The 144179-nt window shown below is 38.4% G+C and overlaps 1 protein-coding gene across 1 annotated transcript; it reads left to right on the top strand.

Annotated features, from left to right (window-relative positions):
- The first annotated feature begins 38308 nt into the window (after positions 1-38308).
- On the top strand, positions 38309-140354 carry STXBP6 (syntaxin binding protein 6). The gene is made up of 6 exons (XM_070931355.1): positions 38309-38561; positions 67367-67549; positions 104529-104659; positions 108018-108183; positions 133198-133355; positions 140331-140354. The coding sequence occupies exons 2-6, from the start codon at positions 67396-67398 to the stop codon at positions 140352-140354; spliced, it is 633 nt and encodes a 210-aa protein (XP_070787456.1). The 5' UTR covers positions 38309-38561; positions 67367-67395.
- The last annotated feature ends 3825 nt before the right edge of the window (positions 140355-144179 follow it).

The raw sequence follows: 144179 nt of genomic DNA, 5'->3' as shown, positions 1-144179 counted from the left end.
TAAGACCACTATTACCCAAAAGCACTGTTCTGAGTGCTTTACTTGGTAACTAGTTTTTTTTTGGGCGGGAGGTTTTGTTTTGATTCTCTTAAGATTATTAGAACATTTTGTTCTACATTAGAACCCTCTGAAAAGCATTATCTTTAAATGGATGTTTGTGTATGTAATGGTTGCCAATTTTGGTCCCTCAACTTTAGTTCTAAACATGAAGATGCACATTTTTAAAAGCCCAAATAAACAGCCCAACACACAAACAACTGCAAACTTCTTCATGGCTCAGAAAGCAGTTAAAAATCCAAGGACTGAATTTTGTACCTGGCAGTGTAGAAAAATGATTACCAAACTTGGTAGTAATCCTATTGTACTTGATTTCATTTTTAATTTAAATTTAAAGATGTTTTTATCTTGACTATTACTGTTTCTTTCATATTTTGATCCTATTTGCTTTGGGAGTGCAATGCCTAATATACCATTCAAAGGCCACAGACAATCCTTATCTCCCCCCCAAATCACCTTGTGGAGGAGATGGGTGGCATAAAAGTTAAATACATACATACATACCAGTGGTGGGTTTCTACCGATTCGCCCCAGTTTGGCCGAACCAGTAGCATCGGTGGTGGGAGGCTCCGCCCACCCACCTGAACGTCATCATGGATGTTCTGCGCATGCGCAGAAGGTTCTGTGCATGTGTAGAAGAACCGCACGCAAGCGAAGCGAGCGCGCACACATGTGCTCACAGTTCCGAATCGGTAGCAAAGGTAAGTGAAAACCACTACTGATACATACATACATACGTACATACATACATACATGCATACATGTTATGTACATTTCCCCCCCCCCCATGGATTGCTTTTGATTTCTATACAAAGGCTTTAGGAAGTGATACGTTCTACCATTTGGCTATTTCATCAGCACCTAATTTGCCTTGTAATTTCTAGGTAGGGATTCTTTTTTGGGGGGACAGTCCATTTGAGTGTTCAATGCTGGCAATTGCTTGTAATGTTATGTTGGAAAGATCTGAGAGACTGGGCCATGAAACCTGACTATGGGAAATGTTTGGTTATAGACCTCATAGCTTGCTTCTGGATAGTGGGCAGGACAAGGACTCAGAAGAGTTTGTCAATGTAGTCTTACAATAAAGTAGAATTAGCTCATCTGGTTGTGATTGTCATCAGATTTGCTCTGCTAGGCTGACACTCCCAGTTTTCTTGGCAAGACTTCAGAAGTAGCTTGCCATTGCTTTCCTCCTGGGACTGAGAAAGGATGATCACCCACCTAGCTTTTTGCCAAAGATGGGACTATCCCCAGTTTCTAGCCTGATGCTTTAACCACTGCTTCAAAGTGGCTAGGTTATCTTCACATCATAAATATTTAGAGGACATTGTAAGATGAAATAGCATTGTTGGATGCTTCAGAGATGGACAATTATATGGGCCACTGGTGGCTTCACAGCTGCAACTGGTCCTGAAGGAAGCAGATTATCTTGTTCTATTCCAAACATACTTCAGAAAAGTTATGTGGTCCAGGTTGCCTTGGTTAACTGAAGGATGATCTTTACCTAGGGATCAGCAAATAAAGAGCCTGCCTGTCAGTAGACTGAAGGTATTGTTGAAGGCCATAAGGGGAATAAGAGGTCCCAGAAGTGGGATATACCACTTTTTACTATGGTCAAAACTTCATTTTGGGAGAAAATGGACATGGAAGAAATGGAAAGAAGAAATTATTACCTCAATAGAATGAATAGAATATGAAGCAGCTACTCAAGAGAAGAACAATGAATGGTGTTGGTATAAATTAGATTTACTTATGTTTCTTTTTTTTTTTTTCTAATTTCATATATTTAATTTCTTTAGCTTCCTATTTCTTCCTCTTTTTTGATCTACATAAAGTTGCTTGCCCAAAGAAAATAGAATGATGTACTATTTATTGGCTGGATAGACGGATAGATATGTACAGGTTCACATACAGAAATGCGGTCAACTTTCTCATTATTATAAAAGCAAGTTATTCTGAGAATATAGTTAAAACATTAAAAATGCACAGGTTTCTATGCTGGTAAAGTAAATTAAGTTACATTTATCAGAAAATAAGATGGAGAATAAGTGATGGCACTAAGCATACCTACAGCTGCTGAAAATGGGCAGCAAAGCTAAAATGTAAAAACCCAAATGCCTTGCCTGGCCAATATTGTAACAATTGTGTACTTAAAACTGCACAGTTATCTCTATAAAAGGGATAGTGTAGGAGGACATGACTCACTGCTTCTGTATTTCACATCTCACAAAAGCAGCAATGTTGGACAACTGAGAAGTTATGATTATCTGCCCATCAACAGTGCTGAAGGAGAGATGTTTTACAGGGCCAACGTGAAGGCTTGGAATTGTTTCAATGCTGCCATATTATAAAAGTGTGCAAGCAGCTGTTAAATATTCTAGAACACACTGCATATCAATAGCTGTAGGACAAACTTGTACCTGTTCACAAATCCATGTTGCAATTAAACCATGTTATCTCAGTGTTATTAAACTGTGTGATAATGCACTGGAGAGAGAAACCATAGAACTGATACAATTTCCCCACAATTATCTTCCAGTAATGAGGCCAAATCTATCAGTGAAAGAATGAGATTTGGCTCTAGTTTGGGAAAAAGAAAACCCTAGATTTCATCAAAAGAAGACTTTTTTTCTCTTTAGTGTTATCTCTACACCCCATTAACCTTGTGAAATAGTATATCACCCAAGATTTGTCTGGCCCTAACTTTGATGGCCTTTTCTAAAACATTAAAAACTTTTTCGCGAGGTTTGGAGCTTTACAGCATTATAGTCAGTATGCATTATCCAGTGCCTGACCTGGGGTTTTTTCTCTCCTTGCAGAGAAATTGGAGAGGAAAGGATTACAAAAGAGTAACCCGGCACACAATGAGGAATGCACATTGAAAGCAATGAACTGAACTGGCAGCCATGAGCACACTATGCAAACAGTTTCGTTCATTTCTCATTGTATGTTTCTTTACTCTCTTGTAATCCTTCCTTTCCCATCTCTCTAGGGGGGTGTGGGAGACAAAAATCAAGTAATTTCTGTAGGCAAACTCCCCTGGGTATGATTAAGTTTTTCTCCCCTATGCCATGTTGGCCCATTGACCAGAGAGATTGGAGTGGAAGGGATTAATAGAGAATAAGCAGGCAGACAATAGGGAATGCACCAGACTAACATACGAGCTGCGAGTGTTGCCGCATTGCTTTTTACATTCTATCTCCAGTGACTGTAAATGCGAGCATTAATTCCCTTATTGCCAAATATTCTGGTGTTGAAGTTGTCATGACTGTGGTCATGAAACAAAAACTACCTTTATAGATCTTTATATTGTGATCTAATGATTAATACAGAATAAGGCATTTATTTTAGTCACTGAAGGGTTATAATATGTTTTCTCCTGGTCTTGGTAAAATAACACTTGTATAGAATAATTGTTCACATCTTCAATATTCCTTAACCTTGGGATGGTCTCAAACAAACTTCCTCAGTTGTAGAAGGCTCTCAACTTTGGCATGAGTAGGGGAAACATCCCAAGAGCATGATAAGATGAACTCCTCCTCCTTGTCCTTGGTGAAACCAAGTGAGATGAATCCATTAGAAAGAAGTGAGATTAATTATGATATGGAGTTTAATTAAGCTGGTTAGAAACCCCCATGAGATGGGACTTTAAAGCAGACCCAGCCTGTTGTCTTTAAAGGGGTGCACTTTCCATCAAATGTGTGTCTAGCAGAAGGTTATAAAGTCTTTTTGTCTTCCTACTTTTATTCTTTAGTGTTTCTGAATGCTATAATACTATTTTTAGTGCTTCCGAATGTTATTCTGCTATTCTTTCATAGAACCTTGGAATAAAGCCTTAAGTACTCATTTTGATGTGATCACTACTTCTAGATCCAAAAATACTTGTAACCCAGCCAGGTTGGAGGACAAAGTAATACACTTGTTCAATAGGGTTCCAATTTATTGCCACATAGAAAATATATTTTCCCTTAAACTTAAAACTTTTGCTAACTAACCAAACTTTATAATAAGTGGAAAGTGCAGACAAAGCTCTTTTGACATCAACTTCTTAGAGAAGCTTATTTTTCTCCACATCTTGAGAAGACAGACAGACAGACAGGCACACACACACACACACACACACACACACACACACACACACACACACAGATTCAAAACCTAAAATTTAAACTAGCTTTTGCTACTCTTAAGGAAAAATATTTAAAAAGCTTATTGACAGGGTACTATAGAAAATAGGCTTTTCAATAAATTTTTTTCCCCCTACAACAGAGGACTTGGATCTACTGACTCTCTATTCAGATGTATTTTGTTGGGGTATTTTCTGTCAGCAAAATATATAAATGTTGTTTTGAAAAAGGCAATTCAACTGGCAGTAATTTGAAGAAATTACCAGGAAGAAAAATATGATTGCTATTGTCCACATACTGTATCTCTACTGTTGGGTGAATTAAGATGTGATTTACACTGCTTTTCAAAAAACTAAAATTTGTAAACTTTTCAAACCTTTCTATCTTTAATCCTGACAAAACAATTCTTCCTCATTGCTTCTAAGTGGTGTGAATGCATAGTATGTGAGAAAGGATGCCTGGTAAACCATTTATCACATAGTAAACCTCTAGTTAGTAATTTGTTGTCTATATTCACTCATGGAATAACTTAATATCTCATTAAGTAATTCTGGTTGCCAGTCTAAGTAGATTTTATAGTGGTGAATAGCCACTGGTAGTCTGGAGAGAAAGCAGTTCGGATCATGGCTTCATCTCTTGTGATTTAAACAGTGTGTAATAAGTAATATGGAGTAATATTTTTAATTGCATATATTCTCTTCCACAACATATGGAAATAACACATTGTCAACACATTATGTATTTGTGCATCATTACATTAGAGGGTATTAGCATAAATATTATAATGTTACAGTAACAGAAGAATGTTATGTCTAGCAGTAGAAACAAAAGGTGTTGATTCCATTTTTAAAGGCAGCCTGTATCACACATAATGCCACTCTTCACATGTAATTCTGCCTTAGATTATTGCCAATAAATAAATAAACCCCAGATTTTTTTATTATATTGACCAGGAAAGTAATTTGCTAAAAGTTCTGTCTTTTGAACTCTAGTGCTCTGGCATCCTAAGTATTTGCATTCATATAGTTTTCCTTTTGAAAATGCATAAACCAAATCCATACCTCTACAGTACATTTTCTGTAACCTGTAAAGAAACGTTAGAGTCAAAGAAGGTATTTTGCAACTCTTTGAACGTTTTACCAATATTAATAGCAGCACAAGAACTCCACTTTTAGAAATTCTCTTTTAATTCAACCTTGACTATGTCTATGATTTAGAGGGGACATGTTTAATTAATTCCCTTAGAACTATCATCACTACACAGACTGACTTAAGATTTTTTTGACTTTCAAGAGTTTTGAAGTTCACAAGTCTTTTTTAGGTAGTAATTGTAAAGCTCAGGGACGAAATCTGCTTATCTTCCTTACCGGTTTGGAAGTGCACGCGCCACAAGCGCATCACATGCGTGTGCAGACCTGCTCATGTGCAAAACCTTCTGTGCATGTGCACAGGGTAAAAAACACATTGCCCGGGTGGGTGGTGGAGCTTTGCTCTGCTATTGCTACCGGTTCTCCGAACCACCGGCCACAATCGCTACCGGATCGCCTGATCCGGTCCGAACCAGGAGCATTTCATCCCAGGTAAAGCTGCAGTATAAACTGGAACAAGTGAAAAAACAGTGTTTCTTTTGTTTCTAATATACTATTTCTCTGCTATCATAATCAGATGATTCTGGGCAAATTACAATAAATAAACATAAACAGAACTGCAATAAAATAATAAAATATGCAACACTTACAGGGGTGGAATGCTCCTGGTTCGGACCGGATCACCCGATCCAGTAGCGATGGCGGTGGATGGTTCGGAGAACAGGTAGCAAAAATCCCTGCCCCCCAGCTGAGCTGTGCAATCATCAGAGGCTTTTTTTAAATTTTTTAAAAGCATTTTTTCTACAACCCCTTCAGCCGAAAAAATGCTTTTAAAAGTAAAAAAAAAAAGCCTCTGATGATCGTGAGGCTCAGCTGTAATCATCAGAGGCTTTTAAAAGCATTTTTTCTACAACCCCTTCAGCCGAAGAGGTTGTAGAAAAAATGTTTTTAAAAGAAAAAAAGCCTCTGCCAATCAGGCAAGTCAGCTGGGATCGCCAGAGGCTTAAAAAAAAAAAGAAAAAGCCTCTGCCGATCAGGCAACGCAGCTGGGATCGTCACAGGCTTTTGAAAACATTTTTTTATAAAATGTTCTCTTTGGCTGAAGAGGTTGTAGAAAAAATGGTTTTAAAAGTTTTTTTTTTAAAAAAAGTTGGCCATGCCCTCTCAGTCATATTAACCCCCCCACCAAGCCATGCCCACAGAATCGGTAGTAATAAATTTTACATTTCACCACTGAACACTTAGTTAATAAGACATTGTAGTACAAGTAGTTCTTGGCTTAATATGGCAATTGGGAGAGGGATTCTGTTTCTAAGTGATGTGGTCTCAGCTCAGTTTTTCTCCTGTAAAGCCTTGTGAAGGACCGGCAATTGCTGGCATGCTGAAATTTGTGATACAGTTCTCCAATTCTCTGGTGCATGTTTTGCAGCTCATGTTGGAAGCAACTGGCTGTTTGTGAGCTTTTGCAGGTTGAGTTGAAAATAAACATAGGGGCTGCAGGTAAATTGGTTTTCCAGGAGTGCTTCTAGTACCAACTATAGAATATACGTTGTGCCTCTAGGAAGCTCGTGTCTTTCCATTTACTCTAGTTCTGCTGTCATCCCAGACAATGGCTCTTACTCAACTCCTGCCTTTGCCTAAGGAACTGCCATCAGCTCTCTCCCCTCACTCAGTGATTGAGAGCACTATGCCTTCCACTGACTTCTCCTCAGCCAGGCCTGGCAAGTTTCTTCAGCAGATGATTTGTTTTCCAAATTGCTGAAAACCCATATTAAATTAAACAATGATGCAGAACAATTGTTCAGAATTGCCAGAATATCATGTGCCCCTAAAAATATGTATACTCTGACTCTGCCAATGTAATACCACTGATAACATAAGATTGCCTGAGATTGTTAATGGTTCAAGTATTAAATCAAATACCAATGGAGAAAGTGGACAGTCTTCAGTAGTGCCACACCACATATTAATTTGTCCAGACATTAAATTATTTTATTACTCTTGTTATTGGTTGAAACTAACAAATAAGAATGCATTTCATAAAGGAAAATGGGAAGCCATAGAGTATTTAGGTATACGTTACTTTAAAAGATTAATCTGAGTCATATCCAAAGCTTACCAGCACTGAAAAATATTAATATAGCAGTATCCAATCTATCTTGAGATAGATCCAAAATAGCAATTAATAAATGTAAATTGCCTGATGCTTGTCCATTTTTAATAAATCCAGACTGAAATGGGTGAATAATACATGGTAAGACTCTGTGCAATCACTGATCCAACAAAATGGTTAATATCGTAGATGTATATTAATTAATAAAATAGGACTATAACTTGTACAAGATTGATAAATTACCTGGTTTTAAAAGCAATATTGTATAACCATAATAAAAATATAAAGTAATTTAAATTATTCCTTATAAACCTGCAACAAAATTAGAGTCAATAAATCTATAAATTTTAAATAATTCAGCTGGATGATTAACCATTCAACTATGGACTCACTCATTTTTCATCAACTGAATTTTTTCAAAGATGCTTTCAAGATATCCAAAGTCCTAGAATAATGATTTAATATAATCTCACACTCAAAATTGCCTATTTACTGTTCATTCACCATACCATGTCTTTGTGAGTCTCAATCCTTCATTTTTTATATTTAAGAAATTAAATTTTGTGGGTTTACTAATTTTAAATGATGCGCTAATGATTTCCCAGATTCCCAATACTTTAACTCTAATTACTTCAAAGAGAATTCAATCTGATAAGCATACAATTACCAATAACACAGTTAATATGAAATGCATTATAAATCCGCTTCATATAGTTCTTTGCATATGTCAAAAACATTCTTGAACTAATTTTTTTCTAATATTTGAAGAGTTTGGTTGTGTTTTTGCAGAAGAAATAATCAAACATATATATATATAAGTCTTACATACATCCTGTAAATTTAAAACTGGTAGAATTTTGACTGAGATTTTTTAAAAGTTATGTTTGTTGTTTAATATAATCAACAATTATACCATATTAAAGAGGAAAGAGAAAAAAGGATAGTAGAAACTGGGAGAAGAGAAGAGCTTCCTTTGGAACAATAAAATTCTTGATCTTGCCAGTAAGATAAACTTTTCAGGAAACAAGCAAACAAAAAGATTTAATAGATATTTCTCTGATTAAAATACACGATGGATCAAATTGTTCTTAAACATACCAGAGAAGATGGTATATCAAAGATTACTGGAAAGCAGTGATCCTTGAATTTATTGCCATTCTTGCAAATTTAATAATAATAGGAGCTGCACTTTTTTTGGAGTATTACGTAAGCAATAAACATCTGGACCTCCAAAGTAAAATCAGAAGACAAAAGGGGTGGAAGGGGGAGGAAGCCCCATAGGAATAGTTCCAAAAAACCAGGCAAGGAATCTGATATTTGATATCTGCAAGTAAATCAATTATTTTCAAGTGCCTGCATGTTACATCTCCTTGTATTCTTATGAGATGTTAATATTAGTAGACATCTGAATTTTAGAGTTAGCTGGTTTTATTCATGGCCCATGAGTGTAAGGTATAATGTCTTCAGATGTTCCAGCTCTTCTGAAAACTTAGCAATTCAGGTCTGAATTATTTTCATTTCATCACAAAGGGATTTCAAATTACTATCCAGAGTAATTATGTTCTTAACCCAATATATCACACACTTCTTTATGAATAACTATCTTTCCACAAGTTTTGCCATGATTTTGGCTCAATTAGATTGCACAAAGACTGCAATTTCACTATCACCTGGATTACAAACTGCTCCTTAGTAGAATCCACTTCAATATTCTCAGAATAGGTTTTTCCAATTGAGTATCAAAAACTTCTGCTGCAGAAACATCATTTTCCTTTAGAAACTTAAGAGACTGAACTCGTTCTTCTATAGGGGATAGAGTAGCTTAATTTACATCATAAAGACGCTGAGCTTGTCGATCGAAAGGTCGGCAGTTCAGTGGTTCGAATCCCTAGTGCTGCGTAATGGGGTGAGCGCTCATTACTTTTTTTTTTTTAATTTGATTTATATGCCGCCCTTCTCCAGAGACTCAGGGCGGCTTACAATGCGTTAAGCAATAGCCTTCATACTTTTGTATATTTATACAAAGTCAGCTTATTGCCCCCACAAACTGGGTCCTCATTTAACCTACCTTAGAAAGGATGGAAGGCTGAGTCAACCTTGACTTGTCCCAGCTTCTGCCAAGCTAGCAGTTCAAAAGCACATAAAAATGCAAGTAGAAAAATAGGGATCACCTTTGGTGGGAAGGTAACAGCACTCCGTGCTCCTTTGGCATTGAGTCGTGCCTGCCACATGACCACGGAGACTTCTTCGGACAGTGCTGGCTCTTTGGCTTTGAAACGGAGATGAGCACCACCTCCTAGAGTCAGGAACGACTAGCACATATGTGCGAGGGGAACCTTTACCTTTAAATTTAAACTATTCAACTACAAACTCATCAAAATTCAATCCAATTGCAGTAACAGCATTCACCAGAAAATAAAGAAAAGGTGCAAATAGATGTCTAAGTATGCCTCTATTTTACCAGGGTTTTTTTTTTTTTTTTTTTTTGGGCTAAGTTCAAATGTACTATCCAAATACCTTAAATACAGATTTAGACTTAAATACAACACAACTCTTTAATATGGCAGTTATCCAAATTTACTTTCCATCAATTGATGCAGATGTGGAAGTTGATGAGTTTTTCAGTTAAGTTCAGTCTACAATTAGCAGAATGTACAAACAAGATGGACTGCTTGTGGTTGGAAAATGGAATGCTAAAATGGGAAATAGCACAGAAGAAAATGTAATTGCCTTGTATCGCTCAGAAAGTAAAAATGAAGTAGGATAATGACTTATACATTTCTGCCACTACAATGGTATTGTAATTGCCAACACATCTTCAAACCAAAGTCTCCCATATATACATGGACATCACCAAATAGAAGATACAAATATGAAACCAATTATATTATTGCTATAAGGAACTGGAAGAACTCAGTTATAATGGCAAAAACATAATCAGGGATTAAATATGGAACAGTTCATGCTCTTAATCAAGCTAAAGCAGAAGAATAAAGCCAATCAGTTTCCACAATACAATCTTATGCATATACGGTACATAGCATTTTCAAGATCAGTATCTATTTGAAGTCCTGCACTGCATTGACATGGAGTCAGAGGAACTGTGGAAAGAAATCCAAGAAACTGTTAAGAATGAATGTGAAAACAGACAGCCAAAGATCAAGAAACGGAAGAAAGCAAATTGGATGTCAAAACAAACAGTGGAAATTGCTACAAAGAGAAGAGGAGCCACAGCCAAGAAAGACAAAAAAAAATATGAGGAGATTCTTAAACAAGAATTTCTGGTAGCTGCTAGAAGGAGCAAGACGCAATATTACAAGTACACTTAAAATTTCACAAAAACAATACAATCGATGTATACTATACATAGTCACAATCACAGTAAAAATACTTGTACAATTATAAAATCCTAAATTTACCTATCATTTAATTTTGCCAATAAGAATTACGAAACATCCATTCAGCAACTGCTCACAATCACTTCCACTAATTGGTCAATTTCATTTAATAAAATAGATTTCAAATCTTTTAAAATGCATTCCAAGAGTATAGTTCATGCCAAAGCTTGTGATGAGATAAAAGAGGAATGCAAGCACACCCAGTTATATGCACAAATTTAGGCATTGTTAGTCAAATTGTACATTCCAATGAACCTCTACATGAATAGAATATTACCTCTATCTGTATAAATACTGTCAATTTGAATACATCCTTACTATTTAATGCAGTTGTTTGCAGATACAAAATATGAAATTTTGGGAGGAAGAAAAAAGCTTTCTACCTTATAGATATTGTTTCTGTCAATTTGGGAATTCACATAATATGATCTGAGAAATGTAATGGAGTCTGGGTGGCATTATCAAGAGGAGCGTTTTTGTCCATTTCTATTGCAGACATATTTTTAAAAGACTAGGACACTTGGATAACAAATGGATCAGCATATCGAAGGACTGGCTAAACCAGCTGTTGGTTGAAACATGTTTCATTAACTGAATCTGCCATGGAAAAATGCCCTTGAAGAGAAATAACATTTCTCAATTAGCGATGGCACATTGCCATATATATTTTCTTCTGAAAGTGCTTTACCTCCAAATTGAAATTTATTTTCTGTGTACTGCAAAACCCAACAGTTCCAGTTATCTGGATGCAGCTAAGAAAAATATATTAGATATATGGCTTTCACACATTCTACCACTATTTCATTTTTTTGATAACCTATGTGCAAAAAACTGAAATTACCAAAATGTATATTGTTTTGTATTATATTAAAGGTGTGTTATGAGCATGAGGAAGAGAGAAGACCGAAGTGCTAAACTAGGCTGTTTTGTGTGAATGTACCATTTTTCGCATTCCACAGGCTCAGATATCTCCAATAAACATCCCTCAGAGGGCTTTATACTTAGTCACATAGATCCCCAGTTCCTTTCTCTACTAGAGAAAAATAGGTTGGTCTTGTGAGAACAAAGCACAGCTGCATTGAGAAGAAGGTGGGAGAGGGAGTCTAGACAATAGTAGTATTTTCTTATGTCCTCAGCAACCCGATTAAAGTGAAATGTCACACACACCCCAGCATTCTAGATAAATGAACCAAACTTTTGCTTCAGAAATTTGTTTGTTTGTTTGCAAAGATAGCCAGGAATTACCCACTAAATTCTTGATCTGATGTCCTATAAGATTCTATTTTTTTCTGTACAAATTATGTATTAAGTATATACTTCAGCCTTGACTTCCATTGTTCAGATTGGGCAGGAAAAAAATTATTTTTATTTATACTTTTCGGGGAGTCTGTGCCATATCAAAATGCAATGTCTCCCTTCTCAGTGGGAGAAAACATTCACTGATAGCATCTTGTGGTCTGTCTGAAACACATTCTACTTTAAAGTGTATCTTTAAAAAAAAAAAATCCCTTAAAGTTTAATTTGTTTTTCTTGTGAAATTGACCTATTACCCAAGAGGGTTGAACTCTTTAGCTATACATCTGTAACCTTCATGGTTAAGTTGTGAAATTATTTCATTCCTGCTTTCTGTGAGTTACCTTTTAAGTGCCAGAAAAGTAGCATAAGTTGTGACAGCCTTATTTCTCTGCACCAGATGCTTCCCCTGGAAGGTAGGTGGTGTCAGCAAGAGCTATCAAGCTGTTACCCAAGGCGGGTGTTAGAAGAAATATCCTCCTGGTTTCAGTTCCAAGTCAGGAAAAAGACACTGGAAACATGGTGGCTGTTTGGAAAGATGATTTTAATGGTAGACAGGATTACATGCCTTGATGATGTTGGGTGAAGAAAAAAGGGAAGCGATGCTGAGAGTGCCTGGGTTTTATGCCCTCTCTGGGCTTTTGAATTTGAGTTTGTATTCTGATTGGTTGTGTTGTGGCCTGTCAGAGGCCTGCGCAGATCGTGGCTGATCCCGACAAAGAGGAGGCTGGTGTGGGGTCGCGCCAGCAGCCTGCGTAGCTAGCGCTCGCGTCGGACAGCGAGGTGGCTGAAGAGGATGTGGCGCCAGAGACAGAGACTCAGCCAGGGCCTTCAGAACCTCCAGAGGCTCCTTCAAGTGGAGAGAGCGAAGTGGAGGAGTCTCTCCTCAATGCTTGAGCACACAGGGCTGCCAAAAGGCAGGAGTGGCTACTCAGGAGGAGGAGGTCTCCTCAAGAGTAAGGCTTGAGGATAATTGGCCACTCCCTTAGCCTATTTAAGTCCCACGCCGTTAGTAAATTTCTTGCTAGAAACAACTCATATTTATTATCAGAGTATTATGGTTTATCGTATCTTGTTTTCTGGGCTGGTTGCCAACCTTTGCCAGTCTTGTTTATTCTTACTACTTAATAAATTTGATAAGGACCGTTGGTGTGTGTCAATATCCTCTGAAATCCGGAGCTGGGGCAGAACAGGTTGTCAAATTCCCATGGGGCCATGCAGGGGCAACTCTATAGGCTGTGTGTGTGTGTCCCAGGTTTGGTTGAGACTTGCTGGGTGATGCAATCTCCCCAGGTGCCATGTGGTGAGTTCTGTTGCTAGATGGGTAGAGGACTAATCCTATCTTTGTTGGATCTTAGGTGAGGGCAATTCCTATTATGGCTCTACCTGCAGGAGATAGATCTTTGTTATGTAGAATAGTCTGGCCCAGGCCTTAATGGCCCATTGACAAAGGTGGGGGACTGAGTTTCTGCCTCTCTTTTAGGGGAAACATTCTGCCCTTTTGATATTTCCTAAAATATTTCATTTTTCTAGGAGAGGGGTGGGTGCTAACTTCCTACACAGGAAAGAGGGCTTTGTTCTCAAAAGAAATCAGAATTTCTTAAAAAGAGGTTTGAGGTCTCTAGACTACCACCCATAGGTTCAGTGGAGAGTCTGATATACAAAGGGAGACCCAATCTTTCTGTAGTGGGATATTTACAGATTAGGACTTATCAGATGCTCTTTCAAAATACCAAGCAAGAGTCCAATAAAGAACAATCCCTTGGTTTATGAAAGCCTCTACAAGGATAAACATGGCTTCAAAATGACACAGAAACCTTGGTTAGGAATCAAAGGCTTGCTTAAGCTTGGAATAATTAGGTTATTTCTATGACACTTTTAGGATTATGTCCTGAAAAAACTATGAAGCTTGCTGATTTGGTTGTTAACAGAAAAAAAAATCACCTGCATGTTTCTTTAGATACATCCAGTGGAGTTGAATACTTAAAAAAGGAGTAATCATTGAAGACACAAACACTGATGATTTAGATTTAAAAGAAAAAAAGGTACATTGTTAATTACTGGAGTTTCGCTGAAGGGAACTAACTTCTCGGTCTGCCAATACAGGATTGCATTAGAAATGAAGGCAATTCCAAGAGATACTTGAACTATTTATGGACGAATAAGCAAAATGTTCTCATTTTTAAAAGACACCGGACCAGAATAATAAACACTTCCTATTATAATGTAGCCTCCCAATAAATTATTCATATCGGTTTGGGATTTTGGAATATGAATCCTCATAACCAAAACTGGACAAAAATATCTAATAGTGGTGCTATTGTGGGCAAATTTTCTCATGAAGTCATGCTGCCTTGTGCCAATACTGTGGCTTTAAAACAATGTCCTATATTATGTGCTGTAATGAAGTTTAAACTGAGTACTAATAACAAGTAATTGGCCATGAACACTAGCATTAATTAGTACATGAAGAGCAGGATTAATTAGTATCTTGTCGTGTCACATTATGCACCAAAGGAGCAGCAGCTGATATCTAAGTGAGCCCTATTAATGAAGGATATTGATATAACTTCAAAGATCCTAATATGATTCATATTCAGGACTGCCAGATCACGATGAGGTGTTGTTCAGTGATAGGGAAGTTTAATTTATAGCGGAGAACATTTTCTGTAGCTGAGGGAATATGTTACCCTTCAGGAGTTGCAGCTAACTTTGTGTGTGTGTGTGTGTGTGTGTGTGTGTGTGTGTGTGTGTGTGTAAAAGAAAAGGTAGATCAAAGCACAATTATCTCACTATGCAGTGAAGTATATCTAGAAATGGATTTCCTTCTTTGGAAAATGGGGAAAGAATGGATAAGAATGGGAGACAGGAAATTTTTCCCACAGTTAAATTAGCTTATTACAAATTATAAGCATTTTCATAATGAAGACATAGAGGAGATCAAAAATGGAAACGGAAACAGGAGTAAAACATATATACAGATAAATATAGTAATCAGTTTGGAAACAAATTTAGCTTTCTACGTAGTTTGTGGCTACATTTTCATATCAGAAATTAAGCTACTGCTTTTGAGTATCCTTTTCACTGTCCAACAGATGTTCTCAATATTATTACAAAGAACTGCCAGGTTGCCTTGCTGTAATCAGAGCTATGAAGCTGGCACATTTATTCTTGCAAAAGTTACAAAAGAAAAATATGCAAATAAATTACTGCACTCTAACTCTTTACAAGAGCAGATGTTCTGTTCAGGGTATATCTACTGTACCTTGCCTACAGATGGCAGAATATTATATTGGGGCCTAGTGAAAAGATCTTATAATTGTGTATTGTAAAGTGATTTTTCAAATAGCTAGGACATCCATCATAGATCATAAATAATTGAGCTATGCTGATCTTCAAGAGATCTTCACTTCTACAAAGGCTCAAGCAAAACATTCCCTTGAAATTGTACTGTACAGCAACATGGCCTCCTAAGATCCTACTTGTTCTGCTCTATAGCTTTCTCTTGCAATTGCTAGAAATAATTTTTGTCTTAGAAACTATCAGTCCTGTTAAGTCCTCACATTTACGACCTCCTCCGGAGCCTCTCTTGTTGCTGCCCTGCTCTGATTGGGTTAGACGAGAGCAGGCAGTTAGCGGGAAGTCGCTACGTTCCTATTGGGTTCCACCGATCTGACAGCCTCTATTTAAGCTGTCAGACTGCAATAAGTTGTCACTAAGCCTACGCGCGCATACTGCGTTGATTGTTACAAGAGTTATCCTGTTAATAAATAAACGTTGTGTTACGATAGGCAAGCCTCCGTCTTCCTTGCCTCGTTCTTCCAGCTAGAACAAGTCCTTTCCACTTTTCACAAGTATTGGTCAAAGCTGCTAGCAGGAGTGAAATCCACCAGGTTCTGACAGGTTCTGGAGAACCTGTAGCAGAAATTTTGAACAGTTTGGAGAACCGGCAAATATTACCTCTGGCTGGCCCCAGAGTGGGGTGGGAATGGAGATTTTGCAATATCCTTCCCCTGGAGTGGGGTGGGAATGGAGATTTTGCAGTAACCTTCCCCTGTGACACCCACCAAGCCACACCACGCCCATCAAGCCATGCCCACAGAACCGGTAGTAAAAAAATTTGGATTTCACTACTGGCTGCTAGGTAATACAAATCATCTCATTGTTCAGAGCCAAGCCAGAATACAGCAACATAGAAATCTTGTTAATAAACAAATACAGCATATAGTTTGCATTGCTTCTTCACTTTGTGTTTCACTGAGATGAATCAAAGCTGTTTTGCATAGGTGTAATAATCCAAAACAAACTTAGATTAACTGGCTTCATCACCATCACATGGGAAAAAATCAAATACCAAGTATTATTTATTCATGCATTCCTGAGCACATTTTCTTGAAAAATCATTCAAACTGTTATTACTAACCCCAGGCAGGACTTCTTAGAACTAAAAACCAGTCTTGCATGTAATACAAGCTCCCCAAAGTACATCTGAACTGCTGGATGATCACTGTCATAGCTCATTTAAAGGCCCGCAGAAAAATATTTAGCCCTGCTAAAGTTATGACATCCCCATCGTTCTAAAACCAGACACATATAGAGTAGAAAAGTAAAAGTATGGTTATTAAAATATACACTTGCTACAGAATTTGATTTGCAGAACAACAGTGATATTAAGTGATCGGCCAAGTCTTCCAGCATTTTTCAAGTGGTCTGTGAAATAAAATTAAGCTGAGTTATTTTCTCAAATGACTGTGTGACATTATCTATTACTTTCCACGGGACTCAATGAGCCACATTCACATAAGATAATTCTCAACTTTATAGTCTAATGTACTAGCTTGCTTTAAAAGAGTAATAATGTCTGTGATGGAAGGAAATATGTTCATTAACATGCCATTTCATTAAAATTAAATCCTAGGAAAGAGAAACAATGTTAAAAAAACACCACACTTTATTTCATAGTAGTTGGGACTGAGTATTATCAAGTAAGATCAATGTCTAATTTCTATCTGGTCCTTTATGTTTGGTCCAATCTGTAGAATTCTCTGATGCGAAGAAAACCCAGAACTGCAGTCTCATCCTGACTAGAAAAGGAAAATGGAATACTCAAATACCAATATAATTAAATGAATTTCTGAACACAAGGACTTAATCAAGTTGAAGCTTCCAGTAAAATGTCTGCTAATTTGGAAGAGAAGGTAATTTAGGTGAAGTGTGATTTCCATATTTAATATACAGAAAACCACCCTCGGGTTATATATATTTATAAAAAAGTTTGTGACTGCTCAGATTATACCTGTTTATATGTTACTCTATCTTGCTTGCTTCTTTGCATAAATAGAAAAAAACCACTTCTCTGATTATTGTCTGAGGTAGTTTTATTGGACACTGTGATATTCACATTTTGTTGATTATATTGCTAGCAGTGACAAATGTGAGTCCACAATATGCCTGTAGGAAGAAAAGTACAAGGGAGTTAAAACACACTGAGAGACACCCCATAAAAGTGGCTGAAAATGTAGCTGTCTAAGACAGATCCAGATGTGGCTTCTGGTTTGACTTCCGTCGCTGTCAGACGGTCTCCTGGGACCGCCAGCCCCGTCGCCCATAAAGAGCCGCCTTTACAGCTGAAAGGCGGCTCGAAAAACTCCATTTCCTTAAGGAAATGCGAGACAGAGCTGGCGAGGGCAGGTAGAGCCCTCTGCGAGGTCCCCAGAGTTTTTGTTTTACTCTTGGGGACGAAGCAGGATGAGGCTCCCTATTTTACTCGCCGCCGCTCCGGGCTTCAGGAGAACTCTGCTCCTTGCAGAGCCAGGCGACGGGATCAAGCCTTTTAATGAAAATTAACAGATTGTTTAAACCAAGAGGATGAGATCTGGACTTTGGACCCTAAATTGCAAGTATTTTTAACAATTTTATAAGCGATTTTAAAAGTGAAGGAAAAAAAAGTTTAAAATGGTGACTGCTGAGGCTTGAGAAGAAAGCTGAAAGCGAATCCTTCCACCTGAATAGTTTAACAAGCTACAAAGTAGCAGAAATAATAGCGCTGGCTAGAATTGAGAAGAAAAATTTCTATTCTATGTTTCTCTCTTCTTGGAGATTTGATATTGATATTGTTTGGAGAGAAGTCTTTTTTCTTTAAAAAGAGTTTGTCTGTGTGGCAGGATGGCGTTAAAACTGACAAAGCCAGATAATCAAGCTGTGGGGGGGGGGGTTTCCCCCATTTATAAATCACATGAACAAGTTGTGAGCTTGCAGACGCAGAAAAACGGCTTTACAGACCTAAGGGAATTTGTACTGGAGGAAATGGCAAGACATGATAAGATTGTGAATCAGAACCTTGAGAATTTTAGACAGGAAATTAAAGAGTTGGTTCAACAAAAGTATGATATCCTGAAGCAACATATGAAAAGTTTTTTAGATATAATTATGAAGATGGATAATGTTCAATTCAGAAACTGAGTCTAATATGGAGGAAGTTGATCATAAGATTTATAACTTGGACAATAAAATACAAAGAATTGAAAATGATTTAATAATGATACAAGAAAAAAGCCCAGAAGCAGAGCTTAAACAGTTTAAAAAAACAAAGGAAGCTGACTACAAGACTTACAATGTAGATAATATAAAACAAAGAATTGAAAACGAAGCCACAATGATGCAATTCAGATTCATGGAATTTGCAGTCAGAATAAGGGGAATACAGGAAGATAAAAGACAAGATTTGAGAAAGGTGTCTGCTGAGGTCCTGGCTGGGATTTTAAAGGTTAGTCCTGAAGAGGTATCCTGCAGGATTGATAAGGTTTACAGAGTTAATTCTTGGGTGGCAAAACAAAGGCAGTTGCCTAGAGATGTGGTGATCTACTTTACTGATAAAGAAATGATATCGTGCAAAAGTCTTTTAATTCTACTCTTGAAATGCATGGAAGGAAGATTTGGATATTTAAAGAGCTGCCATCCAAGATGTTAAAAGACAGAAAGAATTTTGGATTTTTGGTGACTGAGCTAAAAAAAACAAAACATCCCATTTAGGTGGGATGTTCCAGTTGGTATAATATTTAGACATCAAGGAGAAAGATATCAACTAAATACTGTTGAAAAAGCGGAAGAATGTTACTATAAGGTTTTTAAAATGGGTTCAACATCTTCATGTATAACACATGAGAGGAATGAAGAAAAGCAAAATAAACCAGAGATTGAAAACCAGGCTAAGCAGATGGAGGTGGAGGTAATGGAAAAACAACAAGCTACAGAGGCTTTTGTGGATGACTCGCTTTTGGATTCTCCTTCAGAGGTTACAGTTGGACTATCTATAAATACAAGAGAGGCAGCTTTGGATTCTAATGTGACTTATCAAAGTTCAGACCAGCATGGAAATCAATCACTTGATATACAACTTATAGAAAGACAACCAGGATGGAGATCTAAACCACAAAAAGTTAAGAAAAGAAGAAGCAGGTCCTACAAAAATAAAATTTTTTAGACTAAACAACAGTGTAATGCCAGTTACGTAAGAGACGATTGAATATATAAAACATAGCTGAGGCAAAGTATTGGTTTATACTATTTTGATGAGAGTGACAGACCTCTGCAGTGCTGTACTTTTGGGATGTGGAAGACGGCCTTAAATTGAGTGGATTGGAACTTTCTATTTTGGACTCTTTGATAAATGGATTACGTTTATGTTGAGCTATAAACCAAGAGAACTATGGGATTGGGGCACGCAGAAGATCTGGCTGTTACCCCAACACGGTGGTTGGAATTAATAATCTAGATGGAAGACATTATAGACAACACTATATGGAATATAAACATAAAGTCACTCGGGTGGTTTTTTATATATGAAAATATTTACTATTGATGGGGGCAGATGGTAACTGAAGATACCGAACATACTGTTGGAATTAGGATGTGATGTTACCCTAACATGGGTAATGGAATTAACAATCCAGTTGAGAGACATTACAGAAGATATTATATGGATTATAAATTTAAAGTCATTTGAGGATTTTATATATATGTAAATATTTTTTTTTTAGTGGTGTGGGCAGAAGAATAAAGATATTGAAAATATTATGTATGGTAGACCTGTAGGAAAGTGGGTGGAGATAGGTTAGTTTATGGATTGTCTAGTTTAGGAAGGGATGTTATGTTATATCAATATATGTAAAAGATTTGAATTAAGAGATATATGTATGGGGGAGGATGAGTTGAAATTCCTAAATTAGGATTTATTATATAATTTTATAGCTGAATGTTGCCTTGAAATGTATAGTATAAGAGGGATATAATAATATTGTTAGATGCTATATTAATGTACATAAAAGATTTGAATTAAGAGATATATGCATGGGGGAGGAGGAAATGGATAGATAATGAGCTGAATAGATGAAATTGCTAAATTATGATTTATTATATAATTTTACAGTTGAATGTTGCTTTGAAATGTATAGTATAAGGGGGAATATAATAATATTGTTAGAAAGAAAGGGTTAGTATGTGGGGGGGTGGAGTAAAAGGATGGTAAAATATTATATAATCTGTTATTAATTTGGGTTTTATTTTGGAGAAGCCACAGGGGGAGAGGGAGGGGGGGTTAGGGAGGAGGGGGGAAAAGGGGGGGAAAATTTGTATTTGAAAAACTTTTTCAATTAAAAAAAAAAGACAGATCCAGATGTAAGTAATGAACTATGAAATGCGAATATAAAGGGAAACACTAATAAAAATTGATTTGAAATTATATAAGCTCAAAATAAACACTGAAGTTGACCTTGTGTGTTGAGTTCTTGATTCTGGAGTTCACTGATGTTGCATGTAGATGAATACAGCTAATCAGTTCACCCAATGATTAAAGGGAATGGCAAATCTTCAACTGTTGCTTTATTGTGGCCAAGAATGATGTTCATGGAATGAATCAAGAAAGGACAATAGGAGCATATCCTTTAAATTTCAATAAGGTCTGCCCAGCTAAAGCAAGGAGGCACCTATATTGAACAGCAGTGATACAGAAATATGATTGAGGCAGATTATCACTTTCAGGATAATGGCAAAGAAATTATCACTTATGAAGTGCCCAAAACTCAATCATGTGACCTCAGGGACACTACCAACACTCATAAGTGTGAGGACCAGTCATAAAGTTATTTTTCCAGTGACCTAGTAATTTTGAACAGTCACTAAACAGGCAGTCATTAAGCAATTTCTACCAGCAGTATAGCAACATCTATGAAGACATTGGAGATAGAAATAGACATGGGAAAAAAAGTCTTCCAAACTATCTCCAAACTCATTGAAAAACTCTAAATTCTATTTAGTAAATTATGCCAATGGATAATAACTGATTCAAATAAGTTGAGACAAAGATAGGAGAAGTATAATCAAATTCTGTATAGTAGACATGTCAACATCCAAGATATCTTAGAAGATACTACTTTCAAGAACCTCCAGTACTAGAAAATGAAATTAGATTAGCACAGTGATCAAGACATAGATGGAATATCTACAGAAATAGAAGAAAAGTAAGTATGGGTTTTAATCAAATTGTGCTAGAAATGAAAAATGATACAGTGGCCAGCAGATTAGTAGAAGTCAATTACATACCAATACCCAAAAAAGGAGATTTAGTAGTATTGAAAATATTGTACAATACTCTTTACTTTCACCTTCTATGGAAATAATTGTCAGGGTGCTCCAATACAGGTTCACCATCAAAGTTGACATCAGTTAGAGCACAGAAAAACTCAAAGAAGTAATGCAAGATCAGAAGATGTGGAGAGACCTGGCCCATAGAATTGCCAAGAGTCTTGATGACTGGATATCATCATCATCATCATCATCATCAATACAGGTTAGAGCCATAAGTAGAAAAGGAGATGCTAGATATTCAAACTGGTTTAGAAATGCCGAGGAAATATTATTGTTGGCACTGGATATTTGACAAAGCAAAGGAATGTGGAAAGAAGTCAAGACATGTTTCATCGGTTATAGAAAAGATTTTGATTGGGTCAACCATGTCAAAATGTGGAATATCCTTAGGAAAATGAGAATCCAAAACATTTCATTGTCCTATATGCAGGACTATACATATAATGCAGTTAGAACATGACAAAAGAGTTTAGCTCCAAGTTGGCAAGGAATGAGATTACCTATGTTCACAACATACAGTATATCTTGCTATATATAGGTAGATTGAGATGGAAGATGATGAGGTGTTTTTTGGAGCAAGAATCATCAATAACCTGCATTGTGTTCATGACATCATTCTATAATTGAAAATGTAAATGATCTGCAACCATTAGTGGTAAAAATCAAGAATCATAATGAAAACAGGGACTTTGATTAAAGATCAACTGGATTTATTTATTTACACACACATTACATCTTTTAAGCAATCATGAATTATTCTCAGCAATGTACATCCCAATATTTGTACATTAATTAAAATCAAAATACAATAACATCCAAACAAATCAATAACATCATGTATCACAAAAGTATAGGATGATTTTGTAAAAAACGAATTACAATAAGAATGAATGCTATAGGGTAGACAAATGTCTCACCTGCCAGCTTCCTAGCGCAAATGACGACCATTCATACCTCCATTCACATTAACCAGAAAACATCCATTTCAAAATTGCGTTGGCTGTATATTGCAGTTCTGCTTTGAATAATAGAATGCAGTTGCACAAGTAAACTTTTGCAGAATTAGAGATATGTATGAATCTTCTAATGCATGGGTACAGAGACCAGAGAGGTCTGTTTCTAGGGGAAAATGCACTGGCCTTTAATATTATGTGAGGCTAAAAGAATAGGAAACAACAGAAAATCCAGAGAACTGAAATGTATTATAGCAAATGTAGAGCACAAGTAAATGAATTACCTTTCTCCTTCATTTAAGTATCTTAACTGAACTGGACAGCAGCACTATATTCTTTGAAATAGCAAATAAATAGCTAAGGATAAACTTGATCAAAAATAACCTATTTATTTCTCTATGAGTTAGTCTTTCATGAAGTGAATAGGTTGAACATTAGCTATATCAGACTGTCAGTTCTTGCCTTCAAAAGCTAAAATTCGATATTTTATATTTGCAAACAGTATCCTGTGTTTCAATAAATTCAATGTGCTTCATAAGGCAATATTATGGTGTCCTGCAAAGCATATGTATTTTTAGCCAATCTATTTCAGATGGGTTTTATTGAAGTGTTAATTTTAAAAAGTTTCTCTTTTAAGTCACTCTAGATTCCTGAAGGAAAGGTGGGGTATGCTATTTATTGACAAGGTTTAGATGCTGCTCCAATCATAACTGAATCTGAGAAGTATACAATACCTCTTCCATAAAAAAAATACAATCAACATATCAAATTTGTTTGATGAAAATCTAATAAATAGGAAATCAAGTTTGACCTTTGCTTAATATTAACTATTATACATGAAATATTAATTTAATTAATAGTTAAGAATTTGAACATTTGTTAACAGATGACATTGGTTTCCAATGGAATAACAGAATAGAGTTGGAAGGGACCCTGGATGTCTTCTAGTCCAACCCCTGCTCAAGCAGGAAACCCTATACCAGAGGTGTCAAACTCACATGACGTATCGGGACTTTTCCCCCCTTCGCTAAACCAGGTGGGGGTATGGCCAGCACGTGACTCATCCGGCCCGTGGGCCAGGAGTTTGACAGCCCTGCCCTATACCATTTCAGACAAATCGTTGTCCAATCTCTTCTTTAAAAACCTCTAGTGTTTTCACTCACAACTTCTGGAGACAAGTTGTTTCATTGATTAACTGTTCTCACTATTAGGAAATTTCTCCTTAGTTCTAGGTTGATTCACTCCTAGTCCTTTTTTTTTTATTAAACTAGACAACCCAATTCCTGCAACCATTCTTCGTATGTTTTAGCTCCAATCTCCTAGTCATCATTGTTGCTCTTCTCTTCACTCTTTCCAGAGTCTCAACATCTTTTTTTATACAGTGGCAAACAAAAGTGGATGCAATATTCCAAGTGTCGTCTTACCAAGGAAGCAGCATTCATTCGTGGATTGGATATTCTCTGTCTTTTGTATTTCATGTAGACAATATGTCACAGCATTTCCAGGATACATAGCAGAGCAACTCAATGCATCTTTTCTCAAAAGTAAAATGCATAATACTTAATGGAATTGCAGCCAAAGGCAGATGGTAATATTGAATGACACATCATGGGCTTTTGTTTATGCCTTCCTTGGGACCACTTCTGTTTTTCAGGTTATAAAATACACTTCTTTATTGCCAACTATTAACCAATTTTAAGAGCTGTGCTACAAGCATGACTTTTAAGAAATTGATTTTTTCTCTATATAGTGAGCCAAATGTTGCCAAGGCTGAAGTAGCATTGCTTTAGCTGAATGAGTAAACAAATATAAGATTTCAATCATCCCATCGTCATGGCATGTAGTAGCCTGTAATTGATAAAATAGATTTTGACTATAGTTTTTCAAATTAAGTAAGTGTTCAAAAATAATGGTTTTATGGTCAAATGCTCAAAATATTATTTGAATTTGAACATGTCATTTGAACTAGCCTATTTTAGCTGATGTCCTCACTACTGTAGCTTTTTTCATCCAACTTTAAAAATAATTAAGGGCAGACCAAAGTTTACATGATTAAGCTGGGCTGTCACCACAATATAAGCAATATAATATAATCGTCTTGCTTATGGATCTGATGCTGAAACTTACAAAAGAATATCATCTCAAAAATGATAAAATGGTGCTTTCTACTGGAATGATATCAAAACATATTGTAAGTTTGATTCTTGGTAAATCATGTAGTTTGTCACAGTGTAGCAATGACGTTTCATTGCCTTCTTTGCAGAAGTTTCTTTTTCTATTTTTCAATCTAGGCTATAATTTTGGGATATCCCATCCAAGTACTGAACTTGCTCATATCTTGCTTAGTTTTTATACGTGTTGTTCAATGCAGTTATATTTAACGTGCAGATTTTAATTATACAAATAGTACAATTATGATACTGTGAGTTGGTAATTATTGAGAGTCGGATAGGTATAATCAGGAAATTAAATCAATTCTTTCCCGGAATTGATTCTCCTAGAAAGCAAAAAATTTCTAAAGAACAAAAAATATTTCTTACTTCATGGCTACTAGACTTGAAATTTACTTTTGCCATTCTGATAATTATTAATTTATCTTTCCAGTCGATGTTAGTTGTATTTTTTTTGCAAATACCTTGCAAATATACATCTAATGCAGTTTGTAATATGACCCTGACATTATGTGCTTTCTAAGTTTTATGAAATAATTCAAACACATGTGCTCATGTAAGATATATTTTGCTTCCTCTGTTATAGGAAGAAGAATAAAATCTAACAACTGGAACATAAATTGAAGCTGGGAATTGAGCATCAGTGTTTTCTCAAGTTTGTATTTAACTCTTTTTGAAATACATATACTCCATTTAAAAATAAAAAGAAACGTACAGAAATTATACTTGGAATCAACAGTTATTCATTTTTGCACAGGTGCCAATTATTTCAACAGTGTTTGTACTGGAGATTTTCCTAACAGATTGTGCTCGATTACTAATTTTTGTTTTTAAAAATAAGTAGGGATCTGGCCTGTTCTTTTTAAATTCAAAGAATAAATTATGTGTTTGGATAGTGACACATGATATTCTTGAGCTGTCACTCAACTAGCAGGATCTCTTGAACCTATGGTGTCTGTTTTCCTTCCTTCCTTCCTTCCTCCTGCTGACTGCAGCATGAAGTGTTAATGAACTGCAAACATGCAGAAGCTTAAACAAAGACAAAAATCTTTCAGCCAGCCATTTGTTTTCTTTACAATTCTAAAGGGGCTAAATACCATTTTAATATATGTAAGATTTTGTATGTGAACTCTAATCACTTAAAATTGAGGTATTAATTGACCATTATTGAACTTGCCTTTAGAAGACACATAGTTATATTGGATCATCATTACACATATCTTAAAATACTAATGAAGGTTAGAATTAAGTTCGACAAAATGTTCTAGGAAAAAAATAATGTGTCACATTATAAAATCTTATTGTAATAAATGCAAACTGTTTTCTTACAGTTTATCTCAATAGATAAAGGTCTATAAACAATCTTTTCTTTGAAAACATTACACAATCAGTTCCAAAATCTACTACTCCAGGACCCAGACTTCCTAGGTTAAAAAGAATCTGACTGTTTGGTGGAATACAATTTTTTCTACACAATTTGCATTGTTAATTAATTATTTAAACTGTATTCAGCAAATCTCTTTCTAATCTCTGTTTCTGTTTCAATTTTTCCATGTCTCTCTAGAAAGACTGTGTTGGGAGGCAACTCCACATTTTCTTCAATATATAACAGTATGCAATACCTGGATAATCCTTGTGCATTTTGGCTTCCCTACCCAGTCATGTACAATGGGCAACTCTGGAATACTAATTCAGATTCAAGTACTGACTTCCCACCATTTGAGATCCTGGTTTATAGAAAATGCATCTATTAGCTTAGATGGCATAGCAAAATAAATGGGTTTACCAAAACTGCAAGTCTTCAATTAAGGAAATAAGAAGAAAATGGAATTGTGGGAATATGTAACAATTGTACATTACTTTAACATTATGTATTTATTACCACTTGCTGTTCTGACTCAGGTTACTGAGGCAGATGCAGGCACAAATAAATCTTTTATTGCACCGCTAAATCACAACTGTGTTGGTAAGCCTCCACTTCACTTTTCCCCACAAAACAACTACTCATAGTCAATGTAACCCAGCATTAGCTGGGTCCACTAGTCACCAGAAAGTCCCCCAAACAGAAAAAAAGTCTAAGTCCACAAACCAGGTACCGAGTTTGCAAAACAAGATCTGTAGGCCAAAACCCAGAATCAGAGTCCTCAAAGCAAAATATGCAAATCCAAACGCTGAAACTCGAGTCAAAGTCCACAAGTTGAGTTTTCCAAAAGTCAGGGGAGCATGTCCCAAGACATGTTCCTGATGAATACACCCTCCCCCAATCTCTGGTTAAATCACCCTGAGCCAGGTGTCCTTTATGAGGAGGGTTGAGGCAGCCTCCTTGCAAGCAGCCTCACAGACCTCTTCTGTGCTTCTCTCTGTGCCAGTGGTGACATCCTAATTCTTTTACTACCGGTTCTGTGGATGTGGCTTGGTGGGCATGGCTTGGTGGGCGTGGCAGGTGAAGGATACTGCAAAATCTCCCTTCCCTCCCCACTCCTGGGGGAAGGATATTGCAAAAACTCCATTCTCACCTCACTCTGTGGCCGGCTTAGCCAGAGGTGGCATTTGCCAGTTCTCTGAACTGCTCAAAATTTCCGCTACCGGTTCCCCAGAACCTATCAGAACCTGCTGGATTTCACCCCTGCTCTGTGCCCATGGATTGGATGGGGGAGGCAGCTGTTCCTACTCAGAGGACACCTGTTGCCTCTCATCACAGCTGCCCATCTGCAGCCAATCCTCCCCTGCATCTGTGAAGGCACACAGCTCCCTGTCCAGTTGACCACTTTCCCCAATGTCATAGGGGCCTGGGACAGCATCATTCTCCTCAGCCCCTGGACTCTCTGGACATTCCAGGGGAGACGTGCCCATCCCCGTCAGATGGTCCTGGTTCTGACTCCTCCTCCTCTGAATTGGGATCTGATGGGGATATGACATTTGGTTTCTGGCTGCAATTCAACCTGTATATTCAAGATCATCATTTTTATGACCCTGCATAGCTCTGGATCTGGTTATCTGAGGGATAGCCTTTGCTTGTATTCCTGTTTATCTAATGAAATCAAATAGAGTTAATTTTTTCCAAGTTCTGTGTCTATGGGATTCTCACCTGACGGAGCTTCAAAAATGAGCATCTTCAGTAGCTGCCCTCCCCTTTGGAACCCACTGCCAGTAGAGACCTGATCAGCTTTATCTACTTCAGACTTCAGGAAAATGGCAAAGGAGGTTTCTATTACTTAAGGTAAGATTCACAGCTGCCTGATAATTCACATTTTTCAATTTAACATGTTTATTTTTTAGAATACTTGGTATTTTGGATTACTTCAACAGTGAGCTACCTTGAGACTTTGGGGAAATTGGTAGTATACAAAAAGAAACAAAATAAAAAAATGAAATAAGTACAGGTTTCTAGGTCCAAGCCTGGTTCTGACACATAAAGTTTTTATAGCCTTGGTCCCTTTGCATAACATCGTTTCCAAAATGATTCCAGTGTCACGAGAGACATCAGGGGAATGTGGACCAGGAAATAATTGTCTCTGTGATGGCCCCAATGCTGTGAAATGTCACAATTCCAGATGTTTAACCACTGTCTTCTTTATTTGCTTTTCAAAAGGCTATCATTTGTGGGCTAATAAATTGTTTCACTTTCATAACAAGTGTGTTTATTGGGTTTTTATAGTATAGAATAGAATAGAATAGAATAGAATAGAATAGAATAGAATAGAATAGAATAGAATAGAATAGAATAGAATAGAATAGAATTTTTTATTGGCCAAGTGTGATTGGATATACAAGGAATTTGTCTTGGTGCATATGCTCTCAATGTACATAAAAGAAAAGTTACATTCATCAAGACTCATAAGATACAACACTTAATGATAGTTATTGGAATTAGGTTTAAGAATTGCAAACCTCTTGTATACTGAGCTCCCAAAGAGTACTGGCTCCCACAGAGCAAAACCTGGCAGGATATTTTTTCAAACTCGTATTGTAGAATTGGATAGACAGTTTAACTTGATTTAAAATATTTGCAACCATAAGTTTTAGTAAAACAATAGTTTAACTTTGGATGTATTCCTTTTCAACTGATGTATTTGGATGTATTCAACCTTTTCAACCATTTAGAATAACATAATATTAATGATATACTGAAATGCTATTTTATACCATCTTTTTCTTAACTGACATGCTCCAGATGTGCTGGGAACTTTAACTTCCTAGCCATAGTAGCCACTAATCACACTGCCTGGGATACACAGTCCCAGCACATCTGCAGCATGCTGATTGGAGAAGGTTGCTATATGCTGTTATAAAGGGAACAAACTCAATATAGACCTGAATAAACATGCATAGAACTAATTAAATATTTCAACTACTTTGACTTCTACTTCCCTACCATTTCTGTGGATGGATGGATGATTTCTATTTCCAATTTGGTAGTCTATTCCCTGCTGCCTTTAACATGCAAACATAGAGCTTTCTGAAAAGTTGAAAAATCTATTCACAATGGCTCCCTGCTGAAATTAGTTAAAAGAAAATTGTGGATAGAACTGCCATTTTTTCACTAATTCATGCTTTTTGTGAGCAAAAGGTCTTGCCTTTAGGACAGAATCCTAGAGAGAAAATTAATGAGCCCTTAGCAGTCCCTGAGTGTAAACGGCAATATTTTTCAGCTGTTCATCTTCGTTACAAAGGACTGCAAAAAAAAACTTTAGAAATGATGGTCATGTAATTTAAGGATAATTTGGCCAGGAAAATCTTTGACAATCTAAAAAGATAGCTATCCAGAGGAAATCTTGGAATTATGATATATAAATGACTTTGATGTTTCCAGATTTCAGACTACAGATTTCAACTTTTCAATTCTAATGAGTTTGCAATTATTTTTTCCTGCCAATACTCAACTCAGGAATCCAATTATGCAATAAAGTTCAGACAATCAAACAGTAAATCACCAATGACAGTGACAAAGCAAGCCCCACTCTCTTGTAGCACTGTAAATGTTACCTTGCTGGGAAATTAAATGTCTGCAGGAAAATAAGCAATCTCAGAGAGCACCAAGGACTTCATTTTTACCCTGAGCTACATACGTTCTCTTCTATTGATAGAACAACTGTATCAAGCTCTGTAAAAGCTTGAAAATAAAAATCTGAAACCCTTAGAGAAGAGACACAAAATCTAATCCTTTTTTTGCAGAACTTCTGGAAGCTTAGGGAGAAATTTCAGCCCATTGTCACTGTATTGGTTTGGAACTAAAAAAAAAAAAAAAGCGCATACACACTCCTAAGCAAAAATGAGAACTCCACTAAGGCCTACATAACTGATGACCCAGACAAATTGTACTATTCACCATTAGAAGTCTGAAACTTCCTACTCTATAATCCCATAAGGGAAAAGCAGAATATTATGTAGTTCATTTTAACTTACTACATATGTCCTTTCAATTATGCGACAATCTCTCCATCGTCCTTCTTTCTACATCAGTAATTGGGAGACTATTACTGCATGTTAGGAATACATTTCCATTCCATTTAAGCCAACCTTTGTAAACGGTCTGACCTAGTTTTAAGCTCTTCCTTTAACTCAAAGACAACTGCATTTTATGTAGTTCTCTATAAGCTCTTATGTAACTAAAACAGCATTCTTGAAACAGAAGTTATATACCCTGTATGTGACATAATGACTCGATGACAACCTTTTGATAGAAGGCAAAATATCTATTATACATGAAGCTTTTGAAGTCAAAAATACCGTTTTCCAATTCTCTCTCAAAGGTTTTTTATAATAATTTGGAAATTTATCTGTTAACTTTACTCTGTATGTTAGAACAGTCAAACCCAACTTTTAGCGTTATCTAGTTGGTCAGAATAACAGATTCTCAAAATTCCCACCAGTATGGCTGATCTCACTGGGAATTCTGGGAACTGTAGTCCATCAGGAGAGGACTAGTCTGGGAGAGCTATGTTAAATGAACATGTTCTTTCCTTCTCTTCTCACTTAAAGCTTTACAGTTCTTTGAGATTTTACCTGTCAGGGCTGTTTTTAGTACTTCGAGCTAATTTAACAGGTAATGATATATAATTTATTACACAACATACTTACCTTTTAAGCATGAACTGATAATTGCCTTCTTTATATGACTAATATAAGAACCATTGATTCTAATATAACTGGCTGTAATTAACAATGTAGATGGACAAATAGCACATAATGTTTTATGTTGTACTTCCTTGTTTTATTACGGATCACATTTACATTTATGTGGTCAGGTCAGGTTGGCATTAGTCACACCCAAAGTAAATGCAGCCCCTTCAGCTGTGTATTGTGATTTTTCAATTGCAAAAAAAATGCTCCTTCACCCTTCGTTTTTAATTCTGTAATGCCAGGCAGGAAGCAAAACCAAACTTATTAAAGTTATTAAATAACTTTTTAAATAACTTATTAAACAAACTTATTTGTTGCTAACACACCACATTCCATTCAATGGTTAAAAATTATGGCTTAATCTTAAGAAGGCAAAATTATTACTGCAGTAATAAAATGCTGAAAAACTATAACAAAGGGTATGGAATTTAATTGCTAGTGTGTAAGGCTAAAAAGACTTTGGATATGACGTGAACTGAAGAAATACTTCACACATCCTCTGATTATCCCTCCCCTGTCCACTGAAGAAATGTAAAAATTTTAGGCTCTACATGAATATGAAAAATGTTTGTTGGTTTAAGGAATCCCATCATTAAAGACAATGCAAGTTTTGAAAGCAGTCACACCTTTTTCAGGATTCTGCAGGCACCTGGAAAAAAAAAATCAATCTATAGTCCTCGACCAGGCCCCAAATTTCTCTTGCTAAATGAGGCAGTTGTTAAGTGAATTTTGCTGCCCTTTACAACTTTGCCATAGTTGTTAAAATGAATCACTGCAGTTGTTCAGTTAGTAACATGGTTGTTACGTGAATCTGGCTTCCCTTTGGACTTTGCTTGTCAGAAGGTTGCAAAAGATGATCACGTGGCCCAGGGATACTGCAACTGTCATAAATATGAACCAGTTGCCAATCAACTTAATTTTGATCATGTGACCATGGGGATGCTCCAGCGGTCATATGAAAAATGGTCATAAATCATTTTTTTTTCAGTGCCGTTGTAACTTCGAATAGTCACTAAATGAACTGCTGTAAATCGAGTACTACCTTCACTTTAATAAATAGCAGAGAGATGCTGTGTTTACACAAGATCCAAATCACTTCTTCCAAATCATTTTTCAAGTTATCTAATGGTTGGAATGAAATATGACTGAGCAACTTGCTTTGCTAGTTTTTTGAACAGGAAATAAATTATAAAACAAAACTTGAATATGTCCAGCTGCCAGTTATTTACCACAATTCTCCAAGGTCCAAACACTCCTGTGGAAGTTTTATTTTCAGAGTTTTCATTTGTAAGACTGTCAAAGACTTACAAAGAGGTTCTGTATAGCCATGTCAGCATTTTATAAGAACTACATCATTGTAAAACTATGGCAAAGGATAAAGTGTGTATCTACAACCAATATCCAGGTCTCTCGGTATATCACCTACTCATTGCATTGAAAATGGAGTTGGTTCTGTCTTTTCCTGCAGAATATTTAAGTTGGAAAACATTTATTTTGATTTCATGACAGAATATTTCTGTATTTTTATCCCACTTTTGTAGTAGTTTGTATAACCACAGAAAGGCCACAAGAAATGGAGGATCGCTAGCAGTAATGATAAAAGAGAAAAACTTTCCTTTGCTAGGTGAGACTCTACAAACTCAGTACTATTTGTTTCCTGGTCTAGTCCCTCCCTGAAAAATACTTTAAACAGTCACATATTCAGTCAAGAAAAGGACAACTGTCCAACCAAGGAGAGGTAATAATGTTATACACCTGAGGGAAATATGAATCTCTGCCACCATAAAATTCTGTATGATGAGTACAAATGAAAAAAAAAAATCATCAAAAAACCCCCAAAAGAAAAACAGCTTCCTTCATTTTACAAAAATATTTTAGGAAAAGCTCTACTTTTAAGAGCCCTCATCTGTCCACTGTTTCTTTTTAAAAATGTTTAAATTGCCAGCCAAATTGAAAAAGTATCTCAATTTCTAAACACACAAGAAACTTGTTAGGTGGGCTGGGAGGAAGGATATTGTGGCAGTGATTTACCATCATGAAAAGACAAAACAAATAAATAGAACATGTTTGAGTTATAATTGTATTTCTTTGCATGCTCCATGGATACCTTAGGAAAAAAAACAATTGTATCTCCAATGTTCTTTGGTGTATTATGACTTTTGTTGGGACTGAAAATTACTTGAAGCTTCTGTTTTATTATGCTATCATGCTAGATTCCCTCATGAACAAGAGTTTTGTTTTACATGGCTGTTTATTGGTTACTGACTCTGATTCAGAACTGAACAAAATGCCTTTTGTAATACTATAACATGTTTGTGAATATGGCTCCTTTAGGTGTCACTTCCTGAAATAATAAAACTGAGATGAGTATCACTAAGGCTGCAGTGCATTTGCATAGAAATAATCTGAGAAATTTATTAAACTTCTTTGCAGAATAGAGATGATGCAGTCACAGCTATGTATTTGTGCAATATTATTGGTTTTAGTTGGGATTTAGTCCAAGCCATATGAGTGCAGAAGCATAACTTTTGATATGCACTTCCTACCCTTGCTAAAATACTGTAATGTAACAGTATACAATGTTGGGAATATAAAACCCAGCAGAGATAAGGTTAAAACTAGAGCAGGATCCTTTCAGCTTAGGTTTGAAAAAAATAGCACAAGTCTTTGAATAGTTGCTACTATGACAGACTGAATTTTATCATAGATTTTATCTGTTATTATTTTATTCTACAATTTTTAATTGTATATTTACTGTGTGTTTTTATTTGTTCTGTCTCTGGTCTATGGCTGTAATAAATTGAATTGACATTTAAATTTTGAAGCCAATAAGTATTCTGAATAAGTAGAATCTGTTGTATTACTAAAATTTGATCTTACCATATTTCAAAACAAGCAAGTAAATAATGCTGGAAGAAATGTCCATCTGGGTTCAGTTCCAAGTGGGGAGAAAGACACTGAAAATATGGAGACTGCTTGGAAGGATGGTTTTTATGGTAAACAGGACCACATGGATTTGAAGTCTTGGGTGGCTGACCACATGGAAGAGAGAGAGATATTTATACTGTCTCTTGGGCCCTGCCTTAGAGCTTCCTGTTCCTGTGAAAGAAATGTTTTCTGATTGGTTGTCAGACTCCCATGAGGCCATGCTGGTGTAACTTTGTAGGTTGTCTTGAGTCCCAGGCTTGGTTAAATCTTGCTGGGTGATATAATCTTCCCAGGTGCCATGTGGTGAGATGGGTAGAAGGCTAATCCTATTATGTCCTGAGGGTGAAGGTCTTTTGTGTTGTGGCCCAGTCTTGTAGATAGGATGGCCGTCTTTCTGGGGCTATTAACAAAGGTGGGGGCTGCTTTCCAAGAGCATGTATCTCCTTTTCTCATCTAGGGAGGTATAATATTCTGCCTTTTTAAATATTTCCTAGAATATTTCATTCTTCTAGGAGAGGGATGGTGATAACTTCCTACAATAATATTAAGATAACCTTGCCTCACTTGCAGGTAGTTCTCCACTTATGACAATGGAGCCCTAAATTGTTGCTAATCAAGGCAGCTGTCAAGTGAGTTGTGCCTCATTTTACCACCTTTTTTGCCACAGTTGTTAAATGAATCATTGCATTTAAGTGAATCATGTGCTCATTAAATGAATCTGTTTTCCCCCATTGACTTTGCTTGTTGAAAACTGGCTGGGAAGGTTACAAATGATGAACACATGACTCCGGGACAATGCAGCTATCATGCCAGTTGCCAAACACCCAAGCTATGGTCACATGACCATAAGGATGATGCAATGGTTTTTTTTTCAGTGCGGCTGTTAACTTCAAATGGTCACTAAATGGATGGTTATATGTTGATGACTACCTGTATTCTAAATATCAGTAAATCTAGCAAAAAAGAAAAAGTCTCTTGTAATACCGAAATGCCATGCCTTTGAATAAAAGCAAACAACAAAATGGTTAAAGTTGTTCAGTGTGTACAATAATTCTATTTTTGTAATTGTACAAATGATAAGTTAGTAAAGTCAACTCTCTATAAAATCTTGGAAATAATCCTCTTTTTCACATTACTCAATATTAGTTACATTTTAAGATGTAACATGTAGGCAATATATGAAAAATAATCTTAATTCCTATCTAAATCGCATATTGGGATGTTCTTTATAAGACATATTGCTTAGCTTATTAGCTCTTATCTACAAATTACTACATTTTCACTATACGGTAATCTTAAAATGAAAATGTTCCTTTTAATGCTTACAGAAAATACTATCAGTATATAATAACAGTGACACTAAGATAAATGGATTATACAAGGTTTCCAAATATTCATATCTTAGTAACATCTGGAGTTGAACTTGATCCCTAGAAAATATGGCAATGTTTTTCAAACTTGGAAACTTTTAAGATGTGTGGACTTCCATTCCCAGAATTCTCCATCCAGCAAGTCTAAGACTTAAAAGTGTTACAATACATTACTGTGTTCTTAGTTAACCCTATATAGGTAGTCCTCAACTTAGAACCATTTATTTAGTGACCATTTGAAGATAAAAAAACACTGAAAAAAGTAACGCACGTACAACTGGTCACAATGGTCATGTGATTAAAATTCAGACACTTGGCAACTGGCATGTATTTATAGTGGTTGCAGTATCCTGGGCTCATGGATCAACCCTTGCAACCTTCTGACAAGTCAAGTCAATAGGGAAGCCAGATTTATTTAACCGTTTTACTAACTTAACAACAGCTACGATTCATTTCAGAACTAAGGCAACAAAGGTTGTAAAATGGGCAACTGTCTTGTTTAGCAATGGAAATTTTGGGTTCAGTTGTGGTCATATGTTGAGGACTATCTGTAAAGTATTTTGTTTTATTCTGACAAGTTCCCACTCCCCCAAGTTGTTACAATAGTTGAGCCTACAATCCTAAAATTTCCTAATGAACTCCATTGAAGTATTCACTAAATTCAACTTTACTTAGCAGGCAGAGCCTGTTTTCGCTGGCAGAGTGCTCGGGGAGCCACAGGCACCCCCGACACAAGTGATGTCAAGCTGGCCACGCCCACCCCAGCCCCCCAAAGTGAAACAGAACCCTGATGCGGCCCTCAATGAAATCGAGTTTGACACCCCGGTCTAAAGCTATAGAGAGTTATCACATTGTTATAGTTTATTGGATGACTACTATATTTAAAAGGATATTCCCCTACATATCTATACTTGCAGAATAGATATCTACAGAATCAGTTTAGTTAGAATCTATAGAATCTAACTAAACTGATTTGCAGAAAGTAAAGTCTTTGAGGTATGGCAGATTTTAGCTGACCCGATTTGGTATCCTAACTATAAATGTGTTCCTTGGAAGTTGAAATTGCTCTAATGTGCAAGCAAGCATTTGTTTTAAAGTTTCCCCAGTCTTTTAACATATTTTACCTATGTACATCACTTTTATCCTGTCTTGCAGAGGTTCAGTTTCCTCTGCAAGTTGATTTTTACTCCTTTTTAGAATAGTAGCATTTAATGGTGTTTTAATTTTCTCCCGTCATTCATTATATTCATTATAAGACCTTCTGAATTATTTCTAGATGTTATTTTTTCTTCGTTTCACTACCTTCATGTGAAATATTTTGTTCTTCAGTTAATCGATTATTTAATAATTTATGTCATATCTCAAAGCCAAGAATACTATTTTCACAAGCTACATTTTTATGAATAAAACATAGATCAGATACGTGAGAATAGAAAAACTACAGCCTCAGTAAGCAGCAAGCATTTGAGAACTGAGCGGGTCTGCATTTCTACTATCACCGTTTCCCCAAAAATAAGACATCCCCGATAATAAGTCCAATCGGACTTTGAAGCGCATGGCAATAAGGCCAAGCACTTATTTCAGGGTTCAAAAAAATATAAGACAGGGTCTTATTTTCGGGAAAACACGGTAGTAAACAATATTTTGAGACTGTAATGTCAAAATTTATTTGACATGCCAAGTAGTGAATGATTAACAAGATCACCAACTGCCTTTAATTTTACTATTGTTGGTTTACATAAGCTTTGTATGTTACACAAACCCGGAACAGCAACTATTATCAGTACCAATCAGAATTTGAAATTGTGCTTAATTGTTAACGGAAATATAAACTAAAAAGTTTTATTTACAGTGAGTGACTTACAAGTACAGGTAGTCCTCGACTTACAACAATTCATTTAGTGACTATTCAAAATTACAACAGCCCTGAAAAAAAGTGACTTATGACCGCTATTCAACTTACAAGCATTGAAGCTTCCTCATGGTGACATGATCAAAATTCAGCTGCCTGGCAACTGATTCGTATTTATGAAAGCTGCTGTGTCCCAGGGTCATGTGATCATTTTTTGCGGCCTTCTTACAAGCAGAGTCAATGGGGAAGCCAGATTCACTCAACTGTGTTACTAACTTAACAATTGCAGTGATTCAATTTAATAAGTGTGGCAAGATAAGTCATAAAATGGGGTAAAATTCACTTAACAAATGTTTCACATAACAACATAAATGTTGGGCTCAACGAGGACTACACCTGTATAAAAAAAAGTCAGGTATTTTTTATTCTTATGCCAGCTGTCCTTTCTTTTCACCTACAATTAAAATTGCCCAACTTCCCCCATTAGAGAAGAATCTTGCTAATCCAGTTAGCGGACATAGTAAGGAACTGCTCCATTTGCAACTCTTTGAAGAGCTTTCTCACCACCTACTCATTACAACGAATGGAGTAGTAATTCAAGTAGCCTTGCAGTAGTAGAACTCCAATCTTCACACACCCTTATATTGTTAAGTAAATTAAAGATACATAATGAGACACAAAGCCAGAACTGTAGTATACTCCTACAATTTGAATATGATAATATGCCAAAAGATTCACAATCTAGTGCTCCTCAGGTGGGGCGGACTACAACTTCCCTAATTCCCAGACCTTTGATCACAGACTGGAAATCACATAAATAAGACTACCTGAAGGGGACCCGTTTGAGGACAGCTGTTCCACTTCTTCCCTCCCTTTATTAACCCACCCTACCTTCACCTCCCCTTCCACTTCCCTTCTTGTTCCCAGGGTCATTCTCACTCGCGAGGAGAACCAACCACCCGCAACAACTCCGCGGACATTGCTAACTCATCCCACACCTTCTCCTCACCGCTTCCTCCTCCAGGTCGGTGCCCAAACCTGAACTTAAGCTCTCGAGGTGATCACATGGGACAAGCCAGAAGAAGGGAGGGCAGAGCTAGGAAGGTTTCGCGGCTGCCTCTTTCCATTGGCTCCGCGCAGGCACGTGGCGCTTCTCTTCCCACCGCTGGCTCACAGCTGGGTAGCCCCGCTCGGCTGGCGGGGAAAGAGCTGTAAGAGCCGCTCCGGTTAAAGTGCCTTAAAAGAGCGTGGAAGAGGAGGAGGAGGAGGAGGAAGAAGAAGAAGAAGAAGAAGAAGAAGAAGGCGGCAAAGAGTTTTTTCCCCCGCTTGGGCTCATGGGTCTGATTGATTAATTACTGTTTTGCTGGCCGAACCCTTTGCGTGCAGGTCGTCGTTTTGCTTGGAGCCATAGAAGGCAAGAGTCTGGAGCGGGGCGGCGGGAAGGTAGGTCTCGCCGAAGGTAGTTGCGACGTACGGGGATTTATTTTATTTTTTTTTCCCCCAAAGCGCCAGGGGACTCGGCAATCTCTTCCCCCTTTCTTTCTGCTCTTTTTTTTTCCCCGCGCAAATCGCCCTGAAGTTGCGAGGTTGATTCAGAAAGAACGCTAGCCGAAGAGAGGAACTGCGAGAATAAGGTGGGTGAGACGTGCCCCGCGCTCCTTCTGCGACTTCTCCGGAGCTCTCTCCGGGGCTGGTTCTCTCTTGGGAGTGGAGACCGATCGCCGGCTGTCGACGCGCGGAGAAAGGGAGGGGAATGTCTTGCGTCTGAAGCCTGGCGCGAAAGCTCGCCCCGTCCAGCCCGCCCGGTTGGCTGAAAGAGGTTTGGGATGGCGCGGTGAATATTTTGCCCAGTTCTCCCAAGAAGGAGAGATCTGCACGGGATCCTCTGGAGGAGAGAGAGAGAGAGAGATCTAATCGATTTTCCGCGTTTGCTTATTGTGCTGGTGCATATTATAGATATGCATCGGAATCTGAATACATTTTGCTTTGGGGGAGGAAAAAAAAGTTCATTGGGCTGGCTTACATTCATTAAACAGCTTTCAAGTGATCGGAGAGATGTTCGGTTCCGTACTGCGTAAAATATGAGTTGCATGGCGATGGAGGGGAAGGTAAAAAAAAAAAAAAAAAACCCTCCAGAATTGAAGCTGGAATCGCCTCCATTTTCCTAAGCGCTCGGGGCAAAGTCGGCGAGGCAGCCTTCGGGAAGACTAACTAAACAGAGCGAGCGGCTTCATCTCCGGATTGGAAAACGGGGCAGCTCACGCCCTGAACGCGCCTCTTGGCACTTCGCCTCTTCTCCTTCCCTTCCGACTTCATTTATGCAGAGCGCTGCTGAAATTAGCAGTTTGGCCACGCCAGCTTCATTCAATTGAATGGGAGAAGTTGCATTCCCTTCTGTCTTGTCCGCATTGTTTCTGTCTCTTGCTCTCTTTCCTCCTTCTCCAAAAATCTATTAGTCAGTTTGCTTGATGCTGGACTTGTGGGGTTTAAAAGCCTCTATAGTGGGAAGTGGTCCAAGCGTTCTTATGCAGTCCAGAAATGGATGCTCCTTACACCCACTCGCTCCTCTAGTGGCTAGATTTTTCATTATTGTAATCCTTTACTTTAAGAGATCAAAACACACTTAACTTGATGTAAGCAGTGGAATTTGTTTTGAGGTAATAATGAGGATGGTGTAGAAATCCATTAGTACTTCTAGTACTCCGAAGCCTATGCTTCAATTCTTCGAATGACTGAAATTCTAATTAGTGCTAGGTGATATAGTCTAATGTGTGTTAACTATAAATGTCCATTTTTTGATAACCATCATGGCACAGTTAACAGTCAAGAAGATTAATTTGGCCATAGATTAGACTTCAATACTTTTTCAAAGATTTTAAAATAAAAGCATATATGTTGAAAAGCAGAAAGGCTCTGGTAGTTTTTCTATCAAAACAGAATTTATCATCATGAATCAGTCTTAAGTGTTCAGTTTTTTACAATTTAATTCTTTTACTTCCCTCAGTAACAGGTTGCTGTTATTTCATATTTTTTTATTCAGATGCATGTTTCTTAAAATTTCCCCAAGAATTCTAGTTGAAGTGCAAGAATAATCCTGGGAACATTTCCTGACATCTTTGCTTTAGTATAAAGATTGAACCTCCCTAAAATAATGTGTGTGTGTGTATACATACACACACATACTTATCAGCGCCTAGTCAGCAACTATAAAAGTAATTTATTTTAATAATATTAAATATATATTTAGATAGAACTTAGAATACTTAAGATCTACGGACATACGAGAGTTGCAGTGGATATCTTGAAGTTAACAGTAAAAATCATACCCAATAATTTTGATCCATCAATAAAAGGATAACAGATTTAAAGTCTTGAATTTTTTAATGATTTTCTTTTCTTGTCTGACAACTTTCAGATCTATTGCTTTCAGCAACTGATTTGCCATTTGATCTACCATAATTATCAATTGCTATCATTTTTTTCTATTTTTTTGTGTTTTGTTTTTCACTGCTTAAACAGGCAAATCAGTTTTGTACCCTAATCTATTCCACCCTTATGGTTCTATCTCATATTTCTTAAATTAGCACCTTAGCTGGGAAATCATTTTTAAAAGAAAGGCTACTATTATTTTTTTAACTTACAAGTTTCTTAAGAAAAAAAACCAAGCACACATTTTAGGAAGGTAGAAGTTGCCTCTGAAAGATCAAAAAAGTTCCAGTTAAAGTACAGGAAAAGGCCTCTTTTCAATGGACTCAATTGTTAACACAATTGGAATTTAGCCTAAACTGTGCAAACCTTTTGCAGGAAAACTTTGTATTTTCCTATTCTCGGGCAATGTTTATTTTAATACAAAAGAAAACCAATCGTTGGTTGAAAGCCTATGGCCTATTATTTCGACGTCAATATTATTTAGTAATTTTAGGAGTCGTAAAGAATATCTATGAATATCTCATGATGTAAACTTTGTGAGTTGCATCCAGTTAGTGGTATATCAGTAGGTGTAGGGATAATTTACATTTCCTCATACTATCCAAACCCTGCTGGGGAATCATCCAGAGCATATCTGGGAAATAAAGGAAGGGAAAAGTCCTGCTGCATGGGCAGACATCTTTTCCGTATGGTTGGATTTTATTCTGTGTTTGGTTCTTCAAATAAAATAGTTTGAGTAGTAGAATGTAACTTGATTTTTCATGTGACTGAGAAACATTTGAATGTTTAAAATATAGGTGAATGCCTAGAAGGCTGTATGCATAAGGTATAGTTGACATTTTTAAAGTGATTTGAATAATGGTGCATTTTCCTTGATCAGTCGTATTCTGAACCTTTAGGAATGCTGTGAGTTTATTCTAGGTAATGTCTGTTCAAGCACAAAAGTTGCATCACTCTTTCTGTTGTGTCTTGTTTATCTTTATCCTCCATTAAAACCAATCCTAACATTGTTGGAAATGTTTTATTGTTGCTTTTATGAAGTATTTTTTTTTTAAAAAAAGTTTATTTACTTGCATTTCAGTTAATCTGCCTTCTGAAACTAGCCATTTGGCAATATTCTTACAGTTTGGCATTATAACTATTCCATGTTCCATATTCAATTCCAAAAATATGTTTTTGAGTGTATGATAATGTGAAGCCAATACCTGTCATAACACTTTTTTAAATAATTACATAACAAGTTTGAAGCAATGCATAGGCCTCTGAAGTCCCATGAGCTGAGCTAACCAAATCACTATAAAATCGCTTGCAGGTACACTATGAGGCAGAGGTATTTGTTACAGTCAATTGATAAGCAACTCTTACACACACACAGAGGGAGAGAAAGAGAGAGAGAGAGAAAGAGAGAGAGAGACTTTTTAAAATGTTAACCACCCTAGGGCAAGAACAATAGAAGCACTATTGGGAGGTAGCGAAGAGAAGGATAACATGAACATGTTTTTAAATATATTTTGTTGTATTCTCCTGGCATGTTTCTCCTTTGTAGTTAGAAAGTCCTAGAGTTCTATACAATTCTAATCTTGAGCATTTCAAGGGTAGGAGCAAACAGGAGCTCCTATAGCTTCCTCCAGTTTTAGGTGGTTCCTGGAATGAATTTAGAACAGGTTCCCCCCCCCCCATCTCTCCCTCCCTCCCTCTAGCTATCTTTCTGTATATGTGTGTGATATTTCTGGACAGATCAATTTTCCTTTTGAAGTGTTCGATTTGGGAACTGTTTTGTTGCTTGAAAGGAATTATTTGTATGGCGTAGTCTTGTAATGCTTTTTGTGTTAATACGTCTCAAAGCAAGTTTACAATATATTAGCCACAACTATAAAAACAAATTGTTTGCCCCTGGAATTTTATGTTGTCAGTTAGTCTGGATTAGTATGTTGTGCAGACTTGGCCAAAAACCTTTTATCAAGTTGTACATTTCAACAGCTTTTTTTTTTTTTGAGAATTTTTTTTTTATTTTAAAACAGCTTTTTTTTATTAGAGAACTATTTTAATTCATATAAATCATAACATTTAGAGTAAGCTGGTATCTTGACAGAGTTTATAACTCACTTAATATTATCTAATTTAATTTAACTTGAATATTATTGATAGTAGGTTTATGCTTGTAGTAAATCTGCAAATTTATGCAATTTGATCAGAAAAAGAAAAAAGTATTTTTGGATATAAAGCAGTCACCAGTTAAACAGGACAAAATCAGAATAATTTGTGATGTCAGAAGCTCCAACATGATTTATACTGCAGCAGGATAGATGAACACATGATTTCCTGTCCTCAAAGGATTGCAAGGAATGTTAATTACTTTTAATTTCCTTGATTTATAAAATCTCATGGTATTTAGTCACTGTCTCAATATTCCCATCATGCACTTGAGCAAAAAGAAAAAAAAGATTTGTACAGTATTTAATTTGACACTAGCAAATAACTAATTTTTAAATGAAGTCAGGTACTTGATTTGTGCAAGATACAAATTTTTAAATCTTTATTTTGATGTTTTTGTTAACTTTTCTCTTACAGTATGGAATGCCTTCATTCTGAATTTAATAGCCTACTTTAAGAATAAAACAAAGAACGGAATGGATTCCTCAGTCTTCTGTTTTTTTTTCAACAACAACAACTAAGCTGTGTATGTGAAAACAAAAAGAAGAAGTTGCACCAATATTTGGTTCCAATATGTGGAGTATACTTCCTCATCAAAGGAAACCTGTCATAGTCTCACCAAGAAAAACTTGACAATGTTTATTACTGTAATGCAATTGTTTTCCTTCTTTTCTTTCTGCTTAGCTTTCACTGTACAGTTTGCCTTTTGGAAATGGAAAGGAGAGCTGATAGAGAAAACATTCCCTCTTATCAGTTCATATTATACTCAATAATATTAAGAATTATTTTCTGATTTACCTATTGTGCAATATTTTTCTGCAGAAGTAGCTGATCTACAGTAGTATCTTCTAGTTGCTGGGCAGAACTGAGTGCAGATCACTTCCCAATTGGCTGGCCACGCCCACAGCGTCCAATCATCTCCAGTCTTTCCTCACGAAGGCTCAGAACAAGGAATTATGAAAGTCAATGAGAACTCATGTAAAACAAACAGCAAATCAGGCAGACTCAGGGTGGGTATGGATTGGAGTCGCAGCGCCCTGAAAATGGACGTTCAGGTAAGCAACGTCCGTTTTCCATTGCGCTGCTCCTCCAATCCATGGACGGGATGTACCCAAGTTCAATTGCCCTGGGTGGGGCGCTGACTGTCGCCCTCTCCTCGGGTCGTGGCCACCTGTTGTAGAACCCTGCGTCCAAAAGCAGCATCAGCTGAAGCATACTTGTCAATTTTATAGTGTCTGATGAATGAGGAGGTCGAAGCCCACGAGGCCGCTCGACAAACCTCTAAGACAGAAGCATTTGTCGCCCAAGCTGCCGAGGCCGCCGTACTGCGTGTTGAATGTGCATAAATCTTAGACGGACAAGGACGGGCCTGGATGTCATAGGCGATCGAAATGCAAGCCTTGATCCATCTGGCAACTGTAGCCGATGAAACTTTACGTCCCATTGAAGAAGGGGTGAATGAAACAAGTAAGGATTCCATCTGACGAAAGGATTCGGTACGCCTGATATAACGGCGCAGGGCCCTCCTAACGTCCAAAGTATGCCAGAGAGACTCAGTCTGATGACGACGATTCGGACAAAAGTTAGGAAGGACTAAGTCTTGTGCCCTGTGGAACTGTGAGTTTATCTTAGTCAGGAAAGTCGGATCCAAGCGCATCACCACCCTGTCGCTGTAAAAGATGCACAAGTCCTTCCGTACTGAAAGAGCAGTAAGTTCAGAAACACGCCTCGCAGACGTAATGGCAAGCAGAAAAGTGACCTTCAATGTCAGAAATTTTAGAGACACAGAAGCCAACGGTTCAAAGGGCGTGGTGGTAAGAGCCTGAAGAACAAGAGGAAGGTCCCACGACGGGTAACGATGGACAACCGGTGGTGAAATGTTGGCAGCCCCGTGCAAGAAGGATTTAATCCGCGGATTTTGTGATAGTGTACGGTGCCTTTCACATGAGAGGACTGTTGAAAGAGCGGCCACCTGGCGTCGAAGCGTGGCTGGGGCCAGGCCTTTAGCCAAGCCCCCATGCAAGAAGTCCAGCATGTCTGGGATATCCGCTGAAGTCGGATCAACATGATGCGCAGAGCACCAGGTAGAGAAGGATCTCCATGACGCTTCATAAATCCTAGTGGTCAACGGCCGCCTGGCAGACTGAATCACGTGGATGACATCATCGGACAATCTGTCTTTCTGCAGTTGGAGCTGCTCAAGCGCCAGGCGGTCAATCGGAGCCACTGCGGATCTGGATGGTAGATGACCCCCTGGCTGAGGAGTTCTGTTGTAGGTGGAATCGTCCATGATGGCAAAATGGACAGGTCCATGAGGTCGGCATAACAGGGTATGCGAGGCCACTGGGGAGCAATCAGGATCAGCTCGGCCCCCTCGAGAAGAAGTTTCCGAATGAGACGTGGAATCAGGGGGAAGGGAGGGAACGCATAGAGGAGGCCTGGAGGCCAGGGGCAACGCAGAGTGTCGAAGTCTTCCGCTCCAGCGGTTGGGTAGCGCGTGAAATATCGCGGGAGCTGTGCATTCTCGGGAGTCGCAAACAGGTCCACCCGTGGGAGGCCGAACCTTCGTACTATCTGCTTGAAAATGACAGGATTCAATGTCCACTCTGCAGGGTCGATGTGTTCCCTGCTGAGCCAATCCGCGGTGATGTTGGCATGTCCCGAGATGTGATCCGCCACTAGAGAATCCGTGTGGCATTCCGCCCAAGCCAACAGCCTTTCCGATTCCAGCATCGGGCCTGGAGCGTGTGCCTCCCTCCCGATTTATGTGTGCCTTGGTCGTAACGTTGTCCGTTCGGACTAGCACATGCTGTCCCTCCAAGACCTCGCTGAAATGGCGGAGAGCGAGACGAACAGCCCTCAACTCCAGCCAATTGATGCTGTTCGACCGCTCCGCTAGAGACCACTGACCTTGAACCACGTCGTTCTGGAGGTGGGCTCCCCAACCCAGGAGGCCGTCCATGGATTGGAATCGCAGCGCCCTGAAAATGGACGTTCAGGTAAGCAACGTCCGTTTTCTGATTTACCTATTGTGCAATATTTTTCTGCAGAAGTAACTGATCTACAGCAGCCTGGCTCATTTTTCATTTTAACACTTATGTGTGTTAAGATGGGATAGCCAGAAATTGTTTTATTTTTGCAACTGCCTACTATTTAGAATTTGACAGGTGCCTTATATATTGCTTCTAAATAAATATATTTTAATTAGAATGTGACTGTTTTCTGAGACTGAATTTCTGGGCTTAAGTCAGATGAAGTTACCCTTACTGAGAGTAATGGAGAACTGTATAGCAACTTGAATTAGTTTTTCAATCAAGTGGGATACTGAACGTATTTTGAATTGCTTTGCCATTAAGAACTCATTTTCAAAATAAAAAGAAAGATTTGTGTGCATTAACAGGGTTTAGTGATACTGAAAATATACAGTTATTGCATACAGGTATGGCAGTAAGAAAACTGAGAACTTAATGTGCTGTACTGCACAGTTGTTAGAGTATTACATCTGCATCTATTTCTCTTTTTGCAGTTCACACATCCTTCTTTAGAAAACAGAATTATTAAACATGTTGTCTGTTTGTTGTTTCAGCTTTAGTGTTTAATTGGTTTTTAAAAACAAGCCTATATTGTATTTAGAGCCGTCTAAGCTGAATGTGAGGAAGCTATATGTCACAGTAGCTGCATCTGATATCTCCATGAAATGTCACAGTGTCTGTATCTGACATCTCCATGAAATGTCACAGTTGGCACATTATTTATCTATTAACCGGATATCTTCCCTGCCTCAATCCAGTGTCTCTCAGTGCCTTGCATAAAGCATAATACCATAATAAAGATCAGTGTAATTTAACAAAAAAACAACCCAAAACAAATAAGAATACCTTTATACCTTCAGACAACTCCCAATGAGCAAAGATGTTGAGATTCTTTAATTTTTTATTTGATTCTGTAAACCATTAGATTTCTTCTTTTTTTCCTCTCTCACAGACATATACACAGCCAGTACTAGACACCAGTTGGATGTCTTCCAAAGTATGACCTCACTTTAATTCATATGAAGCTTTGGACAATAAAGTATATGTTCCCTAAAGATTCTTTTCAAAATCTATTGTTGCGCACTGAGAAATTGACAATGATTTTTCTGCCTTCTATGGAATAGCTTCTAGATTTCTGTGCCTACTCATTTAACATATATACATATAGAAGTAAGATAAAAAGGAATTGAAAACAAAACTTATTTCTTTGCAGTTAGCAAGTCATGTAATGCTTCTGCTCTTCTTTTAGGCATTTGGGAAACATAGTGGTTATTGTGTTCATGCTCTTATTCAAGATCAGTTGCACATGAGTATTTATTCAAAATCCATATTTTACTTCAGCAGTGCGCAGCCTTTGTGGCTTGGTGGCCCAGCTGGAGGAGGAGAGAGGGAAACTGGGCCACAGAAGTGGTGGCGTGGCGCTTGCGCGCAAGCAACTCTTGCACAAGCAGCAAGCCAATGCACAAGCACCCAGTTCAACTTGCACAAGCGGCAGGCCGACATGTACAAGTGCCCGCCACCCCACCGCTCATGCAAGTTGAGCTGCGCGCACATGCATGTACACTCCAGCCAGCTACTCACATGGCCCAATTCTGAATAGTCCATGGCCCAGTAGTGGGCAGTGGCCTGGGGGTTGGGTACTCCTGTTATACTTGATGGAAGTAATTATTTGTCATTATGAATAGCCATTATAGGTAGTTCTCAAATTATGACCACTCATTCGGTGACTGTTTAGAATATAGCAGTGGTGAATCAGGGATCGCATGATTGATCTGTGAAATTGAAGCTGTCACAGTCTCCCCACAATCACCTGGTTCTGATTTGGGGTGCTCACAGTGACATTGTAATCACTGTGCTTGTGATTACAATGTCACAGTGAATTGCAATCATGTGATTGCCATTTATACCATTGCAACCTTCCTTGTCAGCTTCCCACAAGCAAAGTCAATAAAAGGGTTGACAAGAAGGAAGATCACAAGATTGCTCCTGTAAGTCTGTCACAGAGATCTCATACACTATAGTGTGGACCTGCCCTCAGTACCCCCCCACTTGCACTCCATAGTGTCCATCCATCCAGCAGCACTCATATAGTATTGCAGCAACCCCTTCACTTGCTCACTTCCCTCTCCAGCCAACCCATTCTTCCCACCAGCCTGCGTGCCTACAGCACCCTCCCATCCCCACCCCCAGCTCCTTAACCTGAGACTTCTGCCTCTTACCATTTAATAACGTGTGTTACAATGGCAGCCGGGACTGCCGGGATTGTCAATTCTAAGTGATGCATTCATATGACATTGTGCTTTATGATCGCATCACTTAGCGACAGCAATCCATGGTCCCAACTGCTGTTGTAACCTGAAGATTATTGTAAACCAATCAAATCTTAGCTTAAAAAAAAATGGTATCAAATTTTCTTAGGTCACTTGGCTTCTTGTTTGTTGCAGTTTGCATTCTGATAGGACCATTTTGAAAAGAGTTTAAGAAGTCAGAGCAAAAGCTGCTTCTGGTAATAAAGCAAGGTGATGGCTTCATGCTTCTAATATTTACTTAATGAATTATGCTCATGTGCTAATATGTCATCATTTATTAATCTTTCTCAATTATTTGTATGAACTATTACTTATGACCTGCTGAATTCAGGTTCTGTGTCATGTATGTGACTTGAGAAATAGCTGGATGCATTGTATCCACATGAAATCATATTCATTACTCATCAAAATATGCTGTAAGCAAAATACGTCTATCTCATGACTGATGCAACAGAATGACTAAATATTCTGAAAACAATTTGTAAGTTAACAGCGGCTAAATCTAAGTATTGTAAGGTTAGGCTTTCATTCCAACTTGATCTTCTTTAGAAGAATGTATTAAAAGCACTATAGATAAAAGACATTCTGAGCCCTTTATTTAAAAATGAATAAGTTTAATGTCAGTTGATTGCTGTCACTATAAATTCATAGAACGAAATAAGAATATTTTCTTCCTATGCTCATTGGATTTCTTTAAACAGTTTCCTACCCTCAACCTTCAAAATAAGGAGATGCTTAAATTCTGAGCTGCAGTTGGGTTCCCCCCCCCCCCATGTTTGGCTTCCTGCCATTTCTAGAAACTGAGATATTGGTGTTTTATCTCAGTTTCATGCTTGGGTTGTTGGGAGAAAGCCAAGTAAATGCCATGGCTGTGATGCTTTAGTGGTATCTCACATAGCAGTAATAGAAAAGGTACTTGCTCGTTATTCATTCTGCAGTGAAGAATCTTTCACACCATAGGAATAATATCTGTAATATAAAATGGTCTTTTATTACATGTGAACAAAATTATTCCATTTTTTGCACATTTTCCTTTTAAATAATGGAATGATTTATTGATGACTCTATAAGCCCTATTTTCAGTAACTTTACAGTTATTTCTTTAACTTCTTTCTGGATTTTGCTTGCCATTTATGTCCTGATCCTCTTAGTTTGTCTTGAAATACTTTTATCTGAAACTGAGCTTGAGTATGGCTAGATAGATTCCAAATCTAGACAACTATTAAAAAATAATATCTTTATCTTCTATCTTTACTCTTGTTACTTCTTTAAATGTATTGGGCTTACAAAACACCCATAAAGGAATAAATAAAAATCCTGATACATGAAAAAAACGCATTTTATTATAGTGTCAGATGATTATCATGAGCCTCATGAAGCAGCTAAAATTACTTTGGCTGCTTATTCCTTACTGCATTGTGTGAAAGAAGTAGTCTAGCTCTCAAAGCAGAGATGGGTATGCATACTTGTTTCAATATTCTTATAGTTGTGTTGCACATTTCATGATAGGAATTACATTTCATAAAGTTTCATTGTAGAAGAGTCAAGGTTATGTCTGGCCACTATTGACTATCTTAACGAGAGAGATTTCTCATGCCTGAAATAAAATCTGCAAGCAACGTGGAATCTTATTTGCTACATAATTCAATTTCTGATAAATGTAGAATAGTTTTTCTTTAAAGCAAAAATCTTAACACTGTTAATAGTTTTTCTTGATTGTATTTAACATTGCCTCTTATTTTGGAAACTGCTCTTATTGCGCTATGTTTTCCCTTACAAAAATTATTAAAGTTTACTGCAATGTTTTTTCCCACACAAAAATATTAAAGTTTACTGCAAAAGTTATGATGGCCTACTTTGTATGTAATATTAATATAAAGTTGAACAATTGACATCTTTCACTAATTGAAAACTAATTTTGCTAAAGCTGTCAACCCAACTACTTATTTTTATTTCTATGTTTGTTTGTTAAATTTACTTCAAGATCAGTTCAGAATATTACCAATTTCATGCTAATGTAGCCACACCTTGAAAGTACATGTCTAGTTTCTTTTTCAGGCTTTCAAAAGGAAAAGTAAGAAACAGGTTGTCTACTGAGACAACCCTGATTTTCTGCCTTCATATTCTACAGCAATGTAAAACCTTTAAATTGCCTTTTCACCAGGAGTTTTGGAAAATTCCAATTCTTTTTTTTTGTTTTACAATATTCTTCATGATGAGGAATAAATCTGTAGTTGTCACCTATTGCTAATTCAGTAGAAAGATGCTGCAAATTGGAAATTGGTGACATATATGGCACAAATTCCCTGCCCCTCACAAGACATACAGTAATTACTAGGATTTACTTTGGGGTTTTGTTGTATGAACTGGCTGTTGTAGTTTAGAAATCATGGTTTATGATTTAATTTGACATATGAACTTAATCAGTTATTCAGTTTAGTTAGCAAGCAATGATTAAACTAAATAGCAATATTTGGGGCTTATCCAGCACACTCTGTATTGGCCCTGTTTGTGCTTAAAACATGCTTGTTGCATATCTGCATTGCACTGTGCTTTTTTAAAAAAAATGTACTGTATTTTTCAGAGTATAAGATGCATTGGAGTATAAGACGCAGCTTAGTTTTTGGGGAGGAAAATAGGGGGAAAAAATCTGCCTATCAGGTATTCATCTGGCTAGTGTCCTTAGTCTGGTCAGCTTCAGCACATTAATTTGCTGGATTTTATCCCCTGCTTGGGAATAAAAAACAGCTTCTGAAGCACAACTGATCTTTGGAGAGAGAAGCAATGAGAAAAGCAGGCAAACCACAGAGATCGCTTCATTTGCTAATGCCTCGTTAGGGCTGAAAAAAAAACTTCACAGTTGAGAGTTGGAGGGAGCAGGCAAAGCACAGAAGATCGCATCACTGAAAAAAAGCTTCTAAAGCACAGCTCAGAGTCGGAGGGCAAAGCACGGAGATGCTTCACTCGCTAGTGCCTCGTTAGGGCTGAAAAAAAAGCTTTGAAAAAGCTACATTCAGAGTATAAGATGCTCCCAAATTTTCAGCCTCTTTTAGGAGGGAAAAATGTGTCTGAAAAATATGGTATTTAGTAAATTTATATGGCCATTTAACTCACTGGACATGACTCTGGGCAGATGTACAACTAGCAACAATTAAAACAACTATACTGCTGTGTAATTGAAACTATAATGTTCCTTTGAATTGCTTTGTTATCAAACTTTGCAAAACCAACAATGAACTGGCATCTTTGTGACTTTAACATATTGAGAATGTTTATATAAGACAAGAAATTAGTATGTAAATAGGTTTTTGTGTGTGAAATGCTGATGGAGCTGCTGATGAAACATTTTCCAAGGTTTTAATGGTTCACCTTGCACTGTGAATACTTTTATTTCCTGTTTAAGTTCAAAACCATGGATTACAACAACTTTCCCTACATTGTGTTAATGACCTTTCTTTCATAATAATACAAGAGTACCACAATAAATAGTATTTCACCTTTTCCTGCATTTTGTAAGACCAGCTACCCTGTTTTCCCCAAAATAAGATATCCCCTGATAATAAAGCCAATCGGGCTTTTGAGCTCATGGCAATAATGCCAAGCGCTTATTTCAGGGTTTAAAAAAATATAAGACAGGGTCTTATTTTGGGGGAAACACAGTAGTTTAAAAATGCAGTTTTATACAGTGGTGAATTATTGCTCTGTATTATGAAAGCTGCAATCTTTGAAACTCTCTTAGCAAATCTATTGTGGCATGTAGGTAAAATAATGGACTATGATCCAGGAGAGTCAGGTTTCAATCCAGCCACTCAGAAATCTTTGTATAAATAGCATTTTTCAAATATGGCAGCTATAAAATACGTGCACTTGAACTCTATGCTGGCTGGGAAATTCCAAATCTTAAAAGTCCACACATCTTAAAGTTCATAAAACACTAGGATAAACAGTATCTCTCAGCCCTCTACTCTATAGGATGGTTGTTGTGGGAAAATAGGAATGCTATATATATTTTCAGGGAAACGGTATCTCCATCATGGGTGACCCAAATGATGTTGTAGCTGCCCTTTTATAGTGCCTGGAAGCTGTAGTGATCTAGATGGGGGACAGCAGGTTTCATCTGAACCCTGGAAAGATGGAGTGGCTATGGGTGCATGAAGTCTCAGGATCTGGAGTTTAACTCTCACTATCTCAGAAAGACCCAGTGTGCAACTTGGGGGTCCTTCTGGACTCACAACTCCTCCTCAGAGATCAAGTGGCAGTCATGGCTAGGAGGATCTTTGTGGAAATTTGGATTGTAGCCAGTTGCACCCTTTCTTGCATCCTGAAGCCCAGTCATTCATCTTTTGCTTTGGTCATCTTCCATTTGGATTATTGCAGTGTGTCCTATAAAGCTACCTTTGAAGAGTATTTAGAAGCTACAACTGGTACCGAATGCTACGGTATGGACAGTATTGGCCACCTCTAGGATGGTACATGTAGCGCCACTGTTTTTTTTTTTATTATTGAAAAAGTTTTTCAAATACAGATTTTTCCCCCTTTTTTCCCCTCCTCCTCCCTAACCCCCCCTCACCCTCCCCACCCCCCATGGCTTCTCCAAAAATAAAATCCAGATTGATATCAAATTATATAATACTTTACCATCCTTTTACACCACCCCCACATGCTAACCATTTCTTTCTAACATTGTTATTATATCCCCCCTATACTATACATTTCAAAGCAACCTTCAGCTATAAAACTATATAATAAATCCTAATTTGACATTTACTCAACTCATAATCTACCCATTTCCTCCCCCATACATATATCTCCTAATTCAAATCTTTTACGTATATTTATATCTAAACATAACATCCCTTTTCCTAAACTAAACAATCAGTAACCTAACCCATCTCCACCCACTTTCCTACAGGTCTACCATACATAATATTCTTAATATCTTTGTTCTTCTGCCCACACCACACAACTAAAAAATATTTCCATATATGAATAAAATCCTCAAATGACTTTAAATTTATAATCCATATAGTGTCTTCTGTAACGTCTTTCAACTAGATTATTAATTCCATCGCCCATGTTAGGGTAACAGGTTCAGCTTCCAACAGTATATTCAGTATCTTTCATTACCATCTGCCCCCATCAATAGTAAGTATTTTCGTATATAAAAAACCACCCGAGTGACTTTATATTTATATTCCATATGGTATCTTCTGTAGTGTCTTTTATCTAGATTATTAATTCCAACCACCACATTGGGGTAACAACCAGATCTTCTGCATGCCCCAATCCCATAGTTCTCTTGCCTTTTAACTCAGCATATACGTAATCCGTTTTTCAAAGAGTCCAAAATAGAAAGTTCCAATCCACTCAATCAGAGGCCATCTTCCACATCCCAAAAGCACCAGCACTGCAGAGATCTGTTATTCTTCTCAAAATAGTATAAGTCAATAATTTGCCTCAATTATATTTTCATATATCAGCCATCTATAAATCCTGCTTATTATATTTAATCGTCTCTTCAATAACTGGCATTAGACTGTTGTTTAGTTTAAAATTTTTTAGTTTTGTAGAACCTGCTTCTTTTTTTCTTAACTTTTTGTGGTTTAGATCTCCATCCTAGTTGCCTTTCTAAGACTTGTATATCAGCTGATTGAGTTCCATGCTGGTCTGTAACTTTTTTTTTTTTTTATTGCAAAAGTTTTACAATTACATTTTCACCCCTTTTTTCACCCCCCCACCACCCTCCCCAAACTTCCCATCCTCCCTAACCCTCCCTAACCCTCCCCCCCCAGACTTCCCTATTACATACTCATAACTAATAACACTAATAAATAAACCTGAACCCATCCCTCCCCCTATATAATTTTTCCTCTTTGTCTCTTTACATTAAAATATTTCTAATACATTATTTTCAAATAAAAGCTATTTGATACTTTCTAGTTTGGTATTTGTTCTGAACATATTCTATCCACCTTTTCCATTCCCATTCATAAGTCTCTTGTGAACAATCTTTTAAATACGCTGAAATCTTCGCCATCTCTGCAAAACTGGCCATCTTCAAAGTCCATTCCTCGATAGTAGGCAAAGCTTCATTCTTCCAGTATTTACCTATCAACAATCTTGCTGCTGTTATCATATACAATATTAGTTTTATTTCACCCCGTGTAAAACCCTTAACTATACCCAATAAAAACAATTGTGGAGAAAATTGAATTTTTTTCTTCAAAACATTCTGCATGACCCACCAAATTTTTATCCAAAAAGCCTTAACTTTCCTACAGGTCCACCATACATGATAATACGTAGCATCCAAACATTCGCATCTCCAACATTTTGGCTGAACATTAGGGTACATACATGACAACTTTTTAGGATCTAAATGCCATCTATAAAACATTTTATAAAAATTTTCTCTCAGGTTTTGCGACTGTGTAAATTTAACATTCTGAACCCAAATTTTTTCCCAAGTTTCCAGCATCACTGGTTCTTCAAAATTCTGTGCCCATTTAATCATACAATCTTTAACTAATTCCGTTTCTGAATCTCTTTCTAACAAAACATTATAAAGCCTTTTAATATGCATTGGACCTTTCTCTCTTATATGTCTAACCAATTCTTCCTCATGCAACATAATACCAGTTTTTTGGTCCTCTTTCCATCTCATTTGTAATTGATTATATTGTAACCAGGTTAAATTAATCCCTTCGTCCAACAGTGTCTGCAATGTCTTCAGCTGCCATCTGCCCGCATCTGTAAAAAGAACCTCTTTATATAAAAACCCCCCGAGTGACATTATATTTGTATTCCACAAGGTATGACCAAGATCCAGCCATAGCGGTATTTTATAATCCCATTTGAGTCGGTGCTTCTTCCAAACTTTCATCAGGGAGTCTCTAAGTATATGACTTTTAAATACTTTATCCACTTTATTTTCATAGAATAAGTAAGCATGCCATCCAAATTCAAGATCAAAACTTTCTGCATTCAATATTCCAGCCTTTTTATTTCCAAACCAGTCACTTGTTAAAGTTAAAGCTGCTGCATCATAATATAACTGTAGGTTTGGGAGTTTAAGGCCTCCTCTTTCTGGAACATCTTGCATAATTTTCAATTTCACTCTCGGCTTTTTCTCGTTCCAGACAAACTTATTCACACCAGACTGCCAGACTTTCAGTTGTTTATCACTTTTAAGCACCGGAATCATTTGGAACAAAAACAGAAATCTTGGCAAAATATTCATCTTAACTGCTGCTATTCTTCCAAGTAAAGACAGTTGCAGCTTTTTCCAAGTCTCCATGTCTTTCTGAACCTCTCGCCACAACACCTCATAATTATTTTGAAACAATTTCATATTTGATTCTGCAACCTGAATTCCAAGATATTTTACCTTAGGTACAATTTCAAAACCTGCCCTCCTTTCAAGCTCGTGTTTACGATCTTGTGTCATATTCTTAACTATCATTTTAGTCTTTTTTGAGTTCAGTTTAAAACCTGAAACTCTACCATAGTCTTGTATAATGTCGTTCATCAGGATTATTGATTCCATTGGTTGTGATAGGGTAACAACCAGATCATCTGCAAATGCCTTTATTCTATAATCCTCTTGCCTTATCACTATACCTTTCAAAATTTTTGAGTCCCGTATTGTATTTAGCAAGACTTCCAATGTTAATATAAATAAAAGTGGGGACAACGGACATCCCTGTCTTGTTCCTTTTTCAATTTTAAACTCTGTCGTCAAACTTCCATTAATAATAATCTGTGCTTTTTGCTCTTGATAAATTGCTGAAATCGACTGTATAAATTGGTCCCCAAAGCCCATCTTTTTTAAAGTCTTTAGTAGAAAGTTCCAATCCACTCTATCAAAGGCTTTCTCCGCATCCAAAAAAACCAGCACTGCAGAAATCTGTTTATTCTTATCAAGATATTCCAATAAGTCTATTACTTGCCTTACATTATCCTTCATATATCTGCCCTCAATAAATCCCGCTTGGTCCTCATGAATTACTTTTTGGATTACTGGCATCAACCTGTTGGCTAATACCTTCGCATAAATTTTATAGTCTGTGTTCAAAAGAGATATTGGTCTGTAGTTCTCTGGTTTTTTAGGACCAACTTGTTCCTTTGGTATCAGAGATATATAAGCAGTTGTCCAAGATGGGGGTATTTTACCCCCTTGTTGAATATTGCAAAATAAATCTCTAAGTTGTTCCACCATTTCAGCTTGTAAAGTTTTGTAATACACTGCAGTCAAACCATCCGTGCCAGGAGCTTTGGCTGTTTTTAGCTGCTTAATTGCTGCTATTATCTCCTCCTCTGTTATAGGATAATTCATTCTTTCCTTTTGTTGATCAGTAATTTTTGTAACTCTCTTATCCTTTAAATATTTTTCTATAAGTCCATTCTGCACCTCTTCTTTGGCATATAATTTAGTATAATAATCCACAAAAGCTTCTTTAATTAATTTTTGTTGAAAAATTTCTTTCCCTCCAATGTTAATACTATCAATAATCCGTATACTTTGTTTTTTCCTCAGTGTGTAAGCCAACCATCTGCCCGGTTTATTGGCATTGCAAAATGTATTATGCTTCGCGTATTGTAAACTTGTTGCAACTTGTTCCGCCATAAGCATTTGAAATTGGTCTTTCAAAAGTTTTATAGCACTTCGTATTCTTTCATCTGTTGGGTTTTTAATAAGTAATTGTTCCTTATTCTTTATTTCCATTTCCAACTCAGATCTTTTCTTTTGTCGGAACAGTCTATGTTTAGAATTCATGTAGATAAGTACCCCTCTCATATAAGCTTTACTAGCGTCCCAAACAATTTCAATTGGGGTACCTTTATTCAAATTTATCTCAAAAAATTCTTTCAAATGCTTTTTAAGTTCTATTGTATTTTTTTCATATCTAAACAAATTCTCATTTAATCTCCAAGAACGTCTCTCAACCTTATCCATCTCAATTTCTATCCATACAGGGCTATGGTCAGTCAAAGTTCTTGGAAAAATCTTTGTTCTTTTTGTCTTAATAAGTAGATCATTTGACAACAGGATAAAATCAATCCTAGAAAAGGATCTATGTCTATCGGAAAAGAAAGTGTAATCCAATTCATTTGGATTATGTATTCTCCAAACATCTTTTAGTTCCATATCTTCTTTCAAATCAAAAAAAGTCTGCGGTAGTCTAATTCTAGACTTTGCCAAGCTCTTTTTGTCTAATTTAGAATCAATTACTCCATTCCAATCTCCCATAAATAAAATAGATCTATAGTCCCATTGCACTATTTTAGTATGTAACATCTTGTAAAAACAATCCTGTTGTTGGTTGGGAGCATAAATTCCAATCAAAAGAATTTGACCATTTGCTGTAAGCAATTCAATTGCTACAAACCTACCATCTTGATCTACTTCTATAACTTTTGCTGTTAATTTTTTATTTACATAAATAACCACACCATTCTTTTTCTGCGAAGTTGAAGATATATAATGTACTCCTAATTTTGAATTTATCAGATATTTCTGATCTTGAGTTGTAATATGCGTTTCTTGTAAACATATTATATCATTATTAAATTGTTTCAAATATGTAAATAGTTTCTTCCTTTTCTGTGCTGAATTCAACCCATTAACATTCCAAGATAAACACTTAAGGGTCATCGGCCTGTTTCTGGAGCGCAGAGCAAAATATTTGAAGTTCATCCAAGAGCTTCGATCTTACTCCTCCCATAGCTCCACTCTCTTGTGGGGTACTCTTTGCTGCCTTCTTGTCTTGTCTTTCCTGTTGTTGTTGTTGCTTTTGTTTAAGTAATTTGGATTGAGCTCTAGTTATACGTTGATCTTTAACTTCAGTCAACTGAATCAAATCCAAAATTGGAGAAGAATCCAGCAAGGGCTCACTCAGAAAACCTCCTTCTGCACCTTGCACATTTTCTAATTCCTGCTTAGGCTGTTCTTCCAATTGCCTCTCTTCACTCTCCTTAATCTCCAAAACTGTAGATGTACGTGGAGATGGTGTTCTTTCCTTAAGAATAGTACTATAAAAATGTTGTGCCTTCTCCACAGTATTCAATCGATATCCTTCTCCCTTATATCTAAAAATTATCCCAGCTGGCGCATCCCACCGGAAGGGTATCTGTAAGTCTTTCAATTCCTTAACAAGAAAACCAAATTCTTTTCTAGCTTTCAGCATTTTAGGAGGTAATTCTTTAAAAATTACAAGTCGTGAGCCCCCCACTTGTACAGAGGTGTGAAAAGATTTTTGGAGGATTTCATTTCTAATTTCTCTCTCAGTAAAATGTATGACCACATCTCTAGGCAGTTGTCTTTGTCTGGCCACCCAAGAGTTCACTCTGTAAATTTTATCTATTTTGTGAAATACCAGATCAGGGTTAACTTGTAAGATCTTAGCCAGGGCTTCAGAGCAAACTTGTCTCAAGTCCTGTCTCTCCTCCTCTCGAATTCCCCGAAGCCGTATGGCAAATTCCATCGCCCGGAATTGTATCATGACAATCTCATCTTCAATTCTCTGCATTTTATTATCAGCTTCTTCAATTTTATAGTCATTATCTTTCATCCTAACATTAACTTCTAATTTGAGTTCTTCAACTTTAAAATCAACTTTCCCAATAAAATTTGCCAGGCCAGACGCCACTTCTGATATTTTTTTGGTCACCATATTTTGATTCTGCTTCACCATATCTTTAACCTCATTAATTTCCTGCAGAAATTCCTCATGTGATTTTTGAAGTTTATGATCTATTTCCTGTTGAGATTCTTGAAATTTTTCATCCAAAGTTTTAGAAATAAAGTCTTTTAAATCTCCCACATCAAGTTCTTTTTTCTGAGTTTGTAACTGTTGAGCAGGGGGAAGTTGCGTTTGATGTTTATGTGTGGGGGATCCCCCCCCTGATGCCTTCCCTTCCTGCTTCTTTGAAGCCATTGTGCCACGTAAGCTAATTTTTCTAAAGAGGGAAGTTCTTTTTCCTTTCCCTCTTCCACAAAAGCTTCTAAAAAAGTCCCCCAGATTTAATCAAGTGAAGCTGAAGTAAAACAAAGTCAAATTTTAGAAAAAGAAATTTTTTCTTTAGATAGAGCAACTTTGTAGCAGCTTTATAACTTTGTAACAAAGCAGGAAGGCTTCACAAATCCACTTTCATTAGCTCGTTAACTCAAATGCTGGGCGCCATTTTTTTTTCAAATCACTTTCACTCACTCACTTTCTCTTTTAAATTAGAAAGTCAACAAAGCACTGATACTTGCAGTTTTCAAGTTTCTGGATTCAAGTTGATATTTCCGTTGTTTGTTAAAATTAGTTCCTTTCGCTTTAAGAGTTTGCTGCTGCCGGCTTGTTCTGCTAATTAGCAGAAACGTCCCACGCCGCCCGGAGTTTCAGCAGGTTGGAAGGGAGCCACGCCTGTTTCCTCCCCAGAAACAGTTCCCTGGGGGGTTACAGGGGCTCAACCTGTACCCTGCTATCTCTTCTCCTTCAATCTTCAAGATTTTGGAGTTTTCGAGCCGCTCCTCGATCGCGGGGCGGCTCTACAGGCGGCGGGGCTGGCGGTCTTTAAAGAAACACCGCCGTCGCCGAGGCTCGCAAACCGGAAGTCCCATGCTGGTCTGTAACTTGATAAGACATCTCATTAGAATCCAAAGCCGCCTCTCTTATATTTACAGGTAATCCAGCTACAACCTCTGAAGGAGAATCCAAAAGCGGCTCATCCAAAAGGGCCTCTGTAACTTGTTGTTTTTCCATAACCTCCATCTCCATCTGCTTAGCCTGAGTTTCAATCTCTTGTTCATTTTGCTTTTCTTTATTCCCCTCCTTTGTTCCTGACACTGATGGCATACGTGGAGATGTTGGATCCATTTTAAAAACCTTGTAGTAAAATTCTTCCGCTTTTTCAACAGTATTTAATTGATATCTTTCTCCTTGGTATCTCAATATTATACCAACTGGAGCATCCCACCTAAATGGGATGTTTTGTTTTTTTAGCTCAGTCACCAAAAATCCAAATTCCTTTCTATCTTTTAACATCTTGGACGGCAGTTCTTTATATATCCAAATCTTCCTTCCATTCATTTCTAGAGTGGAGTTAAAAGACTTTTGCACAATATCATTTCTTATTCCTTTATCAGTAAAGTAAATCACCACATCTCTAGACAACTGCCTTTGCTTTGCAACCCAAGAATTTATTCTGTAGGCCTTATCAATCTTACAGGATACCTCTTCAGGACTAACCTTTAAAATCGCAGCCAGAACTTCAGCAGACATCTTTCTCAAGTCCTCTCTGTTATTTTCCTGTATTCCCCTCATTCTGACCGCAAATTCCATGGACCTATATTGCATCATTGTAACTTCTCTTTCAATCCTTTGTTTTATATTATCTGCATTGTAAGTCTTGTGGTCAGCTTTCTTTATTTTAAGCTTTACTTCTGAGCTATTTTCTTGAATATTTATCAAATCATTTTCAATTCTTTGTATTTTATTGTCCAAATTATAAATCTTATCATCAGCTTCCTTCATTTTAGACTCTAATAAATTGGCATCTTTATCCATCTTTATAACTATTTCTGAAAAAGTTTTCAAAGCTGTTACAATCTGTTGTTTCAGATTATCATACTTTCGTTGTACCAACTCTTTAATTTCCTGCCTGAATTTTTCAAGATTCTGGTTCACAATCTCATCATGTCTTGCCATCTCCTCCAAAACAAATTCCTTTAGGTCTTTAGAGCCATTCTTCTGAATCTGCAAGCTCAAAACTTGCTCATATGATTTGTAAATGGGGGAAACCCCCCCCCCACAGCTTGGTTGTCTGGCTTTGTCTGTTTTAACACCATCCTGCCACACAAACAAACTCTTTTTTTTTTAAAGGACTTTTCTCCAAACAATATCAATATCAAGTCTCTAAGAAGGAAGAAACTTAAAATAGAAATTTTTCTCTTCAATTCTAGCCAGCGCTATTGTTTCAGATACTTTGTAGCATATTAAACTATTCAAACGGAAGGACTTTCGCTTTCAGCTTTCTTCTTCTCAAGCCTCAGCCAGTCACCATTTTAAAAACTTTCTTTCTTCACTTTTAAAATCACTCATAGGATTGTTAGAAATACTTGCGATTTAGGGTCCCAAATCCAGGTTTCATCCTATTTGTTCAGACAATCTGTTAGATTTTGTTGATTGGATTGGTCCCATCGCCTGGCTCTGCAAGAAGCAGAGTTCCCCCGACGACCAGAGCAGCGGCGAGCTGAATAGGGAGCCACATTCTGCTTCCTCCCCAAGAGTAAAAAAAAAAAACTCTGGGGAGTTCGCAGAGGGCTCTACCTGTTCTCGTCGGCTCTATCTCACGTCTCCTCAAGGAGATGGAGTTTTTCGAGCCGTCTCTCAGCTGTAGAGACAGCTCTTTACGGGCGGCGAGGCTGGCGGTCCCAAAAGACCGTCCGCCAGCGGCGGAAACCAAACCGGAAGCCCCATGTAGCGCCACTGTTATGTGAGTTGCATTGGTTGCCAGTTTGCTTTCAAATCCAATTCAAGTTGTTGGTTATCACCATTAAGGCCCCAGTCTCTGTTGATATTTATTTCTCTTTTATACTTTTGTGGAAATAGTAATTATGAAGGTGGCAACTTCAGGGCATGCTGGGATAGTAATAATGCTTATCCTGTCCACTGAAAGTAGTGCAGCTGGTGATGACAAATTGCACTCAGTGAATTTTATTCATGCTGCTTTGATCCAGGACTTTACATCCCATGTCACCCATCCAACTTAATCTAGAAACAGTTTATGCCATGGTCAGTTGGACTGTGCAAAACCATTCATAAGGCTGCTTTATGAACATGTTATTTAAAGCTTAGAACCTCTGTCTCATAAAGACTTGGCAAAATAGTTTTGAGGGCTTTGTGCATTGTCCAAATATATTTGAATACAGAGATGGCAAAGAGAAGTTCCCAAAGTAGCTGCTCCAAACCTTGGAGAGAATGTGGCTGCTGAATACTTTGATGCTCAGAGGGGTACTTTAGGTAGAAAAAACCTCCCTCAAAGTTTGTGCACACCTGTAATGACAGGTCCCTGTTGCTATATTGACTAGGATGAGAAAAAGTTGGGGGGGAAAATCATGGCCTAAGCACAGACCACAGAACAGCTTAATGGCAGAGTTTGGAACAGCTGGAATTATTCTTTATTCTGATTTTAGTGCTAAATTCTTAAAACTCATGTATTTTGTTTCAAGTTTCTTGTTGAAACATTTGTAGAGCCATACAGGTTTCTGGCAGGTAACTGATAACTAGATATTGTTGTCTTAAGGAAAACTAAGTAGGGTCAGACTTGGTTAGTACTTGGAAGGGAGATATTCCTTGGCTGTTACATGTAAACCAGATAAAAAGTTAAAATCTGATCCCAGTTCAAATGAGACATTGAGCGATTAAAAGAACCCTAATTTAAACATTGTAGTGAAGACTTTCTGCACATACCATAATTGTTACATTATGTCCCCAAATTCTGGATTACAAAAACTTTAAATGTACTATATACCTGGATTGTTGCATCATTTGTATTTTTCAAAAATTCATAATAGCAACAGCAACATAATAAGAATAAGAAAAGAAACAGCAATAATAAAATCATCCCAGTTATAAATTTTAAAAAAAGATCCTGAAGGTATGGCAACCATTTCAATTTAGTTGCCCAGAAAACTACAGGTACTACTAAGAGCCAAGGGTGACTTCATGTTTTACCTTTCTGTGTCCTATAATTTCTCAGAAGTTAAGAGTTTAATGAAAATTACTTGCAAGCAAGTGTGTGTGTGTGTGTGTGTGTATATATATATATATGTATGTATATGTATGTATATATGTGTATATGTATATATATATATATATATATATATATATATATATATATATATATATATATATATATATATATATATATATATTTCTTTTAATTCATAGGTATAAATGTGCGATATTTTTGCAATCAGGGTTTTTTCCTATGTTGAAAGATGTTAAAATGGCCATGGTGGGATGAAATCTCTATTCATCGCTTTCAGGCCTGACAGACATTTTATATACAGTATAGGATTATAACATGAGGCCAACATTTATATGATGTGTTTTATCATAGACTTAGTGAGTAAAACCACACTTTTCATAGATTTAATGAATCTTTTTTTAATTCCCTCCCCTCCTCCCAACCCCCTATTGCTGGTCTCTTTGGTACTTATGACATATGTAATGCCTTAAAACATATGTACTTAAGCAATTGTTTCCTGAAATGCTTAAAATATCTGGATGTTTACATACCCATGATTTTGAATGCATTGTGTTTACTTTCCAGTGGAAAAAAACTGCTTGGCTGAAATGCAAACATCTGGCCTTTCCTGGAAAGATATCAAAAGATAAGAGAAAAAAAGAGTAATATATTTAAAACCAATTGAATACTTTTTTAATACCACTGGAAGTGTAGTTTACTTCTTGTATATTTGCATGTTTCTTGCTGAGAACTGCCATGTCATATTAAGGTTGCTATTGCAAATAGGTAGGACTATATCTTATCCATCAGCATGTGATGTACTTGCAAAAAGAGTCATCTGAAACAAGGTGGGTGGCGAATGAATGAATGAATGAATGAATGAATGAATGATGGGAGGACCCCTTTTGAGAAGGCCATTCTGGGCAGCAAGTTATTATGTCTTGAATAAGAAGCACCTGAGTAGCAATAAACTGATTTTCTATGCTGCTGTATCAAAAAATAAAACAGATTCATAACGAAATTAGTATAATTAGTATAATATAACTTTCTATAATTTTTTTTCATATTCCCATGGCACTTTACAAGCTTTCTAAAAGCTGTATTTGGTCAACCTAGTTATCTAATAATGCTTATGATTTGGGTGCTGGTACATTTCAAGGTGATCAATGGGTCCATTGCTAGGCACATTTATTTAAATGCTGGCAACAAATGAAATAATGACTCAACATATTAGTAATATAGGCAGTGCAGGTTGCTTAGAATGGGAGAGTGACTACAGCTTTGGATCAAATTGAACCTGAGCAGCCTCTCCATGCCCATGGTTCCCATAATTCTTCATGATATGTGAAAAGGCTGAGGAAACTAAAAAGACCCAAGAGATGGTAGAGAGCTACTGGCAAAAGACAGGAAGATGATTGAACAGCTGCTAGAACTGCTATTAGAGCCTACCTAAGGGGGCAAAATGTAACTGTGTCTCCACAGATAGTGACTCAATGAATGTTTCAGATGACTCGGTTCCACCTTGGAAGAAGTTACACTGAGATAGGGGGAGTGGGGATGTCTCTCTAAGAATATGCTGTCCATCTGGCAAATAAAGTTGCTCACCTTTGGTCTAGATTGAACTTCAGCCTTGAGGCAGAACCAGTGGAGGTTATGGGAGCTAAGGCTCCCATACTTTGAGAGGAGTTTGATCCTATTGGACCTGAGGAAATGGACAAGCCATTGCAACTGCTAGCTCGGCCACACCTGTATTAGATCCCTGCTCTTCCTAGCTGGTTAAGGCTGCCTGCATAATTGGGTCTGGTTAGTGATTAATTATTTCTTGAGGGAGAAAGTGGTCTTACTGGTTCTTAAGAAGGCCTTGGTGAACCCTCTCCTCAAGGAACTTTCACTTGACTTAATCAGGACAGTTTTTATCTTATCTCCAACCTTCCCTTTTTAGGGAAAGTGATCACTTGGTAGCTTCAAAAGACCCTGGATGAAGCAAATTATCTGGACTCTTTCAGTCAGGGTTTATGGGAAGATAGCAACATTGATTTCATTTTTAGATTAACTCTGGGAGCGGACTAGAAGTAGTGCATCCATCCTTGTTCTTTTTGACCTCTCAGCAACCTTTGATACCATCAATCATCATATACTTCTGGATCAGTTCTCGGAGTTAGGATGGGCAGCACTGTATTCCATTGGTTCTCCTTCCTCAACTATTTATTCATGTTAACAGCTGTACCATGTTTCTTGCAGTGCTTGTACATAGAATGAAGTAGTTCACACATTTTTCTCTAGTACCATAGCCCATTACCCCATGCTGGTGATAGCAATTTTGATAATTCCAATTTCTTTTCTTGGTCATAGAAAACTTTAATACAGGACTATTTTCTAAATTACCCTATTCTGAAGCCCTGACTGTAGAAGCAAACTTACTGGAAGGAAATGTTTATGAAAATTTCTGTGATTGATGCTTTGTGCCTTTTAAACTGAGAAAGACCCTGAATTTATTTATTTCCCCCCCCCCCAGGGGAGAACATTAAAAAAATAAAATTGTCCTGCCATAATCAACCTCCTCTTCCTGTCAGGAGTTGCTAATTCCAGTTCAAGCCAGCCCTAGAAATTCTCCTCACAGGTGATCTACCTGTATATGGACAAGAGTAGTGCAAAGAACCTTTGAATGTTGAATACTTGTTCATTAGTTTATTTTATCCCTTATTTTTTATAAATAATTTTGTAAATAATTCAAGATAGAAAATATACCTAATAATCCTTCCTTCAGTTTTCCCTACAACAACAACACTATGAGGTGAGTGGTAAACAGATTGGCACGTATAACCTTATTGAGTCATAATGACCAATTAGTCTTTTTGGTTTAACATTTTGAAAGCATTAGGAAAGTTAGCACTCTTTCATCATGAATGCTTTTAGTTTAATGTCCATATTTCCTAAGTCACGTAGATTAATGCATCATTAAAAATCAATATTTATGGCTTGTGCTAGGTCCCAGATTTGTCATTGCATTACAATAGAAAATCAAAGTGTAGTTTCACGAAACCAGTAGTATTTCAAAGTGTACAAATTGTTCTGACAAATTAATACCAAATAACAAAATCCCCGTTTTTAGAGTTCCTTTCATGTATTCAGCTCAACATGAAAGGAACAGGAACACATAGCAGAGAAGAAAAGAAATGTAAACCAACAAAAGTCTCTTGGAAAGAAAGCTGGCTTGAGTGGTTTCACTTTGAACAGGACAGGCAGAAGAGTAATCAAACTCCAGTCCAAAGTTCAGAGTCAGGTTTGTCAGCCAGTCAAAGACCAGAGTTCTCCAAGCACTGTTCACAGGAATGCCACACCCCAAAGCAGGAAATCAGACAGTTGCTTCCAATGAAGAAGCATGGCTCCAGGCTGCCTTTTAAACCAAGCTGCAGCCAGCTGTCTTTAATCAAGAGAGCTACTCCTTTACTTGGCAAGGAGCTTCATTGAATATCTTTGATCTATTCACTGGCTACAAGGATTTGGAGGTCTGACATCATCTGACTGCTCCAGCTGTCCTGATGGTGCCTATGTTAAATCAGTCTCAAGTGATTCCTGACTTGATATCTCCTGAGGCTGACATTCCACTGGGTTAGTTGGAACAGGGTTTTTTGGGGGGAGGGGGGAAAATTTGCATCCCGGGCCATGACACTGGGTCTCATCAGGCTCTTGGATTGTCTTCCTTTCAGTCAATTTCTGCTAATGATTGGATCAGGAAAAAAAAAAAGGGTAGAGATCAAAAGAGTCCTTGAGCTGGATCTGCAGAAAGACAGATCTAAGGTATGAAATCATTGTTATGAAAGCTTCTGCAGGAACTCTTTCTGGTTTTCCACCATTCTCCACTGATAATCTTGAAGTGCTTTACCTTCAAACATTTTGGAAGGGAGGTTGAGCAGCATGCTATATTTGGAGCACCACTATCCATGCATGGATATGGCTATCAAGACAGGTCTGCCTCTTTTTCTATTCTTCCTTGTAGACATATTTTGCCCTTTGTGCTTTTAATTAATACCTTTACCAAATACACAGAGTAGCCTGAAATGAAATGTGATGCTTTTTATTAGTGGATCAGCCTACTGAGATTTCTATGAAAGTTGCTCAGTTACGATTGTTCAAAGGTATTGCATCTGAATTCACCTCATGTTTAGATACTCTGGGTTTTTTTATGCCATGTGTGAATATTTAACATTTATCGCTAATATCTGGCCCTCTAATTTGCTAATTTCTTATATCATTGTATTGAAAACCCTTATTGCTTCATCTTTGATTGTAAATTGTTTATTTTTAAAAAAGCCAAAAAGTCCCTTCCCTTCAATATTAGCCCTCAGTTTTATCCTTTCGTATTGAAGATAATAACCATCCAGACCCAAGTTGTCCAAGCTGACTGAGTTCTTTCTGTTGTTCAAAATGGCAGATTATTCTAGATTTGAATAAGTTATTTGCTATTTTAGTTGTATGTGTGTATGCAAGTATGTACTTTTATTAGAGGGGAGGGGCAGAAAGCCAGTTTGTTATATAAATATTTCTTCAAAAATGTAATACTTGCTGTACAAATTCATTTTAGGAACATCTTCCATCTGTGTCTGATTTATAATGAGTGCCAAATCTGCTATCAATAAAGAGATTTTTGCACCACATGATGAAAGGATGCTGGGTGCAGTCCAAGTAAAAAGGAGAACGAAGAAAAAGATTCCTTTCCTGGCAACTGGGGGTCAGGGTGAATACTTAACCTACATTTGCTTGTCAGGTATGCTAAATCATTTTGAAATCCAGCTATCCTTTCGGTTTGTTTGTAAAAGTTGATTGATGTTGTCTGTGGATAAAAATAATGTGGCATCATGAATTTTAATTAGACAATTAGATGAAAAATCAGAGCATAAACTTTCAGTATTCCTATATTTAAATTATAAAGGGAATGTATGGACAGAGTTAAGTCATGTGATGGAGTCAGTAATATATTTATATAGACTTTCAAATATTTCTCAATATTTGACCATATTCTTCACAAGATCTATTCTTTCAGGCATTAATGTGGCCTGAAAAGCCCTGGGACCTCAGTGGTTAAAGTGTAGTATTGCAAGCAAACTCTGCCCACAGTCTGAAGTTCAAGGACTCAGCCTTCCATCCTTCCAAGGTTGGTAAAATGAGGATCCAGATTGTTGGGGGGCAATATGCTATAAAGCACTATGAGACGATATATAAGGCCAAATGTCATTGCTAGTGAAAGAATGGACCTGGATTTTTGGTATTGCATTAAGAAATTTCTGTATGTATATTTCCTATGTTCTTAAAGGAGACATTATCATACATACTTTTAGATCAACCAAGAATTTTGGGTGCCCAAATAGACAAAAAAATTGAGTTCATCTTATCTGCATGTATAGATGGCACAGGTATTTCTCAACCTACGACCATAATTGAACCCAAAATTTTGGTCATAAGTCATGATGGTAATAAAGCGGGTCATCATGTAACTGGACAGGCATCTCTTTTGTGGCAGTTGTTAAACAAATGCCATTAAGCGAACCCATTGTTTGCTATGGCACATGTTTTTCTGGAAACTGGAAGTAAGGACCAGTTTCTAGTAAAAATTGTTTTGTAAATTGTGATCATGTGAACCACAGGGCACTGCAAACGCGTCAAAAGGAATTGAGTTTGTAGATTGTATACTAGGCAAATGCAAAGGACTCAATGCAGTGTGCTGTTGAGATTTCCAAATTATAAATGGTAAATTCCAACATAGTATTGTTGTTTGTGTGTGTGTTAGTGCACAACCTTTAAGCAACCAGACAATTACAGTATATTCCAGAGTATATTTAAATACATAGAGTACTCTGTTGCATTGGTTTTGTTGGCTTGTTGAGCTTTAGTGTGTATGTATTGTGCATGGTTTCTACATGGTCTTGTTTCTTGTTGATAACTGGCCTTTTCTCTTTGCAAGTTAAGAATAGATGACAATAGATGAAATTATCACTTTTGGAAAAAGCAAAGAAAGAATATTGCTTATCCCAATTCAAAAAGAGTGCAGGCATCTTATTCTGTAGAGATTTTTCCATATATTTCTAAGCTGTGAAGTTTACTGAATTGTCATATCAAGGATTTTTTCCTACCTTAAAGATGGAATTTTCTCCTCTGCCCCTTTTGCTGTTGTTGAAATATATATGTATTGCAGTTGTATTGCAACCTGTAAAACTATAATGGTAAAAGATTCTCTTCTACTTTTCTATACCAGTAACATTGAAAGTTGTAAAATTTATATCTAAGCATACATTTAGGCAGTTAATAGCTTTTCATGTATTTGCTGCTCTGATGAATATCACTTCATTCCATTGCATCAGTGCTTACTTTGCTTGTCAAATTGGTAGTTTAAGCCTCATTGCTTTTACCTAATCAATTTGTATTTCATCTTTCAAAAGCTTGGGGCAGCTGAAAGTTTTCTTTTGGAGGAGCTTGGCTCCCAAAGCAAAACAAAATCAAAGTTATCTTATTTATTTATATACCTGTCAGCTTGACACTGATGTACCAGGCAAGTCCTCATATTATTTTTCAGCACTTTTGGAAACTCACGGAGATGGTTGCTTCAATTAAAAAGAGCCAATATGAGTGATCTGCAGACAAATCATGCAGAACCAACTTTATCTTCTTCAGATTTATTTAATCTATCAAGGGAATGACGTATACAGTGTAACTGCATCTCAGAAAAGTCTTTGAGAAAGTCTCTCATGATATCACCCTTAGCAAAATAAAAAAAATGCTTGCTGGATGCTAGATGAAGGTACAGTTGGCTGAATGACTATTCCCAAATAATACTTGTTAATGGTTTCATTTCAGCATGATGGGACATATCAAGTTGGAGTCATTTTTAGCAACGATTTCGATGAGAGTGTGGAGGAAATATTTAACACATTTGCAGATTATATAAGCAAGACATGGAAAAATCTAGACAAGTTTCAGCAATGGACTGAAATTAACAGGGATATAATTTAACAAGAAGAAATGTAATGTTTTACATCAGGCAAAAAAGAATATAAGTATAGGATGGAGTTAAAGGATGGAGACGACCTCCCTGGCAGATGTATATGTGAAAGGGACTTTGGAATTCTTGTTGCCCATATATTAAACAAGAGCCAGTATTGATATGCATTAATTGTTCCACTTTACTCTGTCTTCAGGTCAAGCCCTATTTGTAATATTGTGTTCATTTCTAGATGCCACCATTCAAAAAGGAGAATTAGAGAAGTCACTCCCCAAGGTGTGGTGGGGAGTCTGGAAACAAAGCGGGTGAGAACCAGTTAAAGGATCTGGTGGATATATCTAACCTACAAAATGTGATAACAGTCTTCAGCTATATAAAGGGCAGTCATATAGAAATGATTTTCTATTGTCTTGGAGGGCATGACCAGAATCAGTGGGTTATAACTACAGGAAGGGTCAGATTAGACATCTAAAGGAACTTCTTGGTTGTATGAATTATCAGCCAGTGGAATTGACTTCTGGACAGAGTGGTAGTGAGATTTTTTTTTTTTTTTGCTGAGGATCTTCAAACAGAAACCACATGGTCATTTGTTAGATATATTCTGGTAAATCTTATACTGATTGCAGAGTTTAAATAAAAGTAAGGTCATTTCCAGATCTATGATTCTTTGATGAAATCTGCTCTGCTCCGAGAACTCTGGCCCTTGACATACAGTATTTCTCACCCAGCCTCTGTTATGATCTTTTTTAAAATGACACTTCATTTTTATAAACTGCATTGTAGACGCACTTGAAGAAAAATTTACATTTACCTTAAATGTAAAAATAATCATAGTATGATGATTCTTTCAAATTGTATAAATTTATAGATTATGCACCCGGTTCTAAGACAGGAGATTAACCCTAAAAAAGAACAACTTGCCAAAAGTCTCTGTATTTAATGTGTGTGTTTTCCACAAAAATATAGTGGTGCAATCAGTTCCACAAATTGTTTTACTTTATTTTATAGTGCTTATAATCCTTCCCAGTTACGAAGTACTCTGAATGGTATACAGCATCAACAAATAGAAACTCAAAGACATAGTAACAAATAAGGCAGTCAGAATAAGAAACAAAAGAAACAAAAGAGCAAATATAGAAACAAAGACATAGAACATAGAAACAAAAACAGCAAATATAAAAGCCCAACAAAAACCAAGATAGATAGCCAGTGATAGCCACTGTTAGCTAGGACTGAAAGTGCTTTTAAATAAAACTATTTCTATGTGTTTCTGGAATTGCAACAAAGTGTGAGCTTGTATTTTCTTCTGGAAAGAGCGGGCTGTTGTACGAAAGACCTGCCATTTCATTCATGCTCTGGGACCTTAAAGATTGGAGGGGATTTTCAGCAGATGTGCTCTCTCAATGATCAGACTAGACATGCCAATTCAATTCTGCCAAGGCATTGCCTGATGTATCCTGGTGCTGTTCTGTTTAGGGCATTAAAAATAATAGCCAGCACTTGGTCTTAGAAGCCTAGTGGCAAACTAATGCCAGCTTTAATATTAGGTGTGATTCTTTATTTTACAGGGCTGTCTTGTCGACGATCTTGTCGCCATATTTTGTATCAGCTGCAGCTTCTAGGTTGTCTCCAAAGACAAGTTGCAATGGTCCAGTTCGGTAGAATTGCTGAATTAGGCTGAAAGAGGATTGCTTGTCCTAGCCAGTTTTGGTGACTTTCCAATATTTTAGTTGTAGTTTTTCTAATGGAAAGTAAACAGTAGTGGGATCAAAGGGAGAGATTTTATGATTAAGGTGAAAAAAGTATACGAGGAGGGAGAAAAGTTACTAAGCCATTTGATCATGGCTGATTCTGGAAAAAGATTGGAAAGCTGTGGATCTGCAATTGTGTAATTCTATCACTTCTAGGAAAGAAATTTGGAAAACCAGAGGAGACTAAAACTTTACTTTTTGAGTTACAAGTTCATATTCTGCAGTTGAGCATTTGACTTGTAAAGATTTTTATAAATTATTTTGGACATAAGAGTTTGAAAGTGGGATTCCTGCTTTAGAAATCTCCACTACACAGTGAAAAAAAATCTTTAGTTTTTGTTTTGCCATCCTGAAATAGGACAGTGCCCACAATTATGTATATATAATTTTTAGTTATCAAGTCAGTGGAATAGCTCTTTTAATGTAAAAACGTAGCTGTTTCTCACCTATTAATTGGTTTCAGTCATAACATGAGTAATGAAAAACTAGCAGTATTCTATTCATGCTGTGAGCAGTATCTAGTTCAATAGAGGTGGACTTAAGAACAGGAGAAAGAGACTGGCTGCTGCTTGGAGGCATGTCAATCAAAACCTGTAGAACTTGCCAAAACATTTTATGTCATCATCATCCACTCTCACAGCTGATTGGCAGCAGGATATTCATTCACTGTTTAAGTATGCCTATTCTTAATTTGTTCTTACTGTGAAATGTAATTTTCTACTTCCCATTTGTCATGCTTGTTAGAGGAAAGGAAATCTACATCTATAAAGATCAGGATCATGTAGGGAATGGTTTTTCTTGGGACACTCTAGGGAAGTGAAAGTTGGACTTTGGAAAAAAAAGGACATGAATGAATAGAAAATTCATGAATCATCAATAATTAAGAAAACAAACAGATGGTTCCTAGGACAATTGAATCCAGAGTTCTCAGTCAAGGCACAAAGGCTTTCAATATAACTTTTGGACACGTTTTCCAAAGAACTAGCTCTTTGGAGAAGTCTATGAAGCTGAGAAAACTGGAAAAATTGAACAGAAAGGTGGATATTGGGCAGGAAGGTGGATGGACTTGATTACAACAGCCATGAGTAGACTTGAAAGACCTGAAGGGCTGGATATGGGGTTGATCATCCTGGAGAAGGTCTATTATGTGACTGCTAAGAGTCAGAACTGACTTGAGCACATAATCTAAAGAAAATGAAGTTCGAGTTTCAGTTTTGGGACACTGCTGAGTTAGTCATCTTAAAGTCCAGCTGTTTTTATAAGCTAGTTCAGGTAAGTATGAAGCAAATACCTATAAATAATTCTTTATATTTAATACATTTAATAATTGAAGGAACTTGGCCACACTCCTTGACATGGAAGAAAGCAAAGTTTTCATTTGGTAAATATTTTGTTTAATGACTGAGTTGCCTGTCAGAATTGTGATTGCTAAGAGGATTATCTGTAGTATAAATAAATCCCCATATTTCCTTCCTTCCTTCCTTCCTTCCTTCCTTCCTTCCTTCCTTCCTTCCTTTTCAATTTTCCCTCATACTCAGGCCTGTTTCTTCCATTATCACCATTCACTGAAGCATAACATGTAACTTTAACCAGCCTATGGATTCCTATTTTTACACACATCAAGAACAACCTAAGTGACATAGATTAATAACTTCTGACATATAGTTTAGTTATTCATAATTAAATCTACATGTATGTTTTCCACAATTACACTCCTGAAGACCAGACCATTTCCATTCAATGTTATTATATCCTTGTTTTATTTTACCTTCACAATCACAAAATATATCTGGTGTTGTTTTTCTTTCAATCATTCCATTTGTTAATTCATGATCTATACTGTTTACGTTTTGTATAGTTCAAGTTTTAGATGTAAAGAAACTGGACCTAGGACTTGGCTTATTCAGCCTCTGTCCTGATATCTATTAATCTTTAAATGAGAAGACATGAAATACTATCCATAAAGTAAAAAACTTAGATTTATTGAAAATCTGCTATATTGATTTATTGAAAATCTGCCAATCCCAGTTACCTGAGATTATAATTTCTCTCAAATCTCCTTCCCTTTTATAGACAAGAATAGTTTGATCTAATTTCTCCAATAGTTTTTATACCAATATTTCTACCAATTATCTTGTTTTCTGTAGCTTATGTCCTTACCAATATTTCTGAGATTATTATACATACCTGTACTTTGTAATAATGGTTTAAGGATGATTGGAATTTTAAGAAGTCAGTACTTGACTCAGCTGTATTAAGCAATCCTGCCTTTAACATTCTGCTTTGTTTTATTTTGTGTTGTTTTTTAAGTTAATAACAATGGTGGTGGGGCTGCAGTTACAAAGGACATTGGATGAAGTGAAATTATTTAGATTCCATCCAATTGGGATTCACACTTGACCATGGGTTAGAAACTTCGTTGATCACTTTTCTGCATGCTCTGTGGTTGGAGGTGGTCTTGTTAAGTCTCTTCAGTTCTATCAACAGTAATATCCTTTTTTTAATCACCTGTGATGATTGAGTTTCCTTTTTGGAGTGTTTTTGCTCCTTCTTAAGCAAGCAGTTCCATTCAGTGTTGATAGGATAGTAGACAATAAATCTTTGAGCATTTCATTGTGATGTGCCTGAGGGCTCCTCTTTAACACCTTTATGAAGCTGCTAGGAGAGATGCCATCACATTGGGCTGAAATATCATCAGTATGTTGATGATACCCAATTATATATCATCATCCCAAGCCAAATAGAAGATCTACTGGAAGTCTTTAATATAGGACCTACAAGCTGTGAAAGACTAGATAGTGGGAACTTCTACCTTATTCCAGCAAGTTGGAATTGTTAATGCAGGTGTCCTCAGGTATAAAGTTACATCCAAAACTCTTGCATTTCTCTTAAAGAGCAGGTTTGTTTTTATTTGTCCCAGGATTGATTACTTGATTTTTTTAATGGTCCATGGTACTCATCCTGTGTCAGTTCTGCAGCCATATAAATGTGTTTAATAAATATTAAATCCTTTTCACTACAAAGGTGACATTTATTGTTGTTTATTACATAATGACTGTCTACTTTCATACAGTTGGCAAAGCTGGTTCTTGAGTCGTTAAATTGGAGACTTCAGTTTCTTTCTTTAATATTTCTGATCTTAATCAGCTTCATGTGAAGCTTTTATCAGCTTTTCTTTTTATGTCCTTCAAGTATTTACTATGCATTGGCTTTTTTAAGTTGACAAATTGGTTTCCTATTGTTCTTTTCAATATGTCATTTTAGTTGTTTTCAAAAGCTTCCCTTAATTGACTTCTTCAATAAGGGTTCTTCACTTATAATAGATAAATTCTCTGGCATCTACTTTTTCTGTCTGTCTGTCTGTCTGTCTGTCCGTCTGTCTGTCTCTTTGTGTGTGTCTCTCTCTCTCTTTCTCTTTCTCTCTCTCTCTCTGCCTCTCTCTCTCTCTCTCTCTCTCTCTCTATGTCTTTCCCACTTTATTGACCACATAGCCCTGCTTCATATTAGTTGGAACTTTAACTGATGCTTCTCCTGCAGGTTTGAACAGTCAATGAATATTTGATTTCAAAGTGCATATTCTATAGTTCCTGTATTTTATTCTATAGGAAATACAAAACTACGTTCATGAGATTCTGCAAACCTGAAGGAAACATTTTTGTGGATTGAGGATTGATATCTTTTACTCCGTTATCATCCAGTATACGAGAGCATAACTCTCATATAATTCAGCAAATAGTTCATTTATTCTGAAATTTACTTTGTGATGTGCAAATACCTAAGTTATTACTGTATTTTTTGGTCTATAAGACACACTTCCCTCCCCACAAGATGTCTGTGCATCTTATAGAGCAATTGTTGCCAAAGCCCCACCCAAAAACCCACCCGCCAGCCCCCACCCTTCAGCTTCTGCCTCCCAGCAATTTGTCTCCTTGCAGCAAACAGCCTGGTCAGCTTCAGCACAGCCTAATTTAACACAAGCAGTTGATTGGTGGTTGGACTGGCCCCCCAGAATACCACCAATCAGTTGTTCTAGGATGCGGGGATTGCCCCTCTGTCGCTGCCTATCGCCACCGCCTATTGCCGCCTCCACGTCCCCCATTTTCAGCCTCCATGCACCCTGTTTTCAGCCCATTCCAGACAGCAGCGATAGGCAATGGCGATCACCGCTGCCTGGAATGGACCGAAAATGGAGCGCGCGAAGGAGGCGATAGGTGGCAGCAGTGATTGGTGGTGATGGTGATGGGTGTCAGCGATCCCTGCAGCCTGGAACAGCTGATCGGCGGTATTCCGGGAGGCCGATCCAACTGCCTATCAGCTGTTGGTGCTAACTCAGGCTGTGCTGAAGCTGATCAGGCTGTTTACTGCAAGGAGGCAAATTGCTGGGAAGCAGAGGCAGATTTTTTTTCTTGTTTTCTTCCCCAAAAGCTAGGTCTTTCTTATAGTCCAAAAAGTATGGTAATTATTGTTGTGTTGAATCCAGAGTAATGTAATGAAAGAGTCACAGAATATGTGGAAAAGGCTTGTGCTTTTATTAAAGGTTATTTTTGGATCCTAGTCAGGGATTTGTAGCAATTTAGAAGGTTGTCATGTTGAAGCCTGTTCACAGAAAGTGATTTGATAAGAGGCAGGTAAGTGGTGAGTGGGGTGAGAGTTATTCTTTCAGTATTTTAGCTATATCCATTTGAAATGTAGCTTCAAGAGTTCTTGGACTAGTGATTTAGAATCAACAGCTTACATTAGATTTGAATCTGACATTCTTCTTGAATTGCAATAGTGGCAAATATCTGTAGCTCGGGTAGGATGAGGATGAAGGTTCTTCTCTGAGCTTGTGGGTTGGTTTCCGAACATGTTACCTAGCCTGGTAACGAAATGTTCAGAAACCAACCCACAACCTTGGAGAACAAACCTTCACCGTCATTCTTCTTGAATGTTCGTTATTATTTGGGAATACTTTGGAATAGATCAATCTATGTCTGATAAGACTCAAAATAGAACTCTGTAAGCTACCATTTATCAGAAAAATCTCCTGAAGGCTTCCTGCATCAGCAAACGCAAAGTTGTATAATCAATATAAATCTCAGTTTCCTATATATACAGTAGGTGGAAGTTTCGTTAAAACTTAAATGATGAAATACAAAAGTAAAATTGTGAAGAATTTCTATAATGATTGTCCTATTTTTTGAAAGATTGATCATTTGTAAAGTGTTACTGGATTCAGAATAGTTTCTATATTCAACATTAAACACATGTCCCCTCATATTTTAAAACTACAATGACTTTTTCCCTCCTTCCTTCGTGCCTGTTTGTTAGATCTTTTACCATACTATAGTTTAAGGCCTTTCAGAAAGAAAATATGGCATATCACATTAGACTCTCATCTAATGTGCGTATTAGTTCTAAGGATATAAAAAGATTCAACCTGTTTTCTAATTCTGACAAATCAGATTTATAATTTGCTGCCGTGTACGACAGGAAAATTATAGACATTATATTATACAGGTTATAATTATACAGGCACTGAATGTGCTTCAAAGCTTGTGAGATACGTTCCCATAGTCATTTTCAGTTATGGATGTACAGCATTATGTAATCATCCAGGTCTATATCTGTAAAAGTAATTCCACATATAATATATTACACAATGTCTATCAAAATTGAATTAATTAGTGTGCATGCACCATGCATATACCCCATATACATTGGGCTTTTTTATCTAATCATTCCCAGATTGACTGAACTGACAGAAACCTCCCATTACAGTATTTCTGTTTTATCAGAATTCTGCTTAAATTTTGCATATGAACACAGTGCCCCCACCCCCAGTCCTGCTCTGCTACTTCATCATGGCAGTAGGAGGTGTTCCTACTGAGCAAAAATCATCAGGAGCCAAGAGTATATATTCCTACCACCCAAGATATTACGGTCATTCCAGCTTTCCAGCTAAATGACGCAGGCACCTATACTGAGCAGCAGGAATACAGAAAGATAGCAATAGCAATAGCACTTAGTCTTATATACTGCTTTAGAGCCCTCTTTAAGTGGTTTACAGTGTCAGCATATTGCCCCTCACAATCTGGGTCCTCATGCTAGAAATATGTTATCACTTTAGTGACAGTGACAAAGAGATGAATTCATACTGTACAGGAAAAGGCAATGGTAACCATTCCTATATTTGTATCAAGAAAACCCTATGGATAAAAAATATAACATGATTGATGATATACTGTTAGATGATGGGAAGGCAGGTCAGATCCTCAGGTTGGATGGCACTCAACATGATGCTGAGGATGAGCTCAGGAACTTTCAGATTACTAATGGTGTTTATGATGTGGCTAGATTAAAATCATCAATGCTGATGCTGCCAGGAAAAGAAAATTTAAAGTTACAAATATAAAATTACAGTAGGAACATGGAAAGTAAGAAGCATGAAAGCGCAACACATTGAAAGATGAAATGAAACAACTACAAATTGGCATCAGCAAATTGAAATGGACTGGATTGGACACTTTCAGTCAGGAGATCACTATGTTTATTACTCAGGACATGAAAAAACAAGAAATGAGGTTACTTCTATAATTAAGCATATAGGAAGAAGAATACCTGGCTACAATGCTATCAATGACTAAATAATATTGATTAGACTTTGTGGACAACCCTTTAATATGACAATCATTCAAGTTTATGCCCCAAACACCAGTGCAGAAGAAGAGGTTGATGACTTCTATGATCAAGTTCAATTCAAAATCAACAGCACGTGCAAGCAATATGGTATTGTTTGTATTGGTGAGTGGAATGTCATAGTTCCAAATTCAGAATGTGAAAGAAGAAAATGTAGTTGGATTTTAAGAAAACAATATGGAGCAGAAGACCAGTTTATCAGTTTTTACCACTCTAGTGATTTCCTCACTAGAGGAAATATCTAAAATGAAGTCTCTCGATAGAATAAAATTTATTTATTTATTTTACTTGTATGCCATCCATCTCTATTGACTATATTATTGCTAAAAGGAGATGGAGCATAATTGTAGCATCAAACAGACGGCAAGTTGCTGATTGTGGTACAGGCCACAAACTGCTGAGGTACAAACTCCAAGTTAAGCTAAAGAAGAAAAAGAAAACCAGTTTCCACAATATGATCTTGAACATAATACCCACCATTTTTGAGGAGAACATCAGGAATTACTTCGAAGTCCTAAGCCTCAATGCTAGACAACCAGAGGATTCATTAAGATGACCAAGACATTAAAAATGAATGTGAAAATAGGCTACCAAAAATAGAAAAGAACGCAAACTAATGTCAGAACGAAGTGTGCAAATTGCAAAGAATTTATAGAAGAATTTATATACCACTTCATAGTGCTTTTACAGCCCTCTCTAAGCGGTTTACAGAGTCAGCATATTGCCCCCAACAATCTGGATCCTCATTTTACCCACGTCGGAAGGATGGAAGGCTGAGTCAACCTTGAGCTGGTGAGATTCGATCTGCTGAACTGCAGATAGCAGTCAGCTGAAGTAGCCTGCAGTACTGCACTCTAACCACTGCGACACGTCTTGGCCAAAGCCAAGAAAGACAAAATTCTCAGAAAGCAATGTATCAAAGTGTCAGAGAGCTGTTAAAAGTGATGTATAAGAGCAGTTAAAATCACATTGAGGATGGAAGCAATCATGGAAAAACAAGAAAAGTATTTCAAAAGATCTCTGAACTCAGAAGGAAGTTCCAACCTTGAACTAGACTATTAAATGATGCCAACTGATGGAGAGTAACCAACTCAAAGAAAGATGCAAGGAGTATACTGCAACAATATGCAGTAGAGATGTCAATATCTAGATACCTTAGAAGATATTCCTTACTTATAAGAACCTCTAGTAGTAGAAAATGAAGTTACATCATCACTCCATTGCCAACTTAGAAAACTATAGGAACTGATGGAATACCCACTTATGTATGGCAAGCAAGAGAAGAAAAATCAGTCAAGATTCCAATCAATTTATACCAGCAATTTTGGAGAATGACATAGTAGCCAACTGATTGGAAGTCTACATTGCAACATCAAAAACAAGGGTCTTATAGAACGTGCATGGAATATCCTTGCGCAGACTGGCTCTACATTGGCAAAAAAGTGCAAAAAGACTATATACTCTCCCTTTATTTATTCAATTTATACACAGAATATATATTAAGGGAAGTTAGATTAGAAAAAGATAAATATGGTTTTGAAATTGTGGGAAGAATTGTCAATAATTTACACTGTACTGATAACACTACTTGAAAGCTGAAAATGTAAAGGATCTGTAAGCCATAGTACTAAAACTCAGCACAGTGAAAAAATGGAACTAAAATTAAATATAAAGAAATCCATTTTTTTTCATTCTAAAATGTGGATTCTGAGCTAAAATTATCTTGCTGCTTTATTCCCCCTGAGTATTGATTCAGGTTCCTAGTAATAAAAATGTCACTTATTCTGTAGAGTTTTGCAATTTATAATATTTCTTGCAGCCAATATTAAAACCTACCATAATTTGTCAAAATCCTTCTTAAAAAGCAATGGATTCCAAATAGATGGAAGCTAAAAGAAAGTATAGTTAATGGAGAAACTGTTCACAGTAGAAAAATTTTAGTAGACAACTTAGTAACCTTTAATTTTTGTACAAATGTTTTATTACTTATGGCAATAGCTAAAGAAATAACAATAAAAGCTGTAAATTATGAATTCCAGGGAATTCCAAGAAACTCTAAAGGCGGGGCTGTCTAATTGAATGATTTTAAATTGGGTTTTAACTTTGGGTTTTAAAATTCAGCCAAAACTATTTAATGATTTTAATTAATTTTAACTATGATATTGTATATGTTTTAATTTTGGCTGTACACCGCCCCGAGTCCTTCGGGAGGAGGGCGGTATATAAATAAAATTATTATTATTATTATTATTATTATTATTATTATTATTATTATTATTATTATTATTATTATTATTATTTCTTCTGAGATATAAAGTATGACAATTTATTTGCTGTGGGTTATTTTCAATAAAAAAATTATATGCACTAAATAAAAGCACATTTTACATGTGCTGAATAGACTCTTAATAACTTGGTAAAGCTAAAAATGTATTGTTCTATTTTTCTTTTCAAACTACTGTTTCAAAGCTTTGGGGTTTATAAAAATATATTATGCATTTGAAATACTCTTAAAACAGAGATTAATACCAAATAATATGGCTTTGTAATTGTAAATAGGTACCCAATGGATAATGCCTAAACCGTAATGAAAGCATTGACAGACCTAATGTTTAATTTATGAAGAAATTTCTGTACATCAAAAAATAAATTATGAGTTTGTCATAGGGACACTTATATGCTGAAATGAAACAACAAAAACCCAGAGAGCAAGCAACTAGATATATATAACTTAGAATTGAACCCATAACTTAGAATTAAACCCAGTGAATATTATGTGTGATAAATAGTTTTATTGATTGATTGATGAATTGTACTCTAATGTAATAGATGGGGCAGTAATTATGTGGAATACATAGTATGTCTATAATTAGCAGGTCAAGCTTCAACACATTGTGCTGCTTATTTCGTAAAGAATGGATATCATTCTGTTCCTGTACAAAACTTTGGGGCAGAAAGGTCACTCCATAGCTTAAGTCTTCTATATGTGGGGAAATAATCTCCAGCCCTGTATTCTATCCATTGACATCTCCCTCCCATACATCATTTGACTATTTTTGAGTGATAAATTTTTCATCTTGATGGAAAACCACAGGTTGATTTTGGCTTAGTACAATATGTGAATCCAGACATTGTGGTTTATATATAAGATCTAGGGACTGTGCCTGATTCAGTAAATTATGTAAAAGAAATCACAGATTAGATTAATATGTGAACTGAGCCAATAGAACTTTTCCTTCTACATACTTGCTGAAAGTATGTAGATGGGGGATGTAGTGAAGGATGATATTAGACAGCCAGTTTGGTTTAGTGATTAAGGCACCAGGCTAGAAAGCAAGAGATTGCGAAGTCCTGCCTTAGCCATGAAAGCCAGCCTGGGGATCTTGAGCCAGTCACTCTCTCTCAGCCCAATTTACTCACAAGGAGGTTGTTTCAGAAAAACAGGAAGAGGAAGGTGTGCTGAATATGTTTGTCGCCTTCGGTTATTTGTAAAAATAATAAATTTGGAAAATAAATCAATAAATATTAATAAAAGTTGGATTAAACATGATATAAATATATAAAAAATTGCTAAGAACCAGCTGATTCCCAAACAAAAGAAGTTTACAGTGTTTTAATACTTGTTTCTATGTAGTTGGGCTTTATCTTTTAAACCCCTAGAGTTCGATCCTACATAATGCAAATAGACTATAGATGGTCTTCAGCTTACAACTATTTGTTCAGCAATCGTTCAGAGTTACAGTGGCACTGAAAAAAGTGACTTATTGGTCCTCAGACTTACAACCATTACAGCATCCCCATGGTTACATTATCAAAATTTGGGTGCATGGCAATTAGTATGTACCATATTTTTCGGAGTATAAAACACACTTTTTTCTCCCCTAAAAGAGGGTGAAAATTTGGGTGCATCTTATACACCGGAAGTAGCCCTGCCCCCACCCTTCGGCCTCCACACGTCCTCTCAAACGGAGCTTTTGGAGCTTTTGGAAGCTGCAAACGCAGCCTCTCAAATGGATAACCACTCAAATAGCCTCCTAAAGCTCCATTTGAGAGGCTGTCTTTGCAGGCTCCAAAAGCTCCAAAAGCTCCATTTGAGAGGTTGTCTTTGCAGTCTCCAAAAGCTCCGTTTGCAAAGGAGCTTCTCTTTGCAAAGGCAGCCTTTGCAGCCTCTCAAATGGATAACCTCTCAAATAGCCTCCAAAAGCTCCATTTGAGAGGCTGTCTTTGCAGCCTCCAAAAGCTCCGTTTGCAAAGGAGCTTCTCTTTGCAAAGGCAGCCTTTGCAGCCTCTCAAATGGATAACCTCTCAAATAGCCTCCAAAAGCTCCATTTGAGAGGCTGTCTTTGCAGCCTCCAAAAGCTCCGTTTGCAATGGAGCTTCTCTTTGCAAAGGCAGCCTTTGCATCCTCTCAAATGGAGCTTTTGGAGGGTGACAAAGCAAGGCTCAGAGGCCAAAATGGCAACTCGGAACAGCTGTTGCCTTGTTGGACCGGTTCCACGCTTCCCCTGCTGTACTCACTGGAACGCCCTGTGATGATCAGCTGCATTTTTGAAGCCGTGTATCTGCCCCAATGAGGCACGGGCATGCTCACAACCAGAAAACCTGTTGCTAAAGTTCATCTCTGGGATCAGCTGACTGGAGGAATTCTGGAAGACCAATCCACCCGCCAATCAGCTGCTCGTGTTGAATCAGGCCAATGTGCTCAAGCTGACCAGGCTGTTTGCTAAGGATGCTAGCCAGATGAATACCAATGGATGCTGGAAGGCAAAAGCAGAATTTTTGTTTTCTTATTTTCCTCTCCCAAGACTAAGATGCGTCTTATAGTCTGGAGTGTCTTATACTCCGAAACATACGGTATGTATTATGGCTGCAGCATTCCAGTGATCACACTTGCAACCTTTCAAACTGGATTCTGATAAGCAAAGTCTATGGGAGCAGCTGGATTTGCTTAACAACTGGGTGAATTACTTAACAGCTATGGCAAAAAGGTTATAAAATCAGGTGCAACTCATTTAAATACCTTGCTTAGCAATGGAAATTCTGGTACCAAATGTGGTTGTAAGTCAAGGACTACCTGTATTTTTTTCTCTATTACTTGCAATTCTGGAACGCCCCAAAGAGCCTGCAACAGTGAAGTATAGATCTAGGGAACTAGATCTATACAGGATACAGTATAGATCTATCTATATCTATACAGGATAATGCGCTATCCTGTAAAATGAGAATAGCCATATACAGCTCTGGAATTTTATAACATTTATGCCCCATTTTTAAATATAAGAAATAATGGATAACTGAACTTTTATTTAAAATTTGTGCAGCAAAAAATTAGTACCCTTTAGTTTAACCATAACAATTATTGTTCCTATTTCTGTTTGAGATCCTGTGAAAACCAGAATCATATGATCATTAATTATACTTCAGCATCATTTTTAATAGCTTTATTAATGGCCTCTCTGCTTGAAAAGGCTTTTAAATTGTATTTTGTAATAGGACAGCAGGAGAGGACAAAGTTGGCTCTCTTTTAGGAAATGATTGCTGCTCATTTTTTCTGGCATCCTTGTAAAAACATTGACAGTATTTAAGAGAGATTTATTGTTTCCCTGGATGCAAGGAGTAATTGAAATTATTTCCCCTTTTCCCCTAATGTGTATCCAGCTAAGTGAAAGTTAATAAAAATACCAAAGCTTAAAGGTGATTATTATCTGACAAAGGATGCTAAAATCTCTCTACCAAAGGTAGAAGATTGTTTTGCCTTTGTTTGTGGACCCACTAATTAAAATAACTTTCATCTGGAACAAAACACCAAATTATATGGACAAAGAAGACTATTTCTTTACTAGAACTTTAACACTGTAATTATTTTAAAATTAAAACAGCAAGGTTTGTGGAAACTAAACCCAGATGGATTGGAATGAAGGGGAATGTTGTTTAGTGAAAAATCAGCCTGTTGTATATATGTGGAATCAAGTGTTAATATTGACAATAAAGACAATATTTTGTCTTTTGAGAAGGTTTGCAGATGATCTTTGTCTGGAACAGATGTTTGATTTAAGATGAAAATTTGTCCAGAAACTTGAGCCTATTCCTTCTGTTTCAGTTATGGGTTTTCAATAAAGTACTAGTTGCTTTATTTGTTGGAATAGTGTTGGATTGGGCTTGAACTCAACAATTTATGACATGTTAGAAAAAATAATGGCTGTATTTGCAGACCCGTCTGAAACTTTTCTGAAAGAATATTAGTATCACATTTGCAGTCTTATAAGAGATCTAGGAGATCATAAGATTTTCAGTTCAGTAAAGTGCGGAAGATAACTTGTTCTCAATATTAAATGGTAGCATTTTCAGTCCACCTTTCATCCTACAAAGGTCATAGAGTAGTTTACTCATAATTAGGCAGTGGATTTCTCTTAATTTTTCTTCTGAGTTAGTTGCCATAGAATTAAAAAATTCTAACATGAGACTCTACATAACCAAGAACATTCTCGGTGAAGTTTTTGAAATGTGTTAGACCTGAACTCCATTGTGTAGGGTGATGTAGGTAGCAATTGTTGAAGTGCTGAATTAGGGTTGGGGAGATCTAATACTGAGCTTTGACATTCATTGGATGACTTTGGCCAAATTATTAGCTCTCAGCCTTAGAAACTTCAAAAGGCTGTTTTTGAATAAAATGGGACAGAGAATAACTATATATACTCACAATTCCCGGACAAAAGATTAAATAAAAATAAAAGGTTGAACACTGAAAGCTTCAAGCATTACAGCATAGTACAGGCGCTCCTCAACTTAGTTCACTTAGTGACCATTCAAAGTTACAATGGCCCTAAATAAAATGGGACAGAGAATAACTATATATACTCACAATTCCCGGACAAAAGATTAAATAAAAATAAAAGGTTGAACACTGAAAGCTTCAAGCATTACAGCATAGTACAGGTGCTCCTCAACTTAGTTCACTTAGTGACCATTCAAAGTTACAATGGCCCTAAAAAAAGTGACTTATGAGCGTTTTTCACACTTATAACCATTGCAGCATCCCCATGGTCATGTGATCAAAATTTAGACACTTGACAACTGACTCGCATTTATGATGGTTGCAGTGTATTGGGGTCACATGATCACCTTTTGTGACCTTATAAAGCAAGGTCAATGGGAAAGGCAGATTCACTTAACAACTGTGTTATTAACTTAACAAGTGCAGTGACAACCGTGGCAAGAAAGCTGGTAAAATGGGGCAAATTCACTTAACAAATGTTTGCCTTAGCAACCGAAAGAAATGTTAGATCTATTATGGTTGTAGGTTGAGGATTACCTATAGTAAGATAACAATGATGTTTTTTGTTGTGATTGGATACATAATGAGACCTCAGTGATGCATAGGTGCTGAATTTTATGTCAGTCATCCTTACATTGGTTATTTGATGGTAAAACATTGCTGAGTATTATCATCAAGCTTGTTTGAACCGTGTTTCTCCAAAAAGACTTGAAAAGAAGCCCTATCACGCTTTTGAGTGTGTGCGATCAAATTAAGCCCCACCTACAAAATTATCCCTAATTAAGACCCTGCCTATCCCGGGATTCAGGGGTTGGGAGAAAGTACACAAATGTAAAAAATAAGACTAGGGTGGGGATGGGGGTGGTGGAGCTGTCCTACCTACCAGACTTCGCAGACATCTGCCTCGCCTTCTTCTGCAGCTGCTGCTTCTTCTGCTGCTGCTTGCTGCCACTCGCATGCATTGCCCCAGCCTCCATTTTGCCTTTAGATGCCTGCCGGAAGGCATCTGTAGCTGATAACAGAGCTCCGGATCCAGAACAGTGCTCCAGATCTGGCCGCAGATCTGTTGGTGCCACTGTTGGGAGGTGAGTCAATAATTGGAACCCACCAAAAAGAAGGCCTAGCCATTTTTTTTGGGGGGGGGGCAAAAGAAAATAAGACCCGGCCTCCTTTTTGGAGAAACATGGTATATTTCAGATGTTTAGTGCAATCTGAAAACTATCTAGAGAAGGTTCTTGGAATTTGGTAAAGCATGGAAAGTAAATGATTTGATAGGATGAGTAGGTTTGAAAGACCAGGGTACAGTACATTTTATTTCTGATCACCTAAAATGATCTTTCTTTGTATGTTTGTGTATCTTTTTTTTTTTAAAAAAAAAGCTTATTTAGGAATGTAGACAACATCTTATCTTGTTTCTTGTTCAAAGGCAGTTCCACCCTCCATACAAGCCAAGTTTTTCTTGTTATAAACTCTTCATTGTAAAACCATACATAATAATTTTAACGAAAATTAAGTCTGCTTCACATTATCCCAGTAGGAAGACTATTTTCTTTAAGTGTTTACTTTTTATATTTTCAATGGACTGAATTATTTAAAAGCTGTTGAACCCCAGTTCCAGCATGTGTGTAGAGCACCAGCATTTAAGTATTAAAATACTAAGTAATGCCAGCCAGTTCAGTTTAATAAATGTGACAGTGCTTTGGGGTGAATTCATAATAGCCCAGCTTTGAAAATATACATTCTCTGGCGCGCTGCTTGGAAGAATCCAAGAGCGTGGGTAATATCCCTCAGGTAGCCTGAAAACACTGAGTGCATATCACTTTAAAATAACTGTTGACTCCTCCCCTAGGGACTGGCTGAGGCTCAGTTCCTTTCACTCAGTGCAGCCTGAACGAGTGTATTTTGGAACTTCTTCCTTCATTACAATTTCTCCTGTGCATTTTCCTTGTTTTAGTTTATTATTTTTCCTACCTCTCCTCCTTCATTATCGTGAGTTTTACTGTCTTCAATATTTTCGTCTGGCCAACCCTCCTATATCAAGAGCAGCGGCGTTCTGAAGGCGTGGGCCTTCAGACGCCCCGCCTGGGCCTATCTTCGCCGCAGGGCCCTGCTTCTCATTTCTGCATCCCTGCGAGCCTGTTGTGTGCCCTTTACAGCCCTCGCCGCCGAGCTCTGCCTATATTCGGCATCTCTGCGCGCTACTTGTGCTGAGCGATAGAAGGCCTCCTGTCCTTCACCGCGGCCCGTCTCCTTAAAGCCGCCCACGCACTCTAGCCTCGTCAGACCTCGCTCGGCTTGGACGGCTTAAGGGAGGCGTCAGGAGCGCTCGTCAGCGCGGGCACGAACCTGGGGATTGTTTCTCGGCCCGTTTCGTCAGCCGCCGTCCCACGCCAGCCTCAAGAGCCGCCAGGAGCGCCCCTTATCGCCCGAACACAGTGGGAGATCGTTTCGCGGCCCGATCCTTTGGCCGCCATCGCGCCCCAACCGCGCCTGCTCCAGATCATCCTTGCAGGCCATTCAAGAGGCGTTTGGAGCGCTCCTTAGCGCTCGCGCGCATTTGAACGCTATCTGCAGCCGCAAGAGCTCGTCATCGCCTCCGCGGCTCCTCGTGGATTGTGGAGAGGCCCTTCCTGCCGGGGACCAGCAGACGAGGCCTCCAGAGCGTTTTTTTCCGCGCGGCCGCCATTTTGAGTCGGCCGCCATTTTATTTTCTTCAGAGCCTGGTCTCCACAACATTCTGGGCCCTTTGGAACTTATTGGCCATTCAAGGGACATTTGATTTCCTGCTCCTTCTTCCTTATCACTTACCTGGATACTACGCCTGCTTCTTCATTCCTAGTTGATCCTTCCTTTTAAAAAAAAAAAAAAAAAAAAAGAAGAAGAAACTTTCCTCAAAAGGGGTGTGTGAGCCTTTTACCTTTCCCCCCCATCCTTGTAAAAAAAAAAAAAAAAAAAAATAAAAATAAAATAAAATAAAATAAAATATACTTCACTTACCATGGCGGATCCGGACTTTTCTTCTGACCCGGAACGAGACCAATCTCCACCTCTTCCTAAAAACTCTGACCGCTCTTCCAGTAAGGCACCTAAGAAAGCATCAAAAAAGTCTTCACGCTCGTCCAAATCTACCTCATCCAAAGGCCACAAGTCTTCCTCGGCTGAGGATAAGGCCGCTAAACGTCGCCACGACGCTCTTGAACGCCAATTCCAACAGGCACAACGCAAAGTCCCCCCTCCCGTACCCCCAGCCAGTCGTCCTGAAGAGGAGCTTCCTGCTACATCTCTCATGGAACCCGTACCTCACCCGGACCTGCCTCAAGGATTAACGGCTGGGGCTGAACCGGCAACTCAGGTGTTCGTCTACCCCTGTCAGCTTGAACCCACTGCTATCCCTTCGACTTCCTCGGCAGTTTATCAGCCTTCACTTCCAGTAAGACCACCGGAGGCAACCTTCACGCCCACCGCGGCGGGCCTCCGTCCACCAGAAGGTCCTCCGCCTTCTTATCATGACATTCAAGCTATGATCACGGCCACAGTGTCTAGGATGATGGCGGGGGGTCTTCCCCAGGCCTCTTATTCTCAGGGGGTTCCGCTGTCGTACATTTCGGAACCTTCCAGACCTACAACTCATCGCCACACTGTCGATCCTGAGGCCTACTCACTTCGGGAGTCCGACCACAGTGAAGACTCTCAATTTGACGGGGATGAGGCGGATGACATGGAACTCTCGGAAGACGAGGATGAACCTCCAGAGAAGCCCTCGTCTACAGGCCTATTTCGACCTTCCCTCTTCAAGGTCCTTCTCCGCAAGGCCATTGCCACTACGCAACTGGCATCTTCCAAGTCCTTGCCAGACCCCGAGAAATCCTCTAACCCTCACGAGGCCCTCTTTGCCATTCCTCATCCCGACCAGGACTTCATCCCTTGTCCACAACTGTTTTCTGAAACCGTACAACGGCCCTGGGCTCAGCCGGGGGCGCTCGCGGCGCCCAGTGGTCTTGACAAAAAACTCTTCTGCTCAGCGCCCAGCTTGCAGGATTTGCTTGAACTCCCATCGGTCGACGCTCCCATTGCAGCCTTGACGTCCTCTGCAGTGTTATCCAACGACATCGCGGACGGCCTGCGATCTGAGGACAGAAGGGCCGAACTCGTATTCCGCAAGGCCCATCAGACTGCGGCTTGGGCCATACGCGCCGCCACCTCGGTCTCTTTTTTCAATCGGGCCTCCCTGATCTGGCTCCGCCAGCTCCAGGAGCGACTTCCGCCTGATGATCGGCGCCTCCACCAGGACGTTAGCAAGCTGGTGGCAGCCACAGAATATTCCGCGGACGCGGCCCTTGCAGCTACCAGGTTCGCGTCGCGTTCTCTGGCTGCAACCGTTACTTCCCGCCGCCTCCTGTGGCTTCGGCATTGGCGTGCGGACGTAAAATCCAAATGGAAGCTGGCCTCTGCTCCATATAAGGGATCCCGGTTGTTTGGGGAAGCACTCGATCCTATCCTCATTGAAGATAAGGATAAAAGGAAGATCATGCCCTCTTCCTACCGTAGATCGGATCGACGCTATTTACCATACAGTCAGCGTCCCTCCTTTCGGGCTGACCCTGGCCCCAGCACTTCTTCCTCTTATCGTCCCTCCTCTTTCTCCTACGATCGTGCGTCCGACAGACAATCCTTTCGGGACCGCAACAGGAGGCAACAACCATCTAAACGTCCCTTTCGCGGAGGCGCCTCCCGACCCTTCCGGAGGGGAAAATGACTGCACCGAACCCTATCCTATCGGCGGCCGCCTACACCATTTTTCCCAACAATGGTCCCAAACTACGACGGACGAATGGGTCCTGCAAACAATTCGTCTAGGACTCACTCTGGAATTCTCCTCCTGTCCCCCTCATCGCTTCATCCGATGCCCGGTTTCCAGCAACCCAGAAAAGAGGCGCTTGATGTCCTTAGAAATACACCACCTCCTGGACATTCACGCTATAGAGCCCGTTCCCACAGAACATCGTGGGACAGGTTTCTATTCAATATTTTTCCTAGTTCCGAAAAACGCCGGAGGCTGGAGGGGAATTCTGGATTTAAAGGAGTTAAACAAATTGATCGCCTATCACAAATTCAAAATGCAGTCCCTTCATTCGATTTTGGCCGCCATCAGACAAGCCGACTACATGTCTTCCATCGATCTCAAGGAGGCCTACCTCCATATTCCGGTCAGGCCCTCTCATCGCCGATTTCTCCGCTTCTACGACGGCCAGGACTTTCAATACAGGGCCATGCCGTTCGGTCTCTCGTCTGCTCCCAGGACTTTCACGAAGGTCCTGGCAGTTGTGGCAGCCTCCCTTCGTCTCGTCCCCATCAGAGTCCTCTGCTACCTGGACGATATCCTTATCCTCTCCGATTCTCGCCACAGAGCCCTCAGAGATCTGGAGGCAGTTCGAGATTCCCTCCAACGGCATGGGTTTTCCCTAAACATGGAGAAGAGCCATCTTCAGCCCTCCAATCGGATCCAGCACTTGGGAGCCATCATAGATTCAGCTTCCTGCCACGTCTTTCTGGCCCCGGATCGTTCCCTCAACATTGCCAGGGCAATCTCTCGGGTTCAGTCTTCCCGGACAGTTTCTATCCTGCAATTGTCACAACTCCTCGGGAAGCTGATATCGTGCATCAACATAGTGCCGTGGGCTCGCCTCCATTCTCGCCCCCTCCAATGGTTCCTTCTGCCCCTTCAAAAGTCTCTGGGCAGCAATTCTACCTTAAAGGTCCGGCTCCCTGTTCCCGTCCTCCGGTCCCTCCATTGGTGGACCTCCCCCGCAATCTCCAAGGGTTGCTTCTTTCAGGAGCCAGAACGGATTGCGGTTACAACAGATGCAAGTCTACTGGGGTGGGGAGCCCATCTGCACTCCAAAATGACCCAAGGTCTCTGGTCATCCTCGGACCTACAGCACGATATCAATTGGCTGGAGCTGAGAGCCATCCATTTAGCCCTTCGGCATTTCCATCCCGACATCCGGGGTCGCCACGTGCTGGTCTTGACCGACAACACCACGGCCAAGGCGCACCTGAATCGAGAGGGCGGCACGCATTCCAAAGCTCTGCTGGACGAGGCGATCTCCCTTCTTTCCTGGGCGGAGGAGACCATTCTATCCATCTCAGCTCAACACATATCCGGGACAGACAATACTCGGGCGGACTGGTTGAGCCGCTCTCAAATCGACCATTCGGAGTGGCGTTTGGACCCGACCCTCTTCCGGCTCCTGTCGGACAAATTCGGTCGCCCTATCCTGGACTTGTTTGCCAGCCCGTGCAACACACAGCTTCCTCGATTTTTTTCCAGGTTCCCCAGTCCGGGGTCCGAGGGGACGGACGCCCTGCGATGTCCATGGCCCCGGGGCCTGTTGTACGCCTACCCCCCGATACCTCTCATCCCCAGGGTAGTGCGCAAGATCCTGTCGGAGGCCGCAGAAGTCCTTCTGGTCGCCCCGCACTGGCCACGACAACCATGGTATGCCGATCTTCTGGAGCTGTCGATTTCCCGGCCGTGGAGAATTCCCCAGGACAGGGTCTCTCTCAGCCAGGGGGCCATTCTACACCCGGAACCGGAGTGGCTCCAACTTGCCGTCTGGCATTTGAGAGGGCCCTCCTGAGAAAGGACAACCTGTCGGGGCGCGTCATTTCCACCATGCAAGCCTCGCGCCGGGCTTCAACTGTGCGGATCTATGAGGCTACCTGGCAAGCCTTTCGCCGCTGGTGTCGGAGGAACAACGTAGACCCGGCCGACGCCTCGGTTCCTGTCCTTCTCGAATTCCTCCAGGACGGTTTGGACGACGGTCTCGCCCCGAATACCCTGAGACGACAGGTGGCTGCCTTGAACTCGGTTTTGTCTAAGTCAGCGGATCGTCCACTGTCCTTGGATCGGAGGGTCCGAACCTTCCTTCGAGGGGCCTCCAACCTGCGTCCACCAGTAGTTCATAGGTATCCATCCTGGGACCTGTCGCTGGTGCTCCAGGCCCTCATGTCTTCCCCGTTTGAGCCCTTGTCTTCTATTTCGCTTCGACTTCTGACGCTTAAAGTTGTCTTTCTGGTGGCAATCACGTCAGCGAGGAGGGTCTCTGAGCTCGCAGCCCTGTCTGTCCGGTCAGACCTTTGTATCTTCCATCCGGACAGGGTGATCCTCCGGCTCGACCCTGCCTTCGTTCCCAAAATTAATTCGCTCTTCCATCGAGCTCAAGAGATAGTTCTCCCGGATTTTTGCCCGCAACCTCGACATCACAGAGAAGCCCAATGGCATAAACTCGATGTCCGGCGCGCTCTCCGGCACTACATTAAACGGACTTCCCAGTTTCGAAGGTCGGAAGCGCTGTTCGTGTCCTTCCTGCCAGCTTCGATGGGGCACAAAGTCTCTTCGGCCACCATTGGGCGGTGGCTTAAGGCTTGTATCTCTATGGCATACACCCTTCGCAGCAAGCCCCCGCCTGGACGCATCTTGCCGCACTCGACCAGGAGCGCCTCGACTTCGGCGGCGTGGGCTACACAAGCATCCATCCTGGACATTTGTCGTGCAGCCACCTGGACCTCTCTCACTCCCTTTGTGCGACATTATAAAGTTGACTCCTTTGCCTCGGCTGAGGCGTCCTTCGGACGGCGAGTTTTGCAATCAGTCATCTCTGCAACGGCCAACCGGGAGCACTCAGCCTTCCCTCCCATCTAAGACTTGCTTGGGTACATCCCACGCTCTTGGATTCTTCCAAGCAGCGCGCCAGAGAATGGATGTTGCTTACCTGAACATCCTTTCTGGGCGCGCTGCTGAAGAATCCAACCCTCCCGTTACGGCTTCTGCTGCCTGATCATCGATGGTCGTGACTCTTGGTTAGGTCTTCCTTCGTGAAAGAAACTGAGCCTCAGCCAGTCCCTAGGGGAGGAGTCAACAGTTATTTTAAAGTGATATGCACTCAGTGTTTTCAGGCTACCTGAGGGATATTACCCACGCTCTTGGATTCTTCAGCAGCGCGCCCAGAAAGGATGTTCAGGTAAGCAACATCCATTACCTAATATTTTTTTTTAATTGCACTTTAGTCCTTTAATTTTGTTTAAGTGGGGGGGAAAAGCCTTGGAATAAACTAGCAAGTGGAGGAGGATGCTATTTAAGACTAGAAAGAATTGTGTCAAGCCTCCTTGTCTTGTATTTTTCTTTGCTTGATTTAGAAAAGACAGTCGTGCCACTGCTGCAGCCTTTTGATAGGAAAGAAGCAAATCCCTAGGTCTGATCTCTGTAGAGAGACATGGTATGTAATAGAGATGGGCTGCCGAGCCTAAACTATGACTAACATTAGAAACGGTAAAGTAAAACTATAGAACTTCATGATACCTAAGGATTCTGTATTACAATCCCACAGAGCAACTATAGGTATTCCTCGACTTGTGACCACAATGGAGCCCGAAATTTCTGTTGCTGTGAGACATTTGTTAAGTGACTTTTGTCCCATTTTATGACCTTTTTTGCCACAGTTGTTAAGTGAATCATTGTAGCTGTTCAGTTAGCAACATGATTCCCCATTGACTCTGCTGGTCAGACGGTCACAAAAGGTGATCACATGATCTCAGGACACTGCAACTGTCATAAATACGAGCCAATTGCCAAGTGTCTGAATTTTGAACATCTGATTGTGGAGATGCTGCAGTGGTCATAAGTCTGAAAAACGGTCATAAATCACATTTTTCAGTGCTGTTGTGACTTTGAATGGTCACTAAATGAACTGTTGTAAATCAAGGACTACCTGTGTTCTCATCCTCCTGCTTCACATGGCATGAAATGCTGTTTCTCGCCATATATAGAAAATATACTGATGTATGTTTTAAAATTTATTTAAATGTTTTTAAAAAATTGAAGATTGGTAGGAAGAAAACCATATTTTAAATATAATGGTCAATTTTGCTTGACTCAGCAAAATGAAAAGACTTTATTTTAAGCATTGTGCACTATAAACTGAAGCATCTTATATCTTAAAACAGAATAGAATCATGGGGCTGGAAGGGACCTTTGAGGTGTTCTAGTCTAGCCCCATAACCCAAGGCAAGAAACCTTATAACATCCTGGACAAATGGTTGTCCAATATTTTCTTGAAAATCTCCAGCTATGGAGGACCCACAACTCTGGGAGGCAAGCTGTTCCATTGATTAATTAATTTTTTATTTATTTATTTGTTCAACTTGTATGCCGCCTTTCTCCGAAGACTCAAGGCGGCTTACAATGCATTTAAAAACCATATATAAAACATTAAAAGTTAAACCATTAAAAACAATTAAAACCCATTCACCCCATTCATGGCCGGATCTCTCCAGATCGCAACAGCAAGATCAATGGCCCCAGGCCTGCCGGAAGAGCCAGGTCTTCACCGCTTTTCGGAAGGCCAATAAGGTGGGGATGGTCCGGACCTCAGGAGGCCTTCTTTTTGGTGGGTTCCAATTATTGACTCACCTCCCAACAGTGGCACTGCTTACAGCTAAACATTACATTATAAATAGCCAAAATTACAGCAAAGATCAATTTAGCAGTGAAGTTACAGAATACACAAATAAAACAGACAGCACTAATTCTTCCCATAAACCCATCAGTTTAAACATTTTAGTCAAAAGTCTGCATGAATTTCTTTGAAAATGAACATCTATTTTCCTATATTGGATATTTTGTCTGAAAAATAAAATTTGAAGAAGCGTGTAAAGTGAATGACAATTAATTTGAACAATATTTTGGGAGCTGTAAATAAAATTAAACATTAAAATCTTTCTCAAGTCAAGCTCAGCCCCTGATGATTTCTCAGAAACTTTCATACAGTTTTCTTGGCAATATACAAACATGGTTTTTAATGCCTTCTTTGGGAAAGTTTTATGGAATAGCCTCCCTGTGGACATTAGATTGTCCCTTATTACAGCTTTCCAAAAAGCATTAAAAAGCTGAACTACTCCAGAGGGTCTTTTGGAACTAAATGTTCTCTTATTGATGCTCTGTTAGCTGTGATCTTCTTGAATGTTATAGGGATTATTAATGTTTTATGATACTAAGGTTTTACTTTGTTTGTTTTATTGTACCATGCCATTTTAGTGTCTGTTATTTATCATGGATATTTTAGTTGCAGGATCCAATCTAGATCGGTCTCCAGGACCAGAGGTTTTATCTTCCGCTTTCGGACTTGTTCTGAAGACCATCTTCAGAGTGTGTCTGCTAGAAGCTAGAGAGAAGTTCTTTAATAGTGGGCTCTTTAGTCCGAAAGCTCAGAAGACAAAATCTCTGGTCCCGGTGACTGACCCAGATTGGATCCTGCAACATTATCCCGTGACACGTATATTTGCCTTCATTCATGGATATTTTAGTGGTTTCTCTTTTTTTGGCATAGATGCTTTATTGTTTCATTGTTGCTCATACAGTATATGCTTTAATGCTTTATGTTTATTTTAGATTGTTTATTTATTTATTTATTTTATTTTATTTTATTTATAAGTTTATTTACTTATTTCAAGTAAATAAATTGGTGGCAAACATTTTTTTTAAATAAATGATTTCCCAGTCTAGCCCCTAGCCCCAGTATTCTTCTAACTACTGATGAGCTCTAATCTTGCTTAGTTTCCAAGTTGAGACAAGATCATCTGAATGATTCTTCTTGAGAAGTCATAAATAAGGTAGATGTATAGTAAAAAGCAAACAAAATATTTTTCCCATTTTAATTCAGCCCAATATGTACAGTACGGTCCCAAAAGTAGCATTCATCTTCAGTCCTCTCCACAATTGTGAAATAAAAAGTATTTCATATTTCCTCTTTTTCACCACTACCCCACTCTGTTTTTAAAGCAAAAAGAGACTACTTGAGAAAGCCACATGCTGTGGAATACTTCTTTATTAATCATATCATTTTATGGAAAATTGCCGTGCTATACAAATGAAAAATGAATGAAACTTTTCTCTGCACATCATTAAAGAAGACTTGTTTTTCTTCCAGACTGCATAACTTCATAATACGTACCGTACTCTCTGCAATAACATTTATCCTCTTGTAATAATTCCTTGTTATCATGTAAACTATCAAATAGATCTTTCCCACTGTTGACATTCTAGTGATATTGGCTGCCTTACATGAAGAAAGCTTTAGATGGGTTTTTCTGGACAAATGATAATAATACTTTAGTTTAAATTAAACTCATTTTGGCCCTTCAGGTGAATAAACACACACACACCCATGCGCGCGCGCACACACACACACATACATACATACACACACACACACAGGTGTCCATTGATACACACAGGGATGCATGCATAAAATGTTATATGTATATGCAGACACATACAGATATGTAATTATTATTATTATAAATATAGGTTTTGACTTGAAAAAGAAGCCAAAATCTGTGGTTTAAGTATCCAAACATGACCTCTATAAAAAATAGTTTTTGCAGACCTTAAAGAGATTCGTGTATACTGAGATCTGAATACTGTGGACATGGAAAATAAAGCTTGCATGGGAAGAATAGAAAAGCCAAAGGGCCGATGAGGACAAAGATTAATAGGAGAGTTGTTTTCATCTATTTTGCTGAAGGTTGTTTTTGGCAGACATTCTCAGTATTACATGGCATTTCCTTCCTTCTTTGCTCCTACTACTTTTTAGTACCTTCTACAATTCCACTTTTCCTAAAATAAATAGTGGTTACCGCAGTGGAACAGCTGTATGAAAACATAACACCTTGTTCATTTAAACATTGTATAGTATACTAGAATTTTTATATTAGAATATTTTAGCTCTGAAATGCTGCTGATCTGCTTGATTTTACACTTAACCGAACTCCATTGCTTCTGTTGTGTTTCCTAATTTGAATGTTAGGAATGTACAGAATTTCAGGGTGGAGACTAAAACTTACTGAAGTGGTCATTACATAATTTTTCCCTATCTAAAATGCTTAGCTATTCATTTTCTATTTAACCTCTCATAGGAATGATGATAATTGGCATAGTGATTTGTATTAAACATTTTCATCAAACTTCATTAGTAGCCACCAAATCAGCAAAGGGTCTGAATTAAAGTGGTCTTTATTCACCACAGTGTATTTGGTGAATTTCCAATTTTTATTTAAACAAAACTCTTACTTATTTAATTATCAATTTTGTGAGGCGGGTGGATCTTCAGCACATTTACTTCAACAGCAAAGTTTGTCTAATCGTTATTTTCTCACAGGGCTTTGTACAGGCATGGTACTTCTCAGAGTTAAGATTTACTAATAGTATCCAAATTGTTACAAGTAGCTATGCCCAGGGTGGATTTGATTTAAATCTAGTTGATTTAAATCACAATTTAAATCATGATTTAAATCACTAGTAAAAAGGCTTGATTTAAATCAACTTGATTTAAATCATAATTTTTAAAGAGCAACTGTCATCTCTGCTACTCCTTTGATTCACCGATAGTCCCAGTGTTGCAGAATATACAGCCTCATGCTACATAACTAAGCTCCATTTCATGCTGAATAAACTAAATTATTTATGTATTTTAAATAGAAAACTATCTTACAATAGATTTTTACCCCAAAAGTTTTTTATTAAAATAAATTCGATAAAAATCAAAAAAATCCGATTTAAATCAAAAAAATCTTTTTTTTATTTTTTTAAAAAAAATCATTGATTTTTATCCACCCTGGCTATGCCTGAGTATTTCTGATGTTATTTTGTCATCTATTAGAATATGAATTTGGAAATTACTGTTTAACTTTTTAATATTGCAACCGGTGCAGAAAAATGATGAAATGTGGGGGCATTGATTTATTAATAAATTGATTTATTAATGTAATTATAGAATTTTGAAAACAAAATGAAAGATGGATATTTCTTGGCATTCTGCTGAAAATGTGAGGGCGGTCCAGTTAACCTTCCAATTTAGCATTGCAAATTTGTTGTTTATACTCTCCAATTATTATTAAAAAGGGAGGCAACAGTTAAAAACTTTAAGCTGCATTTTGGACAAACACAGAATAATGATCAAATATAGGGATTAACTCCCAGGTTTTTCCATTCTGATTCAGAGCAGGTTTTTCTAAATAAAGCTGTAAATTTAATTAAGGCAAGGGATGAGCAATGGAAAAATAAGGTTTATTGGTTTAATTAATAAATTTGGATAGCAATATATAACACCTTCTGGAACTGAATAAAAATTGGATAAATAAACAGTAATGTACTGGGATTTAAAGGAGGTTTGCAGTCTGTGATCCCTGTAGTCAGATTCGATTTGGAATGGCTTTGGGAATTTGAATGTCAAAATTTCAGTCAATGTACTTTCTCAAAGATGCCTCAAAGAAAACTGCAATTATCAGGAGATTAAAACTGCAAATAGATTGATTGATTAATTGATTTACTTGACTTATATTCTTTGGAGGATATAAAAGTGAAATGTATCATGTGAACAGTGAATGTTTGATTTAAAATTTCCTGTATGTCTTTGTTCAAGAGCAGGTGCTGTATTCTCATAACCCAATAGACATCATTAGAGAATGAATGCAACAAATATACTAATATCTATCTTTCCATCCATCCATCCTGAGAATAGCTCAACAGTTCAGTGAGAATTTACAGTGAATAAGAAAGAAAGGTTCAGAAAAGAAAGGAATACATCATTTTACTAGTTTTGTGCAATCTGAACTGCTGATCTATCTCCTTCAAGGTATGACTCATGGTGGCGCAGTGGTTAGAGTGCAGTACTGCAGGCTACTTCTGTTGACTGCTGGCTGCCTGCAGCTGGGCAGTTTGAATCTCACAAGGCTCAAGGTTAACTTAGCCTTCCATCCTTGATAAAATGAGGACTGATTGTTAGGGGCAATATGCTGTAAACCACTTAAAGAGGGCTGTAAAGCACTGTGAAGCAGTGTATAAGCCTAAGTGCTATTGCTATGATTAGCCACAGAAACCAGTTTGCATTAGGAAAATGGCAAAAGGGATTTCATCCTTTTTCTTCAACTTTATCTCTTTCCATATCTACACATCCAATGACTCTTTCAGCTATGGATCCACTAAATAGCCATTCTAACTGTTCTTATATACAGTATATATGAAAAAGGGGGATCTGCAAGCTGAATAGCTTTGCTCAAACATGTTCTCTTCTAAGATATTCCATTCTGTTCTCTCTCATACACATTTCATACTTTTTTTCATCAACTAATGCATGCCCAAGTAATATCCTTAGCTCTCATCTGGCTGTTTTGAGCCTCTCCATCCCATGTTTTTTTTCTTTTGCATTTCTTAGAAATTTTGCAATTATTTGAGCCTGTTGTTTATTCTCTGTCGTATGTAAACAGAGCTCTTCGGATCCAGACTTAAAAAGTAACTTCAATACAGGTAATCCTCGATTTACAATAATTTTTATAATCACCATTCAAAGTTACGACGACGCTGAAAAAAGTAATTTAAGACCATTCACCCTTACGACATCCCTATGGTCAGATAATCAAAATTAAGATGCCTGGCACCTGATTCATATTTATGACAGTTTAGTGTCCGAGGATCATGTGCTCATCTTTTGTGCCCTTCTAACAAGCAAAGTCAGTGGAGAAGCCAGATTCACTTAACAACTGTGTCACTAACTTAACAACTGCAGTGATTCACTTAACAAATGCGGCAAGAAAGGTCGTAAAATGGGGCAAAATTCACTTAGCAAATGTCTCACTTAGCAATCTAAATTTTGGGATCCATAATGGCCATAAGTCGAGGACTACCTGTAGTATTCTAGAAGTGTTACCCAGAAATCATATTAGTCAACAGTTTGTGGTTAATACTAAATTGATGCCCTCCAAATATGTTTTTCTTTCTCTTCTTACCTTTTATGGAGATTCTCAGTCATCCAATCATGGTTGTCCCAAAGGTGCTTTTTCAAGAGGCAGCTGGACTTTCTGGAAAATCCAGTTGCCTCTTGAAAAAGCACCTTTGGGACTCTTTTCTTATTGTTTATGCTGGTTAAAATTGATGGCAGTTGAAATGAAAAGCATCTAGAGAACGTGGAGTTGCTTATCTTTGTTTTCTACCGAGACTTTTTATACAGGCATATTCTACTTCACTTTGCAATAGTCTTTAGATGAGATTATTTCAGCCCACAACTATTTTGGTCTAGCATTATATTCATTACACGACCAGGTGAGAGGAATAAAAATTCAACTAAGAAGATATATGTGTGTCATAATTATAAGGTTTGGTGAGATTCTTAATATAGAAGGCTTTATTATAACCATTTTTCAATGCACTAATGTTTCTCCCATATCCCTCTCATTCTGGTCTTTTCAAATTAAAAAAGATTTAAATAGGCAAAAATATGCTCCCCCCTTTTCAATTTAAGGACGTGCCTTTTTTAGTCACTGCATCACTGTTTAAAAATGCAAAATACAGCATTTTTAAAATGTCTGTCTTGCATGAAGTAATGGAAGCTTTTTTTAAAGATTTAAACTAACATGTATTGGGGTGTTTGTAGTAATGTCGGTATTCAGCTTTTTATGTAAGCAAAGCATTCATGATTTTTCATTCCCTTGATAACCAATAGAGAAAAATAAAAAGCTAAATTTTTCAGTTCAACCTAAAGGTCTTTTGGGGACTAAAATGTAAACAATTATAGTCATCATTTCCCTTTTTAACAATTTAGGCGTGAAATACTTATGTGCATCAGTTCATTTTTTTGATGCCATCAGCAGTTTATAAATATATAGAAGGCTTTTCTAGGAAAGCAATCAAGCCGTTTGTCAAAAGAGTTATGATGATGAAAAGGGTTTTAAATTTTCTCAATACTATACTGGCTCTTAATTTTTAACAGGCCTTTTATTACAGGTAGTCTTTTGGGGTGGTCCATATGTTGGATTATAGCTCTCACAATTTGCTGCAAGCACCACCCTGGGGAAAGCCCATTCTCAGTAGTGCTAAATATCAATCATCTCAAAATCAAAAGTTTATCAGCTCATACCTACTATACTAGTTCCAAAGGTCAAATCTCCCTAGGGCTGGAAGTTACCAGGCTTGTTTTTCTAGCATAAATCATTAGATCAGAGGTCCCCAAGCTTGGCAGCTTTAAGACTTGTGGACTTGAATTCCCAGAATTCAAGCTTTGCTGGCTGAGGAATTCTGGGAGTTGAAGTCCATAAGTCTTAAAGTTGCCAAAGTTGGAGACCCCAGCATTAGATCAATAAATATCAAGGGGTTTTTTATTGGCCAATCAGTGAACCCAAATTCTGTCTGTCATCTCATCTTGCTCATCTTCTCCTCTCTGCTAAATTGGCTTGTGTTAATATCTGACCTTCCTTCAGTCCAAGAAATATCTGTCTCCCTCCCCCTCCCCTTCCCCCTCCTCTCTCTCTCACACACGGTTGACTATGACTTCAGTTGTTTCGTATTTTTCTGATGTGCTTGTTGCAGATGTGATAACTTTGTTTCATATCTCCAACACCAATAAAATATAGTTTTTTCTCTGTTCCACCTGGAATCACCAGTAGCTGTTTTCAGATAATCTTGTGTAAGGTATTCAGTTCATGTCTTCTTACATAACACTTGTCCTCCCTACTAAAGCAGTCATATCCAGATGGGAAACTCAGTTCAAGCTGTCTGCATCTGATGTGCCTGTTCAAGCATAAAGCATCAAGACATATGAATAAACTCAAATTTCTTGCAGTTTGAAAGTATTTCAAGCCTTTCTCTTGAATATATTCTCTTTGTGGTCAGATTGCCAACATAATATTGGAAATTATAAACATAATCTGATATATGAGCAAAAAGTCCGCCCAAAGACCATCCTCCTTTCGCACCTTACATTACAAATATGGCATTCTTGCATCTGTCATTTCATCTTCATCTTAGAAATCCTTATCTCTGGAAGCAGCAACACACTTTCTAACCACCTCAGCCATACCAGGTTGAATACCAATAAGTGGGAGCTCCCTGTTTTAGCAATGATCCTCAACAGATCCCAAGATCTATCTTTTAATATCATACCAACAGATAATGCCTATTTTGTAGTGAGAGTGAGACAAACTATCCATCTCTTAGTGATACTTTCCTTTTTTCTTTTAGTAGACCATTCTCCCCCTGGCTGGTCATTATAAGTCTAACCAGCTCAACACACTTTAGGAGCATCAGTAGCTATAGTTTGCCCTATTCTCAGTTTCAATATCCTTTCCATCCATCAGAGAAAAGATTTCTCTTCAGACCTTATAGCTCTTATTATACGTTGGGGGAATTTCACAACTCTTCCAGGTTAGGTAGGCTTCTCAGGAATCCTGCACAATGACAAAAGAAACATGAAAATAATTCAGCAAGAGATAACAATTCTTTCACAGTAAGAAGTGAGGCTTAGCTCATTCTTACATATTCTTGTTGTGGTCCACCAGCAGCCTGTGGAGCTGGCAGCAGACTTGTATAGTGAGGAGGCTGGGGAGGTACATGGGCCAGCCCTGGAGTCTGGGGAAGGCTCGGACAAGGGTTCTGCGTTGGAAGCAGAGATGGGGCCAAGGCCATCTGGGAGTTATGTGTGGACTCCGGAGCCTCCAGAGTCGGACATCAGAGAGGCGGAGGAGCCTGTTCCTAGTGTGCACATGTGCAGAGCTGCCAGAAGGCAACAACAGTTAAAACAAAAGGGACCACTCGGGAGTAAGGCTTGGAGTTGATTGGCCCCTCCCATAAGACATAAAGGAAGAGTGGGCCTTTGCAGGAAGCAACGTTGTGGATGGTGTCAGTTTGTACTTTGAAGCTCCGTTTTTGACTGTGTTTCCATGTGGCCTTGCCAAGATAATTGCCAATTAGGTGTTTACTAGCCTTATCCGAAGGACTGTGGCAGACTTCTGTTGGACTATTTATAAACTCTTGGTGATTCAGCACGTGCTATGAATGAAAGGAATTCACAACCGTTAAAATAAAAAAAGGGGGGGGGTTTGGAGACTAATTGTGTGCTTTTTACTATATCAGGAAGCCTAGGTCAGAACAATTCTTTGCAGCATATCTTTTCTTTCTTTTATCAGGATGTACTTCTTTTTCTTCTTACTTACTAATGGAGAATTTTTTAAAAGACTAGTAGAGTTTTATCCCCCTAGTGCCCTTGCTGCTTCTGCCCTTGTTCTTTCTATTAATGCTTTTTGAACCTATGACCGCTTCCCTAATTCACTGCTTATGAAAAGTATCTGATGACTGTGACATAGGAAATTTGTGAGCCTTACAAAGAAATCCTTCATTCCTTTATTTTTTTCATAGGAGTCAAATAATCCCATGCCCAGATATGCCCTTCTTTCCAGAATCAGTTTCAATGTTCTGCTTGAATCAGAACATCATACTGTTTTCCCCAGCTCCTTAACATAGTTGAAAACATGGCTTCACTCTTTGGGTGTTTGCTGATCTTGCCAATGTTTCTCCAAATGGATGGTGACAAGCAACAAGTTTTGCTACACGCTGGTCAAACCTTCACGCCTACTTCCAATCTGTACTTAAAACACTTTAACAACTACAACTTTAACAAATTTTATCGGGAGTAGTACCCTCTCAGAGCTTTGTCATATAGCAACACGGGCTCAGCCCACGACATTCACAAAGCGCTGCAGCCATTGGCCAGTGCTTCCAAAGAAAGTAACATTTGGAAGGGGTGTCCTTTCTTGTGTCATGTTATGACAAGCAGCCATCCTTGTAAAAGGATAAAGCTCACTATGTACTTCCTTGTGTGTGAGTCAAAGAGACAATAGTGAAGATCTGGTTATTTCCCTGTAATTGCAGTTTTTCAAGGGATAATGTTCACACAACTCATCCTTGTCTTCTTCTTAATCTCAAATGACCTTACTCTTTGTACAATTGTACTTTAGCAATCTTAGGAGTTGAAGGGATTTGACAGGAGACTAATTGAGCTGCCTGGTACAAGTGGAATCTAAGACTTCCTCCAACAATTCTGTATGCATTAGAAAAATCCAATTAAGGTTTTGCACAAAGGCACAATTTTGCGATGTGAACTCACATTTTGCTTTCCAGAGAATTGCAGATGCAGGTAAATAATATAATTGTGTTTTTGTTTTCTTTCTTTGGTTTAGAAATGATAGCTCATTATAGAAGACTCTATAGTGAGGCTCATTAGACATTAGCATTCAGATTTTTAATTTTTTTATTCCCCCTAGGCTTATTAACTTATAGAGGTTAAGAATTAAAGATGTTACTAGCTTTTTTATGAATTTGCGATTAATTGTAAGTTGTTTTAAAATTATAAAGACAATAAATAGCACTTTATAATCCAGGAAATAAAATAGAGTCAAGAATATTTTATATAAACATAATTAGTTTATTCAGATAGAATTGTATTTAATTGTTTAATGTATGCACAAATATAACACTTATACCCAACTTCTATCCATCCCCCAAAATAAAAATTACATTGTTATATTTTTAGCTGCGTTTGTCATGATTGACTGAACAGATAAAATGTTGTTTCTATAAACAAGACTATTTTAAGCTTGTGTGCAATTCTCAGAGACATTTGCAAGCTTATATACAATCCTTTTTGTTTTATGTTTGCAGTGACAAACAAGAAACCTGCACAAGCATATATTACAAAAATTAAACAATTTGAAGGTTCTACATCGTTTGTACGAAGGTCACAATGGATGCTTGAACAGCTTCGCCAGGTTAATGGTTTAGATCCTCATCGGGTAAGTATATGATAATAGAGGTGCTTCTCATTTAACAAGGTCCTTTTACTTGTCTGTTGTTTCTTATGATTACTCAGACTGCCTTCACCCTTTCTTTTTTGGGAACAGTTCAATCATTAGTACATGTGGGAGAAGGGCAATTGCTTTGATTTTACTTTTTAAGAAATAGGCGCTATAATAGATATTTTAAGATGATAGCCATAAATCTTCAAGTTCCTGAGTAAAGATTCCAGATATTCTTGGTTTCTTTCTAAATCATTGTAGATTTTATCACTTTATTATATCCAGTAAGCAATTAGTCTAATGGACTATTTGGATAGAGGCTAATAATACATATTTCTACTCTTTGCTGTTTTTAACCAGTTAGTAATCCATAAAAGGACACATCCTCTGATCACATGACTGTCCAGTTTACTCAAGATCCTTGTCAAAGAACTTTGAAAAGTTTTTGAATATTCAAGAATGTCTACGTCACTTAATGCCAAATGGCACTAAAAGTACCATATTTTTTGGAATATAAGACATACTTCCCCCCCCCCAAAAGAGGGTAAAAATTTGGGTGCGTTTTATACACCGAATGTAGCCCCGCCCACCCGCCGGCCGTCTCCACCCTTCAGCTTCCACGCGTCCTCTCAAATGGAGTTTTTGGAGGCTGCAAATGCAGCTTCTCAAACATCCTCCAAAAGGTCCATTTGAGAAGCTGCCTTTGCAGCCTCCAAAAGCTCGGTTGGCAAAGGAGCTGCCCCAACAAGGTGTGTGTGCTCACAATCAGTGAACCTGTTGCTAAAGTTCACCTCTGGAAACAGCTTATTGGGGGTATTCCAGGACGCCAATCCACTCGCCAATCAGCTGCTCATGCAGAATCAGGCTAATGTGCTGAAGCTGTCCAGGTTGTTTACTAAGGATGCTAGCCAGATGAATACCGATGGATGCTGGTAGGCAGAGGAAGAATTTTTTTTCTTATTTTTGTCCCAGGGTTTGCCAGGGTTTTAACCAGGAAGTAATGTTTTTTTTTACCTTCTGCGCATGCGCAGAAGGATTTACACATGTGCAGAAGGTGCGCAGGCACACGCAGAGCGAGGTGCACTGCGTGTGCACTACCAAACTAGTAAGGAAGGTAAGTAGATTTCACCCTTGATTTTCCTCCAGTATCCAGAGATTTACATATATACAGTATGTGATAGCTTTTTCACAAGCCAGGCAAGCTTCAGGGTTATCTTCATACTCACAAACTTATATATTTATGTTTTTCATGAAATGATTAATGAATCGCCAGCCACTGCCTCCGAAGGAATATTCTGGAAGCAGAATGAACAAATATGAGTTTATCACCTAAATATCTGATTCCTCTTATCAGAAGAAAGAGTTTAGTGTTGTACTTATGGCATTAGGCTAGAAACTAGGACGCTGTAAGTTCATGTTTCACTTAAGGCATGAAGCCAGCTGGGTGACCTTGGGCTAGTCACTCTCTATTAGTCTTAGGAAGAAGGCAATGGCAAATCACTTACAAAAACCTTGCCAAGAAAACTGCAGGAACTAGTCCAGGCAGTCACGGCACATACAGCATGAACATACACATGCACACCCACACACAGGAAGACAGAGAGAGAAACTTCTTTATGGGAACATCTTTTATCCTTGAAATGATAGCCTCATTTCCCAAAGAGATTCTCCATAACAAGGAATATCTGTTAGTAGGTAGTTAGTAGCAATAGACAGTCAGGGAAACTGACTCCAACATTTTAATTATTTCAGCTATCGTAAGAGAATCTTGAAAGCCAGACTGTTTTGTTTCCTCCCTTTTACACCCCATTGGATTAGGGTAGATCCAGTCTGAGTTTCTTTCTTGTGCTTTCTCCGTTTCTTGGATTTAACACACATTTTTGTTCTGTTCTACAATTCTCTCCTAGGTCATTTCTATGGCTTGCTAAACTAACATTCTGGAAGTGGGACAAAGCTTTTGCATCTTGTTTACATATTTCTCTGATTCTTAATATCTGCCACCTTAGTTTCAATGGAACAGACTTGATCTGTTAAGAGTTCATTGTACTGAGTATGAACCCCTACCATATACCCAACAAGCAGGTAGTGATATACAATGAAATGGAAAGCAGTTTCTCCCTTACTTTTACCTTTATACCAGTTACTTTTAGAAACATGTAGGGGGTTTTTTGGTTGACCTAAACGATAGGTGCTACATTTTTACCCAGTTCCAAAGCCTGACTTTTTCCTCCATTCTACTCAGTGGTGGGTTCCTCCTGGTTCAGCCCGGTTCGGCCGAGCTGGTAGCGGTGACGATATGATGTCACCGAACCGGTTCTCTTTGTTCAGGAGCTGGGCCCTCCCGCATTATTCTTACCTTTTATTTGGTCCCACCCCCAATATATTCGCTGCCTCCCGAGTCCCAGCTGATCTGCTAGAAGGAAAAAAACTGTTTAAACTCTTGCTGCGAGGCTTCAAAGGGCCGCCCTACAGCTGATCAATGTTAAAAGGCAGTGTGGTGGTAGACCAGTGCGCTCGAAAAACAAATGGGTAGACCGGTGCCTCCAAAAACAAATGGGTAGACCGGTACAGCTCTGCAAGCAGTTAAAAGCCTGGTAAACCAGTATCTCTGCTAAATCCTAAAGAATTGTCACATGACCATCAAACCACGCCCACAAAATAAGCCATACCCACAGAACCAGTAGTAAAAAAATTTAGAACCCACCCCTGATTTTACTCCCTTGCAAAGCTTTCTGTCCTAGCTCTGGCCATGTCCCAAAGATTTGTCTTCAAATCTTTTTATAAAGAGGCAAAGAAAACTTCCTTGTTATCTATCCTAAATTTCTTAGCAGGAAACATATTTCATTTCAAGAGCAGATTCTTGGAGTTCCAAATGATTAGCGAAAGTAGCACCTACTGTTGACAACCTAAAACTCAAGACTAAAACATTCATCATCACTTGTCAGTATGATCTATGTTTGGAGATTATGGAAACTAATTCAAAAATATTTCGGGGATCCAGAATAATATAAAACTCTTTATCATGCTGTCTTCCAGCAGCGTGACCATGTAATACATTCTGAAATGTATTCTTGTAACTTGACAACAGATTATTTCAGAGCCAGATAGATTCAATGTTTGTTTCCAGGATTACATTGAGAATGGTTGCCTTCCATGTGCTATTAAATTACTTATTTGTCTTCAAATAGCATTTTGTAATAGCATGGAATTAAAACTATTATATAATACAGTTATTGTACAAAAGTTGGTTATGAGCATAATGTTTTAGTGTGCTGTTAAAAGAAAATTTAATATAGCAAGTAAGACTTTGTAATATTAAAGTATTTCCCTGGTAATCTGATCTTTTTCTTTCTAGGATTCCCCAGAATTTGATTTATTGTTTGAAAATGCTTTTGACCAATGGGTGGCGAGTACAGCCTCTGAGAAATGTACATTCTTTCAAATTCTCCATCATACTTGTCAACGATATCTTACAGACAAAAAGCCAGAATTTATTAATTGCCAGTCTAAAGCTATTGGAGGTAAGTGCTACATGTTTAAATCCCTAAGGGCAGGGGTGAAATGCTCCCAGTTCGGACCAGCTCGGGCAAGTAGGTAGTGATGGTGGCGGGCAGTTCGGAGAACCGGTAGCAAAAATCCCTGCCCCCGCCCCCCACATCCAGCTGATCATCAGAGGCTTTTTTTCTTTTAAATGCCTCTGATGAACCAAGCTCTGACGATCCAAGCTCTGGCGATCCCAGCTGAGTTGCCTGCCGATCAGGCAACTCATCTTGGATTGTCAGAGCCATTTAAAAGAAAAAAAGTTTTTTTTCTTTTAAATGGCTCTGACGATCCAAGCTCTGATGATCCCAGCTGAGTTGCCTGATCGTCAGAGGGTTTTTTAAAAACCCTCTGACGATCAGGCAACTCAGCTGGGATCGTCAGAGCCTTTTGAAAGCATTTTTTTACATGGTTTTACATGTAAAAAATGGTTTTAAAAGTAAAAAAAAAAATTGGCCACACCCACCCAGTCACATTACCACCAAGCCACGCCCACAGAATCGGTAGTAACAAATTTTAGATTTCACCACTGCCTAAGGGTTTTTGTTTTAGGACATTTCATCAATTATAAATTGAATCTATTTATATTTATTTATAGTTTATTTAAAATCTAGACCAGGTTGGTCTAGTGGTTAAGGCAGTAGGCTGGAAAGTGGAAGTCCATGAGTTCTAATCCTGCCATAGCCATGAAAGCCAGCAGGGTGACTTTGGGCCAGTCACTCTCAGCTCAGCTCAGCTCACCAGGTTGTTGTTGGGAGAAAATAGGAGGACAAAAGTGTGTTATATACAATGTTTGCAACCTTGAATTATTTTGAAAAATAATTAAGGCAGGATACAAATACATACATACATACATACATACATACATACATACATACATACTGCTACTGTTTTTTAAAATTCATCTGGGCTTATTGGTAATATATAAGATTAACTTTGATCCTAATAAAAAGTATTAAAACATTCTTCTAGGCTTTGAAGTGAGATTTATAGACATTCTAATTATTTAACTAAAGCATCATTTAATAAAGCTAGGAGAAGATTTTCCTACATAATCATTTCCTGCCGGGTTTTAATCTATTTTGCTTTACTGCATAAGTATATTCCCCATTGAACATGTGTCACTTTTTAATTCCTTTCTCTATTGTTTTAATTGTTTCCCATTTAGCAATAATTGATTTTACAAGTCTTGCTAAAAGAGAAATTTCTAAACTAAACTGGGAGTTGTTGGACAATAATCACTTCTCTTAATGCACTATTTTATTGTACTAAAACATTTTTTCTTTCTGAATCAGCATCATTGGTATCAGCAGATCTTGCAAATGTTAATGTGCATCAGATCTTTTAAGATAATAAAATTCTTATATGTGGCCCACTCAGGGTTTGTGATTTCTAGGAAGAAATCCTGCAATTATATTTGTTAGGTCTTCAATTACATTAAGTCTTGAGGGCACAATTTTAGAGCTGGTATAAAATGTGTAGCTTGTATACTGCGGCAACAAATTTGCTGCTTCAAATTCTTTATTCATGGTGACTTGATCTCTATAGAGAAGAGGTCTTGCTCCATAATTTAAAATTGCTTTGAAATCCTGTAATTTAGAACCAGCTTAAGTTCAGAAATTGGCAAATGCTCTGGTGCACTACTTCTCCCTGTAGGTCTAAGCGAAGTAAAGTCTATGTTGGTATTTCAGCAGCAAGAACTAAAATGCCTGACTGAATAATGTTTTATGGTAGCAATACTTTTGAAATAATTAAAGCTTCCATTTTTATCCCCCAAACCCATTAATTGGAGTATCAAAGGGATAATAGATTGATTCCGTACTTATTGCCTATTATTAATATTCATTGTGTGTGCTTGCTGTACTTTTTTCTTTCTGTAGAACTTCTTAATGTCAAAGGGAAAGAAGGAGACTGATGATGACATACTGTAGAGACATAGTCTTTTGTATGTTCCCTTAGTTTCTCTTGGCTCTGACAATGCACTAGATTATAGTAGTCCTCAGCTAAAGGCCATTCATTTAATGACCACTCGAAAGATGTGCTGAAAAAAGTGACTTACAGAGTTACAATTTATAACAAGTTTCAACCATTTCACCAAACCTTGGGATCAGATGATTGTAATTTGGGAGCTGAGCAGTTGGCTTCCTTTTACAATGGTCCTGAGGCCACATGATTCCTATTCGTGACCTTTCCAGCCAGATTCCAATAAGCAAAGCCAATTGGGGAAGCTGGATTTGCTTAATGATGATGTGATTCGCTTAACAACAATGGTAGAAATGATCAACAAATTGGATCTGGTCATGTGATGACTTGCTTAATGACCACGTTGCTCAGCAACCAAAATTACAGTCCCAGTTGTGGTCATAAGTCGAAGACTACCTGTAGAATCTATAAATGAAAAGCCTTGTACAAGAATTCATGTTGGAGCTTCAAGATGTGTTGTAGTGATTAAGATGTTATTCTGGCTGTAGGAAATTTATAGGGTTCACCCTCAGTCATAGAAGCTCACTAGGAGACCTGGGTCAGATGGTCTGTCAGGTGAAGCTACTACAGAAGGCTGTGGTTATGAAGAGAAATAAAATAGAGCCTATTATTATGAAGAAAAATATGAGGCTATATGCTAGCTTGAGCCTGTGAATGAAAGGCAAGATAGCTCTTAACATTGTTATTTTGGAATTAAATATTTTATAGTGTTTCATTTTCATTTTTATCGTATTATTGGAATACATAATTCCCATTGAAAGATATTGTGTGTCCAATTTCTGAAGGACAGAGTGACTTTACGTGAAAAAGAGTGATCTGTCTGTGGAAATTCTCAATCATCCAGATCATGGTTGTCCTAAAGGTGATTTTTCAAAAAGGCAACTGGTCTTTCTTGTTGTTGTTTTTTTCTTTTGAAAAAAAAAAAGCTTCACCCTTCTTCAGTTCTAACTGAGCAGTTCTAACAGATCTAATTAGTTAGGACTGAAGAAGTTTTTTTGGATGAGAAACAAAATCCTTTCAAAGAAAATAACCAAGAAAGTCCAGTTGCCTTTTGGGAACAGCACCTTTGGGACAAAAGAATGATGTGATGAAGAGATTTTTACATTTTATCAGATCACTGAGAAATTGGTGTAGGTAAGAAAATTAGTTGTACATTGGTTGGTTGAGAGGATACCTTTGATTAAATGAATAGGTCTGAACCATAGAATATCAAATATGGATTTGGAAACCAGGTTGCTAAGACTTATAAGAACAGTGAATGAATACTGTAAAACACATATAAGAATTAACAGAATGTGAATAATTCATCCTTCAGCACAAAATTAAACAAGGATGTGGGTTGTTTAAGATATTTACAGACCAATGTTTCTAGTAGTGTTAGAGGTATGATTATATGTACTTTAAGATGTGCCATGTTTTGTTTAAAAACTCAGATGATAAATACAGCAGACCTTGGATTGATCTTATTTCATATATTTTTTTTGTACTTTCCATAATATTTTTCTCCAAAAGGGAATATCACAATGTGCATGCATTCAATATTGTCTAAGTTCTCAAATAGTAATCATTGCCATAAAAGATCAGAATTACCTCAATATCTAATACGCAACAGCAGTTTGTCGCTTCCATGATGTTTAGCTGTCATATAAAAGTCAAAATGCTAAATCTTCCACCTACACTATTCAGGATTAAAGAGGGAGCTAAAAAAATAAATGGGGAAGATTGTTGATTGATTGATTGATTGACTTTTGAATGTCTTTTGAAATTTGGATCCTGTTAAAGAAATACACATTGACATATTTTTGAAGAACAGATGCTATTATATATGTACAGATTTGATATTTTGTGTAATTTGCACCATGGTAGATTGCAGTCTGATAGAATATTAAGAACTAATTTATAATCTTACAGCTCAATTTGCTATGCATTACATTGAGGGGAGATAATTCATCATATTTTCCTGTGCGCTGCTCCCACTATCCATGCATGCATGGGTTAATCCTTCAGTGCTTGGCAAACAACTGAGTGAAAACAAAAGACTTTTCCTCCCCTTTCCGGCTCCCAAGCCACGCCTCTGTTCCCATGATCCCCCAGTCTTCACTCAGTTGCTGGCAAACACTGTAGTGATTTTGGGAGCTCCACAGTTTTCCAGGAAGGTATTGTACTTCTGTGGGGACAGTTCTCCCTTTTATTTCCACTTTTTTCCTAGTTTCTTTAATCTTCCCTTTCCTTAGGGCGTCTAGGCTTTTTAGTTAATTTTGAATAGATTGTTTTTTCGCGGCTCCTTTTACCTTAACAGATTGCTACTGCACGTGCATCAGAGGAAGGGGGGGAGCGGAGCTAAGCTGCCCACACCGCTGGCTCGGCTGGCTTACGTTTAAAAGGCAGCCCCTTTCCAAAAAGACCTCACCCCCCCGCCTCGGCGCCGCCGCTCTCGTTCGCGCTCCCCAGCTGACCGGCAGGCTCATAACAGCATCGCGCCCCTTTCACTCACCGCGCGCCGCGCTCCCAAGCGGTTTCGCGCTAATCAGCTGGGCGTCGGAGCCGGAGCCTCAGATCACGTGGCGCAGACCGCAGCGCTACTTTGGAGCCGCGCTTCGCCGGAAGGGCACCGGACAGGAGCGCGAAGAGGAGGAGCGCCGAAAAGCAAGCAGCCTGCCCCTGCACTACAGAAAAAGCTTGCAAGGGGAAACACGCGGCGTTTGGCGGACCCTCGGGCCGCCATTGTGAGTCCAACGCTGAAGTCTGGCACAGCGGGTGATCGCACCACGTGCCAGGGCCATTTTGACGGACCCTCGGGCCGCCATTTTGGCAGGAGCCTCAAGCCTACGCCTCCCTCCACCACCAGGGAGCCGGCTAAACCCCCCCCCCTCCATCACTCACGCCTGAGGGGTGTCTTCCCATCTGGGGTTAAGGCTCAGCACAGCTCCAGGCCGGGCCAATCGGCTCAGAAGCGGCAATGTCTCGCTCCCCCCCCGTCTTCGGATATGGAGCTGGAGCTCACCCCCCCACGCAAAACTTCAAAGGGGGGGGGGAAAGAAATCCAAGAGGAGACACGAGAGCGCAACCAGCAGGGCCGCATCAGAAGGCTCCCTACCCATCTGGGACAGGGACGCCTTAAGGAGGCACAATGCACTCGAGCGGCAGTGGGAGAGAGCGCACAAGGCGATTTCAGGAGCCCCAGCCAGGGAGTCTGGGCCCTTGGGACCAGCACAGGCCCCCCCCAGGGGACATAGAGCTGGGACTTACTTCAGTGGCTGACATTGCAGTCACGCCAAGAACCCCAGAGCTGACCAGACTGGGACACACGACCCCCCCCCCCCGTCTCGAGACAGGCCCAGGGACCGGACCGGAGGCCGCAATGACTCCTTCCCCAGCCCAGCTACTTCGGGCCAGGGAAGCAACCCCCACCCATTCAAGGGCAGATCAACAGCCCCGGGGGGGGCAGGGGTGACAGCCCCAATGGATTTCCAGGCCATGTTCTCGGCCTTTTCGTCTTTCCTCGCAGCAAGCATGCAGCAGGCTTCCCAGGCACAGGTACAAGCCGCGCCGGCCCAGGCACGGCAGCATCACCCGCAATCCCGCCCTCACCCAGATCAAGGGCAGGACTCGTCGTCTGAAGAATCAGACCAAGCGGAGGAGGGGCCTGAGGAGATGGAGCTATCGGAGGACGAAGGCCTGGCACCGGACACCCCGGCGTATACAGGCCTCTTTCGCCCGGCGCTATTCAAGTCCCTACTCCATAAGGCGCGGCTCACAACCAACCTCGGAGTTCCAGGGGACGTCTACCACCCTGCAGACAGCAGGTCCTCATGACGCACTTTTCCAATCGTCAAAGCCACAAAAGGACTTCGTCCTTTGCCCTCAGCTCTTTACGGAGGTCATCCAGAACCCCTGGGCGCAGCCGGCCTCCCTGGCAACGCCCAGCAGCCTGGAGAGGAAACTCTACTGCTCAGCCCCGGAATTGGAGGACCTCCTGGCACTGCCCTCAGTAGACCAACCGGTGGCAACGCTATCCTCTAACTCCTTGGTCTCCACCGACCCGCTAGACACTCTCAAAGCAGAGGAGAAGAGAATGGAGGGGGCCTTCTGCAAGGCTCATCAGGCAGCAGGCTGGGCAATCAGATCCGCAACCGCATCGTCGTTTTTCAACAGAGCGTCCCTCATTTGGCTCCGGCACCTCCAGGACAGATTCCCGCCTGAGGATGCTAGGCTGCATCAAGATCTTAACAAGATAATAGCTGCCACTGAATACACAGCCGACAGCTCTCTGAACTCAGCTAAGTTCGCTTCTAGGGCTCTGGCCTCGACCCTTACCGCTAGGAGGCTGTTCTGGCTTAGGCCATGGAAAGCCGACTTTAAAGCCAAGTGGAAGCTGACCACTTCCCCATACAAAGCGCCAGAGCTGTTCGGAGCAGCGCTGGAACCCCTACTGGTCGAGGGGAAAGACAAGAGGAAGATCCTTCCCTCAACATACCAGCGCCAGGAACGCAGATACACGCCTTACCCGCTCCAGCAGCCCTTTCGGGCCAGCGCCGGACCCAGGGGGTCCTTCTCCCATCGATCCCAATACCAGGGAGGAGACAGATTTCACGACAGGCAGCAGTTCCGAGACCGAGGACGACAACAGCAGCCTAAGCGCAACTTCCGTGGAGCCGGCCCTAAGCCCGCCAGAAGGGGAAAATGACTCAGGGCCCATGGGACCCATAGGGGGCAGGCTCATCCTCTTTCATCCACAATGGGCCAGCTCGACCTCGGACTCCTGGGTAAGGCGTACGATCTCTTCAGGATTATCCATCGAATTTTCCGGTCAGCCGCCCCACCGGTTCGTCCGTTGCCCAGCCCCTCGATCCTCGGAGCTTCAGGACCTAATGTCACAGGAGATTGCCCACCTCCTGGAGGTCGAAGCCATAGAGCCGGTCCCACACAGCCAGCGGGGCTCAGGTTTCTACTCAACCCTCTTTTTGGTACCCAAGAACTCCGGGGGTTGGAGGGCCATACTCAATCTAAAGCGTCTGAACCTGTCCGTTCAATACCGCAGGTTCAAGATGCACTCCCTCAAGTCCATCTTAGCGGGGGTGAGACAGGGCGACTTCCTTCAGTCGGTCGACCTCAAGGAGGCTTATCTCCACGTGCCCATTCACCCGCATCACCGTCAGTACCTGAGGTTCGAGTATGCGGGCCGGCATTACCAATATCGTGCGATGCCATTCGGACTCTCGTCGGCCCCCCGCACCTTTACCAAGCTGGTAGCGGTGGTGGCGGCCAGGCTCCGAGCCGTCCCGATCCGGGTTCTCTGTTACCTGGATGACATTCTGGTCCTGTCATCCTCACCCGACCAGGCCTCCAGAGACATGAAGATGGTGATGAAGACCTTCCAGGATCACGGCTTCACCATAAACTTTGCAAAGAGTCAGCTTCAGCCCACCACCAGACTCCTTCACCTAGGGGCGGTGATAGATTCGTCCAGCGGCCAGGTGTTCCTGTCACCGGACAGAGTCCAGAGCATCCGAACTCTGATCCTGCAGACCCTGACGGGGAGGAGAGCTGCCCTGTTTCACCTCTCAAGCCTCCTCGGCAAGATGGTATCTTGCTTCGGCATCGTACCGTGGGCACGCAGACATTCGAGACCCTTGCAGTGGTTCCTCCTTCCCTTCCAACGAGCGGGAAGGGCAAACTCCAAAAAGGAGGTTCGTCTCACGCCCCAGGTCCGCCGGTCCCTCAGGTGGTGGACATCGCCATTGCTCCTCAGGGGGTCCAGCTTCCTAGAGCCGGACCGTCTGATACTCACCACCGACGCCAGCCTTCGGGGGTGGGGAGCCCATCTCCACAACCTTGTCACGCAAGGACAGTGGTCGCTTCAAGAACGGCAATGCAGCATCAATCTCCTAGAGCTGCGGGCGATCAAACTGGCACTGCGCAACTTCCAGCCGACGGTGCAGGGGCGTCACATCCTAATCTTGACCGACAACATCTCGGCCAAAGCGCACGTCAACAGGGAGGGGGGCACGAGGTCTCGTACCCTGATGCGGGAGGCCGCAGAACTGTTCAGCTGGGCAGAGAGACACCTACTCTCAATCAGAGCAGACCACATTTCGGGCGCAACCAATGTGAGGGCGGACTGGCTCAGCCGCGAAACAATAGATCAAGCGGAATGGCAGCTCCACCCTCAGCTGTTTCGAGAACTCACCTCACGCTTCGGGAATCCAGCAGTAGACCTCTTCGCAACTCCGGCCAACGCTCAACTTCCCCGCTTCATATCTCGCTACCCGACACCACAAGCGGAGGACCACGATGCGCTACGCTGCAGGTGGCCCAGGGGCCTCCTGTACGCATTTCCACCAGTCCCGCTGCTCCCGCGCCTCATTCGAAAGCTACTGGCAGAAAAAGCAAACCTGCTCCTGGTAGCCCCGAACTGGCCCCGGAGACCATGGTTCGCCGACCTGGTGGCACTGTCCGTGGAACAGCCATGGGTGATAGCAGCTAGTTCTGTGTCAAGGAGCAGTCACGCATCCAGAGCCCCAGTGGCTGCAATTAGCCGTTTGGCATTTGAACGGGTCATCCTGAAGAAGGATAACCTGCCAGATGAGGTAGTTGCCACTATCCAGGCGGCCAGGCGCCCGTCTACGACCCACATCTACGAGTCTTCGTGGCAGGCGTTCTGTCGCTGGAGTGCCCACCAGCATATCGACCCCACGTCAGCGACTATCCGGGACATTTTGCGGTTCCTACAAGCTGGCCTAGAAAAAGGTCTGGCCCCTGCAACCCTACGAAGACAGACAGCGGCGTTGTCCACAGTCATTACATGCCCGCTGTACCAATCCCTCGCGCACCACCCGCGCATCAAGGAATTCCTGCATGGGGCCACCAACCTGCAACCCCCCACAGTACACCGTTACCCTTCTTGGGATTTACCTCTTGTGTTGCGGGTGCTGACCGGGGCCCCATTCGAGCCCCTAGACTCGACTTCCCTTAAGTACCTATCACTTAAGGTGACCTTCCTGCTGGCGATCACCTCAGCAAGGAGAGTCTCAGAACTAGCAGCTCTTTCAGTCCGCAAGGATTTATGTATTTTCCACGACTCAACCGTGACACTACGCCTGGATCCCGCCTTTATCCCGAAGGTCAACTCGTGGTTCCACCGAGCCCAGGAGCTCATCCTGCCAGACTTCTGCCCTTCACCTCGCGACCCCAGAGAAAAGAGGTGGCACACTCTAGACGTTCGACGCGCCGTCCGCACTTACATTCGTCGGACCGCTCCCTTCCGTCGTACGGAGGGTCTCCTGGTCTCCTTCAACCCGAAGTCTATGGGTCAGAAGATATCAGCAGCCACGGTCAGCAGATGGATCAAGGCCTGCATCGCCCTGGCATATGACCTGTCCTCCAAACCGGGTCCCGGCAGGATCCTACCGCACTCGACTCGCAGCGCGGCCACCACGGCGGCCTGGGCCACCCAGGCCTCGGTCGTGGACATCTGCAGTCCTGCGACGTGGTCGTCCCTCACACCGTTCATCCGCCACTACAAGATCGATGTGTTCAACTCGGCTGAGGCATCGTTTGGGCGCAGAGTTCTGCAAAAGGTGTTGACGGAGGAGGACTCTGGGGACAGTCAGCTTCCCACCCAGGGAGTTTAGGCTTGGGTATATCCCATGCATGGATAGTGGGAGCAGCGCACAGGAAAATGGACGTTGTCTTACCTGAACATCCCTTTTCTGGGCGCTGCGTACACTATCCATATCCCGCCCGTTAGGGCTGCCTGCCCCCTGCTTATGACTCAGACGAGTTCCTTTCCATTACGTTAATTTGAGTTAATAAAGTTAAGTTTATAAGTTACTCATAGTGTGGATCTTGTCTGCTGCGCCTTCGTTCAGACTGGGGGATCATGGGAACAGAGGCGTGGCTTGGGAGCCGGAAAGGGGAGGAAAAGTCTTTTGTTTTCACTCAGTTGTTTGCCAAGCACTGAAGGATTAACCCATGCATGCATGGATAGTGTACGCAGCGCCCAGAAAAGGGACGTTCAGGTAAGACAACGTCCATTTTAATGGTTTATTGGGAAGTTGACAACATATATTTATTAGCCATAACTCCAGGCACCCAACAATATTCATTTATCTAAACAACAAAAAAAAAAGGATCACTGAAAAAAATCTTACACTGAACCTATCTTCAGGTCCATCTCTTACAGCCTTTCAAAATCTATGCCTTCCTGATGTATTGGGATTGTGACATATAAGATTCGCACTGTGAAATAGATTATAGGAGTATTATTTTTTAATACATGTGGTTGAGATAAAATATTGTGTGTCAGAGATCAAGGGACATGAGAGCAGTATTCCACGGAGATTACCACAAAGAGGAAGAGGTCAGTTTGTTTCCAAAACACCTGAGGACAGGACAAGAAGCAATGGATGGAAACTAATCAAGGAGAAAAGCAACTTGGAATTAAGGAGAAACTTCCTAACAGTGAGGACAATTAACCAGTGGAACAGCTTGCCTTCAGACATTATGGGGTGCTTCATCGCTGGAAGGTTTTAAGAAGAGCCTGGACAGCCACTTGTCTGAAATAATATAGGATCTCCTGGTTGAACAGGGGCTGGACTAGAAGACATCTAAGGTCCCTTCCAGCTCGATTCTGATTCTGATTCTGATTCAGTCCTTTTCAATTGGAATGCTCATTTGAGAGTTACGTTATTTCAACATAATCTTTTCTCTGACTGTTGCAAATATAAAGAGAGAAATGTATATACAAGCAGTTATCAACTTACAACCACAATTGGGTCCAGAAATTTTATCGCTACGCAAGGTGGCTCTTAAGTGAGTTGCACTTGATTTTACAGCATTTTTGCCATGGCTGTTAAACACATCACTGCAGTTGTTAAATGACTTTCTCTGTCATTAAACTTCACCCATTGTCTTTGCTTGTCAGAAGCCAGCAGGGAAGGTGACAAATGTTAATCACATGGCCCCTGGATGCTGCAACCATCATAACTACATACCATTTGCCAAGCACACAAATTTTGATCACATGATTATGAGGATGCTGCAGTGGTCAAAAAGTGTGAGGACTGGTCATAAACCACTTTTTTCAGTGCCATTGTAATTTTGACTGGTCACTAAAACAATGGTTCTAAGTCAAGGGCTACCTGTAAGATGAGGATTACCTCTCTGGACTTTTGAAGAAAGGGAAGTATACAGGTGGCCCTCGACTTATGACCACAATTGAGCCCAAAATTTCTTTTGTAAGTCAGATGGTTGTTAAGTGAATTTTGCTCTATTTTACGACCTCTCTTGCCACAGTTGTTAAGCGAATCACTGCAGTTGTGAAATCGGTAACACTGTTGTTAAGTGAATCTGGTTTCCCCATTGACTTTGCTTGACAGAAGATACTCACATGATCCTGGGATAATTCTGAGTTGCCAAGTGCCTGAATTTGGATCACGTGACCCTGGGGATGCTGCAATGGTTGTAAATGTGAAAAATGGTCATAAGCAGGGGTGAAATGCTACTGGTTCGCACCAGTTCGGGCGAACCAGTAGTAAAAAAACGCTACCGGTTCATCCGATCTGGTATTTCTGATGATCAGCTGTGCCGTGCGATTTATATTCTCTAGAAAGCAAGAAATCCTGCTTTCTAGTGAATCTAAATCGCGCGGCACAGCTGTTCCCTCTCTCTTGCTGTTCTACCTTCTTAAGCTCCTTTTTCCATGCTGTGCGGTAGTACTTGTGATGCGCATGCGCACAAAGCGTGCATTTGGCGCACACTGCATGCATGTGTGCAGCATGCATTTGGTGTGCACTGTGCATGCATCTACAGCGTGCGTTAGATGTGCACCGCGCATGCACACACAGTGAACCAGTGGCAAACATTGGAGGATTTCACCACTGGTCAAAACTCATTTTTTCCGGTGCTGTTCTAATTTTGAACGGTCATTGAATGAACTGTTGTAAGCCAAGGATTACCTATACAGACATAGATAGATACAGTTAATGTCTGTGCAGCTTACTATTTTAAAATTCAGAAGAAGAGGTCAAATTCTTTTTGATGAACTTATCCAGTGGTAGAAACTTGGAAAAGAACCAACACACACCCATTGATTTCCTTAGTGTCTTCAGTGAAGCTATAATATTTCAGCCACATGCAGATGTTATGACTGACACGGTAAATCATTTGATAAACTGAAGTGCTATATAAATACCCAATAGAATGACCATTAAACAGATGGAGCACTGCATGTTGAGAAGCCAAGACATCTCTCCTGATTCCACAGACATAGGGCTCCACTTCTAATTCTTTGCCATTCAAAGCAAAGTGATCATGGATCAGGGAACAAAAGAGCAAAATCGATACTGTTTTTCAATCAGGGTGGAGCAGCATTTTTATAATGCTTAACACCAAACCTCAACATGAATGAAGATGTTTCTCGGCTTGAAATGCATTAGAAAATATGAATAGGTAAAGGTAGAGGTTCCCCTCGCACATATGTGCTAGTCGTTCCTGACTCTAGGAGGTGGTGCTCATCTCCGTTTCAAAGCCAAAGAGCCAGCACTGTCCGAAGACATCTCCATGGTCATGTGGCCGGCATGACTAAATGCCAAAGGCACACAAAACACTGTTACCTTCCCACCAAAGATGTTCCCTATTTTTCTACTTGCATTTTTTACGTGCTTTCGAACTGCTAGATTGGCAGAAGCTGGACAAGTACGCCCATTACGCAAGTCAAGTCAACAAGTCACCCCGTTACGCGGCACTAAGGATTCAAACCACTGAAATGCTGACCTTTCAATCAACAAGCTCAGTGTCTTATCCACTGAGCCACCGCGTCCCTAGAAAATATGAATAGTTCTCTGCATTAATCATGAAATAAATTAGAAAAGTGGTTTTGCTGTAGCTCGTTTTGACAGCCAGGAAAACATTTTGTCACATTTCCCTCATAATAAGACCATTCCAAAGGATTTTTTTTTTTTTTTTGGTCACATTGCCTCATTGTAAATCAAATGGCCGAAAATGGACATTATACCTAAAAAGGATATAACTCACTGCAGATAGTATTAAACTTTACTTTTTCCATTGTTGATTCACCTAGTCCACATTAGCAGACAGTGTGTTGTAAAACTGATGATAGCCCTGGTATCACTTCCCAAGATGGATATTGATTTCTTCTGAAAAGAGACCGATTGTTTCTCTTTTGCTTTCTAAACATTTTTCTTTTGGCTTTTTACGTGTTCAGATAATTGAGGAGAATTCTGCAAGTTACAAAAGTTAGCTATATGGCCAGCATATATCACATTGCAGTCTTAACTGAAGGATTACCTTTGTGGGGGTTTGAAGCATTTCATTCCATTCTGAGGATTCTGTAGTTTATCCAGTACCATGACATTTGACTACAGCCACGATAGAAGTTTGCTAAATAAATAAATGGAATATTAAACCATTCAGACTCAGCTTAGGTCATAGTAGATGCAATAAATTATTTTGCTTTATTTCTGTTCTGATTCTGAAAATATCTATCCATTATTATCTATATGATTTATATTTATATTATTTTATATGAGTTCTATGCAGTCTTAAGAATTTGGGCTGATATTAAAACTGGCACATAATCACTGGTAATTTTCCTCTCTCACAGAGGAGAGCTATATAACCTTTCTTTCTGTAAAATATTCTGTAAACCTCTTCTAAAATCAATACTTCACTGTTGGAAATAGTATCATTTTCTTTTTAAAAAAAGAATGAAAAGCCTTTTCTGAAGTTTTTGCTCATGGAAAAATGACTGTTTTTTAATCTGGAAGCCTCAGGTGTAAGGTATGAGATTTTTCAATATGCATATTTCCAGTGGAAAATTCCTCCATAAAACATTTAGTAAGAAGTCTTGATAAATTCAAGGAGTCTTAGTAAATGTTTATGGAATTTAAGTTACAGTTGTTTATAAAATAATTTTTCCACATCATTCTAGATCAGTTTGTGATTGAGAAAATCTCAAAGTTAATAGCAAATTTTACTGGTGAAAGGGAAATATATATTTGGTAGGAAAATGACACAGGAATGGATCATTTGTGTCCTGATCTAGATCAGATATTGATTTGCTGTTGTTTCTTTAAAAGAAGAAAATCCCAAACAAGGTTATTGATCTAAAAACATATATACTACTGTTATTGGAGTTCCATGTAAATTTAGAAGTTTACAATAATGATAGCATAATAAATTATTGATAAGAATTATTGGTGGCACCTAGAGGTAAAGACTAGGAATTGCAAAGTTTTTTAATATAAATGAGAAAAAGAACTATTCTCTTCAGACAATACTTGGTCATTCACTGTTATATTCAATCATTTGTTTTTCTCCAGCCAAATATTGGTTGAAATGAATAAGATATTATGTAAATATAATAATACGATAATATATAAATATAGTAATGACAATTATTATATTTATTATATTATATAATAATAATAATGACAATACTGACATGGATCACATAAAGTAGGAGTTTGGAATAAGATAGAAAATTCATTAAAAATGCTTTAAAGCCCACAAAAAATGTTTTCCTTCCATCTTCATAAAAATATGTAACAGATCTGACCTGAGTGTGGCATTTTGGGTTCTTCTGCTGTAATTTAATAGGCAACACATAAATATAATAAATAGATAAATAAATTAAATCTGAATTCTGTATTTAGGACTAAAACCTGAATATAATACCAGCTTTTGAGTGATAGCAGCAGAGCTGTGGAGTCGGGAGATAAATGTTCCGACTCCGACTCCGACTCCTCAGTTTTTTGTACTTCCGACTCCGACTCCGACTCCGACTCCGACTCCGACTCCCCGACTCCGACTCCTCTGTATTAATATGCGAATGTATTTTATACATTCCTTGAAGGAAAGAAAGGCAACATACATGTCATTACCACAGGACTACTGGCTGGGAAGCCAACAGTCTACTGTATTGAACAGTTTAAGCAAAAGACAAACACAATGAAAACAACAAAGTTTTATTAATTTTTTTTTATTAATTTAATTAATCAAGTTGCTGGATAGTAGCAGCAGGCATAAACATCAGGAACAGGAACTTTACCAGTTCAAAAATACAAACCACATTATTTGGTTGTTTTAGAACAAAAACAAAGCTTATCTATATGAACCAAAAACAAAATCTGTAAAACCTAGAAATGGTTTATATTAATCTTGAAATGTAGTTATAGGCTTAGCAAATGCAAATCAATTCAATGTAGAGTTCTAAGGAAGAGAATTGCCTCTGCCAGATCCTCTTTCATAGAGGCTCTTAAGTCAGACTTTATTATTTTTAGGGCTGAAAATAATCTTTCGACACTGACTTGGGTGGGTGGCATTGCAGTAACTATTCTGGCCACATCACTAACGATCTCTGGATAAACAAGGATGGCTTCTTCAACAGTAAGTTTTGATGAGCGATCATACTTTTCAACTTCTTTTAGTGCTTTATAAAACTCCTGTTGGAATTTTTTTATTTGGACATTTACTGGTTCTGTAACGCTTATGCGACGTCGCTTTCCTTTAGCAACTTCCATTTTGTCTAAGAAGGAATCAAAGTCTAATTCTTCGTTTGAAGAAGATGATTCTGAGTTACCACTATTGCTTAAAAGAACTCCATCCTCCTGTGGAGGTATTTCAGGTCGTAATCCCTTCATGCGAACTGCTACATCATAGAGGGCCTTTTTCCCAGTAGCAATCTGTTTACTGTTCAATAAAAGTCGGCTCATTGGGTCGACATAAATAGCCGCTAACAAGATTTCATTTTCCAGCAAAAGACTCTCTCTTTTCATCATTGAAGATGCAATGCCCTCAGCTATTAACCCTCCATTTTTGTTCAGGCGATATAACAGGCTCTTCCATTCCAAGAGGAATTTACCCGGGATTAGATCATCACATTGCAACCTCTTGGTGACAGTGAAGGGGTGAGAAAGAAGGTTCTCCAGCTCTTTTGTTTGTGTCCACTGGCTTGCAGTTAATGCAAGATTTTCATTGTCCATTTCTTCTATGAAGTCTTTAAGTTCAAGTAAACGCTTCACCATTAAATAAGTGCTTCCCCAGCGAGTTGTTTGATCCAAAATGGCTCCTTTTCCTGCACGTCTTTTCAAAATTGCATCTGTTTTTGGGGCCCTGGCTGCAACAGTTACTTGTCGTAATTTGCCAATTAATGTAGCTGCATGGCGATCTTTTAATCCATCTCTTATGGCAAGTTGCAGTGTATGAACAGCACATCGCATATGATGAATAGTAGCAAGCTTCAATGCTTCTTCAACAAAGTTGTCTAAAAAAATGTCAGCATTCTCTTCAGTTTCTAAACTTTCTCTAATACTTGCAGAGCTGTCTTCCTCTAAGTCTAATATCTGTTTGATACCTTCTTCATCTGCCTTCATCTTCTCAATTGTGCTCAACATGTTAGAAGCGTTATCTGTCACAACACATAAAATCTGTTCCTTTTTAATTTCAAAATCTTCTAGAACACCCTCCACTAACTTCTGAAGGTAATCACTGGTGTGATGTGCCTGAGTGTCCTTTACTCCGAGGGTCCGTGTTATTGTTTTGTTATTTTCATCCACAAATCTAACATTAATAGCGAAATAATTGACTCTGTGACGTGTGCATGCATCCATTTTAAGGAAGACAAAACGTCCTTTCATAACTTTCTGTAGTTCTTCCTTTTTACATTTGGCCTCCTCAATTACAAGTTTCCTTATACTTTCTCTTTCCAGAGAAACACCAAGTTTTTTTGCCATTTCTCCATTTAGGCCTAAAAAGGCTGTCTGTGAAAAGAAGGATAGTGGTACACTATTCTTTACTACCATTTCAATAATGTGGTGTTTGAATTTTTCTGGTGTCATCCTTATGGTAACTTTGTCAGATATAAAGAATTTTCTTATCTGTGATTGTTCTCCAGTAGATTTCTGAACGTTTTTTGTCACAGAAGTAGATGCAATGTTTTCATTGCTATCTTTCTCATTCACGGCTTCTAACACTTTGGGATGAAAACGCTGTAAGTGTCTTTTCAAATTTGATGCTCTTGTAGGTGCATTTTTATCAGGCCCACTGAAACTGCTAATTTTTGCATCACATTGTTTTTCACCATCATCATCTTTTCTAATACATTGGCACACGTAATGTTTTCCATCACTTGATAATGCAAAGTGCTCATAAACATGCAATCCAATTTCTTACAAATCAATTAATTATATTTACCAATAATAATAAACCAAATAATTTCCCCCATATATTCCTCCAAACCACAACTTAACCATTTCTGCTTTCAACACAATATACAATTAATAGTATCTCAATTATTACAATTCCCTAGTTAAATAGAGCTTTTTTTCTTTTGTGTTTTAAAATCTCCTTTTTTCCCTAAATTTCCCGTTGTTTGCACCTACCTTTTTTGGTGAGGAAAAAGAAAAGAAATCTGCCTGCCTAATTTTCTAACATGCAAAACCAACAGCCTGCTTTACTTTCTCTTTCGTTTTTCAGTATAGCTAGGGGGGGAAAAATCTGCAGTCTTTCCAAGCAAGCAAAAGAGCACTGAGCAAAACAGCTCAGAGCAAATCAGCTGGGGGTCGGGAGCCGATCTAATCAAGGGCTAATTAGCCTATGCTGAAGCTCCGTGGGCCAATAAAATTACAAAAAAACCACCGAACCATTTGTTAAATTGCTGGGTCGCCCGCCCCTCGCCCACCACTATTTATTGGCAATAAATGGTTTACAGCTTCAGTCTTGAACTATTGACCCTCCATTCCCTTCACTTATGCAAGTGTCTCTAGTCCTGCAAAAAACATATTTACTTAATCCCTTATCAGTGAGAGGCTAGGTTACCCATGGGCGCTGCGTTCCCTGTAACAGCAGAACACAACACTATGGAAAGTATAAGTATTGCCACTCCTAATTGTGCGTTGCGTGCCTTATAGTGAAGCACATGAAAAGCATGCTTCTTCACGGTCACTTAACGTGTTCATTTTGCGGTTACGTGAGGCACTGCATGCATTGGTCTTTATTCTTACAGTAGAGAAGTCATTAATTATAACTTTTTGTGAATTGGGACATTTAAACTTGCTTTTTTTAAAATTCCAATCTAAATTTAGTAGGAGTCGGAGTCGGAGTCGGTGCATTGTTTGCCGACTCCGACTCCGACTCCAGGTACCCAAAATTTCCTCCGACTCCGACTCCTCGACTCCGACTCCGACTCCGACTCCACAGCACTGGATAGCAGAGTACATAAGCATGAATCCATATTTTGTTTGTTTATTTCTGTGATTTTTTAAAACAAAGAGAGCAGCTCATTTCCTCTTCTGTCTTCGTTGCAGTAGAGATGGATGTGAAAAATAAACTCTGGGTTTCCAGCATAGTTATCTGAAGTAAACCATCTAGCTGACATGGAAGTAAACAAGTGTAAAGCTAGGCCTTCCATGATTGTCTCCCAGCTCTTTCCCAGTCATTAAAATTAGGAAAATGCTACAGAGTAATGCTTATATGGTGAGTAGAACTGTTCTCATATGAACGTAGCTGCTGTTATACTAAACTATACTAAGAAACCAAACCAAGCAAAATGATGCATTAATGGGGCTATCTATTAATAGGGGTACCTTCTATAAACTGCTGTTGTTTTCTGCTTGCTTTTAAATTACAGGTAGCCCTTGATTTATGACTGGCCGCTTAACAACTGTTTAAAATTATGACAGAGGTAACAAAAGCTACTTACAACCCATCCTCAAAATTGCCACACATGTATCATTAGCACTTAGGCTTATATACCGCTTCACAGTGCTTTACAGCCCTCTAAGCAGTTTACAGAGCCAGCATATTGCTCCCAACAATCTGGGGCCTCATTTTACCGACCTTGGAAGAATGGAAGGCTGAGTCAGTCTTGAGCCACTCAGAATCAAACTCCTGGAGTGAGCAATGAGTTAGCCCTGCAACCACTGTGCCACCACGGTGCTATATACCCTACAATCCCATGATTGCATTTCGGGCTCTTGATAACCAGCTTGCATTTATGATTGTTGCACATTCCACAATCACATAACCACAATTTGCAACATTTTTGTTGTTTTCCAGCAGAAAATGGCAAAAAAAAAACCAAACCCATTTGATATGTTGGATTCATTTAATGACCACATGGTTCACTTAACTTGCTCCTCGGCTGTCATAAAAACAGTCATAAAATCAAGTCTCATCATTTGGTGCCTCAACTTAACCACCGCAATGACACATGACTAATTCTCCACTGTGGTCATAAGTCAAGGACTACCTCTAGTACAATATGACCGTATGAACTCCTGAAGATTTAATTTCTGTTTATCCAAGTAAGGACATTTTTCTTTCTTAACTCTCTTGAGAATATTACAAGCTTCTAATAATTTCTTGCAGTAAGATTACGTTTAAACCTAGGTTAACATTGTGTGCACGGTATTTTGCTACTGGAGTCCATGATATATCCTTGATGCTGTCTGCTTCCTAATTACACTTGATCATCTTTGTACCTAAATACCACTTTCACAGGAACTGATGCAGGCTATTTGGGAATTCGGCTATTTACAAATTCTAAATGCTAGAAATTTGCAATTTTTCAAAATAGTGGTCTTATTTAAACTAGACTTTAATGCTGCATGCCTGAATCTGGTACCTGCCAGATATACCTCAGGAATGAATGGAAGCTGAAATCCCAACATCTGGAGGACATTACATTAGAGAAGATTGCTGTGTATATAAAATTCAGTAGTTGCCTATGTATCTGTGCAGTGCTGAACTTGATATAGTGAGTCATCCTTTCCTGCAAAGAATTAATAGAAGTCTGTGGTGTATTAGATGCATGATGTAAGAGTAAACATTTCCAGCGGATTCTTCATGTATTAAATCACTATGCATTTGCTGACTTGGAAGACTGCTCAGCCTGAACTTTAACAGTAACCAACTCTTTTCTACCATCACAATGCATTTCTGATTTACAGCTGGTGAAAACAAACAAGTGAAGACAGGGATAGTGATTGTTTCTCTCCCAGGTAGTTGACAGTTTTTGTGACTTGCCATATGTGATCCTACTTAACATTTCTATCCTCCATAGGAGCCGACAGCATCTTCAGAACAGAGAACTCTCTCTTGAGTCTCTTACACTGCCTGCTTTGTGTGCGTGTGTATGTGTGTGTGTGTGTTTCACCACTTCAGGAGAAGCAGTTTGTTAAAAAAAAATGCTGCATTTTCCCTGCTTCCTAATAGGGCTATAATTTCTAATCCCACCCACCCCATTACAAATTTAAGAAGTCCCATATGATGACCAGATAATTCTACTGGAATTATCCAGTAGATATTCACATTTTGCAGAGGCTTCCTCTTTGCAGATGTCTGCAAAACAGTCTGCCTGAGAGAAAAAATGTGTTTTGTTTTCCTTAATAGGATATTTGTTTGTAAATATATTTATTTGCTTTAAAATGGTTTGAGGTAAGCACTTTTGACTGCAGAAAGGAATCATTAGGGTCTATTAGGTTCAGACTATTTAGCTCAGTAATGAAATTAAATATAATTGTGTTCTTCGAGACTCTTGTGTCCCGCAGCTAAAGAGGGTAGGCAAAGATGTATAAAAACCATGCCATTCTGATACTTAACCTATTATCGTGGTAAATAAAAATGAAATGACCCTGCTCAAGGGCCTCTTCTCCAAAAGCAGACAACCTATCTGTAGGCTACAGTATTTTTGTCATTGAAAGGCCACAAGGTAATGGCAGAGATGATGCAATAAGCCAGCCCTATAGTGGTGTGCAAAAGAGAAGTTTACCAAAATAAGAACAATAAGCCTACTAACTGGTTTAATGAAACTGTTTTTCTTCTTTCTTTACCAAATAGAAGTTTATGCTACAGTAGTGGCCAAAATTATGGAAACCTTTTGGGAAAAGTGTATTTTCTAAAACTAGTTAATAACACTACTTTTTTGGGGGAGTAGTACCATAAAACTATATAATCAATGGAAAGATAATTTAATCAAGTATATAATGCAATAACTTTTATGAAGGATTTGCTATTAGAATAGCAGTTATAGTATAAAGAAGAAAAGTGAAACACTTAGAAAAAACAAGTTATACAAAAATTATCACCATATAAAAAATGAGATATACAAAAATTATCACGTCCATTAATACTTAGTTGGGTAACCTTTACCATGAATTACGGCCTTACAACATCTTCCCATGGAGTGAACCAAGTCTTTTAGTTCTGCAGCTGTTATAATGTGAAACCAAGATTGAATGATTGCTTCTATTTACTGGGTTTTATTGCTGGGTCACTTATGACTAACAAGTTTATTTAGTCAGCTCCATAGATTTTCAATTGGGTTAAGGCAGTGGTGGGATTCAGCCAGTTCACACCACTTTGGGAGAACCGGTTGTTAACTTTCTGAGCAGTTTGGTGAACTGGTTGTTGGAAGAAATCATTAGGGCAGAGAACCGATTGTTAAATTACTTGAATCCCACCACTGGGTTAAGATCTGGGCTATTCCCAGATCATTCCAGCAGTGGTTATCTTGAAACTCCAGAAACAAAAGTGGTGTTATTAGCCATCAAACCTCAAAAATACACTTTTCCCAAAAGGTTTCCACAATTTTGGCCACTACCGTATTGTTATTCAGCAATTTGATACCATATTTAACAGCCTTTAATTGGATTATTGGAATGCAAAACAGGCAGAGGCCATTGATAGAGCACAAGTTGCTTACCCCTACTCTTAAGAGAATGTAAATCAGTTTGACTTAATTTTCTCTGTTTTTTATAGTTCCAAATGACTGCATTGTGGAAAGTGTGAGCCCCATCACATGTATATTTCTTAACTTAAAAGTATAGCACTAAAAATCTATGACAAAATTAAGGTACAGGGATAAGACTGAGATGCTTGTTAGGCTACGTGAAAGTGAATCCTTCAGTAATGTAATCAGTATCATTTTGCCATGCATGAGAAATTTAAAAACCATGTCCATGTATTATAGAAATTATATTGCTATAATTAGCAAATAACTGACATGATTGATTGAGTTGGAAGGCTACAAAGCATTCATGGGAAAGCTACAATCAGGTTCTACAAGAAACTTAGCTTTAGAATCCAGCTAAAATTGAGTGAAATGCATTGGTTCAATTGTTTAGAGCTGAAAGTTCTATCACTTGTCTATCTCATGAACCATGAACCATGGTTCTATCACATGAACCATGTGTCAATTTGTGTAAATGAAATAAATGGAAAGAAAGGAATAGAAGCTTATAAGTGTCAGGCACAAGACACCATGAGCCAGGCTAGAGTTCAAAAGCATTGCAAGTTTATTCCATGCAACTTGAGAAACTGAACTCCTAATAGTTAGTGTGAATTAGTACCAGATAAGAGTCAATGGATTTCAAGGGGGTCTGGGCTTAGGTAGGGACTCCAGACTAATAATGCATTTGACTATACCCTTGGGCTCAACCTAGTCATATCCTACATTCCGTGGGACATAACGTCCGATTTGCTGAAATATTTTTTAGTATTTAAATGAGCACCTTATTCCTTCAATATCTGAGGTGGGCACCTGTATAAATTTGATTAATAAATAAAATGATATAACAAATTATGTAATCACAAAACTAATATTTACCTTCAAAAATCCAAAGTAGTGTTACTTTTATTTAGTTAGTAGTAGTAGTAGTAGTTGTTGTTTTTCCTGTTAAAGTGTTGACAGTATAGTTTAGCTGTTAACAATTGGACTGTAGGGAATCCTGTCCTGATGTGTTCTTCCCTCTAATCTAATTTGGAAAAGATTAGTAGAAATTATACTAACAGAAACATTTCAGCTTGCCATAAAGCTATTAAAAACATATTTATTTTTATCAAATTATAGGCTGCCTATCTTACTACCCAAACCTCATGTCAGGCTTTTGTGCTGATCAGTTCCTTGCAATGTTATACCTATTGAAAGGAATTAGTTACTGGAATCATTGATGCACAATATTTTGATCAATTAAAATGTCTACTCAAAGATAAGTACTTAAAAATACCACATATTGAAATATTGTGTTGCAAGATATTTGAATGTGCATTAGTCAACCATATCTACAATTCAGCTTCAAATTCCTGTTTAGAATAACTGCATTTCATGCACACACACAGACATACACACAAAGGGGAAATTGTCATCCTTATCCTTGAAGATAAATTGGAGTGGATAGGGTTGAAAATTTCAAAAGTCACTTGTCAAGAAATAAAGAATATTCATTTGATAATAAATGAATGAAATGACAAAATAGTTGGCAAAATAGTTTACAACAATTTCTTTGGCAGGAGTATTCTGTGATTTCCTATTGAGAATATACCTAAAAGCAAGATGTCAAGATGGTCAGATAAGAATAGTTAAGTTGATGCTAAAAAAAATAAATAATAATTATTTTCCAAATTAACCATCATGTATACAGTACAATCTTATATTTTTTATTGTATTTTACCTTTATACCAACGGACTACTTTATTTAACTTATCCCCAAATTTAAACATTCTCAAAGTATGTATACAATTTTATCTATTGCCTACCAAAACTAGGCAAATAATATTAATAGCAAATGCCTTCTTCAGATTTGAAAATGTACAGTAAGATAGACTCTAGATCTCCTGCTCAAATCTTGCAGCAGTTGTAAGTAACCATCAAGGAAATGCCTTTGTTGGAAGTACCAGTATGTGTTTTAGTAGAGAATGTTTAGCAGAGACATTGGGTTTACAGAAACTGATTATTACCTGATGTAAAGATTTGATGGCAAATGAATTATATTTTCAGACAAATACAAATAAAATGAAAAAAGACCTCTTTATATACTGTTGAAGTACCTAGCATCAGAAACTGAACCCAGGATCATTTTTCTGGAAATTGCTTCTGTCTACAAAAGTGCATTTTAATCTAAGATGATTAAAATGCAATGTCTCTATTGATGGAGCAGGGAGGATGGAATTTTATTTGATTCCTCATTCACTCCTCATTTCTCTCCTGAAACTCTGCTTTGGAGAGTTGATGGATCCTACAGAACACTGGAGGAAGTACTATTAAGGACAAAAGAATTAAAATACCTCATTGGCCTCAGTCAGGTCAGCTTCAAGGTTGACAAATAACAGGCAGAACATGATTTTTTTTCTTCATTTTCACAGAGAAGAGTGTTCCATTCTGCTCAGACTATGCTGCCATTAAGCAGTCTAAGCAGTCACTTGGAAATTAGAAGTGAATAGTTTGTATAAGAAATAATAATAAAATTAAAACTGTATATACAATCCTAAGCTCTTTATTTAAAAATAAACATTAAAGTAAATGAATACTTAAAAAGTAAATATTCTGAAGTAGTTTGCATTAGCTTGAAAAAAATGAGATCAAAAAGGGATTTTTTTTCAACACAAACAGTGACTCAAAATGTCACCTTACAGATATAAAGATTAGCTCCAATTTATATCCACTTATCTTGGGGCAAATCTTATTTAGCATATTTGGGCTTCTGCATGGAAATTTACTGTGCTGGAGAATTGTATGAAGAAAATTTGAAAAAGAAGTGTTGGAAAATGGAAAATATATGATTATTGGATACAATGCAGTAGTACAATTTAGAAAAGAATAGAGATGTTTTTCTGATATAATCCACAATTCCTCATATGGTTTGGTTTAGTTATTTGGAGGTCAGCCTATATGATTTCATCTTACAGAGTGGGAAAAAACATTCTGTCCCTAGATCAGGAGTGTCCAACCTTGGCAACTTTAAGACCCATGGACTTCAACTCTCAGAATTCCCCTCCCAGGTTTTTTAAATCCACAGGTCTTAATGTTGCCAAGGTTGGATACCCTGGCCTTGGAGCCTAAAGCCATCTTTGTTAGAATTACTACCAACAAAGTCACTTTCATCGGGTGAAGTAAAAAATATATTTTATTTTCCATCCATAATTCTCACAAAGGTTTTGCTATGTTTCAGAAGATAAGACATTCCATTCCAACCACGTGTGATGTGTTTCAGGAAACAGCATATTACATTCGGCAGCAGACAGCGTGACAAGTGCAGTACAGAAAGCAAGCCAGGCTTTGAATGAGCGCGGTGAAAGATTAAGTCGAACTGAAGAAAAGACAGAGGATATGAAAAACAGTGCTCAGCAGTTTGCAGAAACTGCACACAAGGTATTCCTTTATGTTTTTATTATCATATTTAGGCCTCCTTTCTCTGTTGTGTACAGTCATGAATCAAATAATATTCAATTTAAAACAATACTATTGGTATGAATTGGGTTGCAAAGAGATAACTTAATATGGATATGAAATATTTTCAAATATTGTCTTTATTTTTTTTTCTTATAATTTCGGAGAGTGCCAAACAGTTGTATAAAAGAGCTGTGACAGATTTAAGGTCCAACTATTAGCTAAGTTGGCACTGAAGGAAATACAACATTGTATTAGATATTGCTCCCTCAGTATTAAGATCAGCTGATGTGGCCCCACATCAAATCAAATTGCTTTTAAGAATTTCCACCTTGACACAAAATACAATTGAGCCGATGGATTCATTGAATCTATTCTTACATGCAGTTGTCATCTGAAAATGGATGGCTCTTGGATTTAAAGTTGTTTTATTTCAAATGAGAATTTAACCTGAAAGCCATTGGGTATCTCAGCAGCTGTCTGCTCTAAGAAAAACTGATTGCTGTTGAACATGCTTTCCTTTAAGAAAACAGATCCACTCTTGTTTATATGTCATTTAAGTGGCCACTCATATAATCCTGAGATTCCTCGGAGAACACTTTAAAAGTCACTGCTTCATAATAAATAATAAGAGTCCTAAGGAATGAAGCAATAGTGATAGCCATTTGTAGACTTTATGAAATACTGAAGAACATTTTTATGGAGTAATTTAAATTATAGATAGGTCTGGATTTAAGGGGCTGTTTTATAGCATTCTTCTTCATTTCACTTATTGTTATGTTGTTTTCTATGCTGCGTTCAAGTAGAATATTATAAGATACAATCCAGGAACTCCACTGATCAAAGAAAATGTCTTTTATTATTATTCTAGATTGCTCCTTCTTTTAGGATATCCTTGGCATCAGAGGCTGCCACTACAAGATAATTATTTTGGATTACAATCAATTAAAAAACAGCATCTTCCTGCTGTTTTCATTGTCTAATGCTGCTAGACAATTTAATAACCGGTTCTCTGCCCTAATGATTTCTTCCAACAACCAGTTTGCTAAATTGCTTAGAAACTTAACAACCGGTTCTCCCGAAGTGGTGCGAACTGGCTGAATCCCACCACTGGTGATAGAGTATTAGAATTATTTAAAGTAATTCTTGCATCTCGTATTATTATAAAGAACGTATCTCACAGTGCTTGCAAATATCAAGCATTTCATTTCAATGCATTATATTTTCAAAAAAACATAAAGTTGGAAGATAACTCAATGAAAATCTATTTCAATCCCATGCGTAGTGCAGAATCCAGTAAAGCATCTCTCACAATTGACTATCTGTATATCTTTGAAAATTTCTGTAGTTCGCAGATCATATAGGCAGGACAATCCTTCTGATGGCTAGCTTGAATCTGTTCTCTCATACTTTTAACTCATCAGTCATCTGGGTCAGTACAGAATAAGTCCACTGCCTCCCCTGTGTGATGATTCTTCACATATCTGAAGTTATTATTATATATCATCATTTCTGTAGGTTAAATCTATATGTTGTAGATGCTTTAACTATTCTTCATAGGACTTGGTTTATGATTCATAGTAGCTGCCCTCTGAACTTGTTACAACTGGTCACTGTTCTTTTTGAACCATGCTTGCAGACTTAGACACAATGGATCAACTACAAATGGTGGTATTGCTAGATATTTTCACATGGGGGTTTTACCAGGAGAAAGCAAAATGGAACAATTACTCATGATCTCAATGTCCTTGTTAATAACATTTTCCTTTTTAGCAGCTGCATCATATTACCAACTTATATTTGATTTGCAGCCACCCCAGATACCTGGAGTCCGTTAACACATATTACTACCAAGCCAGGTTTTCCCCATCCTATATTTATGCCTTACATTTTTGCCACTCTGATATATAACATTGCATTTCTACCTTCAAGAATATAAGCAGTGCCACCTGCTGGATCAGATCCCTGGCCAATTTAATACAGCAGTCTGTCTTCACAATAGCCAACTACCTACACAAAAGTACCCAAGTCTCCTCACAGAGGCCATCACACTTCCATCAGGACTAAATAACCATTGATCCCCATGATTTCCATGAATAGATCCAACTCATTTTTGAAGCCAACCAAGCTAGTAGTAAGTGCCACATCTTATAGTACTAAATTCCAAACTTGAATTATATGTTGTGTAAATTTCATCCTAATTCATTCCAACCCACTGTTCAAACCGGTGTAGATTTGTTTGTATCTTTACTTTGTGTTCTAAAGTATTAACTATCCCTTCCAGCATTGTGCCATTGGCATCATTCATTTATCTTCATCATTAGTTATAATATTACATTACAGAGCCTAGGTCAGAGATGTGTGGTACTCTGCTTGATAATTCCATCCAAGTTGAAGTGAAGGCATTAACAAGCACTTATTGCGGTAGTCATTCAGCTAACTCTGAGTCATATGACACAAGTATCATCTAACCCATATTTTACATTTTTACTAAGAATGGTATCAGGTGCTCTTTGGAAGCTTTCCTGAGATCCAGGTACACTATTTCTAGGGTAATTTCAGCCAATAATAAAGAAGGACATAAGGTTAATCTGGTACAATTTCTTTGCAACAAGCCTTTGCTGTCTCTTTCTTGACAACTTGTTCAAAGGTCTTATGTAGTCTTCAAATCTATAGTTTCCTAACTTCTCCTTTCCCTTTAAAAAAATAAGAATATTTGCTCTCTTCCAGTCTTCTTGGACTATTTGAGTCCTCTAGGAACTCTCAAAGACATTAAGAGTCACTCTGATCTGCTAGTTCCTTTAGTATATATTTCTAACATATCCTCAAAACTTTTTTTTTTCCTTTCCTCGATCTTGCATATAAAATTGTTTCTTAGAACAAACATTATTGAAGAGTATACTGGCCTTATAAAACTTCATAAATTGGGATAGTATTAATTAAAATTCCCTGTCCTCAATGATGGGAATATCTCCCTTGGCACCCAAAGCAGTAAAAGAGGAAGTAAAGGAGAAGAAAAAGAGATCCTCAATAAATAAGTGCTGTGCTTTTCTTGAATCTTTAATATTTACAGCCAAGTCTGAATCATAAACATCGCTGATGAGATGACAGCTCCTCAAGCAATATGGCATGTGTTTAGATGGCTAGAGATAGAATTGGCATTCACTGGCAAATGTCAATGTTTTATTAATAGAATTAACATTATGAAAAAGTAGCCAATTTTCAAAGTGTGTCACTTGATATTCTTCAAGCATCTAAAATTACTTGTTATTCCTGTCACAAAATATAGTGGGTAAACTGAATCCTGCTGGAGTGCAAGATGTTGGTACTGTTTTCCCTATATGGCCTGTATGTCCTTATACTTTATATTTCATTGCTTTGTGTCAAGCGCCAGGGAAATCAGGAAATCGAGACAGTTCAAATGAATACAAAGGTTTATTGCAAGCTTAAACTCTCTACAAGAATCTGAACTATTAACCGTCAAAGCAAATTGGCAGTAGATAAGAGTCTGTGGAATTCAAAGTGGGCTGGGCTTAGATCTCTTGTAGACATGAAGAGGCTCAAGATTATGCATTTGATCCCTCCTTCGGGCTCAATCTAGTCATCTCCTACATTCTGTGTTATAAAGCCACCCTTTCAAAGAAGAAAAGACCTATCTATGACTATGTTCTCTAGTTTCTTAGTTTAATTATGAGTTTCACTAGTTTCGGTCTTCCCACTTTTTATCCCCATAGAATTTTCTTCTTAAGCACTTAGAGTAGAACCCAGCTCTATCTTTCCATTAGCAGAAGCAGTTTCAGCTACCAGAATGGGACATAATTTTGCTCTTTCTTCTGCCTTTCATGTTCATTGGGTTATGGCATTATCTAACATCTTATCCTTTGCCATCTCCTCCTCCTTTTGTCTTCTGTTCTTCTCTGCATCAGGGTCTTTTCTAGTGAGTCTTCTCATGTCATTAGATGGCCAAAGTATTTGAGCTTCAGCATCTGGCCTTCCAAAGAACAGTTGGGGTTGATTTCTTTTAGGATTGACTGATAATGATCTCCTTTCAGTCCAAGGGACTCTCAAGAGTTTTCTCCAATACCACAATTCAAAATTCAATTCTTCAGGGCTTAACCTTCATTATGACCCAACTCTCACAGCTATACATTACTACCAGGAAAACCATAGCTTTGACTATACTGACTTTTGTCAGCAAGGTCTCTGCTTTTTAGTAATCTGTCTAGGATTGCTTTCTTCCCAAGAAACAAGCATCTTTTAATTTCTTGGCTTCAGTCACCGTGTGAGGATAATACTGATACAAAATATATTGGCAACTGAAATACACAATTATAAAGCAAGATTGTTGTTTCCAAATAAACACCTATTTGCTTCCTATAATTATATTTCCTATAATTTAGTTATGGATATGTATTGAAGAAAAATATTCAAAATCTCCAAATATTTTAGAACATTTTTGAGATGCAGATTATTTGAGACACATCACACAATTGATAATTAAAATAACAGAGTTAGGGTTTTCCTAGTTCATTTTACAATCACATAATATAAAAAAGAAGAAGAAAAATCCATTTTAGACCAACTTGATGTCTAACTGGATATGCAGGCTTGTGGCACGGAAACTAGAAGAGAAATACATGTGAACAGGATTCAAACTATGCCTGTATCTTATACTGCCTTAGAGAATTCTATAAGCAAAATTAATAATCATCAGACACAAATTTCAAATAAATTTGTTATTTCTTTCTAAGAAAAAGAAAAAAAGAAATAGAAGTAAGATAATTGTTTTAATACTGTAGTCTATTAAAAAGCCTTGCTTCAAAAGAAATGGCAAAAATGCTATGAGACATCCTCAACTCCTAATCGCGCTCTTTAAATGTTGTAATGAGATCTTAGATTGCTTTATACTAGGTGGCTGCATGTCAAGTTAATTTTGCAGTTAAGCAGGGGAGATGTGGTGAGAGATATTTCCTGGCACCTCTCAAGAATAATCTGTGCTGTGTAGATGTAAAATAGCCAGACGATCCCTTGCCAATATAACTCAGGCTGATAATTGAAAGATGCAGCTGTTTACTTGCCATCTACTCTGGTATTTCAAATATTCTCCACATAGAAGAAAAGAAAAGTATTGTGGTAGATGGGAATGGCTCTTCTTTAGCCTACAAATGATCCTGGATCATTCTCAAACACCTGAAATTGGAGTCAAACAGACGAAAAAGGATTGACTTCACATACTGCAAGTAAATGCAAGAATTAATATCTGATAGTTCCAGGAATTGATGCAAGGATTCTGCTTTAAAACATATACCAGACAACACAGCTAATACTGAATTAGATGGGAAAATGTATTGTATACAGTTCTGGTAATTATAAGAAGCATCCCTTCAGCTTTTAGCGTTACTTTGAAAAGACTCCAAGCTTATTCTCAAGGCCAAATATTAAAATATATGAACACTGTGTATTATTTCCATCACTACTGCTTACAAAACTGGCAGCTTTCCTAAGAATCTGTACATGTTTTGGATCCTTTGGGTGACTGCATTCAGAAAATCCTTCAAAGGATAGTTTGGGAAAATGTGATTATGACAAAATGGGTTTTTTTTTAATCTTTCCTTGACCCAAAGGATTGAATCTGAATAACAGTTACAGAGTTGGAAGGGACCTTGGAGATCTTCTAGTCCAATATCCTGTTTAAGCAGGAGACCCTATACCATTTCAGACAAATGGCTGTCCAAACTCTTCTTAAAAACCTCCAGTGATTGAACACCCACAACTTCTGGAGTTAATTGTTCTGTCAGGAAATTTATCCTTAGTTCTAGGTTGGTTCTTTCCTTGATTAGTTTCCATCCATTGCTTCTTGCTCTGCTTTCAGGTGCTTTGGAGAATAGGTTGACTCCCCTCTTCTTAATAGCAGCCCCTTAGTTATTGGAACACTGACATAATGTCATCCCTAGTCCTTCCTTTCGTTAAACTAGATATACTCTCAATTCCTGCAGCCGTTCTTCTTTATTTCTTATGTGAATCAATCTGGTACCCTGAAGCATCCTGATCTTGAAACTATGGTTTGTACTACGTTTGCACCATAGAGTTAGATGTAATTTGCATTAGCTCTGTGCTTGCACAAGAGGGAAGAAAAAGTACTCTTCCTTGCTTCAGTATAGTGTTTCTTTAAGTTAGAATTGGCTGTAAAATATCTAGAAACCAATGTGTTTTTAAACAGCACTTGAGATTGTTATAATTCAATATTGTTTAGCACTAATAATGTTTCTTTCTTTATCCTATTTAATTTTCAGCATGTTTGAACTGCCTTTCAAACAGAGTACACGTAGTCCTCAACTTATGACCACAATTGAGCCCAAAATTTATGTTGCTAACTGAAGCATTTGTTAAGTGAATTTTACGCCATTTTATGACCTTGCCACAGTTGTTAAGTGAATCATAGCAGATGTTCAATTACTAAATGAACAACTTTGTTAAATGTTAAATGGTTGTTAAGCGAATCTGGTTTCGCCATTGACTTTGCTTGTCAGAAGGTTACAAAAGGTGATCACATGATCCCAGGACACTGCAACTGTCATAAATATGAGTCAGTTGCCAGGCATCTGAATTTTTATCGCGTGACCATGGGGATGCTGCAAAGGTGGTAAGTGTGAAAAATGGTCATAAGTTACTTTTTTCAATGATGTTGTAACTTCGGGCACTAAATGAATTGTTGCAAGTTAAGGACTACCTGTAAACCAAACTAGATGCCTTACTTTTATTTCAGTAACATCAGCTCTTAATATAATAGGCAATACAGATGTCCCACAACAAGAGAAAGTTTAATTTTTATTACAGTTCTGCAGACATGATTCTATTTTGCTTTCTATTTTCAGTATTTTCAAATCATAAGAAATCAAGAGTTGTGGCTAGAATTGCAGATATCTTAATAGCTTCTCTTCTTTTTCCCCTCTGCAGCTTGCCATGAAACACAAGTGTTGAAAACGACTGTGTGGAGATCTTTCTGAACGGAACTGCAAAACTAGGATTGCCCATTTTTAGTGAAAATGCAAGTCTGTCTCTTTTCCAACAATTTGGTAATCAGTTCCAATTATCATGTAGGAAATTAGTATTCCTACTTTTTCTATTGCTAGGCCATTCAGTGTCTGTCTTTTTTTAATATTTAAAATGAGATGGTGTTAATATGTAAATTGGACCAAAGGATATACTAAACTGCACTGAACTGCAAGAATCTATTGTTCCCAATATTGTGTAGGAATACAGTACTGTAGCTGCAAGAAAAGTGATCAAGTGACAGTGAAATCCAGTAATTGTTATAAAATAGTTTCTTAGAGCAAATTTTGAAGTAAATGTATTCATAACTTATATTATGAAGTGTTCATAACTTCTATCACAGGGCAACAAAAATAGGTTGCTATGAAAAACAGCTTGACTTCTCAGTTCTACCATTTTTAGCCAACTTATTTTGCACGTGTCATCACTGGCATGGTGAATTTGAATTGTCCATTGTCATGTTGTCATGTTGTCAACACTATTTTTTTAAAAAATCTTTTTTCTTATGGTCTGAGTTTTCTTTAATGTTACCAAAAACACACTAGAAATGTTAAGGAAAGGCTGATTAAATCGATAAATACATCAATATTTTATCTGGAATTTAACTCTTATCTTTGTAAGTGGAAAAAAATGTCCTTCTAAATAAACATTATATTGAAACTGTTTCAAGAAATAATACATGCACAAGCACTATTGTAAGTTTTTGGAATTCTTCTATTGATAGGCATGCTTCAATTTTATTACTTAAAGTAAGATTTACTAGAGTTTTCCTTAATAGTGTAATCTGGACCTGTGAAGACCAAAATTCAGTCTATTTGCAGTCACTGGATCATAATCATACATTCATTATAATTAACATTATTTACAATAAAATATACATTTCCACTTTATAAAACCATTTTATAAAACACAAAGTTTTCTTGTTTTGCCAAAATTTGCCAAATTCCCTTAAAACAAATTTTACATGCATTGAAGCCTTCTGGATTATTCCTGGTTTTCATCTTTCCAATGCTAGTCTGGAGAACTGACATTGAACATTCAGTCTAGATGGTTATGTCAGATTTGTCAGCACACAGTAATTGGAGTGGTAATATAGAACCATTAACTTCCAACTTTGGGGGCAGGAGAGATAAGCTGATTAGGAAGCTTTTTCTCCTGTTAGCACTGAATTTATGTCAGACCTAAGAAGATGAATGCACAAACAATGCTTAAACAGCCCCATAATGAATCTATGCAATTCTGGATAGAATCATGGGCATGCATAGCCTGTTACATTCCCAAAAAACTTTTAAAAGCTTGAAATTTTCAGTGTTTGAAATTCAAATGTCTAGGTCAAAAAAAAAAAAAAAAACCTTATACCTACAGGGTCTAATATTTTTTCAAGGGGGAAAATTAGAATAGCAATATAAGGCAGTCTGGAGGATACTTTGAATAGAGTGGTAAATCTTATGGGAAGGCACTTTTATATTCTCTCATGTTTGTATAATTATGAACCAAGCGGGGGAAAAAACAGTTTTAGTATAGGTAAAGAATTAAATCAGTATGGAGAGAAGGCATCCAGTTAACTGCATATTGTATGCCATCATAATGTAAACATTTTATAGGCTCTATTTATCTTTGCCGGTAATTTACTGACTGATAACAGCCCAGATTTGACAACTGCATGGACTTCCATCAGTATGGTCTCTATAGCATATTGTGGGCTACATTCGATTATAAGTTTACATAGAATTTGTTTTTATTTCCTTTGTTAAATCATTTTTAATGTATTGTTATTATTTATTTTGCACATTTTTAAAAAAAAAATCATCTCGGTGATGAAACCGGCTTTTTGTCAATGCAGGAATTTTTTGTTTTTTTTACATGCCAGAAAATAAAACTCTCAAGTCATTTCATCAACTTGATACATTCAGAAACTAAAACCTAATTTCTGTTTCTACTATTAAGTAAATTTAAGTTAGGTGTTGTTTTCTTAGGATAATTAGAAGCAAATGTGCTTATACTGAAAATAAATGTGATTGTATTAAAAAATGTCCTCCTGGAAAATTGATGTAGTAGTCAATTATAGTGTTAGATATTTATGTACATAAATTATACAGTAATTCAGGTTAATATTTCATATTAAAATGTATTTGTAAAAAGTAGCAAGATCAATAGTTTCATTATCACCTTTTTAAAGTTCTGCAAAGAATAAAAAATCAGAAGTTATTAGACCTAAGATAGTCATACCTGCAAGATCAGCCTCATTCTGTGGCTAGCAACATGTTGTACATTAATGTGAAAATATTCAACAAAATTGGCTCTCTAAATGAGTGAACCTAAAACACATTTAATTTTAAAATGAAGGTACTTTGCTCCATTGTTATATTTCACAAACATTGTTTTTGTCATATAAAGTTTTAGCCATTAATTAAAATATACTTTTGTATCAATGATAGACAACCTTAAGGCGGTATATAATTCCCATACCTATTTTTGCAACCATCTAGAAGGACCCCTCCTTTTGAAATTCACTTTTGCTAATCTACCAAGTTAAGTTTTAAATAAATGTGTTAATGCTTTGGGAGGTTCTTGTACTACTACTGCATTACTTCCTCCCAGGACTACTATCCTCCCCATTTGAAAAAGGGCTGAACATTTCTTCTCACAGACTCTGCTGTTGTCCCTGCACAACTATCACATTCCCTGTGGCCCTCCGATGCCAGAAAACAGATACAGCTCTTAGTGAAAGGGGAAGACAGCTTTAATGAGTTACCGGTATATATGAAAGCATATCTTGAATGCATATGTTAGCTATCATGACTGTTAGGTCTCATTGCCATAATTTACCATAAGATGGCCATTGCAACAATTGACCTTACTGGTTTCAAGTAGCTTCAAACTCATATAATGCACAAAACTACATGAAGTGTGTGGCTGATTCAGCTTTTTCTTTGCCTTAGATCCAGTAGGGCCAAGATTTCTGCCTGTGGTTACTAAACAAATAGTGTGATTCTGCATCTACATTTCTTATTTAAAGTGGACATGGACCATTTACCTGGACCTCTAAATGATCTCTATGGATTATGTGCAGAAGTGATCCCCTTCTGTTTTTCATGTATGACTTACACTCTGTGCATAGGCTAAAATGTCACCATGATTTTATTTTACCTGCATAGTATATAGAAGGCAAGTTATACGAGGAGGGCTTGCACACACATATTAAATACAAACTGAGGCATAGCTGTACCTCGGCAAACATATCACATGTGCAAATAACCTATGTGTTTTTATGTTGTGCACGTATATATACTTGCATACCATAGCTTTTCTAAGTTTCATCTGTCCTATTTAGAGATTGCCTCTTGTGGAACCTTAGCTTTAATTCTTTCTTCCTTCCTTCCTTCTTTTCTTTCCTTTCCTTTCCTTCCTCCCTCCCTCCTTCCTTCCCTCCCTCCCTCCCTCCCTTCTTTCCTTCCTTCTGGCAGAAGTGCCTAATAAAATATTAACATATTAAAGGCCCATAAGGAATCAGCCATTTAAACTGAAGATTTCATGGCTCAACTTACTGTATATATGCCTTAACAAAATGATTTACACAATGCTGGCCATGGGTTTTGATCATTACTTCAGAAAGATGACTATGAAGAATGTAATTATATTCTGTGGCCTGATAATGTGTGCAGTTTCTTGTAGAAGAACTTTGTTGTTCAGCGTTGTCATATTTTGCTTTGCTTGGTTCAGAATTATTTTGTTTTTCTTATATCTGTATTG

This window comes from Pituophis catenifer, unplaced genomic scaffold, assembly GCF_029215685.1.
Source record: "Pituophis catenifer annectens isolate HBS135680 unplaced genomic scaffold, rPitCat1.0.hap2 SCAF_1, whole genome shotgun sequence".
Taxonomy (NCBI): domain Eukaryota; kingdom Metazoa; phylum Chordata; class Lepidosauria; order Squamata; family Colubridae; genus Pituophis; species Pituophis catenifer.
This window is presented reverse-complemented; position numbering and strand designations above follow the sequence as displayed.

Excerpts from the sequence above, each read along its gene's own strand:
- STXBP6 (XM_070931355.1), top strand. The coding sequence starts at position 67,396 with ATGAGTGCCAAATCTGCTATCAATAAAGAGATTTTTGCACCACATGAT. Across the intron at positions 108,184-133,197 it reads CCAGTCTAAAGCTATTGGAG|GAAACAGCATATTACATTCG; the intron begins GTAAGTGCTACA and ends GATGTGTTTCAG. Across the intron at positions 133,356-140,330 it reads TTGCAGAAACTGCACACAAG|CTTGCCATGAAACACAAGTG; the intron begins GTATTCCTTTAT and ends TCCCCTCTGCAG.